The 123,689-nt window shown below is 39.4% G+C and overlaps 3 protein-coding genes across 5 annotated transcripts; 1 reads left to right on the plus strand and 2 right to left on the minus strand.

Annotated features, from left to right (window-relative positions):
• Positions 1 to 26,766: 26,766 nt before the first annotated feature.
• LOC131720979 (toll-like receptor 2) lies at positions 26,767 to 43,328 on the minus strand. Of its 2 annotated transcripts, XM_059013612.1 has the most exons (3): positions 43,274 to 43,327; positions 34,579 to 34,719; positions 26,767 to 28,667 (listed from the first exon to the last, which is right to left on the minus strand). In XM_059013612.1, the coding sequence occupies exon 3, from the start codon at positions 28,507 to 28,509 to the stop codon at positions 27,118 to 27,120; it is 1,392 nt and encodes a 463-aa protein (XP_058869595.1). In that variant the 5' UTR covers positions 28,510 to 28,667; positions 34,579 to 34,719; positions 43,274 to 43,327; the 3' UTR covers positions 26,767 to 27,117. The 2 variants fall into 2 exon arrangements, with proteins under 2 accessions (XP_058869595.1, XP_058869596.1); XM_059013613.1 differs by lacking the exon at positions 34,579 to 34,719 and having other exon boundaries at positions 43,274 to 43,328.
• A 42-nt stretch (positions 43,329 to 43,370) lies between these two features.
• LOC117971406 (putative tRNA (cytidine(32)/guanosine(34)-2'-O)-methyltransferase) lies at positions 43,371 to 86,316 on the plus strand. 2 transcript variants are annotated; one of them, XM_059013614.1, is made up of 11 exons: positions 43,371 to 43,495; positions 55,598 to 55,736; positions 56,566 to 56,635; positions 57,633 to 57,735; positions 57,833 to 57,911; positions 58,007 to 58,059; positions 60,643 to 60,696; positions 60,959 to 61,061; positions 62,547 to 62,630; positions 79,184 to 79,287; positions 85,979 to 86,316. In XM_059013614.1, the coding sequence occupies exons 2-11, from the start codon at positions 55,616 to 55,618 to the stop codon at positions 86,189 to 86,191; spliced, it is 984 nt and encodes a 327-aa protein (XP_058869597.1). In that variant the 5' UTR covers positions 43,371 to 43,495; positions 55,598 to 55,615; the 3' UTR covers positions 86,192 to 86,316. The 2 variants fall into 2 exon arrangements, with proteins under 2 accessions (XP_058869597.1, XP_058869598.1); XM_059013615.1 differs by lacking the exon at positions 43,371 to 43,495 and adding an exon at positions 50,477 to 50,602.
• A 4,581-nt stretch (positions 86,317 to 90,897) lies between these two features.
• Positions 90,898 to 92,948, minus strand: LOC117411727 (uncharacterized). Its single transcript, XM_034019438.3, has one exon. The coding sequence runs from the start codon at positions 92,758 to 92,760 to the stop codon at positions 91,801 to 91,803; it is 960 nt and encodes a 319-aa protein (XP_033875329.2). The 5' UTR covers positions 92,761 to 92,948; the 3' UTR covers positions 90,898 to 91,800.
• Between the last annotated feature and the right edge of the window lie 30,741 nt (positions 92,949 to 123,689).

The following is a 123,689-nucleotide window of genomic DNA, read 5'->3' on the forward strand; positions in this document are numbered from 1 at the left end:
TGCTGGCGGTCCTCAGCAGAACCGCCCGGCCGCAGAGGTCGAGAAGAGGGCCAACACCCGCACCCCAGTTTGTCCTGACTCCCTGCCTCGCTTCGCCCAAGGATGCCTGCCTCGCTTCGCCCAAGGATGCTTGCCACGCTTCGCCCAAGGATGCCTGTCTGGCATCGCCTGGGGCTGCCTGTCGCTCTGCATCGCCTGGGGCTGCCTGTCGCTCCGCATCGCCTGGGGTTGCCAGCCGCGCCGCATCGCCTGGGGTTGCCAGCCGCGCCGCATCGCCTGGGGTTGCCAGCCGCGCCGCATCGCTTGGGGTTGCCAGCCGCTCCGCATCGCCTGGGGTTGCCAGCCGCTCCGCATCTCCTGGGGCTGCCAGTTGCTCCGTATAGCAGCAGGAAGTACTGTGGCCGGAACCCCACCAAGGGGAGCTGCCGGCCACGAAGAAGGTGGGGGAGGTCAGGAGACCTGCTCCCACTGCAGCAGTGTCGCTGCCGGAGATCGTGGGGGAGGTTAGGAGACCTGCTCCCACTGCAGCAGTTTTGCTGCCGGAGATCGTGGGGGAGGTCAGGAGACCTGCTCCCACTGCAGCAGTTTCGCTGCCGGAGATCGTGGGGGAGGTCAGGAGACCTGCTCCCACTGCAGCTTCTTCGCTGCCGGAAGTGCTGTGGTCGGAGCCCCACCAAAGGGAGCTACCGGCTACAAAGACAGGGGGAGAGGTCAGGAGACCACTTTCCCCAGCAGCAGTTTCGCTGTAGGAGTGGATCAGCATGCTGTCAGCCGTGCCACTACCAGCAGGGGTGCTGACAGCATTGCCAGCCATGGGCCCACTGAAGCCTCCCTTCCCAGCCCGAGACTTTGTCCTGGACTGCTGGATTTTTAAGGGGGGAGGTGGCCATTGAGGCCATGTGTGCTTTGCACAGGGGGGGGGGGTATATGTGACGAAGTGCCCGCCCCTGTGTGTATTTTGTGTGTTATGTGTTGTATGTTGCGTGTGTTAATGTTGGTGTATAGTCATTGGTACACAGGATATAAACGGGTCTGTGTTTCACGTGTATTTAAAAATGTAGATTTGTATTTAGGCACGAGGAGGGCACAAATCACTTCTCGTGCTGGTTAAATGTAATATGTGAGCACGGGGTTGCACAGAATTAATTCACGTGCTGGGATTCAAGTGAATAATTAATTAGTAATTGAATCCCAGCACAACAGTATATATAGATGCACATTTCTTTCACTCAGAGTTGGGTGTTCGGTGAGTGGAGAACGAGTGTGGAGAAGGAGAAACTAAATACTAAAAGGAAGTAAGAACGTAATTAGAAGTGTTTCACTCACCGTGTTTGTTTTGTTTGTCTCTTTATTTTGGCGTATAGTGCCGTGTCCTGTTTTGTGCTTGTGTTTTTTTATGTTTACAACCTTTTTATTTTCTGTTTAATTATTAAATGCTGAGCGCAATCACGCGCTCAGCTTCACCAAAACCCCAAGTCTCCATTGTTTATTTCCTGGCTCTGGTCTGACGCCACCCACTTCGGCCATCTTTGTGACACGGTGTCAGTATCATTGTGGGTCAGATACGTATTGTTTATTGTTTAGGGCCTAGAAGCCCATTATTGTCTACCCCGTGCAGTACACATTGCTGTGTATTGCCGGGGGATTATTGTTTATTGGTCACCACACCTGCATGGGCAGCAGTGTGGAGTAGTGGTTAGGGCTCTGGACTCTTGACCGGAGGGTCATGGGTTCAATCCCAGGTGGGGACACTGCTGCTGTACCCTTGAGCAAGGTACTTTACCTAGATTGCTCCAGTAAAAACCCAACTGTATAAATGGGTAATTGTATGTAAAAATAATGTGATATCTTGTAACAATTGTAAGTCGCCCTGGATAAGGCTGTCTGCTAAGAAATAAATAATAATAATAATAATAATAATAATAATAATAATAATAATAATAATAATAATAATGTGGGAAATCCGAGAAAATCCAGCAGAACTAAACCAAGTGTGTGTAAAGTGCCGCACGGTCTAGAACTTGCTTAAACTAGTAAGTATGCTAAAAATGGAACTGCAGGAAATGAGACAGCAACAAATTTGAACCACTTCAAAACGTGATCAAAACCAACATCAAGAGAACGAAAGGAACAACATCCAGGACCCTATAAACAGTGAGAGCATAAAAACATAAGAAAGTTTACAAACAAGAGGAGGCCATTCAGCCCATCTTGCTCGTTTGGTTGTTAGTAGCTTATTGATCCAAGAATCTCATCAAGCAGCTTCTTGAAGGATCCCAGGGTGTCAGCATTACTGGGGAGTTGGTTCCAGACCCTCACAATTCTCTTTGTAAAAAAGTGCCTCCTATTTTCTGTTCTGCATGCCCCTTTATCTAATCTTCATTTGTGACCCCTGGTCCTTGTTTCTTTTTTCAGGAAAAAGTCCCTTGGGTCGACATTGTCTATACCTTTTAGAATTTTGAATGCTTGAATCAGATTGCCGCGTAGTCTTTTATTCTGGTCGCCCTTCTTTGCACTCTTTCTAGAGCAGCAATATCCTTTTTGTAGCGAGGTGACCTGAACTGAACACAATATTCTAGATGAGGTCTTACTAATGCATTGTACAGCTGCAGAAGCTACACTAAACAAAAAAAAAGCCAGTAATCTGTGACAACTGCATGATGTGGGAAAACCGAGAAAACCCAACAGAGCTCAACCAAGTTTGTGTAAAGTGCCGCACCATCCAGGACTTGCTTCAGCGATTAAGCCTGCTAGAAAAGGAGATGGAGGAAATGAGACAGCAACAGGAGCTTGAGGAGCTGACACACCCACAATTCATGGAAGTCTGCACCCCTAGCAGACTGAAAGCCACCAGGGAGATGGAAGAGAGTCAAAACAGCTGGGTTCAGATAGGCAGAAGCAGGGAAAAAAAGAAACTTCGTCAAACACAACCACCAGAAATCCAGACATCCAACACATTTGAGCCACTTCAACATTTAGATGACCAAAACCAACATCAATAGAATGAAAGAAACAACACCCAGGACCCTATAAACAGTGCTGACCAGCCAGCAAAAAGAAGGGAGGTCATGATTGTTGGGGACTCCATACTGAGAAACACAGCAAGTTCAGTTCGCAGTTTGGACCCCCTTACTACAACAGTGTGCTGCCTTCCAGGAGCCTCTGTCAAGCACATCACTGAGAACGTGGACAGGCTCCTAGAACGAACAGGAGATGACCCGGTAGTAGTCGTCCACATTGGTACAAACAACGAAGAGACAGGCCAAGATCCCTGCAAAACAAATTCAGAGAGCTAGGAAGGAAATTAAAAGACAAGACCAAAACTGTGGTATTTTCTGGGATACTGCCGGCGCCTTGCAAAGGACCATATGGACAGCTGGAAATACAAAATCAAAATGCATGGCTGAAATCATGGTGCACACAGGAATGCTTCACCTTTCTTGAACATTGGAGCACTTTCTACAACAAGGACTATCTATACAGGTGGGAAGGACTGCACTTAAACAGAAAGGGAACCAATCTACTCGGAGAAAGGATCCTTCAGGAGGTACAGAAGCATTTAAACTAGAAAGGAAGGGGGGAGAAAACAAAAAAACAGAAGGTAGACTACATCAAAACAAGGGCAACAACTCAGGTAAGACCACTATTAAATGTATTTATCTTAATGCTAGAAGTCTCAGAAACAAAATGTTAGAACTTGAAGCTACTGCACTAACAAGTAACTACGATGTGATAGGTGTTACAGAAACTTGGTTGTCTGAGAGTGATGGAGACGAATATAATATTAGTGGGTACACACTGTATAGGAAAGACAGGCAGGACAGAAGAGGCGGAGGGGTAGCGCTATACATAAGAAATAGCCTTGAAGCCCAGGTGTTAAATCAGGACAAAGAAAACAATGCAGAATCAATATGGGTCAGAATAATGGACACAAATTCAAAGGGCATAATAATAGGAGCATGCTATAGACCGCCAAATTCAGACGCTGAGCAAAATAATCTGTTGTACAATGACATTAGAAATGCGTGTAGAAAAGGAGAAGCCATACTAATGGGGGATTTCAACTTCCCCCATATAAAATGGGAAAACCCAATGGGGGGCACGACGGACGAAATTGAAACGGTGGAAATGACAAATGACTGCTTCCTAACGCAATTTGTCAAGGCACCGTCTAGAGGGGAGGCATGCCTTGATTTAGTCTTTTCAAATAATGAAGACAGAATAACTAAAACAGAGGTCAGAGAGCCATTGGCAAACTCAGACCACAACATGGTCTCATTTGAAATATTTTTTAAAACCCCAAAAGTAATGACTAAAGCTAAGGTTTGCAATTTTAGAAAAGCAAACTATGAAGGTATGAAACAGAGACTAATAGAAGTAGATTGGAGTAAAATAGAGAACACATCCACAGAAAAAGGGTGGCTGTCTTTTAAAAATGTAGTACTAGAGGCACAAAACAATTACATCCCAAAAGTAGACAAATCTAAATCTAAAACAAAATGGCCAAAATGGTTTAATAGATCAATTAAAAAAATATTCAGCGAAAAAAGGCACTTTACAGAGCGTTTAAAAGGGACCAAAAACAAAGCACACAGAAAGAGTACTTGGAACTGCAAACACAAGTCAAAAAGGAAGTTAGAAAGGCCAAGAGAGAGATAGAAATCAATATTGCTAAGGGGGCTAAAACCAATTCCAAAATGTTTTTCCAATATTATAACAGCAAGAGAACATTCAAAGAGGAGGTTAAATGTCTAAGAGACACAAATGGCAAAATCATAGATGAAGAAAAAAAAATAGCAAATATATTAAATGATTACTTTTCACAAGTTTTTACAAAGGAGGACACGGACAACATACCCCACATGTCGACCTGTTCTTATCCAGTTTTAAATAACTTTAGCATAACAGAGGCAGAAGTGTTAAAGGGACTAGGAGCTCTTAAAATAAACAAATCCCCTGGGCCAGATGAGATCCTCCCAATAGTACTCAAAGAAATGATAGAAGTTATTTACAAGCCGCTAACCAAGATCATGCAACAGTCTCTTGACACAGGGGTTGTACCGACAGACTGGAAAATAGCAAACGTAATACCGATCCACAAAAAGGGAGACAAAACTGAACCAGGTAAGTACAGACCAATAAGCCTGACTTCTATTATATGTAAACTTATGGAAACTATAATAAGATCCAAAATGGAAAATTACCTATATGGTAAAAATATCCTGGGAGACAGCCAGCATGGTTTTAGGAAAGGGAGATCATGTCTAACTAACCTACTTGACTTTTTTGAGGATGCAACATTGAAAATGGACAACTGCAAAGCATACGACATGGTCTATTTAGATTTCCAGAAAGCTTTTGACAAAGTCCCGCATAAAAGATTAATTCTCAAACTGAACGCAGTAGGGATTCAAGGAAATGCATGCACATGGATTAGGGAGTGGTTAACAGGTAGAAAACAGAAAGTACTGATTAGAGGAGAAACCTCGAAATGGAGTGAGGTAACCAGTGGTGTACCACAGGGATCAGTATTAGGTCCTCTGCTATTCCTAATCTACATTAATGATTTAGACTCTGATATAGTAAGCAAACTCGTTAAATTTGCAGACGACACAAAAATAGGAGGAGTGGCAAACACTGTTGAAGGAGCAAAGGTCATTCAAAATGATCTAGACCGCATTCAAAATTGGGCAGACACATGGCAAATGAAATTTAATAGAGAAAAGTGTAAAGTATTGCATGCGGGCAATAAAAATGTTCATTATAAATATCATATGGGAGATAGTGAAATTGAAGAAGGGAACTATGAAAAAGACCTAGGAGTTTATGTTGACTCAGAAATGTCTTCATCTAGACAATGTGGGGAAGCTATAAAAAAGGCTAACAAGATGCTTGGATATATTGTGAGAAGTGTTGAATTTAAATCAAGGGAAGTAATGTTAAAACTCTACAATGCATTAGTAAGTCCTCACCTAGAATATTGTGTTCAGTTCTGGTCACCTCGTTACAAAAAGGATATTGCTGCTCTAGAAAGAGTGCAAAGAAGAGCAACCAGAATTATCCCGGGTTTAAAAGGCATGTTGTATGCAGACAGGCTAAAAGAATTGAATCTATTCAGTCTTGAACAAAGAAGACTACGCGGCGATCTGATTCAAACATTCAAAATCCTAAAAGGTATAGACAATGTCAACCCGGGGGTCTTCTTTGACTTGAAAAAAGAAAAAAGGACCAGGGGTCATAAATGGAGATTAGATAAAGGGGCATTCAGAACAGAAAATAGGAGGCACTTTTTTACACAGAGAATTGTGAGGGTCTGGAACCAACTCCCCAGTAATGTTGTTGAAGCTAACACCCTGGGATCCTTCAAGAAGCTGCTTGATGAGATTCTGGGATCAATAAGCTACTAACAACCAAACGAGCAAGATGGGCTGAATGGCCTCCTCTCGTTTGTAAACTATCTTATGTTCTTATGTTCTTAACCCCTGTGTCAAGAGACTGTTGCATGATCTTGGTTAGCGGTTTGTAAATAACGTCTTTCATTTCTATTGGGAGGATCTCATCTGGCCCAGGGGATTTGTTTATTTTAAGAGCTCCTAGTCCCTTTAACACTTCTGTCTCTGTTATGCTAAAGTTATTTAAAATTGGATATGAACAGGTTGACATGTGGGGCATGTTGTCCGTGTCCTCCTTTGTAAAAACCTGTAAAAAGTAATCATTTAATATATTTGCAATTTTTTTTTCTTCATCTATGATTTTGCCATTTGTGTCTCTTAGACATTTAACCTCCTCTTTGAATGTTCTCTTGCTGTTATAATATTGGAAAAACATTTTGGAATTGGTTTTAGCCCCCTTAGCAATATTGATTTCTATCTCTCTCTTGTCCTTTCTAACTTCCTTTTTGACTTGTGTTTGCAGTTCCAAGTACTCTTTCTGTGTACTTTGTGTTTGGTCCCTTTTAAACGCTCTGTAAAGTGTCTTTTTTCACTGAATATTTTTTTTAATTGATCTATTAAACCATTTTGGCCATTTTGTTCTAGATTTAGATTTGTTTACTTTTGGGATGTAATTGTTTTGCGCATCTAGTACTACATTTTTAAAAAACAGCCATCCTTTTTCTGTGGATGTTTTCTCTATTTTACTCCAATCTACTTCTGTTAGTCTCTGTTTCATACTTTCATAGTTTGCTTTACTAAAATTGTAAACCTTAGCTTTAGTTATTACTTTTGGGGTTTTAAAAAATACTTCAAATGAGACCATGTTGTGATCTGAGTTTGCCAATGGCTCTCTGACCTCTGTTTTAGTTATTCTGTCTTCATTATTTGAAAAGACTAAATCAAGGCATGCCTCCCCTCTAGTCGGTGCCTTGACAATTTGCGTTAGGAAGCAGTCATGTGTCATTTCCACCATTTCAGTTTCGTCTGCCGTGCTCACCACCTGGTTCTCCCATTTTATACGGGGGAAGTTGAAATCCCCCATTAGTATGGCTTCTCCTTTTCTACATGCATTACGAATGTTATTGTATAACAGATTATTTTGCTCAGTGTCTGAATTTGGCGGTCTGTAGCATGCTCCTATTATTATGCCCTTTGAATTTTTGTCCATTATTCTGACCCATATTGATTTGGCGTTGTTTTCTTGGTCCAGATTTAACACCTGGGCTTCAAGACTATTTCTTATGTATAGCGCTAGCCCTCCGCCTCTTCTGTCCTCCCTGTCTTTCCTATACAGTTTGTACCCACTAATATTATATTCGTCTCCATCACTCTTAGACAACCAAGTTTCTGTAAAACCTATCACGTCGTAGTTACTTGTTAGTGCAGTAGCTTCAAGTTCTAACATTTTGTTTCTGAGACTTCTAGCATTAAGATAAATACATCTAATAGTTGTCTCCACCCTTCCTTTCTAGTTTAAATGCTTCTGGACCGCAAGTTCAGTTTGCAGTTTGGACCCCCTTACTACAACAGTGTGCTGCCTTCCAGGAGCCTCTGTCAAGCACATCACTGAGAACGTGGACAGGCTCCTAGAATGAACAGGAGACGATCCGGTAGTAGTCGTCCACATTCGGTACAAACAACATTGGAAGAGACAGGCCAAGATCCCTGCAAAACAAATTCAGAGAGCTAGGAAGGAAATTAAAAGACAAGACCAAAACTGTGGTATTTACTGGGATACTGCCGGCACCTTGCAAAGGACCATATGGACAGCTGGAAATACAAAATCAAAATGCATGGCTGAAATCGTGGTGCACACAGGAAGGCTTCACCTTTCTTGAACATTGGAGCACATTCTACAACAAGGACTATCTATATAGGCAGGACGGACTGCACTTAAACAGAAAGGGAACCAATCTACTCAGAGACAGGATTCTTGAGGATGTTCAGAAGCATTTAAACTAGAAAGGAAGGGGGGAGAAAACAAAAAAAACAGAAGGGAGACCACATCAAAACAAGGGCAACAACTCAGGTAAGACATCCATTAAATTTATTTATCTAAATGCTAGAAGTCTCAGAAACAAAATGTTAGAACTTGAAGCTACTGCACTAACAAGTAACTACGATGTAATAGGTGTTACAGAAACGTGGTTGTCTGAAGTGATGGAGACGAATATAATACTAGTGGGTATACACTGTATAGGAAAGGCAGGACAGAAGAGGCGGAGGGGTAGCGTTAAATCTGGACCAAGAAAACAACGCCGAATCAATATGGGTCAGAATAATGGACAAAAATTCAAAGGGCATAATATTTTGTCCCAATGTGCCGTGCTCTGTTTTGTTCAGTCTTTTTGTTTGCAATAAACCGGTGCAAGCAAGCGCATTCACCATTTCACCTCGCAGTACTGTGTGTTTCTTCTGGGTCTGATGTCACCGTTCAAGCCATCCTGTGACAAAGACACAGAGCACTTTTCCATGCACAAAGAACTGGACTGTAATATTGATTGTGTGTATTATTTCAGGACTGAAAACCCGCCGTGTTTGCTCTCAATACCATCGTTGGTAATGGGTAGCTTTATTATTTTGTTGTTAATAAAATCCCGGATCGTTTTGGGAAGGAAATCTATCATTGTGGACTTTCACCCACACCGCTCGCACCGTGACAGTGTGTTTTTTTCTTTTGCGATTGCTGTAGTAAAATGCAATACATTAAATAGTGTCATTGTTGCCCTTGTTTGAAAGTCATGGTATCGTAGCGCAGTATTACTGGTAAGAATAGAGAATAGGGGCCTGTGGCAATGTGCCCCGTCCCTGTGTGCATTTGTATGTTGCGTGTGTTAATGTTGGTGTATAGATTGGTACACGGGATATAAACGGGTCTGTGTTTCACGTGTATTTAAAGTGTAGATTTGTATTTAGGCACGAGGAGAGCACAAATCACTTCACGTGCTGGTTAAATGTAATATGTGAGCACGGGGTTGCACAGAATTAATTCACGTGCTGGGATTCAAGTGAATAATTAATTAGTAATTGAATCCCAGCACAATAGTATATATAGACGCACATTTCGTTCAGTCAGGGTTGGGTGTTCGGAAGAGGAGAACGGGTGAGAGAGAGAGAGTAGTGAAAGTAAAGTAAATAGAAAGCGTATAATAAGTGTTTTGTTTGTACTCACCGTGTTTGTTTGTCTCCGTGCACCGTTTGTTAAGTGTTTAGTCCGTTTTGTTTATATGTTTCTTTTGGCTACCAGTGCCGTGTCCTGTTTTGTGCTGTTTACAACCCTTTTATTTGTTATTAAACGCTGAGTGCAGCCATTGCACTCAGCTCATCACAACCACCGTCTCTGTCTGTGTATTCCTTGTCTGGTCTGACGCCACCCACTCTGGCCGTCTTTGTGACACGGCCCCAGAATCAAGTCTTGCATGGGGACACCGTGGCACAAACGCTGTCACTGCACTGTGGTTCAGAACTTGAAGGGCAGTGACTACTCATGTGGTTTAAACAAGACACAACAAAGGTCCCTAGGAGGTTTTCTGAGCAGTGTTTCTTAAATGTTAAAATAAATAAGTAAAAGAAGAATGTCAGTTTTCTTAATCTGAATTTGTTATTGCTGGGCACAATAGTATCCCATACTAAGTTTCCAGTTTGTATTATAAAATAATTCAGTACCATCAGCCAATCAACTTCCAGCTCTAGCAGGCTCTACTAGATGGTAGATGCCCTCTGGAACGTCTCAGCACCAACTGTGAATCAAATTTAAAATCAATCCATGTGTATACCGGCTTGTCACAAGGCTGGCTGAGTGGTGACACGTCAGACCCGGAAGAAACAGACAGACAGAGACAGCGAGTTTGGTGAAGCTGAGCACTTGGTTATGCTCAGCATTTAATAAACAAAACAAGAGAACACAAAAACAGGACACGGCACTCTACGCCAAAATAAATAGACAAACAAAACGCACTAACATTAACAAACGGTGGATGCACAGACAAACGAACAAACACGGTGAGTGAAAACACTATTTTATTACTCTTTTCGTTTAACTCCTCTCCACACCCGTTCTCCACTCACTGAACACCCAACCCTGAGTGAGTGAAACTTGCATCTATTTATACTGTTGTGCTGGGATTCAATTACTAATTAATTATTCACTTGAATCCCAGCACGTGAATTAATTAAGTGTACTCCCGTGACCACTCAATACATTTTAACCAGCACGTGAAGTGATTTGTGCCCTCCTCGTGCCTAAATACAAATCAAACACAGACCCGTTTATATCCCGTGTACCATCTCTATACACCAACATTTACACGCAACACGTAACATACAACATATAACACAAACTACGCACAAAGGCGTGGCCACATTGCCACACGGCTTTTTTAAAATTACATTCCTACTCTAAAAAGCGATCTCCGTTCATCATTTGAAAATAATGTATCCCAATTAAACAAAGTGTCGCCCCAATTAAACAGCATAAATAGCATTGGGAAGAACTGTCTCCCAGAGTTCTGTCCCATTTAAGCACAAAACCACGATTATCAGTATCCTGATTAGGTAGCACCGACTCTATATACCGTTCTGTACATATGACACATCTATTTATTCAAAAGTAAGTAATTCAGCCAAACTTGAATTCCAGAGCAAGTTAGATTGCAATTCTAAGGAAGGAACAGTACTCTCAATTTATATATATATATATATATATATATATATATATATATATATATATATATATATATATATATATATATATTTTACAATTTAAATTAATCAATCTATAGCAGGGGTAAAATTCTCAACAAAAAAATGCAGGTGCAGCAGACCTGTGCATGTACTCATAGGCACAGACAGGAGCAGTAGACATGTTTTTTTCTACACGTAAACATTTAAAAAATGTAGACAATTTGAGTCCCAATGAATAAATACTTCTAAAATGTACAGATTTCGGTACGCAATACATTTTTTAATACAAAATAAGCCTTAAAAAGTAACTGTTTAAATAACAAATTCACCGTAAACAAGGAAGCTGAAAATATTGAAAGCTTTGTACCCGGCATCTATCATCACGTACTGTAATATAACACAAGTTAAATCTTAAAGGATAAGTATAAAGATGTATTACACACTGCAGTAACTGCTGTAGAGAGGGAGTTTTGTTTCTAGATATCCTAAAAAAAGGGGTGATGCTATGAACAAAATATACAAAAAGGTCTGTCAAACAATGCATAATAGAGGCTGAAATATCCCTTTAATGTTTAATGTACCAGGTACTCTTAAAAATATTATGTACTTGACTCGGCAATTTTACATTGATAGCCTTGCATTGGAACATATATCCCTGTTACATGGCCGAGAGATACCGGAGGCGGTGTGGGAGTCAGAGGGGGGAAAAGGAGAGGAAGATCTGGGCATCATCAGCATAGAGATGATATGAGAAGCCATGGGAGGAGATGAGGGGACCCAGGCAGCGGATGTACAGAGAAAACAGGAGGGGTCCCTGGACTGAGCCTTGGGGGACGCCTGTAAGCAGGAGGCAGAGGATAAGCCACACCAGGACACCCGGTACGAGCGATCGGAGAGGTAGGAGGAGAACCAAGCAAGAGCAGTGCCAGAGAGGCCCAGGTCAGCAAGGGAGGACAGGAAAATAGAGTGGTAGACTGTCAAAGGAAGCAGAGAGGATGGAGAGAATTAGGAAAGAGGAGAGGGAGGCGGCATGAGCAGAGAGTAGAGAGTTAGTGATTCATGGAGTGTACTGAGTGAAAACTGGATTGGAGGAGGTTAAGCAGAAAATGTTTTGGCAGGAAAGCAGAGAGCTGGCGATAATGAGGGATCAAGGGAGTGTTTTTGTAATAATAATAATAATAATAATAATAATAATAATATCTTTATTTTTATATAGTGCCTTTCATAGTGGACCACCATCACAAAGCGCTTTACAGAGGTAGGTTGTGAACTGTGCATTATATGCAGAGTCACTTACAATATGACATTGATTTAACATCTCATCTGCAGGATGGAGCACAAGGAGGTTAAGTGACTTGCTCAGGGTCACACAGTGAGTCAGTCAGTGGCAGAGGTGGGATTTGAACCCGGACCTTCTGGTTACAAGCCCTGGACTTTAACCACTGGACCACACTGCCTCCTAGATGGGGGTGATGCAGGCCTACTTGAAAGCAGAGGGTAAAGAGCCAGAGAGTAGAGAGATGTTGAGAAGAAAGGAAATGAAAGGAAGTGAGCAGGGGCAGCAGCCTGGAAAAGGTGAGTGGGGAGGGGGTCCAGAGCACTCGTGGTGGGTTTGTGGCCCTGGAGCAGGGAGCAAAAATCAGAGTCCGAAAGGGGCGAGAAGGAGGAGAGGGAGAGCAGATTAGTGGGGTTGCAGAGGGTGAAGGTGAGTGGATAAGCAGAGGACAGGGAGTGGGTGGGGAAGGAGGTGAGGTATTGAAGAGTTTACGGATGTCAGTGATTTTAGAGGAGAAGAAGGAGGCAAAGTTGTCAGCTGAGATAGAGGAAGGTGGAACAGGGAGAAGGGCTAGGGAGGGAGGAGAAGGTAGAGAAAAGTTTACAGATTGTTAGTAGAAGGCTGAATAATAGAGTGGACGTAGGAGTGTTTGGCAGAGGTGAGTGTAGAGAATAAGGAGTCAATAGAGGGGAGGTGCAAGAGAGCAGCAGACGAAAAGAGAGAATGGAGGTTTCGATGGAAGGTGACGAGGGGGTCGGCAGAATGGGAAGGGATGGGAGTGACGGAGAGAAGAAAATAAAGCAGTGATCATAGATATCGAGAGGGGTCACCGAGAGGGCGAGGGGGAAGCAGTCCCTGGTGAACACGAGGTCCAGTTGACTGTCAGCTGTGTGAGTATGGGGGGGAGACATAGTGGTTGGGGTTGGAGAGGTGGATGTTAGTCACTTAATAAAACAACAGGGGTGGAAGGAGAGGGGAAGTAGGAGTAGGCGTGAAATGCAAAGGTGCTAACAGAGAGAGAGGAGAGAGCAGAGGCAGAAAAGAGCAAGGAGGGAGGAAAGAGCGCCAGGATGTTAGAGGTATCAGGGGAGATCCGGGTTTCAGTGAGAGCTGGAAGTCAAGAGAGGAGAGAGGCAAAGGCAGAGATAAAGTCAGCTTTGTTGGAAGCTGAGTGGTAGTTCCAGAGGGCACCAGAGAGAGTGCAAGAGGGGGTGAGCAGAGGAAAAGGGGAGAGGCAGGGAGATCAGGTTAAAGAAGATAGATTTGCAGCGGCAGGGAGAGGCCGGGGAGAGGACGAGAGGAGAGGATTACACGGATATTAAAGTTAGTCATGGTAGGAAGCAGTAGAGGGAGTAGAAATTGATATGGGAGAGGGTGGTGCAGAGAGGGAGGTGAAAACAGATAGGTACAGGAGGAGCAAGAGAATTAATAAATAAAAATAAAAGAAAGTGTATGCAAACCTGGTCTGGAGTTGGAACCTTCACGGTCGTTGCTTGGTTAAAAGATTGTGCGTCCGGTCCTAGTTTGGACTACCACAGTTTAGACTACCTGTCCTTTGGTGATAAGGCCCTTCGGTGAGCTGCCGCTGAGTGCTGGAGCACTAGGTTAGCGTCAGTGCATATATAATGCCCTGGAGGTCGAGAGCTGTGTGCTTCAGACAATGGCTTGCAAATTACAGTAATCGAATCAGCTGCGCCCTGCTGTTACTTGGCAAATACTTACTTCAGCACAACTGGCTAAATTCGTTCACTTTGCAGCATCAAACTAGCAATAACTCACTTTACAATTAAAACAAGTTGTCCTTATATACGAAAGCATTCTGGTCTGTCAGCTCTCCTGCTCGCTGTGCGATCTAATGCAAAACTGTGGCAGATGCCTGGTATATAAGCTCCTTCCTTCAAACAAAAGCAGCGTAATCGCTTTACTCAGCGTTCCATGCAAGCCATCTGCTGAATGGAAGAATATGATTGGCTAACAGACGTGCTGATCATAACTACAGAGAGAACATGAGTGTGTCTGCCTCCACTGAACATATAGTGTTGACTGAATGGAGAATGTAGATCGGATGACAGCCTCCGTGTTAAAGCTATGTATTTATTGTTATACTACATATTACACATAAATAAATTTAAAAAAAACTTATTATTTATTTTGGACACTTCCTCTTATAGACTTCCTGTTGTGAGAGTGGCTTGTGCAGCCAACCCACATAATGCTTAGGTATACACCTCCCATTTGGCAAGAAGTATTTATTTACGTTTTGATTCTAAGTGGATTGGTTTTCATTCTTTCTCATAACACACGTTTTATTATAAATCAATTTGTTTAGCATTCATTCAAACTAATTTGCTTATTTTACTCCCCTGGTTTTATAGAAATCATGAATGAATGCTTTTTGAATCTAAACTATGTTGGCTTTTTGTTTGGAAGATCTGTGCTATACCAGACTTAAGAAGATAAAATTGTAAACATTTTGCCTCATAAAGATGAAATTTACATTATATCTGTATGACATATGTTAGGCACTTTGCTTTGAGGCTATATCTATGGGTGCCCAGGTGACTCACCTGGTAAAGGCACAGCCACCTGGTGTGCAGAGTGAGTCCTATGAAATCAGCAGATTCGCCCCATAGGCTAAAAGGGCCCATTGGAAAGTATCAGATCTCCACATAGTTGCAGCGAAAACATTTTAAAAAGTCTTTATTCAGGATGAATTGAGGTATTTAGATCCCAGTTCCAGTGTCAAACGGTCTAAATGTTTGGTGCCACTGCACATCTGGCATGCACTGTAAAGTTGTCCACCATATCAGCTTGCAGTGTGGAGTAGTGGTTAGGGCTCTGGACTCTTGACCGGAGGGTTGTGGGTTCAATCCCCAGTGGGGACACTGCTGCTGTACCCTTGAGCAAGGTACTTTACCTAGATTGCTCCAGTAAAAACCCAACTGTATAAATGGGTAATTGTATGTATAAGGATGGATAAGGGCGTCTGCTAAGAAATAAATAATAATAATATCAGTTAATATTATTACTATGTTATATTGGTCATTGATACTAAATAAACAACTCATTCAGTAAGGAAGGTCAATTTACAGTCCCTGTAAACAGATTTTAATTAAAAAAACAGGGTTTTATGACATTTCCTAGAGATTAAAAATGCCATAAAGGATGTTTGCTGATAGGCCATATCCTCTTTATTAGGATCTGCGGATGATGCTTTTTATAACTCTTGTATTTTAAATCTAAAAAAATATAACTGTCAAACATGCTTTAATTATATGTGTATGCACATCAACCCAATTCAATATATATTTTAATCATGCACATAATTATGCCTGGAATTAAATGGTAAAGATACCCAAAGAGATTACAACCTTCTCATTACTTACAGCACAATCACATTCAATACAATATGCATGATATACTTCCTTACCTCCTGTGTACTCTGCTTCATTAGAAACTAGACTTTGTTGGCTCAACAGATATTTACATTACCTGAAGTAGTTTTAACTGCAGGTGTTGGTTTGTTATTAGTAAGGTAACTATTTCTTATTTTCTTCAATAATTATTAAATTGATTGTAGCAGGGCAGAAGAGAGCCCTGTACGTAGTTAGTGGGGCAGGTCAAAGGCCTGCTTGGGTTATATGTATTGTGCAAATGATATTGTAAATAGGGTATTATGAGTTAAAAAAAGGATAGTTATTCTTTGGGAACAGATGTGTTGGTATGATTTGAATGTATTTTGTGTTTATTTAAAAACAAGTGTTTTGTTTGTTATTGTTTGGCAGCTTGGATGGGGTTAAAGCTCCAGCCACTAAAATCGTGTGAATTGTGACCACCTCTGAATTGATTAATTTATTGTTAATTCAGAGATGGTCACATGGATACAAACCCACAGCTTTTGCTGGTCGGGGTGGAGGTTCAAGAAGGAGGAACGAGAGAAAACGAAAGTTAAAGTAAAACAGAAAGAAAGCAATTGCTACTTGTGCTGGGCACACCAGCACAGTACTTGTTTGGGTGAAGCGAGATTATTGTGTTTGTGGCTTGTTTTTGTTTGACCATTTATTTTGCTCTGTGAGCAGTGTTTTTTTTTGTGAGTGTTGTTTTGTTTCATTATTTATTTTACCTGTCTGTGCCTCTTTGTCAACTTCCTTGTCTGGGAAAGTCATCACTCAGCCATCCTGTCACATATATATATATATATATATATATATATATATATATATATATATATATATATATATATATCAAAGAAAAAAGAAGAAAAGAAAAGGATATTTCAGGTACTTAAAAAGGTAGAATAATTGATTACAAATCAATTATCAGGACGTTTCGGACTACAAGTCCTTCATCGGCTGAATACAAAAAAACAGTGCTTTAAGAAGTTGATAAAAAACAAACAAAATCAACTTCTTAAAGCACTGTTTTTTTGTATTCAGCCGATGAAGGACTTGTAGTCCGAAATGTCCTGATAACTGATTTGTAATCAATTATTCTACCTTTTTAAGTACCTGAAATATCCTTTTCTTTTTTCTTTTTTCTTATTGATCATTTTGGTACACAGCAGTTTTGCTTTTTCTCAAACTGTATATATATATATATATATATATATATATATATATATGTGTGTGTTTTTATTTAGAATCGATATGTAACACATATGGTAACAGTATCAAATGATATTCTGCCACAACATGTTATATTACAGTTATAACATTATACCAAACAACAGAAATAGATCATAGTGTGAGGTTCAGTCCATATCTTACCAACAATGTATTAATCATAATTCGGACTGGTATATAAAATTGCAACAACTTATAAACATTGTGTTGCAATTTTATATACCAGTCCGGTATATAAGTTGTGTGGTCCAGTGGTTAAAGAAAAGGGGCTTGTAACCAGAAGGTACCCGGTTCAAATCCTACCTCAGCCACTGCCTCATTGCGTGACCCTGAGCAAGTCACTTAACCTCCTTGTGCTCCGTCTTTTGGGTGAGACATAATTGTAAGTGACTCTGCAGCTGATGCATAGTTCACACACCCTAGTCTCTGTAAGTCACCTTGGATAAAGGCGTCTACTAAAAAAAATAAACTAACATTTTGATGTTTTTCATAGTTAATGCAGAACAAAAGCAATAATTACGAGTTCTAGATAGATGTAGATGGTGTGTGTCTTACAGGAACACACTGAATTAATCTGTGACTCTCTTAAATACCTTCTGTTTGAGGCTTGTTGTGATGCTGCTGTTCGGGTGTGGTTACCTTCAGGGCTGACCACACAGCCTGTACTTTGAATTCGCTTGCCCAAAATGTAAACACATTCTTTAATAGTGCCGCACCCACACTGCTTATTCTAACCAGTATACAAAGTAAATGTCTTCATCTCACACACACACGTTATACAAAGTAAATGTGATACAGAAATTCCAACAGTACAAACACACAGATTATACACAGTATATTTAAAATCCAACACTGACACACAAGCTTCCTCCCTCCTTGAACTTTTCTGACCACCTTGATATGAACTACACACCAATCCTCGCTTTATTTTCCACCGCAGGAGATGGAGTCCCTGGTAACAGAGATATATTCATTGTTGACTGTTGATATATGTTATGGAATAGGGCTGTGCCAAACCAGCTACGTCAAATAGTAACATGGCAAGTATCCTTTTTATATGTTTACTTTTAGGAAGATATTAATATTATTTGCATTTGCCCAACAGTGTCATAGTTTTTATACTCAATACAGATTTTTGCGCTTGGAACTAGTAATTAAATGCTACAGCAATAATTGTGAAAAACATGCATAAATATAAATGCATACAAAAGTGTTATATTTGTAATCTCTTCTAGGTACTATGTATATTCAGAACTAAAAAGTTGTTGAAAATAAAAGGTGAGAGTTGCACTTCTACGTATTCTGGGTCCCAGAAGGTGAGAGTTGCACTTCTACATGTTCAGTTATTTGTAGAATTTAGATTAATGGTAATATTGAGCAGTTTATAGCCTTCATAAAATAACAAACAACCCTCAGTTAATATGCGATTTTTTTTTTTCCTGGGGAAGATTGTTTCCCCCCTGAAAGAGAAGATGGTAAATAAAGGGGAATCACATCAACTATTATTAATAGCCTTCAATTTAAAATTTCCAATCGAATATTCAATCACAATTGATTGTTTGGCTCTGCCCAATTATGGTCGTCAACCTTTTCTTCATACTGTGGTGCATATTCCCTGAATATGATAGTAATACCTGAAAGTGTAATAGAAATGTAACTGGACTAATTAATGAAATCTCTGTGTCGATGAAAAGGGCCCCTTTCCTGGTAGACATACTAAACTGTGTGACTACTGAACTAGGTGACTAGAGTTAGGTGGCATCTGGACTGGATTAGGCTGAAAGAACAGTTGACTTTATGGACAGATAATTCACAACTGCAACAACAAGTGGTTTGATACAAGGAAGACATAAAGTATCTATGTCCCGAGTGGAAAAGGACGTTAAATATCAAATGAGTGTGAGTTTTAAAGAGACAAGATACACAAATGACCTCATGCGAATAGCTACTTAGCAGAGTGAAAAGACTATAACTATCCAAGCAAAACTAAACATTTTGCATTCCACATCGATTGCTAAACATGGTGCTGAACAGGACTCGAGAAGATAAAGCAAACTGCAAGCGAGTCAATGACCACATGCAACGAGATTGAGGATCGGCTGGAGGACTGCCATAAAACTTACAGAGACTTTTATCAGACAAACCAGTCTGGGTCTACTGTACACCTAAGCCACAGTATCCAAAAAAGACTGTGCCCTGCTACCTGCATAACTAAGATTCAAAGATGACAGAGGGGACGGGCGCTGGTGTGTGATCCTATCGGGATTGCCTGACTTCTATTATATGTAAACATATGGAAACTATAATTAGATCCAAAATGGAAACCTATATGGTAACAGTATCCTGGCAGACAGTCAGCATGGTTTTAGGAAAGGGAGATTGTGTCTAACTAACCTGCTTGACATTTTGAGGATGCAACATCGACAATGGATAACTGCAAAGCATATGACATGGTTTATTTAGATTTCCAGAAAGATTTTGATAAAGTCCCACATAAAAGATTAATTCTCAAACTGGACGCAGTAGGGATTCAAGGAAATGCATGCACATGGATTAGGGAGTGGTTAACATGTAGAATACAGAAAGTGCTGATTAGAGGAGAAACCTCAAAATAGAGCGAGGTAACCAGTGGAGTACCACAGGGATCAGTATTAGGTCCTCTGCTATTCCTAATCTACATTAATGACTTAGATTCTGATATAGTAAGCAAACTTGTTAAATTTGCAGACGACACAAAAATAGGAGGAGTGGCAAACACTGTTGAAGCAGCAAAGGTCATTCAAAATGATCTAGACAGCATTCAGAACTGGGCAGACACATGGCAAATGTGTCTGCCCAGTTCTGAAATTTAATAGAGAAAAGTGTAAGGCAATAAAAATGTGCATTATAAATATCATATGGGAGATACTGAAATTGAAGAAGGAATCTATGAAAAAGACCTAGGAGTTTATGTTGACTCAGAAATGTCTGCATCTAGACAATGTGGGGAAGCTATAAAAAAGGCCAACAAGATGCTCAGATATATTGTGAGAAGTGTTGAATTTAAATCAAGGAAAGTAATGTTATAACTTTACAATGCATTAGTAAGACCTTATCTAGAATATTGTGTTCAGTTCTGGTTACCTCGCTACAAAAAGGATATTGCTGCTGTAGAAAGAGTGCAAAGAAGAGCAACCAGAATTATCCCGGGTTTAAAAAGCATGTCGTATGCAGACAGGCTAAAAGAATTGAATCTATTCAGTCTTGAACAAAGAAGACAACGCGGCAATCTGATTCAAGCATTCAAAATTCTAAAAGGTATAGACAATGTCGACCCAAGGGTCTTTTTCCTGAATTAAGAAACAAGGACCAGGGGTCACAAATGAAGATTAGATAAAGGGGCATTCAGAACAGAAAATAGGAGGCACTTTTTTACAAAGAGAATTGTGAGGGTCTGGAACCAACTCCCCAGTAATGTTGTTGAAGCTGACACCCTGGGATCCTTCAAGAAGCTGCTTGATGAGATTCTGGGATCAATAAGCTACTAACAACCAAACAAGCAAGATGGGCTGAATGGCCTCCTCTTGTTTGTAAACTTTCTTATGTTCTTATATATATACAGTGTATATATATATATCAAAGTAAGCTTGCAAATGAAACCAGTTTGTTTAAACAATAATGATTTATTCATGCAATATGACAAAACAAACAATAATAGCATTTGAGTAACTAATTAAAGCAACTTCTGTAGAATTAACTATAAGAGATTCTCTCAAAATCACAGCTTAAAACTGCAGGCTGCATGCAATTACAGCAAGGACTCTTGATTAAGTTGTGGCTCTTAAAAGGCAATGCTCCATTCCTGAAATATCTGAGTCTGTATCTAAGATATTCTCCACTGCAGCTATGGCCAAAAGTTACCTATAATTTTAGAATTGAAACATAATATTTTAAAAGAAAAACCACATGAACATCATTTAGATCTTTTATTTAACATCATGTAATCAAAGAAACTACAAAATGGTATCTCAAAAGTCTACTGGATGCCATAATCGTTGAACAGTATTTCATGTTAGATTTTGAAATTTCACATTTTTTGTCAGTTGTTCATTAAGTACATGGAAAACAACAAAGCGGTATGTCATTCAATATATTAACATAACATTATACAGCAGGTTTCATTCGACTTTATGAAGCAAAATGTGTTAATTATATAGGGTGATACAAAAATGTTGGCCATAGCTGTAGTATGTGACAAGTAACTTCAAAGATATCACACATAAAACATTCTCAAAAAACTCTTTTGTAGTTTCCCATTTAAGATATTTTCCAGTACTATAGCATGTGGCAAGGTATAGTATTACATATAAGATATTCTCTAAAATTACTTCACAACTATAAGTTACCAAAATTACAATAGGAACTTTTTTATAGTTTCCTAAGGACAAATCAAACTGTACTGGATGCAATCAGATTAACAGAGGAAGTACCTTAATTATTTCTAGAAAAACTTTTAAACTACCATTTATATGGTAAGTTATGTGTTATCTAATCACATACATGCACTGATTTTTCACTATTATAAGTTTAAATCACCACTTGCACTAGGAGCACTCACTTTGGGAATTGTGATTGTGTTTGTGTTTAAAGTCCATGTTATTATTATAAGTATTATTTTGGGACTGAACCCTGTGGGTTTTAACTGTGCAATACCATTGTTGTGTATTGCTAGTTATTATTATTTATTGTTGCAAACAAGCAACACAGCCAAAATAAAGAGCTGTTGGACCGTGAACTGTGTTGTGTCAATCATTGCTGTGCACTGCATCACCTCTACACCTGCACACTACAAACCACTTTGCCACACCAATTATTATTATTTTCCTCCCAATTTGGAATGCCCAATCGCTTTTCCCTTCACCTCAGCAATTCTCCACATGGCTCAGCAGACCTGAAGGTTCAGTGGACGTCTCCCGATCTCACGACCAAGCCAGCTTCCTTTTTCACCCAGGAACTCGACAGCAGATGTGACCTCTAGAGGTCAAAAAGTCAACCTTGCAGATGTCTGCCTTTGAGCTCACTGGGCACCTGGCCAGCAGGGTTTGCTGTAGCGTGATGAGGAGAAACAGTCCCTGCCGGTTTTGCCTCCGTAATCCAAGGTATAAAGCACGTCAGTGTTATTTTATTTATTTATTGCATTTATATGGTGCTTTTTATACATTCCATAATTTAGGGGCTTTACAAGAAAAAGCCCTAACTCCCGTGTTGCTTTTGTTGACCTGGGAATAACCAGCAGCCCTGCATCCTGTGACCTCAGAGTGCGGTTTGGAAGATACGTGGTCAGTAACTCCTGCAAATAACTAGGTGCTAATCCATTCAGGGCCTTGTAAGTTAACAGCAACATCTTCAAACCAATTCTATATTGCACAGCGAGCCAGTGTAAAGAGGCCAAAACAGGGGTAATATGTTAACTTTCCCTGGTTTTAGTCTGAATTTTAGCGGCGGTATTCTTAACAAGCTGCAAGTGGGATACCATACATTGTAGGACAATTAGTCTCTAGGCATCTGATATGGAAATAATTGGTCTAAATTTACCTATATTTCTCAAATGGTAAAAAGATACTTTAGTAACTTCCTTAACATGAGTCTCACTGTTGAGTGCTTGAAACACTGATGAAAGCCATTCTACACACCATATATTATTATTATTTACACTACATTTCTCAGGCAGAACGACTGTGCCACCCTGAGTGTGACGGTGCACATTTTTTTTAAAAAGTGCGCATTATTATTATTATTTGTTTATTTAGCAGACGCCTTTATCCAAGGCGACTTACAGAGACTAGGGTGTGTGAACTATGCATCAGCTGCAGGGTCACTTATAATTACGTCTCACCCGAAAGACGGAGCACAAGGAGGTTAAGTGACTTGCTCAGGGTCACACAATGAGTCAGTGGCTGAGGTGGGATGTGAACCGGGGACCTCTTAGTTACAAGCCCTTTTCTTTAACCACTGGCCTTGTAAGTTAACAGCAACTTTTCTTTAACCACTGCCCTTTTCTTTAACCACTGGACCACACAGCCACAGCATTTTAAGCTCTCTGCACAGATCAGTTTACGACTGTAAGTGCCCTGGATAAGAGTGTCTGCTAAGAAATAAATAAGAAGAAGAAGAAGAAGAAGAAGAAGAAGAAGAAGAAGAAGAAGAAGAAGAAGAAGAAACGAAAGCTAGAGACTGTTGCATTTTACAACACAACGAAGTACAGTGTGGATATAATGGATCAAATGGCACGGCTGTATTCTGTCAAAGGTGGTACTCGCAGTGGCCTGTGTCTGTTTTTTTTTTTTTTTTTATAATGTTTTGGACCTGGCATTCATCAACGCTTTGGTTTTGTACAAGGAGTGCATCGGCAACACAATCACTCGGAGGGACTTCATTTTGCAGCTAACCCTGGAGCTATGGCAGAAACATTTTAAGAAGAGACACGAAAGCCGGCTGGTAAATGCCACTCAACCTTCAGCCAGCGCTGCACCCACTGGTACATGGAATAAAAGACAATGCCAGGTTGCTAAATGCAATAAAAACATAACTTTTGATGTCTGCGCCCATTGTGAAAAGGCAGTCTGTGGCAAATGCACTGGTACAGTTGAAAAGCGTGTTTTCTGCATAGATTGTACTTAGAAAGCTGTAATAGAACAGACAGACAGAGCCTTTTGTCACGAAATCCGCGTGTTCAGATTTCTTTACGTACTTTTTCTATTTGCTCAGCATACACTCTTATCTCAGGGGAGACGTTAGGAGGACAGAGATGTTATTACTCCTAGTGGGATATAGTTCGTGCTCTGGACCCGCAGTATATTCGGATGACCAACATAGTACCCAAGAAATTGACAGACTCATGTATCTAAAGTGTTTTTACGAATCAGAGTATGATCAGTACTCCTTCGGTTTATTAACAGTTAAATATTGGATTGAGTAGCTACAGGCTACTTCATATCCCCAGCTGACAGACGTTCTGGGCAGTCCAGTGTCTTAACAGATATTAACGTTAACACTTTAATACATCTTTATGTATTCGTGCAGCCGGCAGGCCTGGCCACGACCACGACACTAAATACACCCAGTAGCCTCTTTTCAGCACATTCAACAAATGTTCTCCTATCTTCTAAACATAGCGTGAGTCCCTTATAGCAATACATGTGAGATAAAATAATAATTGATTAATGCTTACCCTTTAATATAGATCGTAAAAGGATATGACTGTCTTCACCAGGCAAATTAAACTGAGTTAAATCAGTTCAATTGTGTTTTTGGTTTGCAGAAGATGGACCACCTTACCCTGTCTGGGATGAGTGTGGTACTCCATTGAAATTACTCTGGAGTTAAATAGGTTTTTCGTCTCATTGGAATACATGGGACGCCTCAATTAAATCCAATCATTAATCAGGTGGGACAGTTCTTATCCATTTTACAAATAATAGTTTTCAAAAGATCCGGACTAACTTTTCAGAATTAATAGGTCTCATGTACTCAATAAATTCAATACTTCATATTTGTCTAACTCCAAACCTATGATCTCATTTCTTTGCTTTCCTCCGAGCCCCTCCTTTATCTGAAACGTTAAGTGAACCAAGGTTCCCAGGATCTTGGTTTATAATATAATATAAAAACACTACTGCATGCAAAACACTAATTTTATATGTTATATGAGAGATGTTCTTAATATGTGACATCCTCTTCTAAGTGATTATATTATGCTAAATTAAAGGTATGTGTTTCTTTTAACTTCATATTGTTTCATCATTTTGTTAATGAGTCAGTTTTGATTCCATATACCATTGTCTAAAAGAGTATTTGACAAAAGTTTGTCTCATACAATATTCAAGTCATTTAGTTTCACTAAGTTTAAGTGGTAATAGTTTTCATTACAATTATTTATCCATTAAGAGATGCACTGACCAGGCTCTGACCTGTACCTCTCTGGGAATATGTTACTGCTAGCAGTTTCCACAGTCTCTTGTTTTTTCCAAGGTCAGAGTCTGTGCAAACACTTTTTAGATTTATGACCTATAAAGGTCTGTTAAGCCATACTTTTTGCATATTATTTCAAGATATATTCTTATCTGTGCTAAACCACTAATTCCATAAACCTTACCACTCCTATCTCTATGAGGCTTGCAGCTCTGCTGAAGTGGAACTCAAGGACCTTCCTTCTTTCTAGATAAGAAGAGAGGCCCTGGTTTCACTGTAGCAGTTTCAAATCACCACATTATAAGGAATCCATCTAACATCATTAGACAATAGTATAGTGGATTAATAACAAGGTACATTATAGTATATTATTACAAACTTAACACAAAAACATAACACAACACCTTTTAACTTCTATACTTCAATGGATATCATAATGTCTAGAAGTCTTATTGTTCAATAGAAAGAAGAATAAACTTGTACCATTTTCCCATTTAAGTAAATCGAATACTGCTCCAGGTTTTAATCTTCTTATCACTACAGCAAAGTCGTGAACAAGCAATAATACTTGTCAGTTTTAAATAATATGTTTTCTCATTATAGCAAATACTTGAAACATATTACTAATCTTATGAAATAAGTGTTATGAACTATAAACAGTTTCAATTAGCACTGAACCTGTTTCATTATAAGATAATCTTTCAATTAATTTACCTCTGTTTATCAATTGCTATAATATTATTTTGGTGAATCCCTTTTGAGGATTTAAATCCAAATATAGGCCAGTATAACTGCATTCAACTAGGCTCGACCCTTTGTTCATACAAAATCCAGCCGAGACAGGATTTTTTCTCAAGACCTCTGGCTTGTTAGTTAAACTTTTGGTCATAAAGAGTCTCTTCTTATCTTGTGTTTTTAGGACATAAATTTGTAGATTAACGTTCACTTTTAGCTGGAATGGTGCTTTTTATCAAGCGTCATGCTTTCTGAAGATTAGATATACTAGTGGTAAATCGGTCATTATATATATTTTCTTAGGGATTCTCAGACTATCAAGTATTTGATTGAATACATGTGTAATTCCAAACAAGTGAGGACTGACCTATTTCATGGAGCAAGAGAGCCACCTACTGGTGGTACAAGGATACTCTTTCTTTATCCTTCCTAATATCTTTGACACTTCATTTTATAATACATTCCATATTTGAAATTGCCTAGTCCATGTCCTGCATATCTCAGCGTTCCCAGCAGGATTCAACTTCTGTGCCGGGTTCAGCTCTGGTTGGTTCTGCGAAAACGACAACAGGCCCCTTTATCCAAAGTTTAGCATCACAGGTGTGAGACGCCATCTCACTTCGTACCTACAAGATACTTGGACACGTTTAGCTGGGACACCTTCTACACATTCCAATTTACCTAGATGAGCCCATTTCACTAAATGACCTCCTTCACAATTTATGCATTCAATCCTCTTAATATCCTTTGGATCTACATTTAGATGAGAGAAAGAAATTCCTTCAGAATCATTACATTCAAACAAGATTCTACAGTGTTTAGCTAAATGACTACAGGCTGGACAAAGTTTGGGCCCAGTCACTGATGACTTGCTTTGGCACATATTACATGCACACATAACAAGAGGATTATGTTTCAATTTGTGTGTCAGGGTTAATTCTGCACCATGTACAATAGTTCTGGATCTGTATACATTGTTACTGTACATTCCCTTCTGTTCGCACAGAGTCACTTCCATCCAGAACACTGAAGGAGGCCAAAACTCACTGTTATTCATATTTTCTGGTATCCAATTACTGTTCTTTTCCACATCAGTAGCAAACTTAACATAACTGAATCTGTTTCATTTGATGAACCATTTACTGTAGCTTACTGAGATCCTCCATGCAATAGAGTCTAATGTTTTACTATATGGAATAACTAGTTCAGCGTCACCTGCGACACTTTGAACTGTTTCACTCAAAGCACTTTCACATTGCATAAGTTATGTTATATTTTTGTTTTATGCTATTTTTATAACCACTTATTTATGTTTTATAATTTATCCTGGGATAATGGTTTCAATTGTCTTAACATAACACATTTCTATTTTTTTTGCCACTGTTGTTAATGAACCACTGTAGATTTTTCATTTAGTTTAAATTTGTTGGACCACAGGGTTTTTGAAAATGAGAGATCTGAGTTTCTCCCAAAAGACTTTCTGAGCAGTTGTTTCTCCTCCCGGCCAGTCGAGGCAGGATTTCTTACACATTTCCCTGCGGAGCTTCTGCTGCTGGGACAACCTTTCAACAGGGATCTTCTCCAAGAATACGAAAACCAAGACATCTCTGTTCTCTGAGAAGAGCTGCATGTGTGCCAGGCTCATTTCCAGCTTGCACCACTCACTCTTCAGGAAGTTCGTGGATATCACACAGATGGTCCTCCTGCTTCTCTGAATGCTGCTCTCCACGTTGTCCAGGATGTTGCCTCCCAGCTCCCAGTCTCTGTCCGGCACACACAATTTCATGTTCGGAAGACCGGCATTGTTCTCTAGGTTAGGAATCAACTCATGGACTACCCATTCAAAATCCCTCTCGCAGTAGGCAACAAAAGCATCATACTTAAACCTGGGGTTGTTCTCCCAGACTTCTGTGTCTTTCCTCTTGGACAACAGCAGGTACCACTGATAGTAGATCTTCCAACGGTACACATAAAGCAGGACAACCACAATCGACAAGACAGTCATTCCGAGGATGACTATGAGAATATACCATACATATTCAGGAATGCATATGGGATTAAAATCCTTCAAATGCTTGCCACGAAGCTCTACAGGGGCGAAGCACATGAAATCCTCTGCATTGGTTGTGTTTCCCAAGGACTTCACCCAGAAAGAAGCCCAGGCCAGGCTGCAGTCGCAAGTGAAATAGTTCCCGCTGAGGTTCACGTAAAGAGTGGACGGGAGTCTGAAGATGCCTTCGGGCAGAGTCTGGAGACGGTTGAGACTGAGGTCGATGTGGAGCAACTTCCCATTGTATTTGAACAGCTCTGCTGGGAGGGTCTGCAGCATGTTTCTTCTTAAATTAAGAACCTGCAGGTTGGTCAGGGAATACAGGACACCACGTGGCACCTGGTCCAGGGAACACCCCTCTAGGGTCAAGGACTCAAGGGCATGCAGTTTCATCAAAGCATTCGGGTGAATGGTTTTTATTGAGGACTCTTTCACCAGAAGCTCTCTCAAGTCCTTCAGATCAGAAAAGGCAGAGTCATCTATCAGGTTTATGGATGAGGAAAATATCTCCAAGGTATTCAGGGGGCACTGGCCAACGTCCTCAAACATGGGCTTCCTCATTGTCTCAAAATCTATTCTGTACAGACCCAGAGTATCCAGCTGGCTATTTCGTAGATCAAAGAATATAGTCTTCATGTCTTGTGTTTGGATTTTGCCGATTCTCAGAGACTTCAGCTTATAAAGTGGGTAGAAGGCCTGGGATCCCACCATTAGCACAGAGTGGTGCTGCTGAAGAGTCAGGTGCTCCAGAGTGTGCATGTAAGTGAATGTGTTCCCTTCTACTTCGTGCAGCCAGCTGTAGGACAGTCCAGGGAAACAATACTCTTAAACCTCGGAAATGTCCTGGTGTTTATTTTCAATATGTGGTTTCCCATCAGCATCATGTTCTTTGTCTCTGAAGGGATGGCATTTGGCACCTGTAAGGCAGAATGTGAAACTTAATGAGCTACTCCTTTTAAATTTAGCTTTTTTTCCTCCAGAGAAGGTATATTCTCTGTGATGAATGAAGCCGTTTCCAAATTAACCTGCTTATTAAATGGATGATTTATACTATATACATTTTCTGTATTTCATTTCCTCCTCTTTTAACTGCAGAAGAAGGCATGCTTGTTTGGAAACTGGAGTACAAAACAAGCATGGATTCTAACCAGTAGTTTTGACATCAAGGCCCAGCAGCTAGATAGCTTACATTGTTATCTGAGAAGCTGAATGTATACAGGTAAGTGTGGGAAACAGTTAAAAACACAGAGCTGCAGCTTGAACTATGGATTATGTTGTGATACAATACCAAGAACACACTGCTTCCATGCAGCTTGTATTTATAAACAGATGTATACATATTCTATATAGCTGGCATAACGTTGTTTGGCTTGGATTACTCTTTTTACTTAAAAATCTAGTGCTCAGTTATTTTACCCTGTGACAAACAGGCTGTAGTGGATGACGTCAGGCCAGAAAGAATCACAGACACACAGGCAGTAGTGATGAAACTGAGTCGCGGCAGCGCGCAGTGTTTTAATAAACAAATAAATAAAAGGTTGAACAAAACAGAACACGGCACTTTAAGCCAAAATAAATAGACAAACAAAACGACAAAACAGTAAACAGACAAACAAACATGGCGAGTCAAAGAAACTTTTCTTTTCTTTACTTTTCTCCTTCCTCACTCCCGTTCTCCAGTCACTGAACACACAAACCCCGACTGAGTAAAACGTGCATATATATATATACAATTGTGCTGGGATTCAATTACCAATTCATTATTCACTTGAATCCCAGCATGTGAACTAATCTGTGAATACTCTGTGCTCATATATTAAGTACTTTAAATGCACGTGAAGTGAAGTGCAATTCCCGTCCCTAAATACAATTAGGCCTATACATTTTAAATACTCGTGCTCATTACCCACATTATATCCCGTGTACCAACTACAATACACCAACATTAACACACGCAACATACAACATAAAAATGCACACAGGGGCAGGTCACATTGCCACATACCCCCAATTTACTCCCAAGATGTCCAATTACATTCCCTCACTGCAGCAATTTCCCACAACATCTCAGGAGGACTTTCACCCAGGAACTTGAGAGCAGATGTCAGTGAGCTATCTGCCTCTGGAGAACAAAGACCAACCCTGCATGTGTCCGCTTGAGCTGAACTGTAGCATGGTGAGGAGAAACAGTCCCTGCTGGTTTTGCCCCTCTGACCGGCAAGATCACCAGAGCCAGTGTGACACTCCTTTAGAATCCCCAAGCAAAGACAGCAAACTTCAAATAGCCAGGGCAACCTGAATTCTCCTGACTGTATGACCCACCCTGTACACTACACGACTGTGCCATTACCAGGTGAGCACTATATCCACACATCCTTTGGCTGATCTAGTTAACATAGAGTGCTGAAATGTTTGTACTGGCACAGAACAAGCCATTTGGATACAATGTAAAAAATGCCAATATTTTTCACTGATGAAGTACATATGTACTGTGTATGGTTATTAACTATGCTGTGTGTTTCAAACTACAGCTCATTCATTCAGCAAAGACAATGGATAATTGCAAAGCATACGACATGGTTTATTTAGATTTCCAGAAAGCTTTTGACGAAGTCCCGCATAAAAGATTAATTCTCAAACTGAACGCAGTAGGGATTCAAGGAAATGCATGCACATGGATTAGGGAGTGGTTAACATGTAGAAAACAGAAAGTACTGATTAGAGGAGAAACCTCAAAATGGAACGAGGTAACCAGTGGTGTGCCAAAGGGATCAGTATTAGGTCCTCTGCTATTTCTAATCTACATTAATGATTTAGATTCTGGTATAGTAAGCAAACTTGTTAAATTTGCAGACGACACAAAAATAGGAGGAGTGGAGGAGTGGCAAACACTGTTGCAGCAGCAAAGGTCATTCAAAATGATCTAGACAGCATTCAGAACTGGGCAGACACATGGCAAATGACATTTAATATAGAAAAGTGTAAAGTATTGCATGCAGGCAATAAAAATGTGCATTATAAATATCATATGGGAGATACTGAAATTGAAGAAGGAATCTATGAAAAAGACCTAGGAGTTTATGTTGACTCAGAAATGTCTTCTTCTAGACGATGTGGGGAAGCAAAACTGCACACATGTATGACTCTAAATGTTAAAACTTTACAATGCATTAGTAAGACCTCACCTAGAATATTGTGTTCATTTCTGGTCACCTCGTTACAAAAAGGATATTGCTGCTCTAGAAAGAGTGCAAAGAACAACCAGAATTATCCCGGGTTTAAAAGGCATGTCGTATGCAGACAGGCTAAAATAATTGACTCTATTCAGTCTTGAACAAAGAAGACTACACGGCGATCTGATTCAAACATTCAAAATCCTAAAAGGTATAGACAGTGTCGACCCAGTGGACTTCTTTGACCTGAAAAAAGAAACAAGGACCAGGGATCACAAATGGAGATTAGATAAAGGGGCATGCAGAACAGAAAATAGGAGGCACTTTTTTACACAGAGAATTGTGAGGGTCTGGAACCAACTCCCCAGTAATGTTGTTGAAGTTGACACCCTGGAATCCTTCAAGAAGCTGCTTGATGAGATTCTGGGATCAATAAGCTACTAACAACCAAACGAGCAAGTTTGTAAACTTTCTTATGTTCTTCTTATGTTCTTATGTTATTATTATTATTATTTCTTTCTTAGCAGACACCCTTATCCAGGGTGACTTACAATTGTTCAACATATCACATTTTTTTTACATACTATTACCCATTTATACAGCTGGGGATTTACTGGAGCAATCTAGGTAAAGTACCTTGCTCAAGGGTACAGCAGCAAAGTCCCTCCACCTGGGATTGAACCCACGACCCTCCGGTCAAGTCCAGAGCCTTAACCTCTACTCTACACTGCTACCCTATGTGTATATTGTGTATGTAATCAAAAAATCTTCCAAATTTAATAGGAACAGATTAAATCCACTCCCTTTCTATTAATTCACTTCTCTACCAACAAACATCACAGAAGTGTTCAATGATTATAATCTTTAATACGAGGCTGTAGTTGGATTTTAATTTGCATCACAGCTTGTTATTTAGGGTTTGGGGTTAGGGTTGGTTTGTCTTCAGTTCCACTTTTAGCCACCAACTGTACCTATAGGCAACCACTTTCACTTCAATACAACTGTATCTTGCTAAAAGAGACCCATTTAATCACCACCTCTATGTAACTACATGATAAATTGCTGTATTTTGTGTGTGTGTGTGTGTTTCACATATGGGCATAAATTGCTATAGATATTTTTTTAGCTGATGCTTTTATTTAAAGTGACTTGTATTTGTGCCCATTTATAGAGCTGGGTATTTTACTGGAGCAATCTGTGAAGTTCCTGCTTGCTCAAGGGTACAGCAGCAGTGCCCTACCTGGTTTTGAACCCTCAACCCTCCGGTAAAGAGTCCAGAGCCCTAAACACTAATCCACATGCTGGTATATCTATGTGAACATGTCCAGGGGTGAATATACCCTATATCTAATTCACTTTGTGCATGCTGCAAATTAACAGTTATAGAAATATATATATATATATATATATATATATATATATATATATATATATATATATATATATATATTAAAAACTGATTGCACAATGGTTTACGCAGGCCTGTATTTTTATTTTACATCTACATTAAAATTCTAATTTCAGTCTGTATTTCATTTAGGATATGTAAATACATGGCACAGAGATATTTAGCTATGACATACAAACTCCATTGGCATATGTGCCACATAAATCCATGTTGGGCCAGGTTACATGCACTTGTAGAAGGGATGATCCTTGTGGGATACTCACAGACAAAAAGCAGGTCAACGTGATATGAAACAAAGGGATAATCATTCAAATCGATTGGCATATAAGCTTAAAGGACAAAACAAAAACTGGGATGCAAATAATATGAGTGACGACCTGAACTTCAGCTTCCTATATTTTATTGTGTATACCGAGGCTAACCTATACAGACATGTAAGCATGTCAATTTTACACTGTAAATAAGAGGAGAATGACACACATCATTCTTACTTTAATACGATTAAGTAAATGTAGATTGTGTGAATCTATACCCCTATAAAAATGTACCACGGTTCTATAGTGTAGCTATACTATTATTACTATGGTTGTACTGCATTATTGTAACACAGGGAATTGTACATTGATGGTGTAGGATACATTTATTATACAATACAATTGGACTTTCACAGATACCATCGTACCTTGTTCCAAAATCCAGTAGTACATTTTTATAGGGTTCCGTTCTAACAGTATTGTTGCAATAGAAACAAACGGATAATTGAACAGTTTCCAAAGAAGCGGAGGGCAGGATATTAATCAGAGTATCAAGCAATATTTTAAAAATACGCTGACATCAAGACCATTCCCAACAATGCTTGCAGATTATCTTTGTTGTTTTTTTGTTTTTCTTTGTTTTTTTTAACATACATTACATACTGCAAATAGTTAACGATTACTGCTTTTGAATATATTATATGGAAATGTAATCACATTAATTACTGCCTTTATAAATGTAATGATGATTAAATGGTTTATTTAGAATGCAATGCCGATGTATTCAATATTTGAAAAACATAAACAAAATGGGCATATTACATGTTACGACATTGACAATACAGAGAAAAGTATATTAGTTAAACAAAAAAAACAAACAGCTTCACATGGGTGGGATCAGTGCATCAATGTGAGGACTTGGAAATTGTGTCACTGTAGAGGCAGTTATAAGGGTACCAGACTTGGGGTGTGAGGCGTGTCGTCCGTCTTGCAAGTATACACTGTTGGGCTCGGACCGCTGACTCTGTGTGTGTGTGTGTGTGTGTGTGTGTGTGTGCCCCGACCATATCATAAAATGAGAGGGGGGGGGGGGGGGGCGTATTTCCTAAATGAACCAATTATTATTGGTTTCCCCAGTACTGAAGGCACAAGCACTAATTATTATCACGGATTACCAGTTTTCTTCAGACAGAAACACAGATTTGACCCGTGTGTGCTGAACTATAGGCTATTCAATGTCTCCCTATTCAGTGAAATGGAACGGTCGAAAGCAACGCGGCCAATCACTGACGTCAGACCGTTATTTGGTTCAATTTCAGTAAAACCAGGACCCCCGAAAATATAAATACCCTGTTACACATCTACACTCCCGGACTATGTGTATGCTAAGTGTGGTTCCTTAATTAGCTGTACTTTTTGAGATACAGGTGTATACAAAAGCGTCTTAATTTTTCAATTTTTTTTTTTTTTTTTTTAAAACAGCTGTTTTTATCACCACACTGTATCTCAAAGTATTTCACCAAATGCTACCCCGTTCACAGGGTTTGTTGAGCCTGTCAATCCGACCACACATACCAATTTGAGCTGGTTGTAAAATCGACTTTAAACAGAACCTTCCTTCAAACCTAGACATAATAAAGAAACAGACACATGGTGTGGTTTTACTAAAATCTCTATTTGATTGTTATATATAGACTCGAAATAGTTTATTATAATAGTAGGTTAAATAAAAAAATGTATTATAAAAGGTGATCAGAGTGTTTTGCTAAACAATATTCAGATACTTTTAATTAAATTCCACACACAGTAAAACTACCACAAGGATCAGGAGTTTGAAAAAAATTGAGTTTGTAATATAGTGAAAAGCATGGTAAAACATAGGATGGTGCACACCTGGGTGTGGTAAAGCAGAGTAAAAACAATCATAAAGCAGGTGGCTGTTCCCTGATAATAAAACAGACGTTAACTAAAGAGTAACCATTGAAAAGCTTACCTGTAACAATGCTTTCGGAATTCAAATAGAGGTAGACCTGTAGAAATACAGGTGTGATCCTTTTGCTCTTTGAAGCTGTATGCAATACGCTCATCCCCAGCTACACTGCTGTGTCACTGTACACACTGGGGACAAAGTTTGCTGCAGGGGAAGCACCAGAACAGGGACACTCATTAATAGATTTTCCTAAATCACACTACTCAAATAAAATTACTTTCAGATTACTTTGGGGAAACGTAATGTAAACAGAGACTACCTCAACAGAGGATGTTTATGATGTACTTTTATGGACATGGAGGTTACAACTAGGAGGGATTGTGATCCAGTGGTTAAAGAAAAGGGCTTGTAACCAGGAGGTCCCCGGTTCAAATCCCACCTCAGCCACTAGCTCATTGTGTGACCCTGAGCAAGTCACTTAACCTCCTTGTGCTCCGTCTTTCGGGTGATTAATTGGGCGAGTAATTGTAAGTGACTCTGCAGCTGATGCATAGTTCACACACCCTAGTCTCTGTAAGTCGCCTTGGATAAAGGCGTCTGCTAAATAAACAAATAATAATAATTAATAACTTAGTAACAGGATATAGTAACAGGATCCTGGGAGACAGTCAGCATGGTTTTAGGAAAGGGAGATTGTGTCTAACTAACCTGTTTGACTTTACAATGATATATTTATACCTGTTTGATATAAATATATCATTGTAAAGTTTTAACATTACTTCCCTTGATTTAAATTCAACACTTCTCACAATATGTCCAAGCATCTTGTTGGCCTTTTTTATAGCTTCCCCACATTGTCTAGATGAAGACATTTCTGCGTCAACATAAACTCCTAGGTCTTTTTCATAGTTCCCTTCTTCAATTTCACTATCTCCCATATGATATTTATAATGCACATTTTTATTGCCTGCATGCAATACTTTACACTTTTCTCTATTAAATTTCATTTGCCATGTGTCTGCCCAGTTCTGAATGCTGTCTAGATCATTTTGAATGACCTTTGCTGCTGCAACAGTGTTTGCCACTCCTCCTATTTTTGTTCTCTGCAAATTTAACGAGTTTGCTTACTATACCAGAATCTAAATCATTAATGTAGATTAGGAATAGCAGAGAACCTAATACTGATCCCTGTGGTACACCACTGGTTACGTTGCTCCATTTTGAGGTTTCTCCTCTAATCAGTACTTTCTGTTTTCTACATGTTAACCACTCCCTAATCCATGTGCATGCATTTCCTTGAATCTCTACTGCGTTCAGTTTGAGAATTAATCTTTTATGCGGGACTTTGTCAAAAAGCTTTCTGGAAATCTAAATAAACCATGTCATATGCTTTGCAATTATCTATTGTCGATGTTGCATCCTCAAAAAAATCAAGCAGGTTAGTTAGACACGATCTCCCTTTCCTAAAACCATGCTGACTGTCTCGCAGGATATTCTTCCCATATAAGTAATTTTCCATTTTGGATCTTATTATAGTTTCCATAAGTTTACATATAATAGAAGTCAGGCTTATTGGTCTGTATTTACCTGGTTCGGTTTTGTCTCTCTATTTGTGGATCGGTATTACGTTTGCTATTTTCCAGTCTGTCGGTACAACCCGTGTCAAGAGACTGTTGCATGATCTTGGTTAGCGATTTGTAAATAACTTCTTTCATTTCTTTGAGTACTATTGGGAGGATCTCATCCAGCCCAGGGGATTTGTTTATTTTAAGAGCTCCTACTCCCTTTAACACTTCTGCCTCTGTTATGCTAAAGTTATTTAAAACTGGATAAGAACAGGTCTAAATGTGGGGCATGTTGTCCGTGTCCTCCTTTGTAAAAACCTGTGAAAAGTAATCATTTAATATATTTGCTATTTTTTTTCTTCGTCTATGATTTTGCCATTTGTGTCTCTTAGGCATTTAACCTCTGGTATGCTGGTTTAATAGCTTATAGTATAAAGTATAATACTGTTAACTTCCCAGTCTGTGAACCGTGTGAATGAGGTGGCTGTACTTCAGGAGGCGACTGATTATTTATTTTTTTGTATGTGTTATGTTTTTATCACAGGCAAAATACAGAAGAGAATCTGAAACTAAAGATCGGTCTCTGCAAATTATTTCAACAAACACCACGCAGAGTCAGTTCATGCTTAGATCAGAGACAGAGTGACCCCCTGTTACCACGTGTGCAGCAATCAGTTACCCTGTGACGTAATTAGGCCAATTACATCAAAGAGAGAGAGAGAGAGAGAGAGAGAGAGAATTTAAGATCATTTAATACTTATTCCAATTAAAATCCATTACAATACTGTATAGTAAAAAACACAACAAAAATAAAGACTTTTGCTGCCTCCGGGGATCAGCCGAAGCCTCCCCAGCGCATCAGCATTAAAATCTCAAAAAAACAGATTTTAACAAATACAAAAATGTCATGAATATCAATCAAAAACACATTAATAAAGCAGACTAAATAAAAATTAATACTATATAAATACAAGAATGTTTCCCTCCTCACTCACTGAGCAGACAGACTCTCCCACACACCATTTCTCCTGGAAGCCCTGCAGGTCACTGACTAAGTGAAATCCACCTTGATTCTGCAGACCACCAGCACTCTAAAAAGTCTGACCACCTCTGTCAGGCCTGCACCTGTCAGCATGTTCTTCCTGGACTTTAAAATGTCTAATTTAGCCTGTCCTAAGAGAAAATTAATGAGCACAGACATTCCTGTAAGGGACCCCAAAGATGAACATCTTTTTTGTAAAAACCACCCCCAGGACCTTCAGCTGCTCCCTTAGGAGCTGGAAGAAGGGTTCTAATCTCTCACAGTCACTGTACGTATGAAAAACAGTCTCCTCCTGCGAACAGAAACTGCAGGTTGAGCTGTGATTAGGATCAATGCCTGTGGCCAGGATGCCATGCAGGAGTCTCCACTGCAGGTCTCCTACTCTCTTGTCCAGTGGGGGTTTGTACAGCACCCTCCTCTCCTAATGACAGGTGAGCCCTCCATCTGGAGTCTACCATCCCCATCAGCCGACTGCAATAAGCTGCTTTTATACAGAGATTGTAGAACTCTTTACAATTGAGATTTTTAAAATTAAGTTTTAAAATCTTTCCTTTCCCCTCCTCCTCCTCCTCTTCTTCCTCCCCTTGTTCTTCCTCACTCTCAGTGGGAGACACCAGCAGTTTTGGAAGCAGTGTCTTGTCTCTGTCTTCCTCCCTGTGTTATCCCCTCTCTCAGGGTTTCCTTGAGCCCAGGGGACACACAGCCCCTCACCCCCCTCGCAACGCCAGCCCAGCCTGCCTGCCAGCTCTGTTGCACTGAGCCATCGAGTGAGTCCAGGTTGTTGATGACCAGTACTCTCCCTCTGAAGGACAGCTGGACCAACAATCCCCGCCACTGCTCCAGCCTCCCCTTGACTTTGTCCACCAGGCCCTCCCAATTCTGCTCCATGTATGTATCTGTGCCAAGAAAGACCCCCAGCACCTTCATCCCCGACCTGTTCTGCCTCAGAGTCTGGGGCAGGAACGGAGGCCCACTCTCCTGCCACCTCCCCAACAGGAAGGTGTCACTCTTGGCCCAGTTAATCTTTGCTGATGACGCTCTCTGGAATATTCCAAGGCTCTGCTGTAACCCCTGGATATCCCTGCTACTGCAAATAACAATAGTGATGTCATCAGCATAGGCAGACACCTCCACTGTTGTGGTTGGAACAGAGCAAGGCACTGTCCATCCCAACAACCTGTTCCTCAGCAGAGCCAATAAAGGGAGTATAACATGTCAGTTGAGTGGCAGCCCTGCCTGATACCCTTGTACACTGGGAAAGGTTGGCTCAGCCCGTTATTTATTTTTAAAACACTATCAATATTCATATATATTAGTTTAATATAAGTAATAAAACGAGGACCAAACCCAAAGGCTTCTAGGGTTTTAAAAATATAAAAATGGTAAACCCGATCAAAAGCTTTTTCTTGATCTGAAGAAACCAGTCCCACATTAAAATCAGCCATCTGTGTTATTGATAACAAATTCTCTTATTAAAAAAATATTATCAAAAATTGATCTCCCTGGCACAAAGTTTGATCATTTAAAAAATAATGACTAATTTCAACAGAATAATATTTACTACATCTGGGGGTTTGGCTTTCAGGAATGTCAGAGAACAACGAGGAGTCAGAGATTTCTCCTGCATCCATTTCCTCACAGTTATAACCACCACTTTGGTAGTCTTCTATTTCTGTTTTCTCCTTGCCTTCAGTCTACCTCCTCAGACTCTGCTGTCTATTGCGCGTCAGTTTGTGTACAATCCACTGCAGAGCCAAGTTGAGACGCAGCACTGTGCTCCGCCCCGAGCGGAGAGTTGTCATCTTTCCTGGCTGAGGCTCAGAGCTGCTGCTGCGAGACGCTTCAATGACCGCCTCAGAACCCCTCTCTAGCTTTTCTTCACCTTCAAGGGTTTCTATAATATTTGTATTGTTCTTTTTTCAATTTTTGCCAGTAATGAACTCTTTCTCTTTACTATTTTCATGGACCACACAATCCTCTCCGGTGTTTGTATTTGGCACTAATTTGGTGTGTGGGAGAGGCTGTCTGCACTTTTTCCACGTGATCTGTAGCCGTGCCTGGCTGAGGGATAGGCTGTACAGGTTCCCCCTGATCTGCAGGCATCTCTGGCTGAGGGGTAGGCTGCACTTCTTGCGGTTCAGCCATGGTGATGGTGCTCCAGACGCCGACTCTTCCTCCCATGCTCCCCGATCAGAATATCAGAGCTAGCAAACACAATACAATTAGTGCTTTCAACATAAGAATTCCATGCCACCTCAAATCACTGTATTGGGATTATGTAACATTACAAAAGCCTGTCTTCTAAAAGACTGTATGTGTTTTAACAGTGGGTCTTTACACCCTAAAGAAATAGGTTTAATCAGACCCATCAGTTTCCCATACCTACTCAGTTCTCTCTCCAATAATTCATTCTTAATAAAAGGAGGTACATTTGATAACATAACCTTAGTAACAGGTATCGCTAACGGAGACACTTGCACTAAGTTACCTTTTACTACAAAACCTTCCTGTACAACCGTATCAACAAACTGCGTCTCGTTAAAGAACATGACCACAGCATTGTTCATTCTTGATGCAGACATGATTTTATTACTGCCTACTACAGAGCTTACTGCCAGCAGGCAAACCTCCACCGACACCCCGGCATTTGGCAAGCAACAAACCCGTGTCGGCGGGTCAGAGCACCAAGCCCTCCAGAATGAGACCCCATAACGGGACCTGCACACACACACACACACACACACACACAACGCTACGCAGTAACAGTAAAACAACAAAACAAATATATTATATAAACAAACTAAACGATTAACAAATTATAAAAAATTGCCAAAAATAGTAGCAGAAAACACTCTCCTACCGCACCAGCGTTCAAACACTACCGCCCCTCTGCAAGCTCTTCCCACAATCCTCCGAGAGAGAGAGAGAGAGAGAGAGAGAGAGAGAGAGAGAGAGAGAGAGAGAGAGAGAGAGAGAGAGAGAGAGAGAGAGAGAGAGAGAGAGAGAGAGAGAGAGAGAGAGAGAGAGAGAGAGAGAGAGAGAGAGGAGACGTTCCTTTATTTTTATTTAAAAACATAGTGCAGGACTTGGGTAAAGGATTTTCTGTTTCATTTTGTGTTCATGACTTGTTCTTGTTTAACCTTTCTGTTTTGGCTCAGTGAGTTGTGTTTTTGTTTAGAATTTGATTTTGGGAAAATAAACTTGCAGTTCTTCAGTCCTGATTCTCCTTTCTGCCTCATGACCACCATAGACACCCGGATATTTGGAGGAACAAAAAAACTTTAATGTTTACTGTTTAGAAGCATTTCAGAACAAACTTTTCCTGACAAATGTTTGTTTAAAATTATTTTCCCCTTTCGATTTAGTTTTGCTAAACTAGTTTGCCATTTACCATATTTACATATCTTTCAGATTTGCACATTACATTGGAATAATAAAAATGATTAGGATTTTTAACTAGATTTGAACAGAAGCAATATTAGTTATTTACTGGACTTGCACAATTGTTACTATTAAAACATGAGTATTGTCAATTTGTTTGAAATGATACAACTAAAATGCTTACATATGAGATAGGCTATCTGTACAACATTGTATTATTATTTAAAGAATAAAATAGACTGTAAATCTCATGGCATTGTGTTTATTTATTTTTCAGTGAGAGTAATGTAGGGAGATAATGTTGCCCTCCCTCACAAAAGAAAAGGCCATCGGGGTATTATTATTTATTATTTCTTAGGGAGACGCCCTTATCCAGGGCGACTTACAATTGTTACAAGATATCACATTATTTTTTACATACAACTAGATGGTAACTTTACAAGTAAAGTTGTGGGGCTTGCTTTAGCTCTTTAAAAGTATTTTTGTGGTAGTGGAAGAAGTTTAAAAAGTTTTACTTTTTAAAGCAAAGCAGTTACATACAGTCAAAGTTAAATTTAGTAAAATAATTGGTCTGATTACTTTGATAGACTACTATATCAACCTTATTACTTTGGACTGTGGGGCAGTTAGATCACACATTTCATCAGACATGTACTGTTTGATTGGGAGAAGATATTTTTGAACTGATTTCAGATTTAAAGAGCAGAGAAGTAGAGAAAGATTTCATACACTAACTTTTTGTCTAACTTGTTGGGAAAGTGGTCAAAGTATCTGATTTGTGTCAAAAGTCACGTTGTTTACCAATTGTCTCATGCTTAGAATGTGCTATCATTTGAAATTTCTCAAAGTTCAATGACAGTTAATTTAACAGTGAGAAGTAGCCTACTGAAAGAACTTGGTGTGGTTACTAAAACCGCTGTACCTCTTGATTGGTAGATGCCATTCCTGTATAGCTGAGAAGTAGAGGAAGATTTCATTTCCTCTAAGTATTTGTCTAACTTGTTGGGAAAGTGGTCAAAACTGCAGTTATTTCTAAAAGTTCACAGAAAACGTAGTTGGTGCGGTTACTAAAACAGGTGTACCTCTTGATTGGTAAAAGTTATTTGTTTTGATTTCGTATTTGAATAGCAGAGAAGTCGAGGAAGATGTCATACCCTCTAACTTTTTGTCTTACTTGTTGGGAAAGTGGCCAAAGTAGCTGATTTATGTCAAAAGTTACATCGTTTACAGTAAATAGAATGTTGGAAGTCTGGGAGTTTTTAAACAATGGGGAGCTTTAGAATGTTGAAAAAAGTCCCATTAAAGTGAATGAAGATGGCCAAAAAAAGACAAAAAGCTTAATAGTATAAAATATATCAAAAAGTTGTATACAAGAACACTATTCCAGACCGGTCTACAGGTTTTAAAGTTTGAACGGCGTTTCTAGCTTAAACGGTGTAAGAGGAGTAGCGTGCCAAAGAAGAAGAAGAAGTATTTCGAAGATTTAAAGTGGGGACTCTTGCTTCGCAAGCCCCACTAATTACATTATTTTTTACACATTATTTTTACATACAATTACCCACTTATACAGTTGGGTTTTTACTGGAGCAATCTAGATAAAGTACCTTACTCAAGGGTACAGCAGCAGTGTCCCCCACCTGGGATTGAACCCAAGACTCTCCGGTCAAGAGTCCAGAGTCTTAACCACTGCTGGTATGAAACTAGAATCACCCTGCTGAATCAGATCGCCGCGTAGTCTTCTTTGTTCAAGACTGAATAAATTCAATTCTTTTAGCCTGTCTGCATACGACATGCCTTTTAAACCCGGGATAATTCTGGTTGCTCTTCTTTGCACTCTTTCTACAGCAGAAATATCCTTTTTGTAACGAGGTGACCAGAACTGAACACAATATTCTAGGTGAGGTCTTACTAATGCATTGTAAAGTTTTAACATTACTTCCCTTGATTTAAATTCAACACTTCTCACAATACATCTGAGCATCTTGTTGGCCTTTTTTATAGCTTCCCCACATTGTCTAGATGAAGACATTTCTGAGTCAATATAAACTCCTAGGTCTTTTTCATGTCGTATGCAGGCTAAAAGAATTGAATCTATTCAGTCTTGAACAAAGAAGACTATAGTATGCAGCGATCTGATTCAAACATTCAAAATCCTAAAAGGTATAGACAATGTCGACCCAGGGGACTTCTTTTACCTGAAAAAAGAAACAAGGACCAGGGGTCACAAATGGAGATAAGGGGCATTCAGAACAGAAAATAGGAGGCACTTTTTACACAGAGAATTGTGAGGGTCCACAGTAATGTTGTTGAAACTGACCCCTGGGATCCTTCAAGAAGCTGCTTGATGAGATTCTGGGATCAATAAGCTACTAACAACCAAAGGAGCAAGATGGCCTGAATGGCCTCCTCTCGTTTGTAAACTTTCTTATGTTCTTCTTATGTTCTTATGTTGTAAAAAAAATAAATTAAAAAAAATCTTGAAACTAGCTGATAAAAATGTCCTACAAAGAAGATGCACTTACATTTTTACCACCAACTAAAGCGTTTATTATGTTAAGGTCACTAGAATTGTAAAGTAACCCAGTAAGATAATAAATGTGTTAATCGCTTGATAGTTTGAAATAACATTTTAATTGAGAAACTGCTGATCATAAAGCACAATGAGTACATACACGCTATGTTATATTAAACGCGTTATTAATTAATTAAATAAATAAATAAGTAAATAAAGTTGCCTGTAAAGTTTTCTTCTCGCTCTCTCCCTGCTAACCTGTCTCCGTTGGTTCCCGCTCGTCTGGAGTTTGAAATATTCAGTGACGTCAGTTTGGTTGGGTGTTCTTTGCGGGCATGAACAGGCAGGGCTTGAAAACGTCAAGAGAGGGGCGGGGCTTATGGGATGAGTGATGAACTGCACGTGGGTCAGCGCTTGGGGGAACAATCTATCTGCAGGTGACATTCACAACTGTGTGACGTGGAACCCGAAACACAAGCAGTGAGTCTATTTTGGCAACGTTCATATTTATTGTATATTATCTATGTTACACTTCCTGTAATTGTATTATAGTTGACTGTATTGTGTACTGAGTTGTTTCCGGATATGCAGCATGGTAAAGTCAGCACATGACGTGATACACACGTTTGAACTTTTTGTGTGGGTTTCTATTTAGGAGGTATGACACAGGCCCGGTTTATGGGATGGAACCGCATAACAGTCTCGCGTTTTGATTGGTCCATGTCTGTCACATGAATATGTCGTCACACGAGTGGAAAAGCGTGCAGGCATTTTTAACATTGTGATCAGATAGAGAGAGTGATCTGCTTTCCACAACCTTACCATTAAAATATAATGTGGTATTACACTGTACTGATATTACAAACTATGAGGAATTACTTTATATAAATTATCATGTTATGCACGAATGTAAGAATTGGCTTTCTGTGGTGGTGTACTTTTTTCTTTCAAGTAGCATATATCGATAATCGTTTTTGCGATATATTTTAATATAAAACATATACGCTATTGCAGTTTTGTTACAGGATACATTAGTTTATCTCTAATGTAATCACAGTTTTACATATAGACTGCCCCTGTTTTCATTTACGTCGCAAATTCTGGGCCGCTTTACTTTTCAGATAATGTCCCAAATTCTGGGCCGATTTGGTTTGCAGATAACGTCCCAAATTCTGGGCCGCTTTGGTTTTTAGATAACGTCCCAAATTCTGGGCCGCTTTGGTTTTTAGATAACGTCCCAAATTCTGGGCCGCTTTGGTTTTTAGATAACGTCCCAAATTCTGGGCTGCTTTGATAACATCCCAATTTCTGGGCTGCTCTGGTTTTCAGATAACGTTCTGAATTCTGCATTTTCGAATTCAGGCCAGTTTTTGAGATATTCTGCTTAGCTGACAGCCGAGTTTCTAAGTCATGCATGCACAGTTTACCATAAACTGGACCGTTAATTCATTTAAGAGTACATGAATCAAAGTTAATGTATTTTTTACTCTCCTCAGAAAACATTTAGGAACATGGTGTACCAAAAAAAAAAAAAGGTCATCTCATTTGCTTATGTAATGTCCATCAATATATAGTGAGGCATAGGGGTTTATCAGAACTTCTGGGTTTAAGAGACCAGTGCCCTTCAACAACTTCAAATAAATCCTATTGTATTGTATTAGTCAGCATTTCCCTTATCTATTCCTGATCATTTATACTGTAGGTCAGGGGTTTTCAACCTTTTTTTGAAACTGTAGCCCTTCTATGTGGAGGTTTCAGCTCGAGTACCCCTTTACAATTTTCGCTCAACTGAACGGTACCTCAGTTACAATAAAATGGAGAATAATCTGATGACCCCCCCCCACCCCCCGTTTATTTAATAAATCTGGGTGACAAACTGCTGGTTTAGGACAGAACAACAAACAGTAAGCTTAATTCTTAAAACTTTTAACTACAAGTATTTGGATGCACAGAATTAAAAAGACAAGTATTAGGTTAGGAGCACACCTATTTTTTTGTAACTTTGACGGCCTTTTGTAAAAGTTTGAAGACCTTTTGATACCCAGCATACACTGCAATACCCAGCAAAGTTATATACTGATATTCTGATAGCACAGCAATTCAAATGAAGTTTGTAATTGGTTGTGTTCCTCAAATACACAATAAAAAGTGATATTTATAGGGTATACAGTTATACAGCGATACAGTGGTTTCGAACATCTAAGAACAGGTACTGCGAGCATCTGGATTCATACTCAGAGGTACTCTGTAGCCTCCTGGGACATTCACAGCTTGTTTGACACCCTCTTGTAGTTGTCCGTTTCTGCATATAAAGCAAAATGCTGTTTGTCAATCTCTCTTTTTTCTTATAAATCAGTCTTTGCAAGAATCATTCCAAAAACACTTGAATCAGTTAGGCACTACAGGCCTTTAAATTGCAGTACCAATTTGCAAGTTGCTAAGTGGTTGCGTTCCTCAAATTTGCAGTGCAAAGTGATATCTTAAAGAATGGGTATGTAGTGCTTTTTTTCGCCTCCCCTCGCTTTTGGTGCAAAATTGTGCTCCGATACACTCAGGCTGATACTGTGATCACAAAACACTTGGAATGGACTTAAATTGGTGCTTCTGTACTCTTTTTAGATGCACAACAATCTTAGCTAAAGAAAATGGGTTCCTTCGAGTTCGTAAGACCCACGACCGCCATTAGCTGAGCCTTACCCCGATGGTGTTTTTATAATGGGATTTGCCATAGGGAAGGGGGTGGTCTCTTATCGTACCGGTATCTCCACGACCCCTGGGCCAACAAACTCAGAAGGACATTCTTTGCATGCACAAGAGTCTTAGCTAAAGAAAGACATCAGCCACGGGTTCAAACGCCACCCCACCGCCAGATGGTGGCCGTTGCCCCAAAGGGGTTTTATAATGGGATTTCCCATAGACATTTTTCAGGGTGCTGTATCTCGGGTTCCAGGGGTCCCCAAGACTTGAAAATCGGTATGGAGGTCCACCTCGGGGCCCCTGTCGATCCCTCCAAGTGACGTGTCCCCAGCTAGAAAGGACACCAGTTTAGACTTTTTTTGCCAACCTGGAGCTCAAAAGCTATTGGAAATGCAACCTTGACATGCCATCATGCTGAAAATGTGAAAATTTGTTGAAAATGTAGCATTTGAAAACGGGTTGCTCCCTGTGAAAGAGGGCCCCCAGACATGACCCTAGGAAGTTCAACCCGGTTTCTAGGCCCCGGGGTCATGGAGATATGACCCCGAAAAGGGTAGTTTTTGGACATTTTTGACAGGGCGTATCTCGGGTTCTGTGGGGGTTAGGAACTTGATTTTTTTTTTGCGTTGGGGCCCCATGGGGCCCCGCACAAGGAGTCACTATTTTTATGGTTCAAATGCCAGGACGGCTTGGCAAAGTGAATTTTTTCGTCATGACATGAGTTTTTGGGTGAACCACCACACCTTTTTAGGGGGTGGTTTGGGGTGCTCCCCTGAGTCTATATCACTTTGAATGGTGGTTCTACGTGCTCGGGTTCGAGAGATATGCCTGAAAATGTGTTTTATAACACTGCCATAGACATGAATGGGGCTGAATACCCGAAAATATATTTTGCAAAGAATTGCTAAGGTGGGTGTATGCGTGCAGGGGTTGTATGGTGGGTGTATGCGTGCAGGGGTTGCATAGTGGTGTGTGCGTGCAGGGGTTGCATGGTGGGTGTATGCGTGCAGGGGTTGCATGGTGGTGTGTGCGTGCCAGGATTGCATGGTGGTACACGTGTGTGGAGGGGAATTGGAGTTCAGGTTTTGCGCACAAGAGGGGCGGGGAAAAGACTGGGAAGGGTAGGGTAAAAGAAAAATTACTACAATCATTTATTTTCACTTTCGACTCCCAGTCTCCTTTCCCTCACTTTATGATTTTATTTTGTGATTATTTAATTATTGTCAAAATAAACGGCCTTCATCTACTCACAGTTGCAGTCTCATTTCTGTCCAAAAAGAACCTGAAACACTACAATATATTGATGGACGTTACATAAGAAAACGAGATGTCCTTTTTTCAGAATACCATGTTCCTTCCCAAAAATGTGTTTTAATATTAGCCTTTAATAAAGGAAAACGACTGCTTAAATTAATTTTCATGTATCTATTTCAGTGCAATGTAGTTTCTTCATGTAATAAGAAATACTTTTTTTAACATTTACATTTTTGTTTTTTTCATTAAAAAAAAAAAAAAAAGATTTCTGGGGAGAGTAAAAAATACATGAACTTTGATTAATGTACTAAGGGTTACTCTCAAATGAATTCACGATCCAGTTTATGGTAAACTGTGCATGCATGCCTTAGAAACTCGCTGTCAGCTGAGTCCCCAAAACTGGGCTGAATTCAGAAATGCTAAGCGGCCCAGAATTTGGGATGTTATCTAAACCAAGGCTGCCCATAATTTGGGACGTTATCTAAAAACCAAAGCGGCCCATAATTTGGGACGTTATCTAAAAACCAAAGCGGCCCAGAATTTGGGACATTATCTGAAAAGCAAAGCGGCCCAGAATTTGGGACGTAAATGAAAACAGGGGCAGTCTATATGTAAAACTGTGATTACATTAGAGATAAACTAATGTATTCTGTAACAAAACTGCAATAGCGTGTATGTTTTATATTAAAATATATCGCAAAAACGATTATAGATATATGCTACTTGAAAGAAAAAGTACACCACCACAGAAAGCCAATTCTTACATTCGTGCATAACATGATAATTTATATAAAGTAATTCCTCATAGTTTGTAATATCAGTACAGTGTAATACCACATTATATTTTAATGGTAAGGTTGTGGAAAGCAGATCACTCTCTCTATCTGATCACAATGTTAAAAATGCCTGCACGCTTTTCCACTCGTGTGACGACATATTCATGTGACAGACATGGACCAATCAAAACGCGAGACTGTTATGCGGTTCCATCCCAAAAACCGGGCCTGTGTCATACCTCCTATTTAGATAATAGCTGCTCGTCTAGTAATACAATGCATTTTATAACATGAAAATGCGTGTTGGAGATTTAACAAATACCGATAGTTTTTTTTGTTGTTGTTGATAATAAAATCTGATTTATTCGTACGTTTATTTTTACTGTGATAAAAATGTCATGGATATTGCTTTAAAAAAATGCTACGTGTAAAGTGACAACGGTAAACAATATATATATATATATATATATATATATATATATATATATATATATATATATATATATTCTTTACTTCGGTGCTTACTGTAATTTATTTCTGTATGTATTTTTAACACGGTTGAAGTGGTTGTCTGCTGGAGGCACCCGGTTTTGACACAGACATGTATCAATACCGTTTTTTGAACCACTTAAACAAAATCTGTTAAATTTTATCTGTGAAAGCAAACCAACAATTTAAGTACTCTTGATGGCTCTGAAGATATCTCATAAACGTAGCACAGTCTTATTTTGATGGATGAATTTTGTCACCGTGCATTCCTGTATTACGCCCACAGAGCGACAATGCGCTTCTTTAGTGTGACGTCACATCCGCGGTGAATGTTGCTAGGTGCTTCCAAACAAACAGGCGAGTCGGTAGTAAAAGTCGTGCGTTATTATAATACATTTGTAAAATTGAATAGTAAGAGGTCGTCTTTTAATATAAATCAAAATATAGCTAGTAAACTGCATGGTGCAGTGTTTTTCGGCAGGCTGCAACCACCATTCAGAAAGAGAACTAGTTTTTATGGTTTCCTGTGGCTGAGCCCCAGCTCGTGAGGCAGTGGGAACACTTGTATCGGTTTGTACAAAACTGTCCGAGTAATACTAATACAAAATAAACACGGTTTGTGTATGTACATGTCATTTTTAATACAAAATAAACACGGTTTGTGTATGTACATGTCATTTTTAATACAAAATAAACACGGTTTGTGTATGTACATGTCATTTTTAATACAAAATAAACACGGTTTGTGTATGTACATGTCATTTTCTCATCCTCATTGTTATTATTGTGTTACTGGATTACTATAGCTAGTAGTAGTCGTATTATTGGTACGGTAGTTTTTGAAAGCAGAAACACCCTTGTTAGAAAATGATAACCAAACGACAGGGTTCTGTCAAGGTGTCTCGCTCTCATTTTGTAACATTCACTAATTGTTTAGTTCTGTGTGACGAACACTACAGGACAACAATACAACTATAAAACTACATTATTTATATTCTAGGAGGCAAAATGGAAAGGTGTTGACGAAATGGTCCAAGTTATGTAGTTGTCACTAAAAGGATGGAAGGAAAGAGAATGAGCCAACTATCTCTGAACGCAACAAGGACAAGGTTTTCCAGTTTGAGAGTCCTGAGAAGAGAAAGTAGTCATTTACTTAATTTTAAAGCAGCACATTTAATGCAATTAATGAATAATAATAATATGAATGATACTGCGTTTACTTTGCTCATATGCTTTGTTCTTTGTTGGTTAAATAACATAGTTTGTGTAATACAAATTTGGATTAAACCAATTTAAATAAAATTATTAAATAATCACAATTACTGTTGGAAAATACAGATAATCAATTGACTACTGCACAACATTTCTTCAGTTCTTATATGTTAATATGTGAAATACATTTTTTCTACTTTTTAAATGTATTTTTTTGTTTGTTTTTTACAATAGTGCAAAAAGAAAGATAGGTGGTGCAAGCCAGGACAGAATAAATGGAGAATCAGGTCAGAACACAGTAGATGAATCTAGTCCCAGCAAGCAACTGGTCTGTCACCCCAGACAGCACCACTCCAGTTGCAAGTACTTAAACACAAAGTACACCCTCACTGAACCCAAAGATGAAGTCTTTAGAGATTGATAACCTCATTTTGTCATTTTGAGATTTCACAGCTAAGATAAGGTAAAGAAACTTGAGGATCAGTTAAGCTACAAAAGTAAGCATTTTACATTTGCCAGCATCAGGTACAATGATATGTTGGTAAACCACTACACTGGACTGCCAAATACTGAGACCTTTGACATCTTAATCGGTCTATGTTTATGTTTCAAAATCATTTATGAAGGGTGGAAGGTTGAGTGTGTCACACCTGAAGACCAGCTCAATGTGTTTTATGAAATTCCGCAAGGACTTCAGCCATCTTTCAACATGCTTTCATGTGTCTAAGGCTACTGTAACCAACATCACTGTGACATGGTTTTGTCTGTCCTCCATGAAATAATGTATGAAGGCATGCAAAATGAGGTTATTCCCTCAAAACTCAAAAACAAAGGATCCTTACCTGCCTGCTTTTCTAGCGTTACAGGATGCAGAATTGCATCTGACCGTACCAAAATTCAGATCTACTATGTCTCACCAGAAAGGGACATTTAGCCACTATAAACAGTGCAATACATTTTAAGGCTTGGTTGGTGTGGCCCCCAATGGAGTGATCACACATGTTAGTGACTTGTACCTTGGTTCTTGTTCAGATAAAGAAATAGCCACTGCAAAGTCCTGACTGAACTACACCCGGGTGATCTTGTGCTGGCTGATAAGGGATTCTTCGTACAAGATATGATGCCTGCTGGCGTTCGCCTGAACCTACCCCTCTTTCTGGTAAACCCCCAGTTTATTCAGGATCAGTGTGTGGCCACAACTCGCATTGCCCGTGCTCATATTCATGTAGAAAGAGCCATTGAGAGGATCAAGAACTATGCAATTCTTGATCTTATACCACGTCAATACTGTTTGTTCAGCACTCAGATTCTTCAAGTGTGTGCATGTCTAGTAAATTTACAGAACCCCCTCCTCAAATAAATAGACAGTATGGACAGCATTAATTAGGTGTCCAATGCGCAGGTATCTCAGAATGGTATAAATAGTGGTAATACTGTTTTCCTTCCTACAATATAGTTTTGTTAATATAATTTGTGATTCACAAGAACTTTGTATTTTTATAAAAACATGCATCAATCATTATTATTTATTTCTTAGCAGACGCCCTTATCCAGGGCGACTTACAATTGTTACAAGATATCACATTACTTTTACATACAATTTCCCATTTATACAGTTGGGTTTTTACTGGAGCAATCTAGGTAAAGTACCTTGCTCAAGGGTACAGCAGCAGTGTCCCCCACCTGAGAAACCTCAAAATGGAGCGACGTAACCAGTGGTGTACCACAGGGATCAGTATTAGGTCCTCTGCTATTCCTAATCTACATTAATGATTTAGATTCTGGTATAGTAAGCAGACTTGTTAAATTTGCAGACGACACAAAAATAGGAGGAGTGGCAAACACTGTTGCAGCAGCAAAAGTCATTCAAAATGATCTAGACAGCATTCAGAACTGGGCAGACACATGGCAAATTACATTTAATAGAGAAAAGTGTAAGGTACTGCACGCAGGCAATAAAAATGTGCATTATAAATATCATATGGCTATACTGAAATTGAAGACGGGAACTATGAAAAAGACCTAGGAGTTTATGTTGACTCAGAAATGTCTTCATCATAGAAAAGGCCAACAAGCTGCTCGGATATATAGTGAAATGTCTTGAATTTAAATCAAGGGAAGTAATGTTAAAACTTTACAATGCATTAATAAGACCTCATCTAGAATATCATGACATTTATACTGTGTTCAGGTCTGGGTTTAAAAGGCATTCATATGCAGACAGGCTCAAAGAATTGAATCTGTTCAGTCTTGAACAAAGAAGACTACTAGGTGATCTGATTCAAGCATTCAAAATTGTAAAAGGTATAGACAATGTCGACCCAGGGGACTTCTTTGACCTGAAAAAAGAACCAAGGACCAGGGGTCACAAATGGAGATTAGATAAAGGGACATTCAGAACAGAAAATAGGAGGCACTTTTTACACAGAGAATTGTGAGGGTCTGGAACCAACTCCCCAGTAATGTTGTTGAAGCTGACACCCTGGGATCCTTCAAGAAGCAGCTTGATGAGATTCTGGGATCAATAAACTACTAACAGCCAAACAAGCAAGATGGACCGAATGGCCTCCTCTCATTTGAAAACTTTCTTATGTTCTAATTAATGTATCTAATGTACCTCAAAGTAAACTCTGCAATGGATGACTTATTTCTATTCCTTTATGCATAAATGTGCTTTGCATTCATCAGTGTCTTTATAAAATGCATTTATTTTCTTCCATAGTTTTTTTTTTATTCTCCGTATACTTCATCAGAAAGCAGTCCAGTTTTTGCATTCACCAAAAAAGGCAGTTTCACTTGTAGGGACACAGATTACATAAACTGGAGATCCTCCTGCTGTTACTTGCAGATGTAAAACTCCCTGCTGCTGCAAGCAGTAGCAGGAGCAGACACTTTTAATCAGGATAGGTTTTTAAAACTGCCCCTAAATTAAAACAAATTAACATGTAAAGTAAGTGTTAAACATTTGCTAAATGAATACTGTTATTTAATTACTGGGAGGCAGTATTTACAATAGTCTTAGAAAATTAAGGAGGGGAAAAAGCTTCTTTAATCTATAGGCTGTATTTTTTATTTAGTTTATTATTACTTTAAAAAAAAAAATTGCTGTTACTCGTATTGGTTATTATTCAGGCCTCTTCGCAATATACTATTGTAAATCTACTTCGTGATAACAAGATTATTAATTTAACAAAGGTTTTCTGCTCAAAAATCGTTAATATTACTTTCACTCCGAGGCAACTAAAATACCTGTCCTAACCCAGTTTCCCCAGACCTATTTTCAGCATGAGCTAAACGGTAACCTCGTTATCGAGCACTACACTTTTTAAATAAAAACACATTGCTTTTCATTTAAACAAAATACATGTTTGTACATTTACAATATTCTGAGGTAATGTGTCCATACAGAGAACAACAAAGTGTTAATTGTGTTAATGTACAGCAGAATAATATGACGAAAGCACTAAGAGCCGTATATAGTAGTCAGGACTTTGCAGTGGGCTGTGTGTAGTGTATGTGTTTCTGCAGTGGGCTGTGTGTAGTGTAGTGTGTGTGTGTGTGTGTGTGCCTCTGTGTTTTTGTAGTGTAGTGGGCTGTGTGTAGTGTATGTGTTTCTGCAGTGGGCTGTGTGTAGTGTAGTGTAGTGTGTGTGTGTGTGCCTCTGTGTTTTTGTAGTGTAGTGGGCTGTGTGTAGTGTGTGTTTTTGTAGTGTAGGGTTGGACTATAATGACATTTTTAGCTATCGATTTATCGTCTGTAAATTAAATTATCATGATAATCGTGATTATTGGCCCAATAAATACAATATTTAAAATTCTCATAATTTATCAAATTTATACTTAGAGTGAGCTTGCATTTTAATTTTTTTTTACTTTACAACAAAGTTTATTTTTATGTTGGACAACCAGTCATGCTTTTCCAGTGAAACCAAAGTTAAAAGCCTAAGCATATTGTTTAAAATCAGTACTTAACTTCCCAATGTACGCAGTGCTCACACGATCATGTTTCACGCCTCACGCAGACAGTTAAGTGACACGTACTGCTCAATGCAGAGCCGCTTTCTGTTGCATTGGGTCACGGATGATAATTATGATTATCGATAATAAATTTTCAATGCGATAAAATTATTGATTATTAGAACATAAGAAAGTTTACAAACGAGAGGAGGCCATTCAGCCCATCTTGCTCGTTTGGTTGTTAGTAGCTTATTGATCCCAGAATCACATCAAGCAGCTTCTTGAAGGATCACAGGGTGTCAGCTTCAACAACATTACTGGGGAGTTGGTTCCAGACCCTCACAATTCTCTGTGTAAAAAAAAGTACCTCCTATTTTCTGTTCTGAATGCCCCTTTATCTAATCTCAATTTGTGATCCCTGGTCCTTGTTTCTTTTTCCAGGTCAAAAAAGTCCCCTGGGTCGACATTGTCTATACCTTTTAGGATTTTGAATGTTTGAATCAGATCGCTGCGTAGTCTTCTTTGTTCAAGACTGAATAGATTCAACTCTTTTAGCCTGTCTGCATACGACATGCCTTTTAAACCCGGGATAATTCTGGTTGCTCTTCTTTGCACTCTTTCTAGAGCAGCAATATCCTTTTTGTAACAAGGTGACCAGAACTGAACACAATATTCTAGGTGAGGTCTTACTAATGCATTGTAAAGTTTTAACATTACTTCCCTTGATTTAAATTCAACACTTACAATATATCCGAGCACCTTGTTAGCCTTTTTTATGGCTTCCCCACATTGTCTAGATGAAGACATTTCTGAGTCAACATAAACTCTTGGGTCTTTTCCATAGATTCCTTCTTCAATTTCAGTATCTCCCGTATGATATTTATAATGCACATTTTTATTGCCTGCGTGCAGTACCTTACACTTTTCTCTATTAAATGTCATTTGCCATGTGTCTGCCCAGTTCTGAATGCTGTCTAGATCAGTTTGAATGACCTTTGCTGCTGCAACAGTGTTTGCCACTCCTCCTATTTTTGTGTCGTCTGCAAATTTAACAAGTTTGCTTACTATACCAGATTCTAAATCATTAATGTAGATTAGGAATAGCAGAGAACCTAATACTGATCCCTGCAGTATACCACTGGTTACCTCGCTACATTTTGAGGTTTCTCCTTAAACTGTTTTCTACATGTTAACCACTCCCTAATCCATGTGCATGCATTTCCTTGAATCCCTACTGCGTTCAGTTTGAGAATTAATCTTTTATGCAGGACTTTGTCAAAAGCTTTCTGGAAATCTAAATAAACCATGTTGTATGCTTTGCAATTATCCATTTTCAATGTTGCAGCCTCAAAAAAGTCAAGTAGGTTAGTTAGACATGATCTCCCTTTCCTAAAACCATGCTGGCTGTCTCCCAGGATATTGTTACCATATAGGTAATTTTCCATTTTGGATCTTATTATAGTTTCCATAAGTTCACATATAATAGAAGTCGGGCTTATTGGTCTGTAGTTACCTGGTTCAGTTTTTTCTCCTTTTTTGTGGATCGGTATTACGTTTGCTATTTTCAAGTCTGTCGGTACACCCCCTGTGTCAAGAGACTGTTGCATGATCTTGGTTAGCGGTTTGTAAATAACTTCTTTCATTTCTTTGAGTACTATTGGGAGGATCTCATCTGGCCCAGGGGATTTGTTTATTTTAAGAGCTCCTAGTCCCTTTAACACTTCTGCCTCTGTTATGCTAAAGTTATTTAAAATTGGATAGGAACAGGTCGACATGTGGGGCATGTTGTCCGTGTCCTCCTTTGTAAAAACCTGTGAAAAGTAATCATTTAATATATTTACTATTTTTTTTTCTTCATCTGTGATGTTGCCATTTGTGTCTCTTAGACATTTAACCTCCTCTTTGAATGTTCTCTTGCTGTTATAATATTGGAAAAACTTTTTGGAATTGGTTTTAGCCCCCTTAGCAATATTGATTTCTATCTCTCTCTCGTCCTTTCTAACTTCCTTTTTGACTTGTGTTTGCAGTTTCAGGTACTCTTTCTGTGTACTTTTGTTTTTGGTCCTTTTTTAAACGCTTTGTAAAGTGCCTTTTTTCGCTGAATATTTGTTCCAAGTGTAGTGTGTTTTTGTCATTGCTTGTGTTTGAGTCAGCTTCTCATAGTGAGATACTGTATGAGTGTGTATCCTGTATTTCAGACCCCAGACTGAGAGGCAATGGGGCGCTCCTCGAAGGATAAACGGGACATATACTACCGGCTTGCCAAGGAGGAGGGCTGGCGAGCACGAAGTGCCTTCAAACTGCTGCAGCTGGATGAGGAATTCAGGCTCTTCAAAGGTGAAAGTATTTTGTGTCTTTAAACATAAGCAAATTTTCAATTAATCATCCCTGTTATTTGTCCACTTTATTATGTTGCATAAAAAAAAGGTTGAAAGTATGCCTTAAAGTGTTGATCACAAAATAATTCTTGTTTTGCACTTCCATTAGCTCAGTAGGTTTCTAATGTGCAGGTTTGAAAGAAACACATGTTTATAGCATGCATACACGCATGTATTTATTTTAAAACATGCTACTTTAGGTAGTACTCAGTTTCTATGTCTATACTGAGGATATCTATTACACTTATACTTCCTGGGTGTTTTCACTGTATGTGTCTTCTGGGTCAAAGCATGTTACTGGCTGAAAGCATGTCCGTCAATAGGGGAAGCAGCTGGTTGATTAATGACAGGAAAGAAGCTGTAAAGGGATGAAATGACCAATCAAGTACAACACTAATTGAAAGCATGACTTGCAAACAGAGATTTCTTCAACCAAGTTTAGTACCATATATCGTTTTTTAAAAAGGGGGTATTTGAGACTTGTATAATGATTGGAACTACATAGCCTGTAAGAATTATTTTGTTAGCTGCAATCACGTTTGCACTGATAACATTTTTTATAGGGATGCGTGTGATACTTCAAGTAAATAATCATTAAGTAAGTCTAAGTCTAAAAGGGGTCTACTTGAACATCAACCTTAAAGGCCACTCATCTATAATAACACATGGACTAGATAGAATTCAAGCCACATCTATCCTGCAGATCTGGTCCATTAACATAGAACAGCCAGGTTTCAGTTTGGCAGTGTAATTGTTATCTTTTTTTTTTATCCCCTTCTGCACTGCAGGAGTCTGCCGGGCTGTAGATCTGTGTGCTGCTCCAGGGAGCTGGAGTCAGGTGCTGAGCCGCAAACTCAAGTGAGTTCCGCTGTTTGTGCTCATCAGTGTGCTGTATAGCTGAGAATGGTGTTAGTTGTCTTTGAGGTGCTGGAGAACGTATCTGTGTCCTCTTGAGCTGGCGTTCTTCAAGGTGCTGTGGCATGGAGTACGAAACATCAGTTATCTTCGCTTATTGTTTAGATTTACTTTGTATATAATTTGCTGTTTAAGTTATCACAGCCTGGGGTCCTTTTAAAGTTTGAGGCTCCCATGTGGCCTCAACAGAGCTGTCTGTATGAGAGTGTAGTCATTAACCTGTCCCCCCTGCAACATAAAGATAGACATCATCACAAAATAACACCTGGAACACCAACACCACTGGGGGGAAAAAGTGCTGCAGGGGGAGAGATTATTGGTTACCCTCTGGTGAACCAGCTGTGCTTAGACAGAAGACATGTTTGAGAGACCACAGGTGTGCTTTTGGCTTGCGAGTTTTAAAATGCCACCAGGATGATTCTAAGTGATTCTAAATAACAAATAGAACACAGCATTAATAATAATAATAATAATAATAATAATAATAATAATAATAATAATAATAATAATAATAATAATAATTAGTAATTTAGCAGGCGCTTTTATCCAAAGCGACTTACAGACTAGGGGTGAACTGTGAATCACAAGTGCTGCTTAGAGTCACTTCCAATAGGACCTTGGTTTTACGTCTCATCCGAAGGATGGAGCACAAGGAGGTTCAGTGACTTACTCAGGGTCACACACAGCGAGTCAGTGGCCGAGCAGGGATTGAACTAGGAACCTCCTGGTAACAAGCCCCTTTCTTTAACCACTGGACCGCCAAGCCTGAATTAAGATAACGGTGTAAGCTATTTCATATTCATACCAAGTTGCTCTTTAAGTGCTCATTGAGGTGCTGGAGAGAGTATGTGAGGTAAGAATAGAGTATCAGCATGCTAGGGAGCTGAGACTGCAGAGCTAGGATGTTCCTGATGTGGTGTTTTGGTGATTTTGTTCTCAGGGGGGATGAAGGGAAGGGCACAGAAGTAAAGATTGTGGCAGTGGACCTCCAGGCCATGGCTCCCCTGCCTGCCGTCACCCAGATCCAGGGAGACATCACCAAGGTAACTCCAGGGTGTTGCATTGTTTAGCTTGGTATATTACTGTAAAGTGAGCAGCGGTTTCATAACTGATGTGTATTATTTTATGCTACCCCCACAGGTCTCCACGGCCCAGGAGATCATCCGTCACTTTGAGGGTCAGCCTGCTGACCTTGTGGTTTGCGACGGCGCCCCCGATGGTAGGTACACAGCACTGAATCCTGCAAACCTACATTTCTATTTCCCTCCTGACTATGTACAGTTCCTAACTGTGTGTCTGTCATTGTCTCTGTAGTGACTGGGCTCCATGATGTTGATGAGTACATCCAGGCTCAGCTCCTCCTGGCTGTGAGTACTCCAGCCGCTCATCGGCACTGCATCTTTAAAAAGAAAAAAAAAATAATATATATATATTGGTGATTCAGTTCATGAAAACAGCAGATCCAGTTGGCAAATAAATTGTTTAACCCTTTCAGGACCAAGGATTTTTCAGTGGGATGCTCCCCCAGGACCAGGTGTTTTTTTGCCTGTATTTTACTCCTATAAAAATTCACTACAGATCTACAGTGGCATTATGGGAATGGTGTCCTTTTTTTCAGAACACTCTGGGGAACATTATAAGCACTTCAGAAACCATCAATGTTTTGCTTCCCCCCCCCCCCCCCCCCCCTCCCAACACAATATTTATTTTTTTAAATGCTATTTTTTATTATGTATTCTGCTTAGATACATGTATAAAAACATGTTATTCTGTGACCCGAGGGACTTTACAATACTTCCTGAAAGTTTTGTTAAAAAATATTGATGTTTGGTCAAATTACAAGACATTGTTTCACTCGAGTGATTGCAGTGACATAATACATGTTTATTCTCAGGGTCTTTATACAATAATGGATTTTTATTTTCTCCAAATAAAATAAGCTATTCATTCCATTGTTATCAGTAATAAGCAAAAAAAGAACATACCTGATAAATTTAGTTCATGAAATAGTATCCGTTTATATCCACTCGTTTCTTGATATTTATAAATGTTGTAAAAACATATGTATATTAAAATACATGAGACAGAATAAATGTTCTAATATAACTGTCAAATACTTCGGATCATTTTTCTTGTCTTTCTTACCTCTAAACAGGTTTTTCTGAAGCAGGCTGTCTCTCTGTGCTGCCAAAACTGTAAATGCACAAAATGCTCCTCTCAGTGTCACATGAAAAAAAAAAAAAAAAACACTCAGGAAGTGAAATTGTATGCCTCCCTTATCTAATGATGTTTACTGCCTGTACTGCAAAGTACGATGGCCCTGTAAGTCATCAAAACGAAGTGCATTTATTATCGTGTTTACATGATCGCGGTCTTAGAAGCCCACTTCAGTATGATCGTGTTAACACGATCCTGGTCCTTAAAGGTTTAACAGTGCATTGCATGTAATATTTAATTATAATATCTGGTGAGAAATGTTCTCAATGGGCTCCTCCTGTTTATTTCCTGTAATAACCGGCCTGTTATTACGGGAAACACGCTCATTAACACCAGCAACAGCGTGACCCCAGCGCAAGCTGGTATTAACTCGCTGACGTAGAATTAGCTCCCTCACAACAAGCAACACAGTGCTTTAGAAATACTGCACGGGCTAGTGTTAGGATGGGATGCTTGGATAAACTCGGGCTTTGCCCGCAGGATTTATATAGTGCTACAGCAGTTATGAACTTTAAACTGTGTTTTAAAATTTGTACACTCTTTTTACTTACAAATATTTTTAACTTGTGCCAAACTTTATTTTGGATCATGCTTTCTTTTACTCTATTTCTCTATTCAAATGTAGTTTATTTTGACTTTCTTTTGTTTATTTTGATGGTGCTTTGAGATGCTTTTTGTATGAAAGGGTTTGATTTTGAAGGGTTAAACTTTCAAGTTTCAATACTGCAGTACCACATCAATGTTAACTGTTACAAATGGGGAATTGGATTTTCAGGTGTTTAACTTTTTCCGGGTTAAAAAATGGGATTGAATTTAAAAAAAAGATATTAAAAAAAAAAAGAAAAGGCTATCTGCTTCTTTCTTTTAAACATAATCCTAACAAAAAAACATAAAAAAAAACATTTAATATACTTCCATTAGACATACTCTTAATATGCATAATATTACATTCAATTGCTTATCATCACACCCGCCTTTAAACAAATATTAAACTCAGTCTTTCAGAGGGAAAGCAATTACTGGTGCATACCATATTTAAAATGTGTACCCTTATGCTGTAATTGCCTTCCTTTCTCCATGTTTTCATCATACACTCCAGCCGGTACCATGTTCATTGTCAGGGCATTCATTAAAACAAAATCATACACTGTTTGCACTGTGTTACTCAGTAAGCACTAACAACATCATTTATGATATAAATGAATCCTATTGAAGAGTGGGTATAATGTCTGAAGACCTGTGTGGAGACCTGTGTGGAGACCTGTGTGAAGACCTGTGTGAAGACCTGTGTGAAGACCTGTGTGAAGACCTGTGTGGAGACCTGTGTTGTTAGTTTTCCACCACTAGATGTTGATATATCTGACTGTTTAAAGCCTGTACAAGCTATGCAACTTGAACAAGACTGACTGGACTACATGGTTTTCTTAACATCATAATATCCCACCTAATAGAGAGTGCAGTGTTTTAGTGCTTGTTGCGTTGCTTTAGCACTCATAAAGGTGCTGTGTTTTTATTAGCAGCTCAAGAAGCTGATGACACTGGAGATCGGAGAGCGTATTTATAACCAGCAATGGTATTCTGCTCATCCAATTTGTAAACAGCAATTGCCAAAGTGGAGGTATTGCTCTTTTAGACCAATAAGATATGGAATGTGCATTGTGATCATCTTTCTTTATTCTTCTTCTATGATAAGTAGTAGTTCCTAATGTTTTGTCTGCTGTGTCTCCCAACAGGCCCTGAATATCACCACTCACGTTCTGAAGCCAGGAGGAACCTTTGTGGCGAAGGTAGGGAGAAACCTCCAGTTTATTTTTTATGATAATGTGGAGTGTAGTGGTCCTGCAACAACCAGTCACTACAATACAGTCACTTGAAATCAACACTCTAGATTCAAGGGAACGACATGGATGGAAATACAAGCAGTTTGAGCTTTGTCAGGTTTTACTAAACTTTACCAAAAACGATGGTAAACATAATAAACATAATGGATCAAACTGCTATGCAGCCAGTCCCCCTGATCATTGTCAGTTTTGTTTATTTTCTGTTGAGATTTTCCGTGGAAAGGACGTCACCCTCCTGTACTCCCAGCTGAAGATCTTTTTCTCTGGCGTGACATGCGCCAAGCCTCGCAGCAGCCGCAACTCCAGCATCGGTGAGTTGTGGTCTCTGACCACTTGAACCCCACGAGAGTCTTTGCTTTGCAACTTTTATTCTCTTTTTGATTTACTTCCTAATTCCAAAGAAATCAAGAGCATGTTCTGTTAAAGCAATAAGGCACAAGAGGACATGGGTTATCGTGGGTATTGTCACTGCTTGGTGCGTTTTTAACAACCAACCAAGCAGTGACAATATCCACGATAACCCATGTCCTCAAGTCACTTATTGCTTATATAAAACAGATTTACCAACTTTACAAACACAGAAAAGAGAAATCGATACAGTTTCTGAATATTTATTAACAAATCTGAAGTATAACCTTCCGCAACAGAAAATAGTTCCTATGAACTTTTAGTATTCACAATATTTTCTCTTTTTGTTGTTTTGCATTACAACTTTTTAAATAACAAAAAAAACTTGCTTAAATGTGTTTTTTTCTGACTTGAACTTTTTATAATTTACTTGCTTAGTTTTGCTTCTGTTCATTTGTAGACATTATTTTTTATTATTATTATATTAGCAGACGCCTTTTTTTTTTTTTAGTAGTTTGCAACTGTTACTATATCGTGGATATTGTCACGGCTTGGAACCCTGATTGACCAATCAGCATGCAGCATTCTAACAGTCCGTTTTATAATTACGGTTTGTTTCCCTGATCACAATAATTGCAAACTAACTGTTTCTAAACTTGATTGGAAATGGTGTGTCACTTTTTTTTCAGGAATACTGTTTATAAGAATTGTTATACAGTATACAGGTGCACTCCACTTATAACAGACTCCAAGGGACAATGGAAATCAGTACTTTATAAACGAAGTACATTGTAAAAACAATTTGATATGCTGTATGTAAATGCAAACATAAGTACCTTTTAAATATTTACTCTCTGTAGACATGTCATAAATGTACAACAAAATGTCATTGTCCCTGCCAAATAAGTACATAAAGGTAAATATCAACATTACAAGAAAGCATAACTGCCAAAGAACGGGAGTTTATTATTTTTTATGAAACACGCCGCTGTGGGCCGTACAATGTAAGAAGTACCATTTTACAAATTTATATTTTCGCTTTTAAATGTAATTAAAATTGTATACGTTATACGTTTAAACCGTACAACAGCTGTGCCAACAAAAACAGAAGAATAAAAGTAAACAGCAGTGACTGTCATTTACTGTCCCGGATGTACCTTATTTGCACAAAATATCTACCTGTGAAACAGGTACTGTATGTATTAAACTGTACGTATTAAACACAAAAGACCTGCCTGTGGAACAGGAAAGCTGTATGTATTAAACGGTGTATACGTTGTAAGCGAGTCTGTTTTAACCAGAGTAATTCCCCATTAAAGCCCATGTTGTTTGGCAGGGACGTGCCTCCTCAATACGTTATAAACGGAACTCCATTCTAACAGGATCCAACGTGGAGTGCACTTGTATTATTTTCAAATTTTTTTTACACGGTTCTCCCTTTTCTGCAGAGGCGTTTGTGGTGTGCCAAGGATACACTCCCCCTGAGGGCTATGTCCCCAACATGTCTAACCCGCTCCTGGATCACTGCTACGGTACTGTCTCAATTCAGCGTTCTGTTTTTTGTCTTAAATGAGTGTGAGGTGGGAGACTGTACCTCTTGTTAAGTGAGTACATTTTAAATCCTCCTTATCTAACTGTAATACAGCTTTAAATCCTGCGAACAAGCCTCCATCTCCATGTTTTAATTTGCTGCCACTCAGTAGTTGGGGTGGGTGTAAAGTATTCAGAATGAATCCATGATAGATACAAGTCAGGAAGGAGGGACATTGCCCAACTGCACTGGGAAGGGGTAGTTTTGTTTTTGTTTCTTTTTGTAGTAGGTTTTAGTTTTTTAAATGGGAAAGGGTGAAGTCAATATGAACTGAGTAACCATTTCCAGTGTTTTCCGGTGTTTGTTGACTGTACACCGATTTTCATTTTTTTTCTATCTGGGTTTTTTATCGGTTAAAACCGAAAATCAGAAGCCCTAAATATATTATATTGCTAACAGCCTCACCTAAGTGAGTGTTTTGTGGATTTAACCCATCAGGGTTGGTTGCTTTAAATCAAGTCGATTTTACATCACTTGATTTAAAAACAAAAAAACATAACAAAAAAAAAATCATTGATTTTTAAATCATTTTTTTCTTTTACTACCTATTTTACATAGTTTCTCAAGGAAGACATGAAAAGTATGTTTTAAAAACCTTTTATTAACACACAAATTACATCTTAAACTCTTACTGTCTATGAACTAAAACGTGCACTGAAGTTTATATTAAGACCTAATTTAATTTAAATTATTAAGTATTTGTAGTTCACTTACCAAGTAATTTAAAGGGAATACACAGCATCCAGTTTTGTATATTACCCCTGTCTGCTAAGGATCTTTCTGGAACATATTTTCTTATAAACAGAAAATAACTGTAGTTGTTAGAAAATATTTTGTAACAAACATAATGCCTCAGGCCAATATGACCCAAGATATTTCTCCATGTAGCTTTGCATACATTGAGACTGCTTTAAATTGGTCTCTATTATTATTATTATTATTATTATTATTATTATTATTATTATTATTATTGGCCAGACCAAATCAAACCCCGATCGCTCTTGCAAAAGAGTGTTTATGCGATAATATCGCTAGTTTCCATATCGCATTTTCTTTATCCTGAAACCAAAACTAGCCATTTCCAATCCGCGAAATGGGCAGAGAGAAGTTTTGCAGGAGTAGGAGGGACCGCCAAAAGCAATATGAAAACAGCTGTTGACCAATCCCCAGCCGGTATTTGTGACATTTTTTGAAGGGGCGGAAACAAGGCGGTAACATGTGAAAAGGCAGGCGAAGACAGCCAGGGCAGAAAAAAATAAAAATAAAAATCTATGTTGTACTACTGTTTCGTTTGAATATCAGTGAATGAATACTATTAGTAATAATAATAAAATATGTTTATTTAATAATAATAATAATAATAATAATAATAATAATAATAATAATAAGCATGTGGAAGCGACATCGTGGGAGAAGTACAGTCGTGGACAAGTACAACGCAGTTAGAAGCAGAAAGGAGGAATTACATCTTTAAATCTGGAGTTGCTTTAATCAGAAAACATTGCAGCTTAAAGCCTTGCAGCTGCGTGTATTTTTCTGATAAGCTGAAACTCGGAGCAGCTGATTCAAATCCTGCAGCGTTCTGGGACACGGGGGAGGAGCGGAGCACGCAGCACAAACACAAACAAACAAAAGGCAGGCAGACTCCCCAGCGACAGCGTGTGGAAGCGACATCGTGGGAGAAGTACAGTCGTGGACAAGTACAACGCAGTTAGAAGCAGTTTGAAAGCAGGCTGACAGCTGCAGAAGCTACGCTAAACAAAAAAAAAAAACAAACAAAGAAAAAAGGTCTTCAAGCCAGTAATCTGTGAAAACTGCATGATGTGGGAAATCCGAGAAAACCCAACAGAGCTCAACCAAGTGTGTGTAAAGTGCCGCACGATCCAGGACTTGCTTCAATGAGTAAGTCTGTTAGAAATGGAGCTGGAGGAAATGAGACAGCAACAGGAGCTTGAGGAACTGACACACCCACAATTCATGGAAGTCTGCACCCCTAGCAGACTGAAAGCCACCAGGGAGATGGAAGAGAGTCGAAACAGCTGGGTTCAGATAGGCAGAAGCAGGGAAAAAAAGAAACTTCGTCAAACACAACCACCAGAAATCCAGACATCCAACAAATTTGAGCCACTTCAACATTTAGATGACCAAAACCAACATCAAGAGAATGAAAGAAACAACATCCAAGACCCTATAAACTGACCAGGCAGCAAAAAGAAGGGAGGTCATGATTGTTGGGGACTCCATATTGAGAAACACAGCAAGTTCAGTTTGCAGTTTGGACCCCCTTACAACAGCAGTGTGCTGCCTTCCAGGAACCTCTGTCAAGCACATCACTGAGAAAGTGGACAGGCTCCTAGAACGAACAGGGGATGACCCGGTAGTAGTCGTCCACATCGGTACAAACAACATTGGAAGAGACAGTCCAAGATCACTGCAAAACAAATTCAGAGAGCTAGGAAGGAAATTAAAAGACAAGACCAAAACTGTGGTATTTTCTGGGATACTGCCGGCACCCTGCAAAGAACCATATGGACAGCTGGAAATACAAAATCAAAATGCATGGCTGAAATCGTGGTACAAAGGCTTCACCTTTCTTGAACATTGGAGCACATTCTACAACAAGGACTATCTATATAGGTGGGACGGACTGCACTGGAACAGAAAGGGAACCAATCTACTCAGAGACAGGATCCTTGAGGAGGTCCAGAAGCATTTAAACTAGAAAGGAAGGGGGGAGAAAACAAAAAAACAGAAGAGAGACCACTTCAAAACAAGGGCAACAACTCAGGTAAGACAACTATTAAATGTATTTATCTTAACCCTAAGTGGTCCATTTATTCAGCGCGTCACAGGCGCGTCAGGTCCAATTTATTTTCACACGCGCAGTTTATTTTAGACACGCTGTTTAAAAGTATTTTTTTCACAGTAAAACAGGTTTTAAAAGGCACTGCATATCAACAGGACACTCAGTACTGCATCTCCAGCACCGCCCCACCCCTCGTTCGCTATATTTTTCAAATAACTCTTAATAGTACATACCGATTAAATCATCTCTTGATCACTCGTTTTATCACCAACTCCTCAATAATGCGATCCAAGTCGTTATTTTATTACTATAACATGGTGTATCACAGGGATCAGTAGTAGGTCCTCTGCTATTCCTAATCTACATTAATGATTTAGATTCTGGTATAATAAGCAAACTCATTAAATTTGCAGACAACACAAAAATAGGAGGAGTGGCAAACACTGTTGCAGCAGCAAAGGTCATTCAAAATGATCTAGACAGCATTCAGAACTGGGCAGACACATGGCAAATGACATTTAATAGAGAAAAGTGTAAAGTATTGCATGCAGGCAATAAAAATGTGCATTATAAATATCATATGGGAGATACTGAAATTGAAGAAGGGAACTATGAAAAAGACCTAGGAGTTTATGTTGACTCAGAAATGTCTTCCTCTAGACAATGTGGGGAAGCTATAAAAAAGGCCAACAAGATGCTCGGATATATTGTGAAAAGTGTTGAATTTAAATCAAGGGAAGTAATGTTAAAACTTTACAATGCATTAGTAAGACCTCACCTAGAATATTGTGTTCAGCTCCGGTCACCTCGTTACAAAAAGGATATTGCTGCTCTAGAAAGAGTGCAAAGAAGAGCAACCAGAATTGTCCCGGGTTTAAAAGGCATGTCGTATGCAGACAGGCTAAAAGAATTGAATCTATTCAGTCTTGAACAAAGAAGACTATGCGGTGATCTGATTCAAACATTCAAAATCCTAAAATGTATAGACAATATCGACCCAGGGGACTTTTTTGACCTGAAAAAAGAAACAAGGACCAGGGGTCACAAATGGAGACTAGATAAAGGGGCATTCAGAACAGAAAATAGGGGGCACTTTTTTACACAGAGAATTGTGAGGGTCTGGAACCAACTCCCCAGTAATGTTGTTGAAGCTGACACCCTGGGATCCTTCAAGAAGCTGCTTGATGAGATTCTGGGATCAATAAGCTACTAACAACAATACGAGCAAGATAGGCCAAATGGCCTCCTCTCGTTTGGAAACTTTCTTATGTTCTTATTATATGTGAAGAAAGTTGAAAGAGTCTTGCAATGAAGAATTACTGTATACAGCTTTCTCCTCATGGTTAAAAAGTGTTTCACTTTATAAACCTGCCCTTCAGTTTGTAGTCCTCTTCAGTTAAAGGATTTATGAAGCAAAAACAAGATGGCTTTTTCTTCAGGACTCCATGTCCCATGATGCAACAAAGCCACACTTGTATCAAGGAAGCACCAATTACAATAGATTTAAAAAGCACTTAGTATTAAGTAACTTAATATTCTTCTTTTTACTTATTTGTGGATTTAGTAGCAATAAAGTCTTTTTATTGATCTTTTGCATTAAGGTCATCTCCAAGAAATAATTTCTTGTTGTTCCTTGAAGTTAGAATGTTGAGAGTTCAATTCCAAAACAATCCAACTGTACACACTTAGATGTTTCTGTGTAGCTTTTCCAAGAGTAGCATTGTCTTTTGAGTTGGATAGAGTACTTGGATAGTTGTTGAGATATATATAATTTTTTTTTTTTTTTTCTGTGCTGCAAGCCTTTTTATAACATTTGAGAATAGGCCTGTAAGTCCCATAATTATCATTCTAATGAATTAATTCAATTTTAATCAGTTTCCTGAATGATAAATTACTTATTTTTTAGCGATTTAAGTAAGGCTTTTAATACACTGTATTTTCTAGGTTTGTACATTTGAGTTCACAATAATACTGTTTTTATAACTGTTAACATATTTCACCATTGAATACAATATTAACTTAATTCCAAACTTAACCATCTCCATCGTCCACCAGAGGGTGGTAGGACACCATTTTGACAATTTCAAATTGAATACTCATTGCTCCAGACTTGATGTCTCGTCTCTAGGAATGCATTGACACAAGTGTGAAGAACATTGTTTGATGCTCGATACTAGATAATTTGTTTAACAAAGTCAAGCCTAGCCGATCTTCACAGCAGGGGACTTTCTTTGAACAGTTTTCCCTCAATTTATAAGCCTCTTAAGACTGGCTGACCAACACAGCAGGGGATTTTCTCTAAACACATTTCTCTGGTAATCAATGAGTTTGTCTTTATCTCTTGTTATAGTCATCTTCAAAGAATGTCTGGAATCTGGAGGGTTTAATCACTTAATCACTTAATAACAGAAGCTTATTGCGTAAAGTTTATTTTATTGCATTTTTTCATGTTTATGTATGTGCTTTTTTTGAAAAAAAAAAAAAAGTTAAATTTTCAATGTAAATACAGTGTTTCTGCTCTGAAAATGTTATGTATGATATGATGTTCATAAATAAATATTAAGTTGTATACATAAGAACATAAGAAAGTTTACAAACAAGAGGAGGCCATTCAGCCCATCTTGCTTGTTTGGTTGTTAGCAGCTTATTGATCCCAGGATCTCATCAAGCAGCTTCTTGAAGGATCCCAGGGTGTCAGCTTCAACACTGGGAACTGAAAACAATGTTCTAGATGAGGTCTTACTAATGCATTGTAAAGTTTTAACATTACTTCCCTTGATTTTAAATTCAACACTTTTCACTATATATCCAAGCATCTTGTTGGCCTTTTTTATAGCTTTCCCACATTGTCTAGATGAAGACATTTCTGAGTCAACATAAAGTCCTAGGTCTTTTTCATAGATTCCTTCTTCAATTTCAGTATCTCCCATATGATATTTATAATGCACATTTTCATTACCTGCGTGCAGTACCTTACACTGTTCTCTATTAAATGTCATTTGCCATGTGTCTGCCCAGTTCTGAATGCTATCTAGATCATTTTGAATGCCCTTTGCTGCTGCAACAGTGTTTGCCACTCCTCCTATTTTTGTGTCATCTACAAATTTAACAAGTTTCCTTACTATACCAGAATCTAAAGAGATTGCAAATAAGTTACCTTCTCACCTTTCTGATACTACAGATGTTATCAATTTACTAGCTCAATATACTGTTCCTGCTAAATCTTTTTTGGTTACTTTCGATGTGGAAAGTCTATATAGTAATATACCACACAAAAGAGGATTAGAGTCTTTGTCATTTTGTCTTTCAAAAACAATGATTTACCTGTACAAGTTCTGTTGGAATTAACTGCATTTGTATTAGATCTAATTATTTCCTGTTTAACAATAAGTATTATTTAACTCAAGGTACAGCAATGGGGTCGTCATTTGCACCCAGCTATGCAAATCTACATATGGGCTATTGGGGAAGTCTGTTTATTAATGACAGATCCTCTCACCCTCCTTTGCAAAACATGCTATTCTGGAAACAATATGTTGATGACATTTTGATGATATGGACTGGTTCTGAAGCTGATTTAATTTTGTTTAGCGAATGCATTAATAGAAACAATTTTAATTTTAAATTTACAATGGAATTTGCAATATTTACAATACAAGTATCAGAAATACACTTTTTAGATCTACTTGTTTTGATTAATTGCAATGGCACGCTAAATACTTCTATTTTCAGAAAAGCAACCGATAGAAATACAATTCTGCATGTAAAGTGATCATCCAAACATATGATTTCTAATATACCTTATGGGCAATTTTTACGCTTAAAACGTATTTGCAGTGATACCTCAGATTATGAAATTAAAGCTTTGGACATGCAGAACCGTTCCCTTTCGATTCAAAGACGACCATCAAGACATTACGTATGGGATATGCCTGCCCATTGGGTAGGTATTGCTGAGCTCTCTATACCAGAGCTGCCGATAGGCCCCTTCTTGGGATCATAACCTCGGTCACGCCCACCAAGGGAATAAAACTATCATCCAAAGGAAGCCATTTCTCTTTTTCCTTCTCAAGCTGGTAAGGTAAGACCTTTATGTGTAGCTGAGCGTTTTGATAGAAAAGAGCTTCTCGAGTCGAATCAAGTCGATTGTATTTCCCTTGCATTTGTGCTGAAAGCTGGCTCGCCACTTTCCCAGACGTTGAAAAGACTGAGCCTTTTGCCTTTCTGTCTTTTAGCGGCCTCCTCACTTGCGTGGTAGGCCGCTCTTTGTTATCTGTGTCGTGTGTGAGCGACTGCCTGTGCAGTCACCCGCAAGTGGTTGTCTATTTCTTCCTGAGAGTACTCAGTTCCTCCATGGGGCTAGGCCTTGCCGTATCCCCACTGTTGAGTGACTCTTCCAGCTGTGCTCTCTTCCACAGGTCTAGGCCTTGCTGCATCCCCACTGTCGAGCAGACCTCGCCGGCTGCATAGGCCTGCCCACCTCGGTGAGTTGGGCCTTGTAAACAAACAGTGTGATCTCCCCTGTACTATCTTTCTAACGTGTTTTTGCTGTCTCCTTCAACTCTCCCACTGCGGCTTCAGCTCTTGTGTCCCCATCGGGCACTCTACGCTATAACCAGGTGTGTGTGACCGCGCGGTTAGGGTAGGTATGTTTGCGTAGCGGCCCTACCCCGGCGCACGCATAGCCCTTGATACTTAGGTATTTCAGTGCACAAGTGCCCAGTGCATACGGCGCCCAGCGCCTCAGCGGCAGTGCACGAGACGCACAGTTCACTCTGTGCTTGGTACAACGCTAGTGTGGGAACGCTCAGTGCTGCGCGGTGCGCACGGCGCTCGGGACGCATGTGCATGGTGCACACGGTGCTTGGTTACTGCCACAAAAGTAGCGCAAGAGCTCACGGTGCTACACGGTACACGGTGCACACGTTGGTGCCCGCTGCTACAGAGCTACTGCAAGAGCGCAAGGTGCACGTAGTGCTACACTACTGTGTGCGCACGGTGCTCGGTAGGCAGGTGTCTAGTAGCTCGGTGTGCATAGCGCCCTCGGATGCTCTGTGCACGAGGTGCCTCGTTGCCCTCTCCCTCTGTAGACGGTGCTCCACTCCGCTGTAGGTTATGCGCTTCCCCGGTTGTGTGACTGCACGTAGTCCAGGCTAGACACCCCTGTCCAGTTACTGCGCTGTGTTTACTCTTTTTCTGTTTAACAGCCTACATGCCTCGCTGTAAAACCTTACAGCGCTCGCTGTTTTACGTTTTCCTCTACTTTGCAGTTAAAAAAAAAAAAAAAAAAAAAAAGAGACGCGTGATCCACCACCGGACCCCAGCTCTGTCGCGCCCCGCTGTGGAGTTGACTCTGCTGGACTGCCTCAGCCCACCCTCTCGGTGTGCTTAAAAATTCCAGTTCACCTGCGTTGCCGTGGTGTCTTTTGTTACCCTCACAGCTTTCCTGTTGTGTGCGTGTATGTGTGGTTTTATTTCACCGCCTTGCAGTTTAGAAATAAAAAATAATACAAGCGCGATTCCTCCATCGGGACCCAGCTCTGCTGTGTCAATCTGATCAGCTCTTCATCTGTCACGGGACACGGACCCAAGGACAGCCCATCTCTAAGCAGTGTCTATCACATTAGATTGTGGATACAGTCTCGCCTGCATATAATGGTGCTGGCTTGCCCCCACCTGATAGGGTAGCCGCACACTCCACTAGAGGGTTGGCTACATCTTGGGCCCTCTTCAGAGGTGCCTCGATGTCTGTTATTTGTACTGCGGCTAGCTGGGCTACGCCGCATTCCTTCTCCAGGTTTTACCGTCTTACTGTGGTAGACCCTGCCTTGCCTTCTGTAGGCACAGGGGTCCTTGAGGGTGTAAGTTCACACTGCTAACCTCTGGGTTAGACAGTGCTAGTGCGTCCCTCATATGCTGCCGTTCCTTCTCTCTCGCGACAGCTCTGGTATACATTATCCATACGTAATGTCTTGGTGGTAGTCTTCGAATTGAAAGGGAACGTTAGGTTACTTACTGTAACCCAGGTTCCCTGAAAGAGAAGACGACCACCAACCGCGAGGTCGCATCGGTCGCCCTCACGGGTTCGACGGAAAAAGAGAAATGGCTTCCTTTGGATGATAGTTTTATCCCCTCGGTGGGCGTGACCGAGTGCATCATCCCAGGAAGGGACCTATCGACAGCTCTGGTATAGAGAGCTCAGCAATACCTACCCAATGGGCAGGCATATCCCATATGTAATGTCTTGGTGGTCATCTTCTCTTTCAGGGAACCAGGGTTACGGTAAGTAACCTAACGTTTTCGATCCAGAGGGTACAATGTCAAAAACTGCTTATAACTAGGGGTCTGCTTAAATCGTGGTAAATTTACGTATTTTTAGCAGGTATGTTATGGAATAAATTAGGATTTCGTGGACATTTTCGGGGACCTGTTTAAACATTAAATAAACCTAACCAGATAATATTTGAGTACTATAAAAGACTAAAAGTGGTGGTACTTGCTTCCTTACTAAAACAGTGCTGTCATTTGTTAAAGGCAAACGTGCAACATCCCCAGCAGTTGCTGCCGACATTCTCTGTCTGGTGTGGACTTGCCCACATTGAGACTGCACGTCCTGCATCCACTGAATTGGTTGGAAGTGTAAGGCAACGCTTTGCCAACTTATACAGATGTGGAAATCAATTAGAAACAGTCTGAAAACTTGGTTACCCTCAAGGGCATCTGGCAGTAGTGTCCTCCATGTACAAATCACCACCTAGTGGTAATTGGCTAACGACAACAATACATTGAAACTACCTGTGTGGTAAATGCGTACATTCTTCCAATACTCAAATTACAAAGTATTTAACCATCCACATACAGGTAAAAAATGTACAATTCAAGGTTTTATTAATTGCAATACCACTCATGTTATATACATGTTGAAATGCCCATGTGGCTTAGCATATTGGAAAAAACAAAACAAAACTTATAAATTATTTGTTTATTTAGCGGACGCCTTTATCCAAGGCAACTTACAGAGACTAGGGTGTGTGAACTATGCATCAGCTGCAGAGTCACTTACAATTACGTCTCACCCAAAAGACGGAGCACAAGGAGGTTAAGTGACTTGTTCAAGGTCACACAATGAGTTAGTGGCTGAGGTGGGATTTGAACTGGGGACCTCCTGGTTACAAGCCCATTTCTTTACCACTGGACCACACAGCCTCCCAAATTAGAATAGCAGAACATAAGGCAGCCATTCGTAACAATAATTTGGATTAAGCAATTGCCAGACACTACCAAACAATGAAACATGGAAAGAGTAGTAGTACCTGCTCATAGTGGGAGATTCTATTATTAGAAATGTCAACCTAACCCTTAGAAATTCTCAGGAGGTGGCAGTATGTTGCTTACCAGGAGCAATGGTCTCTGATATTGAGGCCAACCTGAATAAGATAGCTGAAAATCACAATCAGATTTCCACACTAATCATTCATGCTGGAACAAATGATATAAGATTCAGAGACTCCGAGATTCTAAAGAAAAAATACATTTCATTGTATCAAAAGGCTAAGTCATTATGTCAGAATGTAATTTTCTCTGGACCTTTACCTGTTATTAACAGAGGATGTGAAGCATTTAGTCGACTATTTTCCCTCAATAGTTGGTTATCCAAATGGTGTACATCTGAGAAACTTGGTTTTATCGATAACTGGGATAGTTTTTGGGAGAGGCCGGGGTTGGAAAGGGCTACTAAGATTAACAGAAAACATAGGACATCACTGTAACAATCTGTGACTTAGTGGACCACTGTTTGGGTCTCAGTTACCTAAGCAGATTAAACAATCAGTGTATTCTATAAAAATAGTAACCGTCCCCCGTCATAGAAATGTTTTATCTTTTACCCGGGTGCATGTACTGAAAATGTAATTAATATTAAAACACAAGCAGGGAGTACACTGAAGGGTATTACACAAAACCCTTCATTTCAGTAACCTGATCATAGTGAGGTAGCTGTTGATGAGGGTAATAATAAAATTGAAACCCTTATTGCAAGTTGTAGGGATTATTCTGGTAGATCTATCTGCACTCGGGCTGATTTCCAATAATCTTATTAAAGTTTCTTTAAATACAGCTACTCCTTTATCTCAGTGCAATAAAATACATGTAGCTCTACTTAATGTGCGGTCCCTATCTAATCACTCGCTATAAACTTGGATTTTTATTTCTGACTGAGACCTGGCATGGTGTGGATGATACATCTTTAATTGCAGCCTCACCCTCCAGCTGTACTTTTATCCAGCAAGCACGTGCTGGAGGGCGGGGAGGTGGACTAGCTAGCATTTTCCTTGATATCTACAATTGTAAACAGAATAGTTTTGGGGAATTTTTATCCTTTGAATCTTTATCCTTCATACTTGATAGTCGACTCCCTGTACTTATGGTAAATATCTATCGCCCACCTAAACCAAGACAATCTTTCTTACCAGAATTTTCAGAATTCCTGTCTATAATTTCCACTAAATATGATAGGATTCTTATACTTGGAGATTTTAATTTGCATACCGATATTCTATCTGATTCGATCAGCTATGGACTTTTTAAGTCTATTTGATTATTTTGAGTTTACTCAGCATGTAACAGGGCCTATACATAACCACGGTCATACTTTAGATTTAGTTATATCTCGAGGACTAGAAATGATCATGTCCCCAACTATCGACCCTGCATAATCAGATCATTTCTTAATTTAATTTGAGGCTATATTTCCTCAATGTAAAAAGACTGTAGTAAGTTCTGTTAAAAGGCGCATTATAAATCCTGCAGTTGTTCAAAAGTTTTCTGAAGTAGTTAGTCTATGTCCACCCCTCTCAACAAGTTCTCTATCAGCTGATGAGTTAGTTGACAGATACAACCATCAACTAAAAACTGCTCTTGATACTGTGGCTCCAGTAAAAATTAAAATGTAGGACACCGTGGATGAATAATGATATACATCAAATAAAAAGATATTGTCGCAAAGCAGAGCGTAAATGAGCTCTGTGTGCCACCAAAAACAATCGAAACAGAATTACATTATTTTTCTCTGATTAACTTAAAAGACTTAAATAAAATAGTTATGCACATTAAATCTTCTACGTGTCTTTTACCAACCAGTCTCTTGAAGGAGGTGTTTAGTAAGCTGTCCAATGATGTTCTTGAAATAGTTAATGGCTCTTTTTCGTCAGGAAGGTTTCCTTCTTCTTTAAAAACAGCCTTAGTGAAACATTTACTTAAGAAATTTAATCTGGATAGTTCAGTTCTAAGTAATTTTAGACCCACTTCAAACCATTCTTTTTTAGCAACGTTACTTGAAAAAGTCGTTTTTAAACAAATTAATAGTTTCCTTGGAAATAATAACATCTTCGAAAAATTTCAATCAGTATTTTGTTGCCTTAGGAGAATCTACATCTGGACTAGCTAATATTACATGTGGTGTTCCGCAGGGCTCCATTCTTGATCCCATGTTATTTTCTTTATACATGCTGCCTCTCAGGGAGGTTATTCGTAAACATGGGGTGAATTTCCACAGCTATGCAGATGACACACAGATTTATATATCTGTTAAACCAGGTGACACAACAGCTATCAATGTTCTTTTCAAATGTCTAGCCGATTATTAGAAGCTGGATGTCTCAGAATTTCTTACAGTTAAATTCCGATAAGACAGAAGTCTTACTTTTAGGCTTTAATCAACACATGGACTCGACAAATATTGATCTAGGTATGCTAAAATCAAATGTAAAATCTGAAGTGAAAAACCTGGGGGTTATTTTTGATTCTGCACTTTCCTTCGAACCACATATAAAATACATTACTAGTGTCCTTCTATCATTTAAGAAACATTGCGAAAGTTAGATCATTCTTGTCTTTGGATGATGCAAAGAAATTAGTACATGCTTTTATTTTTTCTAGGTTAGATTACTGTAATGCTTTATTCTCTGGACTTACAAGACATGCTATATCACGTCTACAGCTAGTGCAAAATGCTGCTGCTAAATGCTAACTAAAACAAAAAAAGGGCTCACATTACACCTGTGTTGGCATCATTGCATTGGCTTCCTGTGCATTACAGAATTGATTTTAAAATTCTATTACTAGTTTTTAAAGCACTGAATGGACTATCTCCACAATATCTAAATAATATGCTAATTCCTTATCAGCCTGAACACACTCTGAGATCTGCAAATGCTGTCCTTTTATGTATTCCGAGGGTGAATGGTAAAAGGATGGGAGAGGATGCTTTCTGTTTTAATGCCCCCACACTCTAGAACTCCTTACCCCCTTTTATCAGAGATTCACCTTCATTTGCAATCTTCAAATCTCGATTATTGTATTTTTTTTTTCTGTAAGTAAAGCGCTTTGAATTGTATTGTACACGGATTGCGATATATAAAGGTTTATTATTATTATTATTATTATTATTATTATTATTATTATTATTATTATTATTATTACCTGAGGGCGGAGGAAATGTAGTTAAACTATTGTTAAGCACATTGAATACAATGGAACCGCATGGTCTTCATGAAAATCTGGATCTTGGTCCATCCTGTAATTGACATCTATGAGGTAAATACATCAGTGAAGATATATGAAGCATATTACATGTAAGCGTTATTTAATTGTATTCTTGTCGAAGTGATTATAAAAAGTTTATGCATGAGAATTAATGATCATTTATAATAATGTAATTTATTAGGCAAATCGTGAGTTGTAATTAATGGTAATCAGATCAAAAGCGAATTCCAAATATGTTTGGCTACTGGGTATGTATGAGATGTATCTGTGTTGTCTGTAAGTTACCATCTATTACTACATTGGGGATTTATTATGTATTTCTGAATTTCATCTATACACAGTTAGACTGTCTGAATGTTCGTCACTTGTAAGCTTCTAAATTACTGTTTGAGACACTTGAGTGTTTAAGAATGAAAAAGACAGTAAGAGTATCTCTCTTGAATCATGTTTAGAAGTAATAATGCAATAATTATGGTATGGGTCCTCTTAAAAAAATGAAACAAAAAAGATGTATAAATAGAGATTGTGTTCCAATTAACAATAGTATTCACCACCTGAAGAAGAGACTCTTGTAGTCGAAACACGTAGTGGACGTGGCTGCAGTAGTTTTTATATATATATACTTTAAAATGTTTGTTCAATAAAAATGAAAGGATTTTTGGACTTCTGAGTAGCGTGGATCATTGAGAAAAATCACAACGTGTGCGAGCAAGAGTCCTGAACCATAAGGAAATAAGGTTTGTTTGGCCATTCCTGGCTGGTTGGCATGAATCGACAGAGACAGTTGCTTATATATAAATCGGACAGTTGCTGTAATGCCCGGGCAGTTGGCGAAGTGCCCAGCTGCAGCGGGCAGATGCTGAATTAGCTTTGAATTTTATGTCATTTTGGCATTCACCCGGGCTGATGGTAAAGAAAGACTTGAGTGTGCCCTGTTGTAACAAATGAAAGGCTAATGGAAAGTAACACAGCAGTGTTCATCCTCTGGGTATCTACTCCAGCTCTCAATAATAGTTTGTCAGTCAAATAACTTTATTTAATCACTAGACCGACTGAATCGTTTATATTTATTTTTATTTATTTATTTTAATGAAATGCTGAGGCAAATGTCTAATTGTCTGAGGTCTGATTTCAACTAATGTTAGACATGAAATAATATTGTTTGAATGTGTAAAAAATATTTTCTACAGAACGAAAACGCAGCTTTTTATAAGAAAATGTTTTCTTCTAAGTTGAATTGTCGTTCATATTTCAAATAAGAAAAATACATACTGATGGCATGTCAGATGCTTAGATAACAGATATGGTTGCATGCTTGTAGAATTTAAGGATAAAACTAAATACATTTTGACAAGGACTTGCATTAGTTCCATTACTTAGTTGAGCACAAGGTAGTTTCAATAAATACTTTCTGGTTTAAATATAGGCCTACTATGTGATAGTTTATATTTTTTTTAATTATTAGTCGATTAAACCGCTATTGAATAAGACCATTTTGCTACCTACTTTCCATGCAGATAGCAAATCCTCACTACGGCCTTAAAGTTAACTTCTAGCTCTGGTAAGGGTACATGGCTACATGGTAGTAGTATCAGCTTCACAACTCTGTTAAAAAAACAAAAAAAACAATAATCTTTGAATTAGGGTTATTGTGCGTCATTACCGTTCACACTACTATGTTTTATTTATTTTTTGGCTAAAAGGATCATTTTCGGTTTAATATTACATTGTGTTGTTATTCAAGATTGATATCGGTGAGGATATGCTTGTTTTTTTTTTTAGAAAGTCCCTAAATTATTACTAAAGATCTGTAATTGTGATATTTCAATATTAAAAGCATGTTTTGTGTTCTCCATTTGGATATGTAAATAGCAGAATCATGTTATTGCTAAACATACATGTAAAAGATTCTCAATAAAGTTCCAACAGAGATGGTGTCCAGTAGAAATTAATAAATTCACAGCCAAATAGTTTTTTAACCTTTCAATTTTACTTCATGATTTAAACCATTTGATATTTTATGACATTCCCCTTGGGTTATGCTACCAGATGCTATGTTCACAAAAACTCCCATTTCCAGTTTATAAAGTGAAAACGAGAATCACAGGACTCGCCAATGCTTCAGTGTAATCGAGGATTGCAGGACTCGCCAATGCTTCAGTGTAGAGGATTGCAGGACTTGCCAATGCTTCAGTTAAATCGAGGATTGCAGGACTCGCCAATGCTTCAGTTAAATCGAGGATTGCAGGACTTGCCAGTGCTTCAGTTAAATCGAGGATTGCAGGACTCGTCAACGCTTCAGTTAAATCGAGGATTGCAGGACTCGCCAATGCTTCAGTTAAATCGAGGATTGCAGGACTCGCCAATGCTTCAGTTAAATCGAGGATTGCAGGACTCGCCAATGCTTCAGTTAAATCGAGGACTGCAGGACTTGCCAGTGCTTCAGTTAAATCGAGGACTGCAGGACTCGCCAGTGCTTCAGTTAAATCGAGGATTGCAGGACTCGCCAATGCTTCAGTTAAATCGAGGATTGCAGGACTCGCCAATGCTTCAGTTAAATCGAGGATTGCAGGACTCGCCAATGCTTCAGTTAAATCGAGGATTGCAGGACTCGCCAATGCTTCAGTTAAATCGAGGATTGCAGGACTCGCCAATGCTTCAGTTAAATCGAGGATTGCAGGACTCGCCAATGCTTCAGTTAAATCGAGGATTGCAGGACTCGCCAACGCTTCAGTGTAAACGAGGATTGCAGGACTCGCCAACGCTTCAGTGTAATCGAGGATTGCAGGACTCGCCAGTGCTTGATGTCAGTTTAATGCATGTTGGAAATGCTGCCAGGCTCCTCTCGCATGCAGTGTTGGCAATCATAGCTAATGTTGTTGTTGTTGTTGTGTTTATTATTATTATTATTATTATTATTATTTTTATTATTATTATTATTATTGGCTGAATTAAAACAATGCAGTCTTTATTCTGTTTGTATTTCTGATTCTATAAAAAATGGGTTTCCCTAAAGCATTTACTTCAATGGTGACACAGGGTGTGCATTGTGTAACAGTACTGTTGCTGGAAACCAGCTAGTTTGGCAATGTGTTAAGACTGAATTCTTCTGGTGTCTGAATGGAGTTTTGTTTCTGTATTCTCAGACGTCGACTTCAATCAGCTGGAGGGTCCAAACCGAGTGATCGTCCCCTTCCTGGCCTGTGGAGACCTGAGTGCCTATGATTCTGACAGGACCTACCCCCTTCAGGTAATTCTGCACAACTAACACTCTATGTGCTCTTACATTCTGTGCCTCGGCGTACAGATGACTTGGAGCTTGATGTCCACAATTGATTGGTTCATCTTATAGACAGATGCATTGGCAATGAAAAGCATAGGAGTGAAGCAGAGAGTACACTTTACTAAACCCAGCTCACCCAATGCACATGGACAATGAACCAACTTAAACTGCCCATCCTGGTATATTAACATGGGTACACTTTCCCGCAGCCAAGTTGACACAAAAGGGTCTGTTTCCCAGTGTGAAGATGTACTGATGGAATTAAACCAAAGGTACATTTAGAAATTGTTTCTTCCATTTGTAAGCTTGATCTTTTAATTCTAGCTCAGCGTTTCCGTTAACTGGTAATTACCTACCAGAGACGGTTTCAAAAGTCAGTTGACGGGCAGAGACTGAAGCTGCCCCATTTGACTGGCAGCAAAAGGTCTGTGACAGGCATCTAGAAACATTGACTGTTCCTAACAAGAGCAAATGAGTGTCTCTAGTGCGCCTCTAGACTTCGTCCTTTAAAGGCCTGGTCGCATGGTGTTGTGTTAAGCAAGAAGTTATACGGGTGGGCATCCCCGCATATTGCTTCTTTGGTAACTGTAGGTCACTGATCTACTACCGTTCTTAGTGAACAAGGTTACTGTAACGGTAGTGGACTGTGCTCTGTGCCGTACCATACCGTGTGCACCGTTCTAATACCATGCACCATACTGTACCGTGTACCGTACCTTACATGGTACCATTGTGGCACCTGCCACATATATTCAATTAAATATTTCTATATGGTGCAATAAGCACACCATATGTTGTTGCTTAATTGGACAGCACTAAAACCTGGCCAGGTTTCCTTTTCCTATTTTCCTATTCGTCTGTTCAGTAATTCAATGAATTATTACGCGTCTCTTAAATTGGAGATTTTTGTTTGTTGCTTCCTATAAATAGTTGCTAAGTTGCACCAGAAGGGGGAGCGCATTACTTTTTGCAGGCTCTTTGATGGGCTACACACCGAGGCAATCTATGGTCTTTATTAGCATTTGTTATGCTGTGAGCGTAACAGAGAGGGAGACTGAACTCGAAATTAGTAAAACTTACTATTTTTTTGTTCTGTTTTGCTAAAGTCAGGAAGTTTATCACCAGCACCAAGCTGTTGTTTAGCATTTTACTACCAAGCTCAGTGTACTCGAAAGAATGCTAATGTTTGGGTGCGATTGAATAAATGGTCACTGCTGCCAAAAGTCCCGGATATCGTTTGGACTCGCTGGACTTTCTCACTCGCCTTTCTCACTCGTAAATCAAGGATCTACAAGCAAGCGGGTGCCCAGGATTGGTGAGATCGTTTCAATTTATTTTTCCTTTTAAGCTGGATTTATTTTTTTATTTTATTTGATTTGCTACTTTGTTTTGAAGCAGAGGTTTTGTTTCTTCTGTGTTTTCACTTTGTTTGGGACTTTGCCTTACTGGCTGAATTTATAGGTTTATTCTGATCGGTACTGAACGCGCTCATTGTCTGTTTGGACATATTTTGTGTGTTGTTTGCATATGAAAAATCAGTAAATTTATTTACGTACTTCTGCAGCTACATTATGCCAGGTTTTCATTTTTGTGACCTAGACGAGGCTCCCCTTCCTTAGCTCAGAAGGAGAGAGCTGTATCCTCTCATAGCTCTGTGCCTAGGGAAGATAGGAGACCATCACGTAGGAGACCGGCTTCACTTTCCCCTTCCTTTCTCTTTCACCTTCCCCTCCTAAGAAAAGGAAGAGAAAGAGCCACCGGTCTCGTAGATCGGAGAGCTCTGAGCAGCTGGATAAGCTCTGGGAGGCAGTCTCCCAACAGGGAAACATGTTAGCAGAGCTGTTGCGTGACCACACTGCAACCTGCTCCCTCTGCACCATTACAGTCACACTTGAGGAGTACATGCAGAGTGGCAGCAAGAGGATCTGCTGTCTATCGCTGCTTCTGAGGAGGGTGACTCAGATGGCACAAAACCAGTAGCGCATGTGTCATTATCAGCTGAGCTTTTGCCACTGATTAAAAGGGCCATGATGTTTTGAATGTTTCATGGCCTGTAGATGACAAACGGAAACACTCCGTTTTTGAGGTGCATTCATCCTGGGGTCACCCGGCTACAGCACCTGCTGCTTCACGTTCTTTCGGAACGCTGTACAGCCTGCATGAGGCAGAAAAACTTGGCTTGGCTGATTTTCCACCAGTAGATGCCGCTGTCGCATCATTGGTGCAAGCCCCAAAGCTAGCGCTTTTAAGTAAAGATGCTACCTGCCTTACTCAGCTGGGTAATTATAACAGCATCTTGGTGGCTTACCAGAGCTGTTTGTTGAAGTCTCTTTCACAGAGTCACAGACGCACACCACAGCAGCTCTAGCTGTCTCAGGCACGCATAGCGGATGGTAACAAAGCACCATTGATGGATGCTCCCATTACTCCAGGACACACTTTTGATGACATGCTGCAGCGCTCTAATTGGGCCCGGGAGTCTATGAAGGAGCTGGTGCACCTGCTTCCAAAGAGGCCGCCTCCAGAACATAGACCGGCACCAAACTGGAGACCAGGTTCCAGCAGCCTCGGAGACCCAGCAAAGCCGACTCCTGCTAAAGCCAGAGGGGGTTTCCACGACCGACCCGCGGCTGCGATAAGTTCTGCCATTAAGCGCAAAGGCAAAAGCCTCAGGCAAAGCATCAGCCCTAGCAATTTGCTCAGGGCCCCTTTTAAGGGAGTTACCAGGAGTACTGGTGTCAATGCACCTCGGACACCTGGGTGCTCAATACTGTACAGACCGGTTATTCTCTGCAATTCAAACACGGTCCTCTTCCATTTCGGGGCGTGACTACAATGTTAGTCATGGATCCGCGAGACGCATTGGTATTGTCTCAGGAGGTGACAGCCCTGCTGCAGAAGAAGGTTTTTATTCCAGGTAATTCCTGGTGCCCAAACGGGATGGTGGCCTCAGACCAATCCTCGATTTCAGACAGGTCAACCCTTATCTGAGTCAACGGAGGTTCAAAATGTTAACCATGCAGCAGTTGTTGCAGTCAGTAAGTCCAGGTGTCTGGTTCACTACGGTGGATTTAAAAGACGCTTACTTTCATATCCCAATAAAATCAGGGCACAGGGAGTACCTCAGGTTTGCTTTCCAAGGGACAGCATACGAGTTTTGAGTTCTACCGTTCTGCCACTCTTTAGCCCCCCTGTGCATTTTCAAAGTGCACGGAAGCTGTTCTGGCCCCATTGAGACTCCAGGGCATCAGTGCACAGTTACCTGGACGATTGGCTAATTTGTGCTCAATCTCCAGCACAGACAGGGGCTCACATGAAACCCGTCACCAGATCACCTGTTCCGGTTAGGTCTGTCAACTATGCAAAAAGCCAGCTCACACCTTCACAGACAGCCTGTGTCTGGATTCCAAAATCATGTTGTCCATTCTGTCAGGAGACAGAGTGCAGAGAATAGCCGCTTGTCTGAAATTTTTTCAGCTAAGCAAGAAACTCACAGTAGTGATGATTCAGCGGCACCAGGAGAGAGGTTGTGACCACAGGTTGTGATCCTGAAAGACCAGCCGTGGAGCCTACCGAAATGCCGCAACCTGCTCTGTCAGGCGCGGGGGATGTTGTGGCATCCCGACCCATTGAGCCTGCAGCTCTGGGTCTGGCCCCTGAACGGCACCATTTCAGCCGTTTGGGGCTTTCTAATAAGAACATAAGAAAGTTTACAAACGAGAGGAGGCCATTTAGCCAATCTTGCTCGAATAGTCATTAACACTCTACAGAATGCCAGAGCGTAATCCACGCTTTCCCAATATGGGTACAAGTGGGGCCTTTTTCAAATGTGGTGCCTGCCTAAGGCACAGTGGCCTATGGGCAGCAGTGTGGAGTAGTGGTTAGGGCTCTGGACTCAGTCCCAGGTGGGGGACACTTCTGCTGTACCCTTGAGCAAGGTACTGTACCAAGATTGCTCCAGTAAAAACTCAGCTCTATAAATGGGTAATTGTATGTAAATATAATGTGTAAAAAAATAATGTAATTGTATGTAAAAAATAATGTGATATCTTGTAACAATTGTAAGTCGCCCTGGATAAGGGCGTCTGCTAATAAATAAATAATAATAATAAGGGGTTAGACCCTACAACCTGTCCCATAGGAGTTATACTGCAATTTTTACAGGACCTATTCGTCTACATCACATTTAAAGGTCTATTTGGCAGCCATTTCGGCTTGTCATATTAAAATTGATTGATCTCCCCAGGAGCTCATTTCCTGGCGGGGCAATTTTTAAAGGGTGCTCGGCAGTTTAGGACGCCTATGAAGGACATTGTCCATCGTTTGGAGGCTTAACCCTTTGCAGTTCTATGTCGGACCTGGTCCGACATTGCAATTATTCCTATCCGGTCCAATGTCGGACCCTGTCCGACATCATCAAAAAAACGCAAAAAACGGGTTTCTAGTTGTTTTTTCTCGGGAAAAAGTCAAGAAAACCATTCAATGGCCGAGTGGGAGCGACAGGAGCCGAGACAAGCCGAAAAAAAAGGGTGTATCTCATGAATAGTCATACTTGCCCCTGGCATCTGATAATGGAGGCCATAAGGAAACAAGCTGGCTGTGACTGCATCAGCACTCAGAGAATATCACTGACATTTGTAGAGCTTTTTTCAGATGTTATAGTAATAAAATAATGACTTGGATCGCATTATTGAGACGTTTGGTGATAAAACGAGTGATCAGGAGATGATTGATCGGTATGTACAACTATTATTATTATTATTATTATTATTATTATCATTATTATTATTATTATTATTTATTTATTTATTTCTTAGCATATGTGAAAGCTATAGCGAACGAAAGGGTGGGGGGGGCTGGAGATGCCTAGTGAGTGCTTTGTTTATATGCAGGGCCTTTTAAACCTGTTTGACTGTGTGAAAAAAAATACTTTTAAACAGCGCGTCTAAAATTAACTGCGCGTGTGAAAATAAATTGGACCTGACGCACCTGACACGCACTTAATAAATGGACTGCAAAGGGTTAATGTGGTGCTGGAAGCGCTTATGAAGCCTCCTTTTGAGCCCCTGCATTCAGCGGAGCTGAAATATTTATCAATGAAAGCGGCTTTCTTGCTCGCTGTTACATCTGCTAAGCGGGTGAGTGAGATGCAAGCTTTTTCACAGTTGCAAAAGCCGCTTAATTTTTGCAGAAGCCAGGGCAAAAGTAACGCTTTGCACTAATCCTGCTTTTTTGCCAAAAACCATCTTAGCATTCCACATGATCAGACGGTAGAGCTTGAGGCTCTTCATCCGCCTCCTTTAATGTCTGATAGAGAGCGGCAGCTCCATACGCTTTGCCCGGTGCGGACACTAGCGTATAATGTGGACAAAACCAAAAGTTGGAGGCAGTCTGAGCAATGTTTTATCTGTTATGGGGCTAAGTCCCATGGGAATGCTCTGTCTAATCAGAGGCTATCAAGATGGATCACAGATACGGTTCAGACTGAATATGATCGAGCTAACTTGCCCCCTCCAGAGAAGCTCACTGCCCATTCTACCAGGAGCATGGCAACTTTGTGGGCTTTATTCCAGGGTGCATCTGTCAAGGACATTTTCAGTGCAGCGGTGTGGGCTACGACCCACACTTCTACACAGCTCTATCAGCTGAATGTTGTGGATCCACAAAACCCTAGTTTTGGAACAAGGGTGTTAATGGCGGCCTCGAGCTCGACTCTTGCAGCATAAGATTAGAGGTGAGTTCCCCTCAATTTTTAGCCCTGTTACTTGTACTGGGTTCCTCATGGTAATGCGCAAGGTGGCCTTGGGCGAGCTTTGTAGCTTTTCACTTGGTCTGCAATATTCCTTGCGACAGCTTTGGTATGTCTACCCATAAGGTAATGGTTACATTTCGTACTTGAAAGGGAATGTTCCCTGAAATAGAAATGTAACCATTAACCTTCAAGGTCGTTGCATCTTTTGCAGCAGTCTTGAGGGAAAAATGATGATGTTTTGAGTGACTTCAGTCTCTTTTATGCCCTCGGGGGCAGGGACGACTGTGTCACGGGCAGTACGTGCAGCTTTGGAATATCGATTCAGGTTAGACGGTATCAAATGATTAATACCCATGAGGTAATGGTTACATTTCTATTTCAGGGAAACCAGGGTTATGATAATAACCTAACATTTTCAGTTACGCTAAGAACTATTGTGTAAAATATTTGAATTTGAAATTATAAAGCAAATATGTTTAAATATTTTGGCAACTTTTGAAAACAAATTGTTATAAACTATGTTCTTTTTAATTTTCTGCTTAATAATAATAATAATTATTATTATTATTATTATTATTATTATTATTGTTGTTTTTTTTTGTTTTTTTTTACTTATTTACCTATTCATCTCCATAACTACATTTATTTGTATCACTTGTACAGGTGTCGCACGAATGACAATGTTTTGAATTGTGACCGGTAAAACATTTAGTGACCAGTCTCTGACAGGCAGCAGTTTTTCCTAGCGGAAACGCTGTAGCTGCTGTTGACACTGTAAAGCTATAGGAAATATAAATAGGTTTTGACTACATTGTTATTCAAGTTAAACTAATTCTTGAAAGATTGCTTTTCCTGTGCTCCTAATTGAATATCAATTGAGTTTCTGTTTTTGTCCCTTCTGTGTAGCTGGATCCCAATAAGGCGTACCAATACCTGCCTCCCACACAGCCCCCTATCCAACCCCCCTACCAGAAGGCTTGTCTTCTCCGCAAACACAACCTTCTTGCCAAAGAAAACCTTAGTGCCAGCTCCACCCCAGAACCATCAGCTTGTCAAGAGCAAGGGTTGTCTCCTCATCAGGATGTGTCCACCAATCAGGAACAAGCAGAAACTGCCTAAATCACGTTACCCTTGCATCTAGGTTATACAGCATTCATTTTAATGAGAATTTTAATGCGGACATGAAGAAAACTTCTAATTTTATAAAACATAAAATAAAGAAACAGTAATTTGAAACTCAGAAATCCATAACGATTGTGTGTTCTTTGTTTTAGTTTTTAGATTTTTTTTTTTTAGTACATTCCAGGCAATCATAATTCAGTGACTGACCAAATATCCAATCAAGATTCACATACACAGTACAGTAATTCTGAGATTCTGTACTACTGTTTGCTTAGAGGTACATTGCCAGTTTTACTTGAGGATGGATATATTGTTTTAAACATTTTATTTGTTACTGTGCATACATTTTGGGAAATGTTGGAAAACATGGATCGAGAATTGATTAGCAGTTTGCTACGCATGTGGACTGGCAGAGCTATACTGGTGTTCTTTTCTGAAAAGAGACTAATATTGCAGATAGCAAACTGTTTGGTTCAAATTGCATGTACTGCTAACAATTGATAAGAGACCTTGCGTCTACAAGCTTCTTGTCCAACATTGACTGCAAGCTAACAAGATAACAATGCTGTGGACCAGAAGCGGCCAGGCTCTAAGACTTTTGGGAATACAAAGCATAAAGGAGCTAAAAGGCTCCCAGGGACTGCCGTTGGACCCAAAGGTTCACAGGGAGAATAAGAGATAATGCCACTGGACTCAAAGGGTCTCAGGCAAAACAGAGAGATAGGAACAAGGAAGATGACAAAAACCAGATGTATGGACCTTTTTGGGGCACCACCAGGGGTCTGAAGAATGCACTGAGTTCAGAGGTCGTCACACTAGATTACACACACACACACACACACACACAAAATTAAATATATGGTAACAGAATAATGCGTTGTACCTTTTCTATTGGTTAAGTGTCAGAGAAAGAGGAGGAGAGAGACACCTATGCAGAAGGGTATTTAATGTCATGTAAAAGATGTAACAACTGGTAATCGGTTCTATACTTGGACTGGTTTCCCTGCATGTATGAAATAAACTTAACACTGATTAAGAAATGGCGTCTGTGCAGTTTCTTAAGAAACATCGATACTCACGTTTTAAGTTACATCAGGAAAACAAAAAAAAACGTAAAGAAAGAGATTTAACCCCTTCTGCTGAGGCTCTTGTGACACTGTGCTTCAAGAATTTAGTGATTTGGGGAGTCGGCGGTTTTCCCATATGTTCCCTTTCAGATACCCCAGGCAAACCTATATATACTTTTTTTTTGTCACACACTGAAGTTTTCATTGGTGCCAAGTTTTTGTGGATTCATGTGACCACAAAATACAGATATTCTTATAAGCAAAAAAACTTTCATAAAATGTATTTACCTAAAATACTAATGTTTGATGTAAGATATTTAGAAGCTATAGAAGCTTATAAGGTGCTGGATTTGCCCATGTTTGTGTGTATCTTTTTATTGGTTTTGGGGATTTTACGTGATCAGGCTGACACCAGGCCACTTTGACTTTTCCACTTCAAATTATGCAGCCCATGCTGTATATCACCCACCCTAATTTCATGTGCCCAGTACCCCACCAAAAAATGAGATACCCAGGCATAAGTATACATTCTTTTAATCTGCTTAAAATAAGGATTTTAGAAATGGGTAAATATGGGTAATAACATCTCCCTTCAATCCTTCTGCAATCTGAGGTAATGTCACAGTAAGTAGTAAAAAATCAATTGTTTTTCACAATATTTGGACCTGTAAATCTGACTGCTTTAGTTCGACTGTTGAAAAGACAGTAGTCTTGAATTGCTCCGAGTGTCCCGAGTTCAAAGATACCAAACATGTGCACCTTTATACAGTTTAGCAAATGTTTACATTCCCTAGACAAGTGGTTTTCAACCCGTGATATGCGTACCAGTACTGGTACGTGACAGGGTTGCAACTGGTACACACCGGCAGCTGTTCTTTATCACAATATGATTCTTCAACCACAATACTCCCTCAATTGCACCATCGTAATATAGCAATCTGTTTGTAAAAAATGTAGCTTAAAATTAACATTTGCATTAAGAAATGTAGAACAAGACCAGCGAAAAACTAAAATAAAAATACACTTAAATAGATTTGCGGTCAATTTATTCAGCGCGTCTCAGGTTCGTCAGGTCTAATTTATTTTCACATGCGCAGTTTATTTTAGACGCGCTGTTTAAAAGTATTTTTTTTCACAGTAAAGCAGGTTTGAAAGGCACTGCATAGCAACAGGACACTCAGTACTGCATCACCAGCCCCGCCTCACCCCTTGTTCGCTGTATTTTTCAAATACCTCTTAATAGTCGTGCATACCGATAAATCATCTCCTGATCACTTGTTTTATCACCAAACTCCTCAATAATGCGATCCAAGTCATTATTTTATTACTATAACATCTCAAAAAGCTCTGCAAATGTCTGTGATATTCCTTGAGCGCTGGATGCAGAAGCAGCAATGCTATGTGTATTGCTCACATCCGCCCCTTTTTCTTTTTTTTTCGGCTTCTCTCGGCCATTGAATGGTGTTCTCTGCTTTTTCCTGAGAATAACGACTAGAGACCTGTGTTTTACGTCTTTTTGATGATGTCGGACAGGTTCTGACATCAGACCGGAAAGGGAAAATTGTAATGTTGGACCTGGTCTGACATAGGACCGCAAAGGGTTAAGGTTTGTGTGTTGCACACGTGCCATTGACAAAATGCCCTGGAAACTTAAAAAAAATAATCAAATTGTAGCCTGCCGAAATAAAGTTTTGAGTCAACACAAACTGATTTTTCCATCTGTTGCAACTTGCATCTCAGATATAATAGATTTAGTTACGTTGTTTACTTTTTTTTTTTAATTTGCACAAAATAGGGATTTTAGTAATAGGTAATAACATCTCCCTACAATGGTTTGTTACCCATAATCCTTCTGGAGCCCCAAGTAATGCTGTCTGGAATTTGTTCTTGGGTTTATTTAGTTCTTCCAGTCTCATTTACTGTGTGGTACCTTTCAAAACACTCCTTGGTTTGGGTTACTAAATGTTTAAAAAATTAATCTGTGATAAACAACTGGAAAAAAATAATTGGGGTAAACCCATTTGGAATCACAGTGCTACCAGGTGGGCCAGAAAAAGGGGTTAATTGAGGCTGGATGATGTTAGGGGGGGTCCAGTGGTAGAATGGCTGAAATCTACACCCCCTAGGTCCAGACCCACCTACAGTACTTGGTCCAGGCAGGGGTTCAGGCTTAGTTTCCATAGGCTCTTCTTCCTGACCACTGTCGATCTCCTCACTGGAGGAGGTGTCACGGCTCATATTCACTTCCAGTCATCTGCAACAAAATCACTCTCTGAGCCAGACTCTTCTAGGAGGTTAGCAACAGCCCATGCACTAAAGGGCCTCTTGCCATTTTCTCCCCAATATAACCCCCACTGCCCAGTACAAATACATTTATTTAAAAAATGTAATAATAAAATTTGATCCTATACAATAAAATGTGTATTGTCAGGGGAGAGGAGAATTCAGTAAAAAAAAAAAAATAATAATAATATAAAGCTGTCATTTTTGGGGGAGAGGAAAGAGAAATAAAAATCAACCTTTTTTCATAACATATACTGTGTGTATATATATGAGAAATAAATAGACAGCAGTATAATATTTTTATATAGATAATATATATATATTTTTAATAAATCAAAAGAAAAAAATCTAACCAATAATTACAGTTTTTGGGGAAAGGAGAAAAAAGTCTTATTTTGTGTGTGTTTTTTTTTAACCAAGTAGAACTGGAAAAAAAAATCAGACCAAATAATTATAGAAACATTTTTAAATAGACGAGGAGACAAAAAAATTAAACCAATAATTACAATCAAATTGTTTTTTTATTAGAGAAAAAATAAAATAAAATCTTTTCGGGGGGGGGGGGGCGATATCAATAAGTACTAATCGAAACCTATTTCTTTCAAATATAGAACAGCAACAATCCATTAAAATATATAATTATATTTTATTTTATATATTTTTTTTCTTTAATTGGGGACGGTAAACAAATTAAAATGAGATAGATAGATAGATAGACAGACAGACAGACAGACAGACACACATACAAACAAATTATAAAGCAAGAAAAATGATGTTATTCAGAGATTACAAAAAGAGAAATCGGAAAAATATACTTTTATGAAGATCAATCTGTGAAAATGCACCAAAACTGCTACCTAAACTTTTTGTCCAATACCAACTCAACCAGACACAACAAAGATAGAAGGTTTCAAGTACAACTGGAATAAAACAAACCACGTGGTTCCTAATGTTTATTTTAACCTCACACGTGATAAATTTCAATTGTGTTGACATGATAGCCACAGAAGTAGGAGGTAACTTTAAGAACATAAGAAAGTTGACAAACGAGAGGAGGTCATTCGGCCCATCTTGCTCGTTTGGTTGTTAGTAGCTTATTGATCCCAGAATCTTATCAAGCAGCTTCTTGAAGGATCCCAGGGTGTCAGCTTCAACAACATTACTGGGGAGTTGGTTCTAGATTCTCACAATTCTCTGTGTAAAAAAGTGCCTCCTATTTTCTGTTCTGAATGCCCCTTTATCTAATCTCCATTTGTGACCCCTGGTCCTTGTTTCTTTTTTCAGGTCAAAAAAGTCCCCTGGGTCAACATTGTCAATACCTTTTAGAATTTTGAATGCTTGGATCAGATCACCACATAGTCTTCTTTGTTCAAGACTGAACAGATTCAATTCTTTTAACCTGTCTGCATATAACATGCCTTTTAAACCCGGGATAATTCTGGTTGCCCTTCTTTGCACTCTTTCTAGAACAGCAATATCCTTTTTGTAGCGAGGTGACCAGAACTGAACATAATATTCTAGGTGAGGTCTTACTAATGCACTGTAAAGTTTTAACATTACTTCCCTTGATTTAAATTGAACACTTTTAACTATATATCCGAGCATCTTGTTGACCTTTTTATAGCTTCCCCACATTATCTAGATGAAGACATCTGAGTCAATATAAACTCCTAGATTCACAGATTCCTTCTTCAATTTCAGTATCTCCCATATGGTATTTATGATGGACATTTTTATTGCTTGCGTGCAGTACCTTACACTTTTCTCTATTAAATGTCATTGACTTGTACTGTCACATCAACAAAACAAAATGCAGAAAATAATCAGATGTTACTTCAAAGCTAATTTTATGAAATGCAAGACAGTAACACAGCTCCTAATCAAAAGAAAACTCATTGTAGAGAAACAAGTTACACGCAGATTGTTTTAAATTCACTCTGGCTGTATCACAGCCGTAGCCAGCGCTAGCATTGGAACAGAAATGACATTTCATAACTGTGTCACATCAGAGGTATTTTATTCCACCAACATAATAATTGAAACCACCAACCAAATATGATTTGTAAAAACTTCGATTTATCCCAAGTGAAATAAAAGCAATCCAGCTTTTTTTTTAATATATTTTTTTTAAAAACATGTTTTTAATTAATACGTAAATATTTTCTTGTTTGATTACATTTTTCAGTCCCACTGGTGTTGGTTTCTTTTATGGATGTCTAAATTGTCATACTGTGCTAAGGCAAAATTATGTGCATTTTAGTGTGGTGGAGACACCTTCTTTTCTGGGCACCTCATGCAGCGAATACAAGGGTATTCACCTACAAACTGGTTGTATATGAGGATGAGCTCCTTCCAGTGGGCCTTCTTGCCGTAGATGAGAATGAAAGAGCTAGTGGACGTGTAGATGGATGAAACCAGGCCAGTAGTGTAAGATAGGTTGTCCCTATTGATGGTGCTTCTGTAGAGCACGACCAAATCAGCTATGAGAAAGAATAAGTAGACTACCACTAGGGCCATTATCATCCGTATAACCCTCATCTCAGAGCCCAGCTTGGGCCCATGGAAGCCGTTTGTGTTGGCCTTCATATGATACATGTGGATAGCCAAGTGAACCGTAATGGAAATGCTGGACTTCATCATGATCAAGCCAGGGATGATGACAGAAATGGCAGTGTAGAACCCCACATAGATTAATCCAGGGGTCTCGTTGGAGATCATAGTACTACAGTCATATGAACCTGTTTGGTTGTTGCGGGACAATACCAACATGGCAGGGAAGCAGCTGGCAAAGCTAAAGAACACGATGACCAGAAGAACAGTGGGAGCATGCTTCAGGATGCCTTCCTGGATCTTGGTATAGCAGTGGATGGGTTCGATCACCAGCTTGGTGCTGTAGAAGAAAGACAAGAAAGCAGTGGTCCACACCAGTGTGCATCTCAGACTGTTGATTAACAGCATAATAAGGGTGTTGAAGAGGCAATCAATGAGGCAGGTAACACTGAGCAGGTCCATTGTCATCCAGAGATAGGTAAGGATCTGATAGACAATGTTTGTCACCGAGAGGACAGTGATGATGATCTCAGAAGGCTGGAAGTGATGGTTCTTGTGATACGAGCCAAGGTTCATCAGGAGGATGTAGAGATTGCAAAATATGGTCAAAATAGCAACAAAACCCACCACCATCCAAATAGCAAAATTGGTGACGTTTTCCAACATGATTCTTTTTCTCTTTTGGACACTCTCTCTTGTGGGATAGGTGTGAAGCTGGAAAACAAGAGTGCTTGTTTATAAAACAGAGAATAACCTAGTAATTTAAGTTAAGGACAACAAGGATGATAAACATGTAACTGTCTGTTGATTCCCACTTAAGATTTCCACTCTTGTTACTGAGTTTAAAGGAAGAATAATGCATAAAATCTCTTAGATCGCTACAATGTTAAAATATAAATTGTTAAAGATGTTTACCTGTGGCCAGTTTCACAAACCACTTCAAGGTAGCAGTCTGCTAAATCCAGTATGATTATATGGAAGAAAAGATATTGAAAGATGATCTTTTAATTAAATCAGCATAGATGATTACTGCAAAACGATTCGGTCTGTCTGGAAATAGCTATAAAGAAGATAGCCGGGATACCCTTGCTCACTGCTGGAAGTGCAAACTTATAAATACTGGTCAGATAGTTTGATACCTTGGCATTAGACTGTCTTAAACAGTGGGTAACATGCAGTGTTGTACCAGCTATACCACATAGAATATCACATAAAAACGTACAATAGATTTGTGGGTATGACTTAAAAGGAGAATTCAAATTCTCACTGTTACCCTACATGTTAAATATGACATCCTTACTGAGATAAGAATCAGATTGACTACTGAGCACTTTGGAATACAAAATAGATAAATAAATAACTTTATTCTAATCTGACTCCTACCAAGCATTAGCAAATGTTAAAGGTGACCATGGAAAAGCCCTGCACAAAACTTCCCACAGCAGGTGTTTTACAGGTTAGTTGTGGTATGTATAGCCTACTAGGTACAAAGTCATAATGTCTCATTATGAGAGACTCGTTCAAATATCTTGCTCTAAAAACTAGCTTGACTGTAAGAACACTGATGAATGCATTTGCTGAAACTTTTGTTTGTGCGAGTTGCTCATAGGTCTTTCCTATGTGTATGTTATGTGCAACATTTATGTATCTAATGTACTGTAAACTATATTTGAGGGTCTGTAAATACAACACACACTAACCACTGTACTTCAAAGAAATTCTGACTTTCTTGACTAGCTTAAACAGTGTAGCAGTTTAATGCAATTCAACTAATTCTAAAACTGATTTGATACATACACTCAATTGCACAGATGAAAAATTGATGAATAAAAAAAAAATAGAAACCTCAACTCTTCTTGGTCTGTCAAAAAGTGGAATATCCTCTGCAGTGGTTTTTATCCAGTTACTCAGAGGAACAGAACAATATATTGGATGTGTTAAATCCTTGGGTTAGGACCAAAAATAAATCAAATAGATTCCCAGCAATAGTTGATATATTAAAAAAATCGTTCCTTATTGTCCTCAAAATGGTTTCTATCCTGACCAGTGGAATTGGGCGATTTGAAAAACTGTGAGGTGCAAAAATTGAAAATAATCCAGGACATAAATTGATCCTTGAACAGCAGTTTCGTACAGAGACTGCTTTAAAAGCTTCCAAACATCTATAGAATTCCTGGTGCTGGATTAATCACAGTCATGCGTTTGAAGTTTTTCAGTCTGAAAGTAAAGCTACAGCAGGTTAGAAATCTGTAGCACAGAAAATGTCTTTGAACCAGTAGATTATTAAATCTGAAATAATTTCTAATGGTTACTTCAACAAGAGAAGTCTGTAAATGCAACAACACACTCTAACAACCACACTTCAAGAAAGACCTGGTTCCGGGTAATTTATATGAAAATAAAGTCGAGATTATGAGATGGCAGCCTGTTGGTTATGAACAGAAAAAATGTTGAAAGTTTGTAAAAATATAAAATCTTCACCTGTCTGTTGAGAAACCATTAGGCAACTCGGCATCAAACCTCTTCAAGTATGGTGTGTTCATGTGTTGTGACAAATTATGTGCTTGTCGGGAAGTTGTCTACATGATTTAACTAAAGAGTCGTTCACTCAGAGGAGTGGTTGCTTTGGCGTGCCTTGACAGCTGTATACGGGAGCTGAGGTAATGCATTTGTGGCAGGGGGCATTCAAATAAAGTTCCTAATGTCCTAAATGTGTTAATTTGAGGTCAATAAGGGTTGTATTTGCATACAGGAAACTGGTGGGAACATATCTGATTTAAACTTACCTGCATTTTCTGCACGACTGTCTGGCTGTTCTATCTATCAGTGCCAAGGAAAGGCAAGATACTGATGGTACTGGAGACTGAATTGGATGCCTGTAAAAAGGTTAGGGAATTACAAAGGTGTTTACTAAGTCACACAGTCAGCTCCACCTCCCTTATAAGGTATGAGATAAAATCTCCCCAATACGTTAATCTGTTCAGTACTTTCTTATTGTAAAGAAAGTCTTCCTGTGGGCTCTGTTTTTGGCCCAAAATAAATGTATTTCATCTCTTAATACACTGACAGATCATGCATCCAGATTAATTACAGATCACATGTCTCAATTAGAACTACCTTTGACTACCCAATGTTAACTTTAGGGAAGTTAGTGGAAGATTAGGGCTATCTGAGGTCTGTAAAACAAGATTGTATTGCCTCAAATCTCCAAAGCAAAGCAGCATTAGCCTTAGCCATTTCTTATATGGGAGACCACTGTGCTAAAGAATGTTTTCTCCTAATGAGATTTTACAAGCTAAATCCCAAACAAGGCTTTCAGAGAAACCATAGAAGATATTTTTTAATGTAATTTCAGTTCAACTATGAAGTTTAGAAATTACTTGTACAAAAGATTGTAAGTAATAATGGTAATAAACTAACCAGGATCTCATTTTATAAATATACAAATTGACCCTCTTCACAAAAACGTAAAAAACTGCCAAGGCCACGCACACAGTCGTCGAGAACGGACTTCACCGCAGAATCTGCGTGCCTAGAACGTCACCGGAGGTTTCTTAGTGCTATGATTTTCTAAGTCAGGTTTGATCAAGTGTACAAGAAATATTAAACCTTTTGTGTCAGTAATTTTACAAAACTGCCACAACTGCTGTGGCAAAGCATCATATGTCAGAAATCATTTGAGGAAATCAATTCATATATTTATATCAAGCCTACATACTAAATGAGTGTCTGACCTTGACATTGATCTTGGACCTAACTGAACTGCCATATGAAGGTCTTGTACCTTTTAAGTTTATTGTGCACACTAGGAATGTAAATATTGTTTAATAAAAAATCAGTTTGAACTAGTTGATTTCCTATCGTTTAACCGTACACACTAAACACCATTTAAATAAATATCCTTTCTATATATATTTAGTCTTTGTCATGCATTGACATTTCTTTACAAAATATAAACTTAGCCAGCATAGAGCACAAATCCTCTTTAATTGGATCACGCTTGTATCACATTGACGATATATGTACTGAAACAACTTTCTAAGTTTCTAGTATACTTGTAAACTTAATTTTGTACTGTGGCTCATTGAGGACATGAAAAAAAAGCGTCTCTCGTTATCTCGTGATCACGAGATAAATTATCTCAGGATTTTGAGAAAACGGAAGTGTTGTCATTTTCCCGAGACAATGCCGTGACTAACATGGCAGAGGCAGTGCTGGATCAACGCATTTGGTTTTATTTTGATCAAGGCTTCACGCAGCTAGAAATTGCTTTATGTATTTCAATAATTGATGGGCTACACATCAGTGTTCACCACCTTAGACGTCAACTTGCCAGGCTTGGACTTTACAGACGCAAACATCGAAGTGATCCTGAAACTGTGGCGAGCTTCATTACAACACAACTTCAAGGTTCAGGACAATTGCACGGATACGGCACGGCTTCATGCACGAAAGGTGTCGGCTGGCCGGATTACATGTAAGCAGAAGCCTTATAAATCAAATTTTGTCTAGATCCAGAGGGGGTGTTGCGAAGGAGGTTAATAAGAACATAAGAACATAAGAAAGTTTACAAACGAGAGGAGGCCATTCAGCCCATCTTGCTCGTTTGGTTGTTAGTAGCTTATTGATCCCAGAATCTCATCAAGCAGCTTCTTGAAGGATCCCAGGGTGTCAGCTTCAACAACATTACTGGGGAGTTGGTTCCAGACCCTCACAATTCTCTGTGTAAAAAAGTGCCCCCTATTTTCTGTTCTGAATGCCCCTTTATCTAATCTCCTTTTATGACCCCTGGTCCTTTTTTTCTTTTTTCAAGTCAAAAAAGTCCCCTAGGTCGACATTGTCAATACCTTTTAGGATTTTGAATGTTTGAATTAGATCGCCGCGTAGTCTTCTTTGTTCAAGACTGAATAGATTAAATTCTTTTAGCCTGTCTGCATACGACATGCCGTTTAAACCTGGGATAATTCTGGTTGCTCTTCTTTGCACTCTTTCTAGAGCAGCAATATCCTTTTTGTAACGAGGTGACCAGAACTGAACACAATATTCTAGGTTTGGTCTTACTAATGCATTGTAGAGTTTTAACATTACTTCCCTTGATTTAAACTCAACACTTCTCACAATATATCCGAGTCAACATAAACTCCTAGGTCTTTTTCATAGTTCCCTTCTTCAATTTCAGTATCTCCCATATGATATTTATAATGCACATTTTTATTGCCCGCATGCAATACTTTACACTTTTCTCTATTAAATTTCATTTGCCATGTGTCTGCCCAATTCTGAATGCTGTCTAGATCATTTTGAATGACCTTTGCTGCTTCAACAGTGTTTGCCACTCCTCCTATTTTTGTAAGGCGCCGCTATAACGGCAAGGGGCCAAATTTCTTATGGCATCTAGACTCTTACGATAAATGGAATAGGTATCAATGGATGCATTGATGGGTTTTCAAGGTACATCATTTGGATGGAGGCGTATGTGACAAATAGTAATTCTCAAGTTATTGCAGGTTACTATTTGCGTTCTGTTATCAACAAAAGTGGTTGTCCAAAAATTATCAGATCAGATCGTGGGACTGAAAATGTACATGTAAACAGACTGCAGGAATTTCTGCGAGAAGACGACATGAATATGGTACAGGGAAACTGTGTACTACAAGGATCAAGCCACGGCAATCAGCGGATTGAGAGTTGGTGGAGTAGGTTTCGCAAACAGAAGGCAGAATACTGGATTACTGAATTTCACCGATTGCAATCAACTGGTCATTTACTGGAGATGAGATCGACAAAAAATTAATGAGATTCTGCTTCCTACGCATAATTCAGGCAAGTATTTGTTGAAGCAGTTCTTTAACAACCTAATAATCAAATTATTGTTTTTTGATATACAATGTTGTAATGCTTTAGCACTGCCAGTGTTGACAGTAATTAGAGAATGAAGTACACTGTACAAAAGCCACCTGGTATTATACACATACTGCATATGATAGTTCTGTTAAAAAATGTGGATTGAGAAAGTCCTTAATTTTACAAACATATGCTCCCGAGCCATGTCTGGGATGAATGGGTCCGAAAAGTACCAGAAATTTAAAGCTTAGTTTCACCAAATATACTGTAGGTAATGAGAAGTAAAATTGAGGTCTGCTCAGGATCTGTGCTTTTATTTATTCAAGCAGCAAAGTTTAGCCTATCTGACGCATAATAATTCTGCCCAATGTTAAAATAAAACTCAAAACTATGTTCATTACTGTTTAAAAGCCACAAAGATTATTTAAATAATTTAAATACTGTGTCTCAACCTGGCACAAGGGTGACTACTCAATGTGACAGACAACTGCAGTATTGCCCATTTGTTACACAATTACAGATTAAGTAATCTTTATGGATTTTAAAATAGTAATGAACACAGTTTAAAGATTTGATATGATACATTTTTCAAGGGCAGATTCTAAACAGACCTCATCAATTTTACTTAAGAACATAAGAAAGTTTACAAACGAGAGGAGGCCATTCAGCCCATCTTGCTCATTTGGTTGTTAGTAGCTTATTGATCCCAGAATCTCATCAAGCAGCTTCTTGAAGGATCCCAGGGTGTCAGCTTCAAAACATTACTGGGGAGTTGTTTCCAGACCCTCACAATTCTCTGTGAAAAAAGGGCCTCCTATCTTCTGTTCTGAATGCCCCTTTATCTAATCTCCATTTGTGACTCCTGGTCCTTGTTTCTTTTTTCAGGTCAAAAAAGTCCCCTGGGTCGACATTGTCTATACCTTTTAGGATTTTGAATGTTTGAATCAGATTTTTGCGTAGTCTTCTTTGTTCAAGACTGAATAGATTCAATTCTTTTAGCCTGTCTGCATACGACATGCCTTTTAAACCTGGAATAATTCTGGCAATGTCCTTTTTGTAGCGAGGTGACCAGAACGGAACACAATATTCTAGGTGAGGTCTTACTAATGCATTGTAAAGTTTTAACATTACTTCCCTTGATTTAAATTCAACACTTCTCACAATATATCCAAGCGTCTTGTTGGCCTTTTTTATAGCTTCCCCACATTGTCTAGATGAAGACATTTCTGAGTGAACATAAACTCCTAGGTCTTTTTCATAGATTCCTTCTTCAATTTCAGTATCTCCCTGTGACCGAGCTGTCGTTGAGTGGCATATGTGTGATGACGTCACGGACCAGGAAGGAGTAGTAAACAAAGGCAAACAGCGGATGGAATGGCGGCGGTGGAACTGAGTGCTACGGCGCTCAGCTATTTTATTGAATAAATAAACCAAAACAAAAGGTTTAAACAAACACAAACACCAAACAAACAAAAGGGCACGTTGGCCAAACAAATAGAAATAAACAAATTAGCGTGCTGGTTTTACCATCAGCACGATACTTAGCAGTTGTTTTTAAATTTTGTTTTCTCTCTCCTCGCTCTCTCCACTCTCACTCCTAACTCTCTCCACGCATCCTCACAAGGTTTTAAAATATAAAAACAATAACAAACACGCAGCGCTTTTATCCGTGCCGCAAACAATAATACAAATAATAATAAACAGTGCACATATATATATATATATATATATATATATATATATATATATATATATATATATATATATATATATATATATATATATATATATATATATATATATATATATATATATAGGGGCGGGACATTCCGCCACACTCCCATATGATGTTTTATAATGCACATTTTTATTGCCTGCGTGCAGTACCTTACCCTTCTCTATTAAATGTAATTTGCCATGTGTCTGCCCAGTTCTGAATGCTGTCTAGATCATTTTGACTGCGAACTGGAATTTCATCAGGAGGTGAGTATACAGTGTTTAGTGACATTGGTTCTTCCAGAGGAGGAACCGCAAACTGCAGACCAAGCATTAAGAAGTTTTAACAACTCTGGATTCTCCTTGACACCCTCAGTATTGGCCACCTCTTGATTTGCAGGAATTTGGATGGCTGGTGTCGGCATTGCCAGGTAAAGCTGCACCGGTGAATGGGTTTGTCCATTGGAATGAGCAATGGTCATGTGAACTCTCTTGGTCCCTGTAACAGGGGTACCCCTCTGCCTCTATGCAATTTATTATTTTGTATTTGTTTTGTTGTAGTTATTATTGTTATTATTGTCATTATTGTTATGGTTTATTTATTTATAAATATGACAGCGGAGCCGTGTTTTGTTAGAGTACGGGAGAGCGAAAGGAGAAAAGTTAAAAATGATATACAGGGTCAGTGACAGCATCTGCCCAGCCTGACCTGTGGGTTTTGTTTTTGTTAAAACTTTTATTTTGCTCTGTGAGCAAGTGTGTTTTTTGTTAAAGCTTTGATTTTTGTTATTTTTGAAAATAAACGGCGTCGCAGCGTCCTTTCCACCGCAGTATTTTGAGTTTGTCTTCTTTCCTGCTTCTGGCCTGACCTGACTTTGCCATCCTGTCACAGTCCCTGTTGGAGAAAAGGAAAAAAAAAACATACCCTTCATTTTACCTCCCTCCAGATGTGTAATCCTCCAGATTAATTGGTTAAAAAATCAAGTCATAAAATCAAAGGGGAAACAAGGTGTTCCTCATCCATGATATACGTCTCCATAGACCAGTAAGTATCATCCCATAGGCATGCTAGCTGGGTTTTGCCTCTAACACCATGTGACTTCCCGTCTGCTAATACAAACCTTTGTTCAGGACATGGCAGCAGCTTCTCATGAGAAAGATTAAACTTCTGCCAGAGCTGTAATTGCATGAGAGTGAATGAACACCCAGTATCCAGTAAAGCTTCTCCTTTAATTCCTCTCACATCAATGGGTACCAGCAGTAAAGTCAAGTGTTTTTGAGGTTTATTATAACGCAAATGCTGTACTACACTCACATCACCAACCCCATCCACCACCCCCTTTAGACTGAATGCCCTTTACAGTCACCTTTTTAGTTCCTTTTTCAAAACTAGCCTGGTTATTAACTTTCGACCAGTACTCTTTAGCTCCATGAAGTTGCCCCCCCCCCCCACAAACAGCACAAACGTTGAGTCATATATAATTCGTTTGTGCCAATAGGCCTATTGCTTTTGCTCTGCTGCTGCTAATAACGAACTTTATGGACAAATAATTGAAAGAACGCCACTGTGATGATTTATCAATTTCCTTTGCATCCTCTATGCAATTGTCTATGCATCCTCAATGTACACTTGTTTCAGATTCATTACGCTATGAAACAGTAAGTGAATAAGAGGCCATACTTTTTCTATACTTTCCTAAGAATTGTTAGGATCTCGCACTGACCGGAATAAAGCTATGCTAGTGATGAAAGAAAGACTAGACTTTCTTCTATTGCTATTCATATTTATTTTGTTGTTAGTATTGACTCGTGTAGGCAGTGTCGCTTACCAAGTGACATATTCTTTTCAAAGAAGTGTCAATACATATTGAAGGAAAGCAGCAGTAACTTAATTTTGCAGCACTAATGCAGCATAAACGAATGACCCATATTTGGTTTAAACCCATTATTATATGGGGACTGTGACATCACTCACCCTAAAAGAAAAGAATTGTGACTAAATCTTGAAGGAAAACAGCACTAGCATTCATTTTGCAGCAGTGACCAGCACAAACGAATGAGACAAGTTTGGTTCAATTCCGGTATTGTAGGGGGGCTGAGTGACGTCAGTCCCCTAAAAAAAATAATTGTTAATATCTTAAAAACTATAGCAGCACAAACGTTTGTTTCAGCGGCACAAACGAATAAATATGACTCAACGTTTGTGCTGTTTGTAGGGGGGCCAACTTCACGGAGCTGTACTCTTTCTGTGCTGCCCAATCCTTTTCTACCAATGTGCCAATTCTCACTAGCCCGTCAACAGTCTTGACAGAACCTCAGAAACAACTAGCAAGCTTTGGATTATAGTTATTCAATATACATCTAACCACTTCCGCTTCAGCAATATCAGGCTTTCATTTAAGACAAATCCCTTACACAAGTCATTATCCAAGTCATCATTTTATAACTATAACATCTCAAAAAGCTCTGCAAATGTCTGTGATATTCTTTGAGCACTGGCTATGGAAGCAGCTATCTTGTTTGTTTATGTCCGTCTGTCTGTGTTGCAGGGATTATGTGTATTGCTCAGATTTGCCCCTTTTTTCAGCTTCTTTCGGCTCCTATCGGTCTCACTCAGCCATTGAAAGGGGTTCTTGGCTTTTTCTGGAGAAAAAATGACTAGAGACCTGTGCTTGACGTCTTTTTGATGATGTCAGACAGGGTCCAACATCGGACCGGAAAGGGAAAATTGTAATGTCGGACCTGGTCCGACATAGGACTGCAAAGGGTTAATAGTTTTGTAGGAATAGGATCAAGAGAACTTGTAGTAGCTCTCATATACTGAACTAGCTCTGTCAGTTCCTGTAAGGTAATCAAAGAAAAAGCCCACATAGTAGCCTTAATAGGTGTAGTTGGTAAAATTGTGCTGGACTCCTCCTTGATAGAAGGTGTCTGTGGAATCTCATTTCTGATGTCTAGTAGTTAGCTGTGAGAGGCTCCAATGTCAAAGGTAGGACTATTAGGGGAAGGACTAATTATTTTATCTAGGGTAGCAACAATAAATCTAGGATTATTTTTATTTGTTTCAATTAAATTAGAACATGATGATCTAGCCAATGCCAGAGCTTTCCTATACTGAACCAGGTGGCCCTTCCATGCGATGTATTGAACATGCAGTTTAAATTTTCACCATCTCCATTCTAGTTTACGACCTTCATATTTCATCTTACGAGTTGTAAGACACTCTCCAAGTTTTGATTGGCGCTACAGTATCTCACCTTTCTTGAACATTGGAGCATTTTCTACAACAAGGACTATCTATACAGGTGGAACGGACTGCACTTAAACAGAAAGGGAACCAATCTACTCGGAGAAAGGATCCTTCAGGCGGTCCAGAAGCATTTAAACTAGAAAGGAAGGGGGGAGAAAACAAAAAAACAGAAGGGAGACCACATCAAAACAAGGGCAACAACTCAGGTAAGACCACTATTAAATGTATTTATCTTAATGCTAGAAGTCTCAGAAACAAAATGTTAGAACTTGAAGCTACTGCACTAACAAGTAACTACGATGTGATAGGTGTTACAGAAACTTGGTTGTCTGAGAGTGATGGAGACGAATATAATATTAGTGGGTACACACTATATAGGAAAGACAGGCAGGACAGAAGAGGCGGAGGGGTAGCGCTATACATAAGAAATAGTCTTCAAGCCCAGGTGTTAAATCAGGACAAAGAAAGCAAAGCAGAATCAATATGGGTCAGAATAATGGACACAAATTCAAAGGGCATAATAATAGGAGCATGCTATAGGCCGCCAAATTCAGACGCTGAGCAAAATAATCTGTTATACAATGACATTCGAAATGCGTGTAGAAAAGGAGAAGTCATACTAATGGGGGATTTCAACTTCCCCTGTATAAAATGGGAAAACCCGATGGGGGGCACGACGGACGAAATTGAAATGGAGGAAATGACAAATGACTGCTTCCTAACACAATTTGTCAAGGCACCGACTAGAGGGGAGGCATGCCTTGACTTAGTCTTTTCAAATAATGAAGACAGAATAACTAAAACAGAGGTCAGAGAGCCATTGGCAAATTCAGACCACAACATGGTCTCATTTGAAATATTTTTTAAAACCTCAAAAGTAATGACTAAAGCTAAGGTTTACAATTTTAGAAAAGCAAACTACGAAGGTATGAAACAGAGACTAATAGAAGCTGCACTAATAGAAGAAGATCCAAAATGGAAAAATTACCTATATGGTAACAATATCCTGGGAGACAGCGAGCATGGTTTTAGGAAAGGGAGATCATGTCTAACTAACCTACTTGACTTTTTTGAGGATGCAACATTGAAAATGGATAACTGCAAAGCATACTACATGGTCTATTTAGATTTCCAGAAAGCTTTTGACAAAGTCCTGCATAAAAGATTAATTCTCAAACTGAATGCAGTAGGGATTCAAGGAAATGCATGCACATGGATTAGGGAGTGGTTAACAGGTAGAAAACAGAAAGTACTGATTAGAGGAGAAACCTCAAAATAGAGCGAGGTAACCAGTGGAGTACCACAGGGATCAGTATTAGGTCCTCTGCTATTCCTAATCTACATTGATGATTTAGATTCTGGTATAGTAAGCAAACTTGTTAAATTTGCAGACGACACAAAAATAGGAGGAGTGGCAAACACTGTTGAAGCAGCAAAGGTCATTCAAAATGATCTAGACAGTATTCAGAATTGGGCAGACACATGGCAAATGAAATTTAATAGAGAAAAGTGTAAAGTATTACATGCGGGCAATACAAATGTGCATTATAAATATCATATGGGAGATAGTGAAATTGAAGAAGGGAACTATGAAAAAGACCTAGGAGTTTATGTTGACTCAGAAATGTCTTCATCTAGACAATGTGGAGAAGCTATAAAAAAGGCTAACAAGATGCTCGGATATATTGTGAGAAGTGTTGAATTTAAATCAAGGGAAGTAATGTTAAAACTCTACAATGCATTAGTAAGACCAAACCTAGAATATTGTGTTCAGTTCTGGTCACCTCGTTACAAAAAGGATATTGCTGCTCTAGAAAGAATGCAAAGAAGAGCAACCAGAATTATCCCAGGTTTAAAAGGCATGTCGTATGCAGACAGGCTAAAAGAATTTAATCTATTCAGTCTTGAACAAAGAAGACTACGCGGCGATCTGATTCAAACATTCAAAATCCTAAAAGGTATAGACAATGTCGACCCAGGGGACTTCTTTGACTTGAAAAAAGAAAAAAGGACCAGGGGTCATAAATGGAGATTAGATAAAGGGGCATTCAGAACAGAAAATAGGAGGCACTTTTTTACACAGAGAATTGTGAGGGTCTGGAACCAACTCCCCAGTAATGTTGTTGAAGCTGACACCCTGGGATCCTTCAAGAAGCTGCTTGATGAGATTCTGGGATCAATAAGCTACTAACAACCAAACGAGCAAGATGGGCTGAATAGCCTCCTCTCGTTTGTAAACTTTCTTATGTTCTTATACCAGTGCAAAGAAGAGCAACCAGAATTATCCTGGGTTTAAAAGGCATGTTGTATGCAGACCAGTGGTGTACCACAGGGATCAGTATTAGGTCCTCTGCTATTCCTAATCTACATTAATGATTTAGATTCTGGTATAGTAAGCAAACTTGTTAAATTTGCAGATGACACAAAAATAGGACGAGTAGCAAACACTGTTGTTGCAGCAAAGGTCATTCAACATGATCTAGACAGCATTCAGAACTGGGCAGACACATGACAAATGACATTTAATAGAGAAAAGTGTAAGGTACTGCACGCAGGCAACAAAAATGTGCATTATAAATATCATATGGGAGATACTGAAATTGAAGAAGGAATCTATGAAAAAGACCTAGGAGTTTATGTTGACCCAGACAATGTGGGGAAGCTATAAAAAAAAGGCCAACAAGATGCTCGGCTATATTGTGAAAAGTGTTGAATTTAAATCAAGGGAAGTAATGTTAAAACTTTACAATACATTAGTAAGACCAAACCTATAATATTGTGTTCAGTTCTGGTCACCTTGTTACAAAAAGGATATTGCTGCTCTAGAAAGAGTGCAAAGAAGAGCAACCAGAATTATCCCGGGTTTAAAAGGCATGTCATATGCAGACAGGTTAAAAGAACTGAATCTGTTCAGTCTTGAACAAAGAAGACTACGCTGTGATCTGATTTCAAGCATTCAAAATCCTAAAAGGTATTGACAATGTCGACCCAGGGGACTTCTTTGACCTGAAAAAAGAAACAAGGACCAGGGGTCACAAATGGAGATTAGATAAAAGGGCATTCAGAACAGAAAATAGGAGGCACTTTTTTTACACAGAGAATTGTAATGTTGTTGAAGCTGACACCCTGGGATCCTTCAAGAAGCTGCTTGATGAGATTCTGGGATCAATAAGCTACTAATAACCAAACGAGCAAGATGGGCTGAATAGCCTCCTCTCGTTTGTAAACGTTCTTATGTTCTTATGTTGTAGGTATTCTCCAGCTCATCTACTTATTAGGACTCAGGGTTGTAATGAGCTCAATACATCAGAAAGCTTAACAGCAGCTGAATAATTTTACATGCAATTTAAATGTACGGTCCACAGTCTTTGTAGATACTGGCAGATTCACCTAACAAAATAATGGCAAGATGATCAGAAATAGTAAGATCTAGGGTTATGACATTCCTAACAGTTAAACCACGAGAAATTACCAGATCTAAAGTATGGCCACGGTTATGCATGGACCCTTTGACATGAAGGATATAATCTAAATCCAATACCGTCGTAAATTCCAAGGAGTTAGAATCAGAATCAAAGTCAACATGAAGGTTAAAATCACCCAATAAAAGAAGCCTATCATATTTGACTGTCACTATAGATTGCAGATCCACAAATTCAGTCAGAAATAGTGGGTTTGACTTAGTGCCGTGAAAAAGTATTTGTCCCCTGTCTGATTTTCTGCATTTTTGCATATTTTTGACACTGAATGTTATCAGATCTTCAACCAAAACCTAATACCCAGTAAACATGTATGCGTTGGGCCAACATTGGCTTATGGTTGGCATGGTTGGCGACGGTCGCCATTGGCTGGCAACGTTGGCCCAGCGTTGGAGACAGCCGATGAAACTACAATCCATACACCGTTGGCTTGCGACGTTGGCCCAGCACTGGAGACAGCCGATGAAACTACAATTGCTTAAATTCAGCCGGAGCTGTCTGGAGCATGCTCCGCATTTCCAAACCTTAACTTCAGCCTGAGGTTGTTCCGTTGTGGAAACAATACAAAAATCAGCTTTACTATAAATAATTATGCAACAATTTAATTTACTGTGCAATTTATTTGCATGGTATTTTATGACAAATTAACATAGCAGAACGGTAGGATGCAGGCTGGCAGACAACACATACAGGCGGCTGACACATAATGTAAAACAAGCGCATCTTTCTGAAGTAATCAAGCTGCTAAGGTCAAGGGAACCACGCGCACGAGAGTTAATTTGTTTAGGGTTAATTTATGTGTAACAAGGGTTAGTACAATTTAAAATTTTCCAACTGTACTATTAATTTTTGAAAAAAAATAAGACCACACATTTTTTTCCAAAGAAAAAGGCGAGGTTGGCTGCACCGCGCTGAAACTTATTATTCACAATGCTCTGCGCGGTATGAGTGGGAATAGGCGCCATTTATCTGCAGCCAGATCACGGATGAGCCAGTTTGACGTGCAGAGGAGAGTGCCGTGTGTCAGGTAAGGATCATTTTAAATTCTTAATTTAAAACATATTCGTTTGTTTATATATTACTAATTTACTGTGTCTGGGCTGTAGACTAATTGATATGAGTGGATGGAATTGACTGAAATCGCTTTAAAAAAAACTTTTCTAAATACTGCACTGCTGTTTTGGCAATTGATAAAATAATTTAAAATATTTAATGTAATTATAGGCTATATTGTGATTTGATGATATATCAAGACATGAATAGGTTATTTTGAACTCAGTTGAGAACATTACCAGTAATATTGTGAAGTACATTTTTGACAGGGGAAATATTTTCCTCTGCGAATTTAATTCTTCTGATGATATTTTATTTATAAAACACTAGGTTGAACATTTCTTTTCATGATCGGGTCTTCTGCAGAGCATTAAAACTTAGCAAGGTGTTTTTTTTTTAACATTATACAGTTCAGTGTTCTTATATGTTTATTAGTTAAACACACCGTTTAAAAATAAAAATCGCTGTTCAGATTCTGAACATGTGTTTTCATAATGTTGTATTTTGTGATAGTGCTTTACTGAGGAATAAAAGAAAGTTTACTAATTATACGAAATAATTAATATGCAACATCCATGATATTCTCTTGCAGAAATGTTTAGAAATGTTTAGACTGAGAAATTTGAGATTAATTAATAGTGTATTGTTTTGCGTGGATTCTGGCCCCTACCTGGAATTTTCTCTCAATAAATAAACCTTGAAATTAAACACTGTCCCCATTGTCCTGCTAATGTGAAAACGTTGTACTCAAAATACCTGCAAAAAATAATGACAATTTTATTTACATAAACAAATCGCTGTTATATAGGCTAATATTTAGAAAGCAATTGGGTTTGTGTTATTTTATTTAGAACCGTTAAATCGCCTTGATTTATTTTATAAGCGGTGTAACACTTAAAAAAAATAAATAAATAAAATAAACACATTTCTGCAACACTTTCAGAACAACTTAATAATAACATTAAGCATTATTAGCTAAACTCTTTGGTGTTTTAAGAAACAAAAAAAAAACATTGACTTAAATAGGCCTAAGAAAATAATTTAAGAAAATAAATATGTGTGTGTGCAGGGAATGTATGCCTCGACTGGATCCTCTGTGTCCCGCCTACAGAGAGGCAATCTGTGAGCTGTGATTTGCGAATTTGACAGTACAGCTAGTGATACACGTTCTATCAGTCTCCTCATTCCATCCAGTGTCCTATCAGAGAAGTGTTACATACATACAAAGTTATGATTATTTGTTCAGAATTAGTATGAATCTCTCAGATGTCCTATTAACCATGTTATTTGTTATCTTGTACAGATATTTGGGTTGGGTTGGCTGCTTTGTGTCAGGTGCTGGACAAATCACAGAAAAATCCATGCTAGGGTAGATCAGCAAATTGCAGATATTATGGTGGAAGAACAAAATATTGAGCGAAACCACAAAGTTACAAATAATACAGCATATTCAAAACATGTTGGCCTTGGAGATGTAGCTGATGTCTTTGATATTGATCAGGTCATGCCTGTTGATTTAGAGACTCCATCTATCCCCTTAGAAATGAGCACATGTGATCATGATACCCCTCTACCACAATTAGTCACAAGTCAACCAGACTTGTGATGAGTCTGCTCATGAGTGTGAGGCTAAAGACACAAGTGATGGAGGCTGTGTGGTCCAGTGGTTAAAGAAAAGAGCTTGTAACCAGGAGGTCCTCGGTTCAAATCCCACCTCAGCCACTGACTCATTGTGTGACCCTGAGCAAGTCACTTAACCTCCTTGTGCTCCGTCTTTCGGGTGAGACGTAATTGTAAGTGACTCTGCAGCTGATGCATAGTTCACACACCCTAGACTCTGTAAGTCGCCTTGGATAAAGGTGTCTGCTAAATAAACAAATAATAATAAATAATAATGATGAAGACATGAGTTGTGACAGAGAGTCTGATTCAGGGGGATTATCTGTAAAATTAGGTGAATGGGCTACCAGAAATAAAATCACATTAAATGCCCTGTCTGAGCTACTAAGAATATTGCATCCAGAACACTCTTTGTTGCCCAAAGATGCTAGAACTTTACTTGCCACAGCACCAGTGAAGGATGTTTTGGCTGTGGCTGGGGGAGTTGTAGTTGTCCTTTTTTAATTGTATAATTTTCATATTTTAAGCAGCGAAAAGCAATGTTTGCCATTGTTGAATTTAATGAAACTTTAGAAGTTGAGGTGGTACCAAAGAATTGGATTATTGGCTCTACAAAATGCTTTTGGCCACAGCTTAAGTCTGCTGTCAAGGCAGTTCGGGCATGCATGACTCCCAAAAACACATGGCCAGCATATCAAGTGAGAGTCATGTATGTAGCAGATATGTGATGTACACTAATTCCTGGGCTAACACTGGGTATTTTATGAAATAGGCTGATTTATTTAGAGACGCATTACTTTGAACAGTTTTGCTTCTCAGTATAGCCTAACTAATAGTTTAGTGAAATATCCACATTGTGTAAAGAATTTGTTACCAAAAATACATTACTGCTGATGCCGATTCCAAGGATCATATCTACTGAATTGTCAGTTTAAGTATTAAAAGTTTTGCTGTGATGTTTATTATCACTGTGCATCAAATTGTGTTGCTACCATTTTGCAATGTTTGAACTGCAAACCTTGTGTTACTTAATTGTAATAATATACACACATATTACAGATTAATATGCTGCTGCATGTGCTAAATTAAAATTATCTGAGGCCAGTTCTGACCTACAAACTGATGCAGATGAAACAAATATAGAGCAGCAAAGAAGAAAAAGGAGGTAATTTTTGTATAAAAATGTCGCTCTTCATTATAGAGCAACATTTATTTTGTGAGTACTGTATATATGTATTGTATATTGGATATGAATGCTTGCAATGAAAAAACTACCTTTTTGTATTGCATATCCATGTTGATGAGTAGGACTTAAAATGCACATTATTTGGGGATAAGGCACACACTAAAGCATAAGGACCTTTTGTGAATAATTTATTATGAAATTAGTATTTTAAATCCAGCCATAATCCAAAGGCAAACTTCCTCCCAGGCTGCACCACAAAGCATTGGCTCTAGGGGTTAACCTAAAGATCAAACTTCAATCTCCAGGATCACAGTGCACCAGCAGTTACATACAATTTAGAGATTTAAAGTACTTTCAATGAGTGTTCAATTTAGTATCAATCATTTTTTACTTTAAGTTTTAAGGGACTATTTAAAAATAAGAAGTATTTAGGTCAATATTGAACAGAAGGATATTATCTCAAATAAGTCAAACAAAATGTCAAAACCATCTTTTTAATTTAGTTAGTGTGGCCGAGCGGTTGCAGCGATGACGTCACAGACCAGGAAGGAGTAGTAAACAAAGGCAATGGATGGCGATGGTGAAGCAACGGCGCTCAGCGTTTTATTAAATAATAAAACAAAACAAAAGATTTAAACAAACAACAAAACACTACAAAACAAAAGGGCACGTTGGCCAACCAAATAAACAAACAAATAAGCGTGCTGGTTTTACCACCAGCACGATACTTAGCAGTTGTTTTTAAATTGCGTTTTCTCTCTCCTCACTCTCTCCGCTCTTACTCCTAATACACCCTCCCCAAGGGTAGAGTGCTGCAGGTTTATATACAGTGACCATCTCCTGATTAGCAACAATTAATCAATGAATTAATTCGGGAGATGGTCACCGTCTGCACGAGTTTAATAAGGATGCGTGACTGTCAGCTAGCTAAATAAATCACTAGCTGATCAGCCACGCATCCTCAAAGGGTTTTTAAATTATATAAAACAATAACAAATACGCAGTGCTTTGATCTGCGCCGCAAACAAAAATACAAACCGTGCACAAATATATATATAGAGGCGCGACACTCTGCCACATTAGTAAACCCATTTTTATAAACACAATAAGGTACTCTGTGGTGTGATGAACTCTAATATCATCACTTCCCAAGTGGCTGAACAAACTCGTCTTTGCCTCCTGGTTTACAGCCCTGGAGCCTGGTGAAATTAGTGTATCACACACTTGTAAGAAAATGATATAATGACAGTTTCTACAATATTTTGTGTGAATCAGATTAATTGACAGAATTATTAAATACTTATCTGACAAGGGTGTGGAAACATTTGAACTAGAGCATTGTTTGCTTTTCTAATTGTCCCTTGAAAATACTGATATTTGAGAAATAGTACTAAAAAAGTTAACTTCATAAAAACATTTGTGTAAGTGGAATAACAGATATATGTGTTTTCTTATTCAGGAGCTGTAAGAGCTAATGTTTTTACAAACAGTGCCACAGAGGAGGAGTTTTCAGCCTTGGCAATGAACTGGCTACGATATGCCAAAGACCGCAGTGGAGGCCGGAGGCAGAGGTCAGAGGCTGCTGCAGCAACTCAAGAGTAAAACTTGGGAGGTGGTTTTTGTTTTTTTTGTAAGTTTTTCTAATGAAACATTTAATCACAAAAACAATATGGAAACTTAAATGAAAAAGTGTGATTACAGACTTTTTTTTTTTACCTTGATACGAAATAGATCAAATCAAATAAGTCAAGCAGTTTGTAAAAAATAATTCTGTTAACATTTAAAATAATTTCGAAATATTTACTTATTTGTGATGGTAATCTGAGAGTAACAAAAATGTTTAAGACCTAATTAGCTAATAATCTCCATTAAACTACTAATGTTTAATGACATAGGTCCAACGTACTGTATGACAATTAGCCAACATGGGGCCGATGAGCAAAACAATGTTGGGCCAATGTTGGGCTCTGACATAGGGCCAATTTACCATCTGACATTGGTCCAACATAGGGCCAATGTTAGCATGTTTACTGGGTATTAGATAAAAGGGACCCTGAGTGAACAAATGACACAACAATTTGATACATATTTCATTTATTTATTAAAGAAAGTTATGCAACACCCAATGTCCCCGTGTGAAAAAGTAATCGCCCCCTTAGACTCAATAACTGGTTACTCCACCTTTAGCAGCAATAACTGCAACCAAACGCTTCCTGAAGTTATTGATTAATCTCTCACAGTGCCGTGGAGGAATTTTGACCCACTCCTTCATGCAGAACTGCTTCAACTCAGTGACATTTGTGAGTTTTCGAGCATGAACTGCTCGTTTCAGGTCCTGCCACAACATCTCAATGGGGTTTAGGTCTGGACTTTGACTAGGCCATTCCAAAACTTTAAATTTCTTGTTCTTCAACCATTCTGATGTAGACTTGCTTGTGTGTTTTGGATCATTGTCTTGCTGCATGACCCAGCTGCGCTTCAGATTCAGCTCACGGACGGATAGCCTGACAGTCTCCTGTAGAATTCTCTGATACAGATCAGAATTCATGGTTCCTTCAATGATGGCAAGGCATCCATTGGAGGCTGTGTGGTCCAGTGGTTCAAGAGAACGGCTTGTAACCAGGAGGTCCCTGGTTCAAATCCCACCTCAGCCACTGACTCATTGTGTGACCCTGAGCAAGTCACTTAACCTCCTTGTGCTCTGTCTTTCGGGTGAGACGTAATTATAAGTGACTCTGCAGCTGATGCATAGTTCACACACCCTAGTCTCTGTAAGTTGCCTTGGATAAAGGCGTCTGCTAAATAAACAAATAATAATCCAGGTGCTGATGCAGCAAAGCATCCCCAAACCATGACACTACCACCACCATGCTTGACCGTTGGTACCATGCTTGACCGTTGGTATGAGGTTCTTATTGTGGAATGCAGTGTTTGGCCCATGTTGGCCAAAAAGTTCCACTTTTGATCATCTGTCCATAGAACATTGTTCCAGAACTCTTGAGGATCATCCAGGTGCTTTTTGGCAAACTTGAAACGAGCATTCATGTTCTTCTTAGTGAGCAATGGTTTCCGCCTTGCTACTCTGCCATGAATCCCATTTTTGCCCAGTGTCTTTCTGATGGTGGAGTCATGAACACTGACCTTAGCCGAGGCAAGAGAGGCCTGCAGATCCCTGGATGTTGTTCTAGGGTTGTTTGTGACTTCCTGGACGATTTTACGCCTTGCTCTTGGAGAGATTTTGGCAGGACGGCCACTCCTGGGAAGATTCACTACTGTCCCAAACTTTCTCCATTTGGACAATATGGCTCTGACTGTGGTTCGGTGGAGCCCCAGAGCCTTAGAAATGGCTTTGTAACCCTTTCCAGACTGATAGGCATCAACAACTTTTTTCCAGAGGTCTTCAGGAATTTATTTTGTTCGTGGCATGATATGCCTCTAGAACCTGTGTGCTGACAACACTCGGATGGTAAGGGCCAAAGTTAGTCAGATTTATATTGGGCAGGGCTGGCCCAAATCAGGCCTGGTTGTTAACCAAAGTACTCAAACAGCTGACCCTAATTATCCCTTTAATTGGGTTGAGTTAACTAGGGGGGGGCAATAACTTTTTCACACCTGAAGGTTGCATGTTTGATTACCTAGCACACCAAACAACGAAAGAAGCACCAAACGTTGGTGTCATTTTTTTCTCTCAGACTCCCTCTATATACTACTACAACCCACAAAAAAATCTGACCAAATACAATGTGAAAAATGTGCAAAAATGCAGAAAATCAGACAGGGGGCAAATACTTTTTCACGGCACTGTAGGTGGTCAATAAATAATTAGAACGTGTACAGGTAATGGACTGTTTAATGTCAAAGTTAAAACTTCAAAAAAAGAATAACGTGCAACAATCTCCTGTTTGATAATTTATCAAATACTGTCCTCGGCCACTCTGTCGCATTACAATTAGCAAAAGTGTGCCATTAGCAGTTTAAATACAGTATACAGATGTTAATGGTGCTCAATCACTGAGGACAATACATCAAAACAAGTTCTCATGGGTAAGCAGCTTGTTATATGATCATGATTATGTGTACTCAAGGCTGCAGAATCCTATTTTACTACACTATACTTGAGAAGCAATCTTCTCATGAGGGTGCCTAGTTTAACTGCCGTGCAGTGTTACGTGAAATGGCCTTTTAATTAAAATGACATTACAGTACAGTATTTTACTGTCAGGACTAGCACTGCATTTAAGCATCTGTTGCTTACTTATTTTCTATTGTGATGCAAATCTCACTGTTTTTCCTGAAGCGGAGATGCAAAGCTCTGCAATCCCCCTGTCATAAGGCTGGCTGAGTGGTGACACGTCAGACCCGGAAGAAACACACAGACAGACGGTGGTGATGAGTAATGCTGAGTGCAATGGTGGCACTCAGCGTTTATTAAACGAAATAAAAGGGTTTTAAACACAAAACAGGACACGGCACTGGAGCCAAAATAAACAGGTAAACAAAACGCACTAACACACAAAACAAGTGGACGAACGTTAAACAAGTACCGTGCTGGCACTTCCAGCACGCTGTAGCAATTGTTATTTTTCCTTATCTGTATTTCTCCTTTCTCTCTCTCTCCCGTTCTCCACTCTCGAACACCCAACCCCGAGTGAATGAAACGTGCATCTATATATACTGTTGTGCTGGGATTCAATTACTAATTAATTATTCACTTGAATCCCAGCACGTGAATTAATTCTGTGCAACCCCGTGCTCACATACTATACTTTAAATGCACGTGCAGTGATGTGCAATCCCGTGCCTAAATACAAATATACAATTTAAATACTCGTGCTGCACACAACCATTTATATCCCGTGTACCAATGACTATACACCAACATTAACACACGCAACATACAACATATAACACAGAAATGCACACAGGGGCGCGGCGCATTGCCACACCCCCCCACCCCTCATCATCCTCCTCACTGCGCCACGCCGTAATCCCACTCCCTCCACATGCATATCACACAATTACAATGCTGTACTCAGTATGTATTCAATGAATTTGTATTCACTTTATTGAAACAAATTTTCACTAACAGAGAACACAAAAAAACATACCTGCACAAGTAGTGGCGTAGTCACGTTTAATTAAAAACAACGCAGTGTTTCCTGCATCATTGCACTATCCACGCTGCGTACGTGCCTAATCACGAGAGATGTGATCAAATTCAAATTCAAAAACAGATTTATTGGCTGTACACGTCATTGCACTTGATCAAGTACCGTATTACATGTAGTCAGTTTGCCCCGAAATGATTCTTATAAGCGGATTGCTTGATTCTTACAAGTAGGGCATTTTACATTGATTAGTATAGGAATGATTTTGTCCCAGTGGTTTTGATCACTATATGCGGGTGATTCTTATAAATGGAATGCACTGTATAAGTGTAATGCTGTTACTGTAATAGAAAACAGAAGTATTATTACAGGTAAAACTAATATATAAAACTATAAAAATATAACTATAAAAGCAGAGGCAAAACTCCTGTAAAGCATTCATTCATTCATTCATTCATTCAACTTGGTAACACAAGCTATTTGGTACATTCTCTGAGGATCTCTGAAAAAGCTGGTTGCTGTTTGGCCGTATTCAGAAGCCTCTGCGTTCGAAGACAGCTATTGTCTTTATTTGTAGTCTTCACAACCCTTCCATATATTGGGAGGTAAGCATAATCTTGAATTTATATCTTGCTTACATTGAAACATTGCTATGGGGATAGGAAATATATTTTAGCTTTAGAGAGTTACATAGTGGATACTTTAAGATTTAGCGGTGAGCGTTTTAGCGTTTTGCATGACTTGCCTAAGGGCGAAACATGTGATAACCATAATTGTTTTGAAGTGTTAATGCTGTGTGATTTTTCTTGATTACTTAAAAGTTGTCTAGATATATTGTAAGTCAGTGCACGAACAATCCACTTACAGGAGTTCAAAGCATCTCAGTGTCCTCCTTAAATGTCTGCTCTGACTTTAAGAGAATAAAAGAAGTATGTGGAATCTGACAGGTCTCTGAACCTGGAGAACAGAGTTTGATCCAGAGTGCCTACCTTCTACCATTTCATATGGGTCTCTGTGGTTTATTGTACAGATAGACAGGTACATTCATATACATCTGCTTATAAAGTGTGCTGAAGAAATTAAGAAAATATCATTTGTGTTGTAATTTTACAGTTTGGGTATTGAATATTACATTAAATACAGGGTTGTCTGTAGAATCAGAAACACAAAGAACATAAAAATTGGAGGAAGCACAATGTGCATACAGGCACAGGTACAAATACAAAACCTGAGGTGGGGTGGGAAGCATATTCAGTCGTGGTTAAACCATAAGTTCCCAAATGCAAATGTCAGAAAGTATACAAATTTATAAACCACAAAGTAAGGCCTCACAGCTTCAAGAACAATGGAAGGTCATGGTGTATGCAAATTGATAACAGAGGTAGTGGAATATTTTACTCACATCCAGAAACACGGAAGCAAATAGACAGCAAGGATGTCAAATGCTCTAAATTCCAACTCTAGATTTCAGAACCGATTTCACTTCAATAAGCATCCAGCAGCAATGCTGTTTCATCATGGTTCAGTGGGGGGGGGGGGGGGGGGGGCAGTTTTTATAGTTTTCAAAACATCTGCACTTACATAAGAACATCTTGCTCATTTGGATGTTAGTAGCTAATTGATCCCAGAATCTTATCAAACAGCTTCTTGAATCTAATCTCCATTTGTGACCCCTGGTCCTTGTTTCTTTTTTCAGGTCAAAAAAGTCCCCTGGGTCGACATTGTCTATACCTTTTAGGATTTTGAATGCTTGAATCAGAGTGAATCAGATCACCGCGTAGTCTTCTTTGTTCAAGACTGAAAAGATTAAATTATTTTAGCCTGTCTGCATACGACATGATCAACACAGAGTTAATATTATTAATAAAGTGATTGTAGCTAACAAAATATTTTCATTAATCTACTATTCAGTATGTAGGTCCCAAATGTGCAGTTTTGAAATAACGGTATGAAAACCAAAATATTTATTTCGAAACTCTCATGTTTGACACTTCCAGGATATTTTTTACATTTGCACTTCCTTGTTCCTTTCACCTCAGTTTTTGGGGCCAAAGCACTATCTAGTCTCCAGCTAAGAGAACACCCCTCGGAAGCAAGCGAAGTGTTCTCTTAGCCGAAGTTTAGTTTTCTTTATGAGAGTCAGTGGTCCAGATACGCTGCGTACCTGCTGTTTTTACGCATTAAAAAATCTGAAATACTAAATTTAAATTTAATGCGTGAAAATATACATAGCAATTTTGTTTGCCTCGCCTCCCCTAAAACTTACACTAACAACTACATCTCCTAGAATACAATGTCTTCTGTTATTAGGGAATTGTACACAAGAAAAAAAAAAACAAGAAACATGATTCACTCTCTAGCTAGCCCTGGTGTCTTTGCAGCCAATCACAGTAAGAATAAGTTACAAAGGTTGATGAAAAAACACCCCAGTCCAGCTACAAATCCAACTGGAACCATCGTCAGGCAACTGCTAAAATAAGGTGCCTATAATATTAAACAAACTGTTTTATAATTTTTATTGTATTCTGTCAGGCAATATATAGTACATTATATATATATATATATATATATATATATATATATATATATATATATATATGCACCAAAAAAACCTAAAAAATTAAGCATATTCCTTTTGTTGTGATATTGTAAAAATATGTACTCATAGGTGCTTGTCAGAGATATTCGGGGTTCATGTATAGAGGCTATACGCCTCTAAAAAGAAAGGCATGATGGGATATCAGCTGTCAGCTGATATACAGCTGATATACAAATGTTTCAGTGCAGAGAGGTGCTGTATATTATTATTAACACCTGCAGAATACACTAACCCCAGTTTCATGCAGCAGTTGTGATGGTGACTAAACGTATGTGAGTACTGTTGTGTGAAAAATTGCTTAAAATGAAACATTGTATTCAGAAAATTTGGAACAAGAACAGCAAAAAATAAAAATGCACTTATGGTTTGTGTGCTGCACACGTGCATTAACAAAATGTTGTGAGAAAACTCAACATAAATCTTAATCCAGCAAAAAGCTGAATAATATAACAAAAAAGGAAATGAACTACCGTACCATTTTTTTTTGTGAACTCCAATAAACCTCTATTATCTTTCCCCAGTCAAATCGTAGGGTGCCTAATTTCTTAGCCGCAACTATCCCAGATGTAATTCTTACATTGTTTACCGTCAGGATGCATATAAATACTTGGGGCTGTAATTAGTAAGTGTACTGCTGAGATATGTATATATACACACACATACATACATACAGTCAACCTTGGTTAACTTGACACCCCACGGGGATGCCATTTAGTATCGACTTATCCAAGGAGTCGAGTTAACCACGGGTGCAATGAGCCATGGCATTAACATGCATATAAGTAACAGTAACAGAAAGATTCTGGCTTGGGATCTCAAGCACAATAGAAAGAAAGAAACGCTGATGTACGGGTAAGTAAGCTGGGCTGAGTTGAGTGGGGGACGGATGGGGGGTGATGCTGGGACGCCAGAATCACCGTCGAGCCCTCTTGAGGTGATGTGGGCTAGTCGACGAAACACAGGATGGAAGGTGCCCACTTAAAGACCCCAGAGATGTACCCTACTTAGCTCAATCCAGACGGTTGTCATGCTGATGTGCTGGGGAGACCGCACTGGTTGATCCCCGGAGCCAGCATCGCAGCTGTTGTGTGTGCTGATGCGCAAGGGAGGCAATAAGCTGATCCCTGGAGCCAGCATTACACTTCAGCCATTAACACCAGACAGAAGGATATCTACATCATCGTATGGAAAGAAACGCAAATGGATGGAGATACAGATGGATCACATTAGTTTACTGTAAAGCTACGTCTTAGTTGGTGCTTATTTTGGCGAGAGCTGAGTTCAAATCAGCATGAAGTTTTAACATCTACTCTTGTGTAATGGAAATCAGAACTCGCACGACTACAGTAGGCTTGTAACGATAACGATAATAATCAAATTATTTATCGATTGGGACCTCACGATAACAAATCGATAATATTTTAATGAAATTGAATATTCCATTAAATTAAAAACGTGTCTTGTATACGACATGGTTTATTTAGATTTCCAGAAAGCTTTTGACAACGTCCAGCATAAAAGTTCAATTCTCAAACTGAACGCAGTAGGAATTCAAGGAAATGCATGCACATGGATTAGGGAGTGGTTAACAGGTAGAAAACAGAAAGTACTGATTAGAGGAGAAACCTCAAAATGGAGCGAGGTAACCAGTGGTGTACCACAGGGATCAGTATTAGGTCCTCTGCTATTCCTAATCTACATTAATGATTTAGATTCTGGTATAGTAAGCAAACTTGTTAAATTTGCAGACGACACAAAAATAGGAGGAGTGGCAAACACTGTTGCAGCAGCAAAGGTCATTCAAAATGATCTAGACAGCATTCAGAACTGGGCAGACAAATGCAAATGAAATTTAGTAGAGAAAAATGTAAAGTATTGCATGCAGGCAATAAAAATGTGCATTATAAATATCATATGGGAGATACTGAAATTGAAGAAGGGAACTATGAAAAAGACCTAGGCGTTTATGTTGACTCAGAAATGTCTTCATCTAGACAATGTGGGGAAGCTATAAAAAAGGTCAACAAGATGCTCGGATATATTGTGAGAAGTGTTGAATTTAAATCAAGGGAAGTAATGTTAAAACTTTACAATGCATTAGTAAGACCCTACCTAGAATATTGTGTTCAGTTCTGGTCACCTCGTTACAAAAAGGATATTACTGCTCTAGAAAGAGTGCAAAGAGCAACCAGAATTATCCCAGGCTTAAAAGGCATTGGATCGTATGCAGATAGGCTAAAATAATTGAATTTATTCAGTCTTGAACAAAGAAGGCAACGCGGCGATCTGATTCAAACATTCAAAATCCTAAAAGGTATAGACAATGTCGACCCAGGGGACTTCTTTGACCTGAAAAAAGAAACAAGGACCAGGGGTCACAAATGGAGATTAGATAAGAGGCATTCAGAACAGAAAATAGGAGGCACTTTTTTTACACAGAGAATTGTGAGGGTCTGGAACCAACTCCCCAGTAATGTTGTTGAAGCTAACACCCTGGGATCCTTCAAGAAGCTGCTTGATGAGATTCTGGGATCAATAAGCTACTAACAACCAAACGAGCAAGATGGGCTGAATGTTCTATTATGAAAGTTAGTAATAATACTAATAATAGTATTCAAAATCCGCTAAACAGGTTTTGAAAATACCCCCCTGTGATGGGGTGCAGCCTATTTTGTGGTGGTTGTGTGGTTTTTGTATTGTTTAGAGTGGATTTGAGTGAGTTTGGGGTGTGGTTCAGTGAGTGAGTTTGTGTGAGGAATGTGCCTGGGCTAATGAGGTGCGAATTGCCCAATTGACCCAGGCACCTCTATAAAAGGGAGTGGTTGGGTATGTTAGTTGGTGAGTGTTTGTGAGAGTGAGTGAGTGAGTGAGTGAGTGAGTGAGTGAGTGAGTGAGTGAGTGAGTGAGTGAGTGAGTGAGTGAGTGAGTGAGTGAGTGGTTCTTTTTGTATAGTTCGTGTTTAAAGCCTGTTTTTGAAGCGGGATAGCGCCTCTGGAGACTCGAGGCGGAGTGCAGGATTTTTTTTGTTTGTTTTGTTGTTGAAAAAAAAAATGGCAAGAAGAGCAGGCAGCGGCAGCAGCATCCGCTGCAACAGCAACAACTAGAGGACCCAGCCAGCTTGTTCCCGTGGTGCTCCTGGTGCGGTAAGGAGGACCATCGCTGGCGGGCATGTCCAGAGGAGTCACCAGCTGACTGGTGAGGTCACTGCAAGGAGGATGGGCACAACTGGGCCGGATGCCTCTATGCGCCGGCCCAGATATCCATTAAAGATATGGCAGATGACAACTGGGAGCTGTTTTTAAAAGGGTTCGCTGCAGAGTTGTGCCCCGGCTGTGGGGCATATGGGCACACGGTGGCCATCTGCCCCACCCAGTATGAGGAGGAGGAGCCACTGCAAGAGCCGTAAGGGGAGGAGCCAGTGCATTCTGTGTCCAGAGGGGAGGAGCCAGTGCGTCCTGTGTCCGGAGGGGAGGAGCCAGTGGCCCAAACCCCTATTTTTTGGGGGGGGGAGACGCCTGCCACCAGCCCTACCCCCGCTGTCGGAGGAGCCGGCAGTGCCACCAGCCCTACCCCTGCTGTCGGAGGAGCCGGCAGTGCCACCAGCCCTAACCCCGCTGTCGGAGGAGCCGGCAGCACCACCAGCTCTAACCCCGCTGTCGGAGGAGCCGGCAACGCCACCAGAGGGAGACGGACTGCTATTCCCGCCTCTGCCACCAGAGGGAGACGAGCTGCTGTTCCCGCCACCGCCACCAGAGGGAGACAAGCTGCTGTTCCCGCCTCCGCCAGCAGAGGGAGACGAGCTGCTGTTCCCGCCTCCGTCACCAGAGAGAGACGAGTTGCTGTTCTCGCCTCTGCCACCAGAGGGAGACGAGCTGCTGTTCCCGCCTCCGCCATCAGAGGAGCTGGAGCGGGCTCTACCTCCTGTTGCCAACAGGGAAGAGGAACTCTGGCCGCTGCCATCCTGGCCGGAGTTTCCTGCACTGTTGGTCACGCTTAAGGATGCCTGCCTCGCACCGCCCAAGGATGCCTGCCTCGCACCGCCCAAGGATGCCACAGCCACTCCGCTTAGGGATCCCACGTCTGGATTGCCTGGGGTTGCCTGCTGCTCCGCATCGCCTGGGGTTGCCTGCTGCTCCGCATCACCTGGGGTTGCCTGTTGCTCCGCTTTTGTTTCTCCTAGGGTTGCCGACGGTCCTGCTTTGCCTGGGGTCGCCCAGGGTCTTGCTTCGCCTGGGGTCACCGAGGGTCCTGCTTCGCCTGGGGTCGCCGAGGGTCCTGCTTTGCCTGGGGTCGCCAAGGGTCCTGCTTCGCCTGGGGTTGCCTGGTGCTCCGGGTTGCTTGGGGAGTCGCCAGTTACAAAGTACGAGGGAGAAGTGGAGCTCCCGCTGCCGCCTTCATGGCGAGGTGCTCCCCTCCCGAGTTTGCCTCCCAAAGGTCCGCTGCCGCCGTCGCCTCCCGAGGGTCCGCTGCCGCCATCTCCTCCCAAGGGTTCGCTGTTATGGCCCAGGGCTGCCGGGCTATTTCTGCTTGGGACCAACGGACTGCTTGTGGGCCAGGGGAAGCCTCTGCCCTCTCCCCAGCACCAGAAGAGACAATTTTTGGACTTTAAGGGGGGAGGTGGCCATTTAGGCCATGTTGTGCTGCGCACAAGGAGGGGAGGTGTGTGATGGGGTGCAGCCTATTTTGTGGTGGTTTTGTGGTTTTTGTATTGTTTAGAGTGGATATGAGTGAGTTTGGGGTGTGGTTCAGTGAGTGAGTTTGTGTGAGGAATGTGTGGAATGTGCCTGGGCTAATGAGGTGCGAATTGCCCAATTAGCCCAGGCACCTGTATAAAAGGGAGTGGTTGGGTATGTTAGTTGGTGAGTGTTTGTGAGAGTGAGAAGATCTGTGTGAGAGAGAGAGAGAGAGAGAGAGAGAGTGAGTGAGTGAGTGAGTGAGTGAGTGAGAGAGAGAGTGAGTGAGTGGTTCTTTTTGTATAGTTCGTGTTTAAAGCCTGTTTTTGTCTTTGTCTTTTTTGTTGGCCATCGTGCCTTTTGTTTTGTGTATTTTGTTTAATTAAAAGTATTTTATTTTCCCTGCACATCCTGACTCTGAGTCTCCTTACCCCGGTTAGCCTGTCACACCCCCCTTAAAAACAAGCAGCACTGTTTGCAGTATAAATAACCCATAACCCATTTTGTAACATGATTATATAAAATCCACTGTGGATGATACCAAGTTTTATCAACTTATGTTTTATTAAAATATGGCATGCAAAATACATTAAACAAGTGATAGGCCTACATTGAAAATCTAGCATTTAGGTTAAGCAACCTCACCCACTCTGTAAAATCAGCGCCAAATTTACTACTTAAAGTAAGTACTATTACATGGCTTAATAAGCTACTTACTTCCAAGGGTGACAAAATAATTTACTACTTAAAAATAGATAACATTGTCATTACAGTAATTGTATTTACTGAACTAGTTTTACAGTGTTAAAACCAGCACTATACATTTATTTGAAAAAAAGTGAAATAAACATAAAACAATTTTATCTTTAGCGTACCTGATCCACTAGAGATAAATCTTGTTCCAAAGATGACTTAGTATCTTCAAAAAATAGTGCATTAAGCTGAGAAGTTGTAAAAATGTTTCTATCAGCTTTCTTTGTTCCTCTTTCAGACGCCATCTTTGTTACAGTGTGAGATAGACCACTTTTGCACATTGTAATTTACCATGGCCCATTTTTCAATTACAA

This window comes from Acipenser ruthenus, chromosome 46 (genome assembly GCF_902713425.1).
Source record: "Acipenser ruthenus chromosome 46, fAciRut3.2 maternal haplotype, whole genome shotgun sequence".
NCBI lineage: Eukaryota > Metazoa > Chordata > Actinopteri > Acipenseriformes > Acipenseridae > Acipenser > Acipenser ruthenus.

What these genes read in the sequence shown, in the direction of transcription:
- LOC131720979 (XM_059013613.1), bottom strand. Translation starts at nt 28,509, where the DNA reads ATGCACACTCTGGAGCACCTGACTCTTCAGCAGCACCACTCTGTGCTA.
- LOC117971406 (XM_059013614.1), top strand. Translation starts at nt 55,616, where the DNA reads ATGGGGCGCTCCTCGAAGGATAAACGGGACATATACTACCGGCTTGCC. An exon ending in CAGCCGCAACTCCAGCATCG is followed by an intron (nt 61,062 to 62,546) that starts GTGAGTTGTGGT and finishes CCTTTTCTGCAG; the next exon opens with AGGCGTTTGTGGTGTGCCAA. An exon ending in GCTCCTGGATCACTGCTACG is followed by an intron (nt 62,631 to 79,183) that starts GTACTGTCTCAA and finishes CTGTATTCTCAG; the next exon opens with ACGTCGACTTCAATCAGCTG.
- LOC117411727 (XM_034019438.3), bottom strand. Translation starts at nt 92,760, where the DNA reads ATGTTGGAAAACGTCACCAATTTTGCTATTTGGATGGTGGTGGGTTTT.